This window comes from Staurois parvus, unplaced genomic scaffold (genome assembly GCF_062004578.1).
Source record: "Staurois parvus isolate SC_StPar_1 unplaced genomic scaffold, SC_StPar_1.0 ptg000225l, whole genome shotgun sequence".
Lineage (NCBI taxonomy): Eukaryota > Metazoa > Chordata > Amphibia > Anura > Ranidae > Staurois > Staurois parvus.
Genome location: NW_028318021.1, coordinates 2,759,093 through 2,897,730, shown reverse-complemented (window position 1 = coordinate 2,897,730; position 138,638 = coordinate 2,759,093). Strand labels below are relative to the sequence as shown.

Below are 138,638 nucleotides of genomic sequence, written 5' to 3'. Positions count from 1 at the left end.
CAGTCTTTACAATTACAGACAGTCCCGAGGCAGTCTTTACAATTACAGACAGTCCCGAGGCAGTCTTTACAATTACAGACAGTCCCGAGGCAGTCTTTACAATTACAGACAGTCCCGAGGCAGTCTTTACAATTACAGACAGTCCCGAGGCAGTCTTTACAATTACGGACAGTCCCGAGGCACCCGTTACAATTATAGACAGTCCCGAGGCACCCTTTAAAGTTATGGACAGTCCTGAGGCAAACACGCTTTTGCACACTGGTACTGACTAGTATTCCAATGTTTCTTTTCTCCCTCAGTTTTTCTCCATGATTGTGCTGATGTGACCCCAGCACTGATGGAGAGGGGCAGGGGAGGGTAAAACTAGGATGCCGTGCAGGCTACCGACAACCTCCCTATCAACTGTCAGGATGCTGGAGGCTAGAAAGCTGTAAATGGCGCACAATGAAAACGTATGGCTTTGTGTAACTAAAGGGCAGGCTTGTTCCACCTGCTGGCTTGTATACAAGTTTTGGGCAATTTTTAGAATTTTGCCAAGGCACCCCTGAAGAAACCTCAAGGCACCCTAAGGTGCCTGTGCACCCTGGTTGAAAAAGGCTTCCTTAGATTGTAGGCTCTTTGAGGGCTGAATGTACAATATACACTAACCGGCCTCTTTATTAGGTACACCTTGCTAGTACCAGGCTGGACCCCCTTTTGCTTTTAAAACTGCATAATTCTTTGTGGCATAGATTCAGCAAGGTGTTGGAAACATTCCTCAGAGAGTCCTCTCGAACCCATTGTCCTCTGACATCAACAAGGCATTTTCATCCACACAACTGCCGCTCACTGGATATTTTCTGCTTTTCGGACCATTCTCTCTAAACCCTAGCACAGTGGCTAAATGGTTAGCACTTCCACCTGGCAGTATTAGGGTCGTTGGTTCGAAACTCCTACCTGGAGTTTGCATGTTCTCCCTGTGCCTGCGTGGGTTTCCTCCGGATACTCCGGTTTCCTCCTACACTCCAAAGACATGCTGGTAGGTTAATTGGATCCTGTCTAAATTGGCCCTAGTATATGAATGTGAGTTAGGGACCTTAGATTGTACGCCCCTTGAGGGTTAGGGACTGATGTGAATGTACAATATATATGTAAAGCTCTGCGTAAATTGACGGCGCTATATAAGTACCTGAAATAAACCCTAGACCAGCCCATCTGGCACCAACAACCATGCCATGTTCATAGTCACTTAAATCCCCTCCATTCTGATGCTCAGTTTGAACTTCAAGTTGTCTTCACCATGTCTAGATGCCTAAATGCATTGAGTTGCTGCCATGTGATTGGCTGATTAGCAATTTATGTTACCAAGCAATTGAACAGGTGTACCTAATAAAGTAGCTGGTGAGTGTATGTGCGTAAATTGACAGTGCTATATGAGTACCTGAGTAATATGAGTACCTGTAATAAATAAATAGTGGACGTTAAGAGAGTCTTTACTGACATTTATATTGGCAGTATCCAGGAACCTGTCAAAGTCAATATATACCTAAAGCTGGCCATAGATGACTAGAAAACCGAACGTTCAGTCAACCAAAAAACAAAAATAGTTCATACGATTGTGCTATCATTTGTTTCTTTTTTTTTTTAAACCCAGCATGTTGTTCAGTTTTTGACTAATCTATGGATGGCTTGAAAGCATAACTAAACGCTTTTCATTTTGGATAGAGCAAGGGAGGGTTATAACGCCTGTAAGGCTTATTTTTGCCATCTGTGTCCCATTGGGGAGAGTTCCCTTCACTTTCTGGCCCATAGCCAAAACAGGAAGTGGGAGGAAATTTCTCTAAACTGAAGGAATCCCTGGCTGTCACCAGAACTAGTGTCCCCACTAATCCTGTTCTGGGGACAATTCAGAGTTTTGGATTTTCTATTATTTTCACTTATGGTGAACAAGTAGGGTAAATCTCCCTGAATATACTATATATAAAATAATAAAGTGAGAGGGTAATAATTAGGGCTGCACAGATGCTGGGTATCGGTGCCAATACTAAGCCTTTGCATGAAGCAAATTCTTCAATACCGGAAACCAATACCTTTGTGGTGCGATTTAAGCTCATACAAAATGAATGAGCTCAGACTGCACCAGGGGCGGACTGACAACTCATGGGGCCCCCGGGCAATAGGGGATCATGGGGCCCCTGTGTCCTTGCCCAAACTCAAAAAAGCCTATGAAAAAGGTACCAGGGGCATTTCATGGGGCCCCCTACTGACCTCAGGCAGTGTCCGAGTTTCCAAATGGTTAGTCCGCCCCTGGACTGCACTGAAAAAAAATCGCATTCATTTTGAACAGAAATGCAGTGTGATTCCTGTCCAATCGTGTGTGGCTTCCCTACAAAAGCAATGGCTCAAATCGCACCGCACCCGCAGGGAGACCATGTGATTCAGACAAGAATTGCACCTCATTCCTGTTCAAATCACTTGTGAATCTTTGCAGTGCATTTTTTTTTTTTACTGCAACAGATTGTTCGCATATGTGCCTTGTGGTGCATTACAGTATTATGTCAGTGCTTTGGGCGTGCTGTTTAAAATGAACAGAACTGCACTGTGGTACTTGCATTGATGTGCATTTGTGCTACTGCACACCAAAATGTGTGTTTTACTTAAGTGCACACTCCAATGTGAACCAGCCCTTGTTTTAAAAAATAGCCATTTTAGGCCAAGTTTTTTCCGCCAATGTGATTTGAAAATTACAGTCACTGCCTAAAATAAAGATCCTTATTCTACTGAATTTTATTTATTACAGGTATTTATATATCACCAACAATTTATCCAATTGCTGACCAGCCACAATACATAGACTTAGGCTGGGCGGCACCTGCAGGCTAAATCTTGTACATGTACATCATTTTGGCTGCTCCATCAGACACAGCAGATTGTGGATCCCGGTACTCTGGGCCCGGTGATTCTGTGATCACAGTGTCAACAAAGCTGTTATGAATGAATTAACCACTTACCCTCCTAAGGATTTACCCCTCCCCCGTCCTGACCAGGCCATTTTTTTTCGTTGCAGCGCTGCGTTACTTTAACTGACAATTGCGCAGTCATGTAATGCTGCACCCAAATGAAATTTACATTCTTTTTTTCCCCACAAATTGAGCTTTCTTTTGGTGGTATTTGATTGCCTATGCGTTTTTTTAATTTTTTTGTGCTAGAAAAAAAAAAGACTGATACTTTTGAGAAAAAAACAATATTTTGGACTTTTTGCTATTAAACATGTCCAGTAAAAAAATGGAAAAAATCAAATTTTGTCATAAATTTATGCCAAAATGTATTCTACGACATGTCTTTGCTAAAAACAAAAACCAAATACGTGTAAATTAATTGGTTTACGTGAAGGTTATAGCATTTACAAATGGCGGTATAGATACTGGGATTTATTTTTTTTTCTACTAGTAATGGCGGTGATCAGCGACCTTTAGTGGGACTGAAGCAGACATTCTAGCACTGGGGGGGAACTAACTTGGTGTCACTGACATCTCCAGTGACACCAATAAAGTGATCAGTGCTAAAAAAAAAAAAAGCACTGACACTGTACTAATGGCACTGGGCAAAAAGGGGTTAATATGAGGGGCGATCAAAGGGTTAACTATGTGTAGGGAGTGTTTTGCTAGGGGGTGGGGGGTGTGTGCACTTCACTGTAAGCACATTGCTCTGGATGGCTGTGCACAGTCATCTAGAGCAGTGTGCCCGAGGCAACAGGGAGGAAGACTGTCTGGAGATGTTCGGTAACACCGGGCACTGGCGGGTAATTGCCGGCCAGGACCCGGTGATTGACAGCCGTGGCACGGGTAGGGTGCGCGCACAGCTCACGTGTGCCCCTACCCGGAACTGCGAAATCACGTATATATACACGTGATTGTGCACACCCGTGTTGCCCTGTAGCAGTATATCTGCTATGGGGCAGTGGGGAAGCGGTTAATTATAACAGTTGTGTTTCCTAGGCTGTGATTGGCCAACAGCCATCACATGGTATTTGTGCCAATCACAGCACCCTGTACCATGTGATTAGCTGTAGCCAATCACAGATCACTAGCAATCACAGCTGGCATGAATGCAATTTATGACAGTAGAAAACGCTGTTACAATGATCTTTATTGTAACCACAAACAAACTGGTAAAAAAAAATCCCTGATCACTCCTTCAGAGTAGTACAGTGTTGCTATGGAGACACTGAACTACTCTGATGAAAGTATGTAAAAAAAAAACCTAGCAATAAATGTACAAAAAAGTAAAAAAATAATGAAAAGAACGTTGTAAAAAATTGACTAAAAATGTTTTTATTTTTTGTTTTTAAACATACCCGTCAGTGTCCCTGATCACCACCACACCAATCATATGATGACATTGTATTGCACTGGTGACAGTATGTTTAAAAAAAACTAATTTTCAAAATAAAATTGTGACAAAAAATTGTAACTTCAAAAAACTCACCATGCCTCTTACTAAATACCTCCGACACTGTCCACTTTCCAAAAATGGATCATTTGGGGGTATATATAGTGTCCTGGCATTTTGGAGCCTCAAGAGATGAGGCTGTCAGTACATCAGAATTGATCAATTTTAAAATATATATACCATAGTTTGTAGATGCTATAACTTTCACGCAAACCAATTAATATACATTTACTGAGATTTACTTTACCAAAGACATGTAGCAGAATACATTTTGGCCTAAAGTTATGGCATTCGATTTTATTGGTTATGTTTTATAACAGAAAGTAGAAAATATCTTTTTTTTTTTTTTAAATTAAATGAAAAAAATTATGTCGCAGAAAATAAAAAACACAATGGTGATCAAGTACCATCAAAAGAAAGCTCTATTTGTGTGAAAAAAAATATAAAAATGTCATTTGTATACAGTATTGCATGACCACACAATTGCCAGTTAAAGTAGAACAGTGCTAAATAGCAAAAAATGCCCTGGTATTGAAGGTGGTAAAATCTTCCGGAGCTCAAGTGGATATTGTACATTCTCATCAGTCTCTGCTCTCAGGGAGCATGGTGATGACAGGTCCATGTCTGCTTCGCTTGGAGAGTGGGCACAAACACAGCCTGCTTTGCTGTATGGGCGGTTGGATGTAAACGGACGGTCTGTTTACACCTTACTGCCATCCAATCCGATCTGCTGGCTGGAAGGGAAATGGATCCCCACCTGTCTGCTTTTAGCAGATCGGATTGGATGTCAGCGGGTGTAAACGAACACATGTCCATTTACACCCACCACTCCGTAGTGGAGAATGGAGTTTCCGATTAGGTCCCCCTGAAAAACAGACAGGCAGACCCAATCAGAATGTTCATGTGACAGGGGCCTTAGACAATAGACTGCTAACCAACAGCATGTCTTTTTGAAGTGTGGGAGTAAACCAGAGGAAATCCATCTAAACACGGAGAAAACATGCAAACTCCATGCAGATAGTGTCCTGGTTGCGAGGCAGCAGTAACTACTAAGCCACTGTAATCAAGCCTAATGTTTGAAATATGGAGCATTACTTGGTTTTATGGAAACGTCAGAGTGTCCAGGCTATTGGATATCTACCAGCCAACCCAAACTGATTCAGTAATGACCCAATGTCGGTGAGCACACACAAAACCAACCATGGCTCACTGGAGAGTAGTGATTGGAAAGGTTAGAAAAATCATGTACAATCACTATTTCTCCGCAGCACAAGACTCTGCAGTGTCCTTTTTCTATAAGCCAAACCATTAACAATCCCAACAATGGCTAATTTTGAAGGAAACAATTGCATTTTATCCCTCAAAAAGGGTTGTGTTGACTGTCTCGGTCCTATATAAATGAGATTGTCACTGTCTGACTCTCATGGAATATGCATGGATAGCTTTAGCCCTGGAGTCAGATTGGAATGAGGTGGGAACCATCTAAGGAAGAGTTAATGGAGGCTTATCATGGGGCACAACAATCAGGCACAATAGTAGACTCTTTAGATGCTCCCGGATAGGCTGTGGCTGGTAAGAACAAAATCCAGTTTATTGTTACATTGTGCAAACTACACAAACTATGTAAACACCTTTTATCTCCCAACTCCTCCCATCCTTTGTTTTTCTGCTAAGTGTATTGAGGATTGCTGAAAACTAACTTGGTATTGGCCTTTCATATTCTAAAAGCAACTGTCTGAGAAGTGTGTGATGGTGGGGGGTCACTTCTGGCCTGGGGGCAATTAGAGTTGAGTAGATCATGGCAAAGCAGCAGCTACACCTTTATCTTAGCTGAGGGTTATGGGGGAAAAAAATCTGATAAAGTGACTCTGTCAACACAGGATCACTTTGTATATGGAGAGGGAATATACAGTACTTACCTTCCCAGTGGCCTGTTTGTTGAAATGCTGCATCTTTGCTGCTCCCTGGCAGCTACAAGTATTTGATAAGTCAAATATCTTTTTTTCCCTCTGCACACAGTGGTTCCTTCTGCCAGATTGGACTCCCTTTAGTAATATATTATCAAGCGGGAAAAACCACATTGTGTGATGGGAGGACAAGTATTCCACACACTCCAAAGTGTAGAATATTTACGGCAGTTGGGGAGCAGTGAAGATGCATTTCAACAAACGGGCCTCTAAAAAGGTAAGTATATTCCCTCTTCTTTCATAGGTATGCTCTTACTTGTGCTGTGAGGATCACTTCAAGATGAGGGGTTGTTTGGAATGGTGCTGTGGAGCACCGTGGTAGTTCATTGAAAACTACAAGCCAACAGCTGCAAAGGCTGGGGGCCGGTCCATTCGTAACATGTTACATGTTGCACCCTGAATATGGGTGTTATATGTTATGGAAGGTGAAGTTATCCCTTAATTGAAGAAGCTGAAGGTAGAAGCTTAATGGCTACCTTGCACAGCTGCAGCAAATTCTGAGTGCACCAGGTTTACTAAATCTCCCCCAGTGTGCCCTAATGCACACTAACCTCTTGCGCACAGTGTGAACAGGTCCTTATATGAGATTTTGGACATTAGGTTTACATTCTACTTTCAAGTTAAAAATCCTTCAACACGTCTCGCTGGTTTGCTCTATCCATTATCCATTAGACAGTTTGAAGGCTGTTCATTTCTTCCGCCTTCTGTCACTATTGATTAAAATCTCCCTGCTTGATTAAAAGTTAGAAGGGAACAGAGACTGAAGGGTTCAACCTTCTTCCAGGGGAAACAAGTCTGAAAACAACTACAAACAGGGCGAAGAGATTTTGACACTGGGAGGCCCACACAGTACTGTGCCCAGAATAATCTATCCATCCAGACTGCCTGGAGACAGCCAACAAAGACCAGGGGTGTGGCAGGTGTTAGGGAGCTAAGAGGGGACACCATTAATCAAGGATGGAAACTGTGTGCATGCTGACCTCAAGGTACACAGCACATGCTTTCAGTGATTATTGAAATATTTACCCAAAAGTCATTTTTACAGAATATTTTGCTTGCTTGTTCTCAATATATGTAAAGCACTGTGTAAAAATGAGTGTGCTATATAAGTACCTGTAATAAATGATAAATAAATATTTTGTTTAGTGTATTCCATGTCTAGACTTGTAGGTCCCTTTAAGTGGTCATCTGTATATAAGGCTCATTTCACAGGGGTGGCCAGGGGGCTATAAAAAGAAGCCATTAAACCATATGTAGCCAGGTGCTGGGCTACAGCAATATGGAGATGGGGGCATTGCCGTTCTCCCTCTCTACTGAGATACTGATATTATGCTACACCAAGAAAACATAAAAGTGCGGAGCTACATGTAACCAAACCATTTATGGAAAATACGTGGAATAAATTGGAAGTCCAATAGGAATAGCCAGAGCGCGTGACGTCAGCACGTACCGGAACGTGGCGGCCATCTTATTGGTTTGAAACTTATCATTCATCTTCATGGTGACATGCTGTTTTATTAGTTACTTTGATGTACGTTTTATATTATGCTTCGGGGCAATAAATTACTTACTACACTATGAGGATTTTTTTGTTTTTTGAATGGCTTTGTCCTCTATAAAGGATAAAGGTAAATCTTTTCTGTTCAATTTTTGTAGTAATAGTTTGGAGCTCTACAATTGTCCGGATTACAGCTTGCTTTAGGAATTATCCAGTGGGTGTTTATCCATCTACCATCGGGGGCCAATTTGATCCTTCTGGTGTCATAAAGTGTCCAGGTCCATGGCATGCGTCTGGAATTTGCATTGCACATTTTGACCTGTCATTAACTGGAGGACAATTTGGTCTGGTAAGAGGCAGAATTTTTTAGGTGTTGGTGATGGTGGATTTCCTTCATCTTCTTGACCAGATTTGAAGCATTCATGACAACACTGATGTCCCAGTAAAGAGGAGCTTATTTTACGTCATATTTCCTTCACATATGAATTGGACTTCCAATTTATTCCACGTATTTTCCATAAACTTTTTGGTTACATGTAGCGCCGCACTTTTATGTTTTATTGTTTTATGTATTGATGCCTGCAATATTGAGGTGGCTGCTCATGTTTTATTGATATTTTTATATTAGGGAGTCACATACACACCATAGCGCAGAATTGTTATGTATTTTTTTGTTTATTATTGCTACACACCACCCTCCTCCAGCCAGCAGGGGATGACCTAAAGCCAAGCAAGCCCATAGACTTCTATGCAGAGCACTGAGAATCCTGGGAGTTGTTTTGAGATGGCGGTCATATAATGATTACACTGTAATGAGTACACTACAGATCCCATTATGCATTCTGCAGTAGCAGTTGAGAGATGATTTTTATTAAACTGCCCGGGAAAGTTCTTCCTGTTGGCACTGAGCAAATTAGCCTCTTGCCCTCTGCCATATAGCAGATATACTGCTACAGGGCGGCACGGCTGCGCAAAATCATGTGTATATATACACGTGATTTACATTTCCGGCTTGGCTGCTGGGGATGTCAATCACCAGGTCCCTGGCGGCGATTGCCAGCCGGCACTCGGTGATTGTCAGCAGGGCTGAGAGGGGAGAGATCTGTGTGTAAACAATACAGATCACTCTCCTGTCAGCATGGACATGCCAATCCCTCCACTGCCTTCCTATTGCCCAACGAATATAATTCAAAACATTAACAATAACATATAAAGCCATTTATAACTCTGCCCCACATTACATCATCAATCTTGTCTCCAAATTTCACCCAAACTGTACTCTCCGCTCCTCACATGACCTCCTGCTCTCTAGCTCCCTTGTCTCCTCCTCCCATGCTTGTCTCCAGGACTTCTCCAGAGCCTCCCCCATCCTCTGGTACTCTCTACCCCAATCTATCCGGCTATAGCCTACTCTGCCCACTGTTAGGCGATCTCTGAAAACCTATCTCTTCAGGGAAGCCTATCTTGCCTTCAGCTAAAAATGGAATCTTCTATTCCTCCTATCAGTTCATCCCCCACAGTTATTACCTTTTGTACCACCAGCCCCTCCCTCTTAGATTGTAAGCTCCCAGGAGCAGGGCCCTCCTATCCCTCTTGTATTGAACTGTGTTGTTGCTGTATTGTCTCCCTTTATATTGTAAAGCGCTGAGCAAACTGTTGGCGCTATATACAGTTGTGTTCAAAATAATAGCAGTCAGACATCACTAACCTGATCAATCACTGTTTTTGGTAGAAATTATATTTCTACATGGCAAATAATTTACTAGCAGGTGTAGTAGAGTAATAGAAATCCAACAGACCCAACAGTCATGACATGCATGCTGCTGATTCTGTGTAATTGAATCACTAATTGAAAGGGGCATGTTCAAAATAATAGCAGTGTGGAGTTCTATTAGTGAGGTCATTCATTCTTTGAAAAACAGGTGGCAATTATTGCCCTTATTTAAGGAAGGAAGGCAGCAAATGTTGTACATGCTGGTTACAGTGCATTTCTCTCTGAAATTCTGAGGAAAATGGGTCGTTCCAGACATTGTTCAGAAGAACAGCGTACCTTGATTAAAAAGTTGATTGGAGAGGGGAAAACATATAAAGAAGTGCAGAAAATGATAGGCTGCTCAGCTAAAATGATCGCAAATGCTTTAAAATGACAATCAAAACCTGAAAGATGTGGAAGAAAGCGAAAAACTACCATTCAAATGGATAGAAGAATAGCCAAAATGGCAAGGACTCAGCCAACAATCAGCTCCAGGAAGATCAAAGAAGGTGTAAAGTTACCTGTGAGGACTGTTACAATTAGAAGACGCCTATGTGAAGCCAAGCTATCTGCAAGAAGCCCCCGCAAAGTCCCACTGTTGAAAAGAAGACGTGCTGAAGAGGTTACAATGTGCCAAAGAGCACATTGACTGGTCTAAAGAGAAATGGCGCAACATTTTGTGGACTGAGGAAAGTAAGATTGTTCTTTTTGGATCTAGTGGCAGGAGACAGTTTGTCAGACGACCCCCAAACACTGAATTCAAGCCACAGTACACTGTGAAGACAGTGAAGCATGGTGGTGCAAGCATCATGATATGGGGATGTTTCTCATACTACGGTGTTGGGCTTATATATCGCATACCAGGGATCATGGATCAGTTTGAATACATCAGAATACTTGAAGAGGTCATGCTGCCTTATGCTGAAGAGGAAATGCCCTTGAAATGGGTGTTCCAACAAGACAACGACCCCAAACACACCAGTAAACGTACAACATCTTGGTTCCAGACCAACAAAATTGACGTTATGGAGTGGCCAGCCCAATCCCCGGATCTTAATCAAATAGAAAACTTGTGGGGTGACATCAAAAATGCAATTTCTGAGGCAAAACCAAGAAATAGAGAAGAACTGTGGAATGTAGTCCAATCCTCCTGGGCTGGAATACCTGTTCACAGGTGCCAGAAGTTGGTTGACTCCATGCAACACAGATGTACAGCAGTTCTCAGAAACAGTGCTTATACAACTAAATATTCATTAAGTGATTCAAAGGAAAGCAAAATCTTCAAACATTTTTCAGTTTATATAGTGAATGTTTGAGTTTGTAAAGAGGAATACAAACACTGCTATTTTTTTGAACAGTCTAATATTCATTTTTCTTCAATTTTTTTAGAGAAACAACACAAATTTGATATATTTTTCTTCATGTTTTAATTTGGAATAGAATGTGTAGTGTTCCCAATGCAATGAATAAAGCTCAAAATCCTTCTAATAGCATTTCTTTCCATACACACAAAATAACTTCCACCTGTTTTTCAAAGAATGAATGACCTCACTAATAGAGCTCCACACTGCTATTATTTTGAACATGTCCCTTTCAATTAGTGATTCAATTACACAGAATCAGCAGCATGCATGTCATGACTGTCGGGTCTGTTGGATTTCTATTACTCTACTACACCTGCCAGTAAATTATTTGCCATGTAGAAATATCATTTCTACCAAAAACAATGATTGATCAGGTTAGTGATGTCTGACTGCTATTATTTTGAACACAACTGTACACCTCTTCATGCTGATATCAAATCACCTTACATTCATAAGTAAACTCAGTGAAAAAATAAATAAATTTAAAAATAGCCTGTGCATGCTTGAGTCATAATGTAAAACTAATATAAAGTGCTGCGCTGCTCAAAAATCATAAAATATGAAAAACATAACATAAAGTCCAAAAAACACATATGCAGAACTCCAATGTGAAAGTCCACAAAGGAGAAGAAGAAAGAAGAAACTCTTCAGCAAATCCAGATGGAAAGAGGCATCCTCCTACTGGTGACTGAACCCACAATCCTGGTGCTGTAAGTCTGTAAATGGTGTGCATCACCACAGTGAGCATATAATATAGGTGGACCCTCACCTTCTCTTATGGACCCGTATGAGAGACAGGTCAACCAAACATCTCCCCTTCTAGTGGGGGTAACACATAGGTATTTCTTCTATGGATAATCCTCCCCTCATGTGTGACCACTGTATCCTCCAAATGAACCTGTCAGCTATATGGCTAGCTCTGTGGGTGAAATTCAACAACCACAGAAACCACCATAGTGGAGCACGTTTCTTAAAACTTCATATGATTTATCAAAATATGCACTGCACTCACATGGTAACAATAATAAAACCGCAGTACAGTAGAGATCATGCAATACACCAAGCAATGTGTCCTACTGTGCTGAACGGCGTTCCGGCTCTGACATCACCTGGCTCCTCCCCACACATATCGTCACCACCAAGTGAATTCATCAGGGGAATAACGTGGTGCTCCCTGCTATATTTTCACACTGGGGTACCATCTGGCATAAATGGCACTGCACTGCAGTTAAGGCAACACATAGGTGGATAGGCCAACACATGGTCCTAGCAACAGGCACAGGTGGTTGGGGATGGGATTTAAAGCAGAATTTCACCCTAAAGGGGAAATTTAGCTTTTTGTCCTCCTCTTCTATGGCACTTGTGGGAGGGGGGGAGCTGGTACCTGCTTTTGAAAGGTACCCGCTGCCACTACTATGGTCAGATCACCACGGCGGATCCACTGGAAGTTCTCCGCCCCAGCCCGTAACATTTTGGGACACATCACAGGTCCCAGAAGGCTGCTGGACCATTCACAAGGCACAGCTCAGCTCAAGCATGTGCAGTGGGAAGCCGGCTGCGAAGCTACAAGGAATCAAAGCCAGCTGCCCACAGTAAACATTCCAGCGCTGGGAACCAAAACACCAATGAAGAATCGGTTCGGGTAAGAACAGGTGAGTGCCCTATTATTAAAAGTCAGCAGCTACAGTATTTGTAGGTGCCTTTCCATTAATGTAAAGGGATGGAGTGGAAACCATCAAGTCTACAGTTGTGCCTTGTAAACAATTGGTTAAGGATGTATTATCAGTGAATGCTGCTGATCCAGATGCAGACGGGGGCAGTACAGAAGGGCCAAGGTGGAAAGTTGAACAAAAGTGTATTTTTAGCCCAAATCGCAGGAAGCTATGATAAATATAGCTGCGGAGGCTGCGCGCTCCCATTTTCAGTAGTATGTGCAATACAGCATGCACCAGGGGCTGGGATAAAAGCCTTCCCCTAATTTATGTGCTGTCTGAGAGGAAGAAGCTTTCCACGGGAGGGGAATTGCCCAGAGCGGATGGAAGCACTTTCCAAGATAAAAACTCGCGGTCAGACAGTGGCCTGACCACAACTGCTGCCTGGTCAGGCTCCACATCCTTTTGTTGTGATGGTCAGGCTTTAGGGGAAAACATGTGTTCTGGTTCTACTGCAATTTGCACTCTTCGTCACTCGGACCCGTGCGCAGGAAGCACAGCGACAAATGTACGTTAGCCGGCCTGAGGACAGAATGTCACACAATCTTAGACTATAAAAAAGCAGGTTGTCACCAGTTGCCATCATTGACTATGTGTATTTTATAATGACAATACTGCTTTTAGCATCGCTGTATTATTGGAAAACTAGAAAGCTAGCCATACACGATTAGATTTTTCACAATTTCTCCATCAACACTAAGGCTAGGTTCACACTGCTGCAATACAATTTTGATCAAGCTTTCTGTGCAATTATGTAGTGCAACTTGGATGCTATTATATAAATGGACTTGTGAGCCACTGGAGTCAAAAATCAGTGTATTAGATCGCTGGAATCTTTGCTCACCCTCATAAGATGTATACTACATAAAAACAATTGATAATTACCGCGCTCTAATACTACCGTGCCAATACTATCTACTTAAAAATACCACTAATCAATATATACTGTGACAATATCAACTTATCAGCTGCATTAGCAAAATTAATCAAATTATATTACCACAGTGTTTGGTAAAAAAATATAAATATAAATAAAAAATGTGTGAATAAATCACTTTATGAATGTATTTATTTATTTTTAATGAGATATTTATATTGTAAAATTATCACAATTGGATTTATTCACACATTTTTTATTTATATTTATATTTTTTTACCAAACACTGTGGTAATATAATTTGATTAATTTTGGTAATGCAGCTGATAAGTTGATATTGTCACAGTATATATTAATTAGTGGTATTTTCAAGTATATAGTATTGGCAACTTGGATGCTACTTTGAAGTGGTTTGCATATTCTTTGGGCCCAAAATCGTACTGGAGACACACCAAAGTAATAAAGGAACCTTTTCCAGAATTGTGCCATGCTGAGTTGCATTGATGTGAACGGGCAGCATTGACGACAATATGGTTTCCATTATCATTCGATTCTGTGCAACACAAGTCGCATCTGAAAACGCACTAGTGTTGACAGAGCCTAAACAGCACAGATGGAGGAATTTCCTCTGCAGGCTATTGTATTCCACCACATTCACAGCTGCCTGAATACCTGATACCTGAACAGTGACTGCATCTAAAGCCTCATTCACACAGGTGTACTATAACGTACATCCATGCGAGGGTCATGCTTGCCTGCACACGTGGTCCTTTCTGTAGTCCCATTCATTTTGCTTAGCATGCAGTGGCTTCTCCCATTGTAACAGCCCCGTGGGTGTGCATGCATTGCCCCGATCACATACTGTCTGCATTCGGAACCATGCACGCGCACTCACACGACTGTCAAACCGGGAGCATCAGCTCTCTACATGCAGTTGCTGTGTCCCAATTGAAACAAATGGGACTGCCTGCAAGGGAATGCAAGGAACACCTGTGTATCCCCGTGCAATCAAACATGGCCCTCCTATGGGCATATACTTAAGTACGCTCATGTGAACAGGGCTTAAGAAAATGCAATCACTGATCAGCCAATAATTTTCCATCCAGCTTAGTCGATTTTTAGTCTGGACCTCCTGATTATTTTTCACCAGAGCCACCCATGGCTCAGATTTTGGCCAAGTCAGCAAGCAAGTGTTTTTTACCCGTCACTCTACATGATGCACAGATCTGCCTTGATTCCTCTCACCCACCAGAGATCCAACTGGCCTTCTTACCAGGTGACCTATATTTTGTTAGGCCCCTTTCACACGAACGTTCTGATTGGGTCCATCTGTCATTTTTTCAGGCTGGCCCGATCAGAAGCTCCATTTCTCCTCTATGGAGTGGTGGATGTGTGAATTAACTAGGTAGGTGCTGTCCCAAAAAGACTGCCTATGCAGGTAAGGGACATCTGTAGATGAAAACAAACTGTGCAACTTTGATTAAAGTTTTATAATGCCCTTGCTATAGGTGTAGGCCATTTTGTTACTTCATGAAGCCTGACTGGAAAACTCCCAGGACATTATAAAATGCTATGATGTTGCTAAGTGAGGCCTAGTCATCAATGCTTATCTTCTTCATCAAAGAAGTGACCTCTCAAATGCTGAGCTTGGAGCTACTGCATCAAGGGAGAGAAAGAGCATGTGAAGGGGTTTGAATCACTGAAAGAGCTCACTCCTGTGATGGTGAAGGTGAGCAATAACAGCTGGGCCTCTCTGGGAAAGTTCTTGGCAATATCCTGGGAGTTTTAAACTATATGAAACTATAGTTAATTATATTTAGCTTCATGAGATACCAAAATGGCCTACATCTATAGCAAGGGTATTATTCAACTTTGGTCAAAGTTCCAGGGCTTGTTTTTATCCACAGATGTCCCTTATCTGCATAGGCAGTTTTTTGGTAAAGATGAACTAACCTTTTAAGGGCTAAGGACTTCAAATAATGGACTGTTCTGTTGAAGTCTATTGAACTTTCTATTGCTGTACTTTATTCAGTAAAACGTTGAAACTTTGCCTTTGGCCTGGTCTGAAGTTACTCAAAGGGGTGTAGTGCAAGTAACCAGCACAACTTTCCGCTTAGAAACACAGAGAGGGTGCAAAGTGCATTATCTTTAGCACTTTACTGCAAGCAAAGGAAGACATAAATTATACTCACAAGCCGAGCTCCCTGAAATGCGTCAATGGCAGAAATCATCCATTCACCAGTTGGAGTTGGATAGTGGATGTCTTATCTCGAACCTTGTCTGTTTTATATGCTATCAGCCTACTTAGCTTGTGAGTATAATTTATGTCTTCCTTTGCTTGCAATAAAGTGCTAAAGATAATGCACTAGGCGTTTGCGTCCTCTCTGTTTGTGTTTTTATAGCATTGGATCTCCCTGATTTGGGGAGGGCTGTACCTCCTACACTTCCTGTTTGAGTTGCTCAACTCTGGTAAAACTGTAGCAATGTGATGGGTGCCTCTACTATTTCTGAGCATTGAAGTGTCAAGTTTACTTTTTTTCTCTGGTACAACTTTACACTTAGTCTACAGCTTGAGTCGCTAGCACATGGGGCGTGAAGCGTTAACATACTAAAGAGTCACCTTAATGCAAGTTACACATGTGGTTGCTACGAAAAAGTAAAGTCAGCAAGCAACCAGTCCATAATTGTAAGATAGTGTGGGAAAATCTACAATTGCACAGGGTCCCGAGAGTAACTTGAGAACAGTTGTTGTGCAAGTGTGCATGATGTACTTTCATCTATGAGAGTAGAGGTCCACCTTAAGGCTGAGTATTCCCTGATGGTAACCTCAGCCTTGTCCCAGTGCATTGATGAAAACGACACTAGAGTAAAGGTATCCTATATGTGTGAAGAGAGAGAGAGAGATCCTGTACAAGGTGCTTAGCGTAGTCCAGAAAAACCCACCAAGAGATAGGTCTCTTATGTTTCCCAGACTTGGTGTCCAATGAGTTAATTAGAAAACATGGAGGATTTGACAAACAACCACCCCCCTGCCCTTTGCGAAAAATAGACCTGTCTGTGTACACCCGCTCAGGGGCGGACTGCCCATTTGGAAACTCGGGCACTGCCCGAGGGCCTCGGGATCAGTAGGGGGCCCCATGAGATGCCCCTGGTACCTTTTTCATAGGCTTTTTTGAGTTTGGGCAAGGACACGGGCCCCATGATCCCCTATTGCCTGGGGGCCCCATGAGTTGTCAGTCCGCCCCTGCACCTGCCTACATTCAATGAAATCTGCTAAAAAGAGATGAATAGGGATCTGTTCCCCTTCCATCTAGCAGATCGGATCAGATGGCAGTTGGGTGTAAATGGACAGGCAGTCCATTTACATTCGACCATTGATAGAGGACAGCAGGCTGTGTCCATATCCGCTCTGCATAAGCAGGCCAAGGAGCCCCTACTCTCCATCAGATGCCCATAGTGCCAGGGTTCCTGCCACTGTGAACCAGTTAGGCAGCGAGTAGGCTGCTACTATGGCCCAACAGCCTGATACCTCTCCAACCAGACTCTCGTTGTCATCACAGGCCAGGCGTGAGTAAAGGCTTTCAGGGCTGGGAATGTACACAGACTTCACTCTGTCCTGTGTGTACTGTCTATTTCCCTCTATATTAGTATCTTCCTTGTTGAGGCTAGGTTCACATTAGCCTGCATGCTGCAGGCTGGTTTTGGAAATCAATGCGATTCCTGCACCTGCAACCACCCACAGCTGCATTATGTTTCTCTTGCAAGGCATGGGAGGTGCACCCCCAGGCATCTCATTCCGCAGCGCGATTGCAGGTGCTGCAACTGCATGGTCAAAAAGACCATGTGGTTTCCGTGTAGATGCAATTTGGATAAGGTGCATGCACCTTTTCCCTGCGTGAAACGTGGGCACAGCAGCCCGTTGAAATAAATGGGCTGTGCCAGTACAAACACATTCCGCACGGCCCACACTAATGTGAGCCTGTACACGCTCATGTTTCTAGCAGGGGTGGACTGACAACTCATGGGGCCCCCGGGCAATAGGGGATCATGGGGCCCCTGTGTCCTTGCCCAAACTCAAAAAAGCCTATGAAAAAGGTACCAGGGGCATCTCATGGGGCCCCCTACTGACCCCGAGCCCTCGGGCATTGCCCGAGTTTCCAAATGGTCAGTCCGCCCCTGGTCGCTAGTATTTTCAATTATAGTTCTCAGCTACTTTCATTTATATATTGCTTGTTGTCAAGCAGCTTGAACATTCAGTGGTGAAGCACTGGAAGGCTTTTGACGTAGCTGCTTGATCCCCTCTGCAGCTCAGCCACACAGCCTGCATTCTCCATTGCTCATCCACTCAGTACAGAGCTCTACTTTTCTTTTAGGGTCCATGCACACAGGGCATAAAAAAAATGCTGCTTCTACATGAGTTTTGCGTACTTTTTTGCTTCAGCCTGTAGAAGCAGCTCTATGTTCGCTTATGTGTCCATACACATTAGGGCTTTTAAAGGCATACTTGCAGAGGAGTGTTTATAAGCAAAACAATAATCATCATAAGTGTGTTTCTGAGAGGAGCTTTAAGGCAAAAAAGCGCTAAATGCACAAAATGTGCATAACCACAGCATTTAGGAGGTTCAGCATTTTCAAGTGTACATTGAAAAATGAGCAGAGGGGAATGTTTTGGGAAAAAAAATGTTTATAAAAGAAAATGCCCATAAACTCTCCTAAACTCTTGTGCAATATGAGCCACTATCAGCAATTTTTCTGCCCCTTTTTCTGCCACAGGTTCTGGAATGTTTTTGCTCCTAGTGTATATGGACCCTTAGGCTACATGTACACTGGAACACCTCTAGATGTTAACTTTCCTGGCAGCAGAAAAAAGCTAAATGAGGCAAAAACGCATGTAAATGCAGTCCTGTGTTTAGCCATGTTTTTGCCTGCGTTTAGCTCTTGGATGTTTTTTCATTCCATTGGCCAGAGTACTTGCCATTGAAATGAATAAATGCCCAAGTTCTAAATGCAATTCTCCTGAAGGCAATTCTTCTGTGTTTAATTGCCTCTAAACTCTGCTGCTCCTAAACTCTAGTAAAAAGCCTATGTGTTCATGGACACATACTGTAATTCTTCCTTTTTGTTTATTTAGGTTATCACCTCTAGCTGTGATCCCTGAAGAATCCATGTAATTGAATCCATCATTTGTCAATTCCTAAGGGTTCTTGTTCTTTATTGATCTAATTGATGATAGCATATTCTCATTGATATACCTAAATATACTGTATATCGAGCTCATTTTGTGATTAGATCATTTGGTCCAGAGCAGGGGCGGACTGACAACTCATGGGGCCCCTGGGCAATAGGGGATCATGGGGCCCCTGTGCCCTTGCCCACACTCAAACCACACCCAAAAAAGCCTATGAAAGGTGCCAGGGGCATCTCATGGGACCCCCTACTGACCCCAGGCCCTCGGGCAGTGCCTGAGTTTCCAAATGGTCAGTCCGCCCCTGGTCCAGAGGCCCTGTTAGGTAGGGCAAGGCAGAATGAAACAGTGAAAACAAGGTGGCTAAGAAAGGCACATCCCAGTTGATCTTCTAGTTGTTTGATGGTTAATGCAACATTTCATGGCCCCTTGGCTGCTGGATCACAGTTCCTTACAGTGCCTTAAAAGTATTCATACCACTTGAAACTTTCCACATTTTGTCATGTTACAACCAAAAATGTAAATGTATTTTATTGGGATTTTATGTGATAGACCAACACAAAGTGGCACATTATTGTGAAGTGGAAGGACAATGATAAATGGTTTTCAAAAGTTCTTACAAAAAAAATTTGAAAAGGGTGGAGTGCATTTGTATTCAGCCTCCTCCCCCCTGAGTCAATACTTTGTAGAACCACCTTTCGCTGCAATTACAGCTGCAAGTCTTTTTGGGGATGTCTCTACCAACTTTGTACATCTAGAGAGTGACATTTTTGCCCATTCTTCTTTGCAAAATAGCTCAAGCTCTGTCAGATTAGATGGAGAGCGTCTGTGATTGGCAATTTTCAAGTCTTACCACAGATTCCCAATTGGATTTAGGTCTGGACTTCTGCCCCAGTCTCACGTCTTTTGCAGACTCTAACAGGTTTTCGTCTAAGATTATCCTGTATTTGGCTCCATCCATTTTCCTTTTAACTCTGACCAGCTTCCCTGCTGAAGAAAAACATCCCTACAACATAATGCTGCCACCACCATGTTTCACGGTGGGGATGGTGTGTTCAGGGTGATGTGCAGTGTTAGTTTTCCACCACACATAGCGTTTTGCTTTTAGGCCAAAAAGTTCAAATTTGGTCTCATCTAACCAGAGCACCTTCTTCCACATGTTTGCTGTGACCTTCACATGGCCTATTGCAAATTGCAAACAGGATTTCTTAAGGCTTTCTTTCATCAATGGCTTTCTTTTTGCCACTCTTCCAAAAAGGCCAGCTTTGTGGAGCGCACGACTAATAGTTGTCCTGTGGACAGATTTTCCCACCTGAGCTATGGATCTCTGCAGCTCCTCCAGAGCTACCATGGGCCTCTTGGCTGCTTCTCTGATTAATGCTCTCCTTGCCCGGCCTGTCAGTTTAGGTCGACGGCCATGTCTTGGTAGGTTTGCAGTTGTGCATTTTCGGATGATGATTGAACAGTGCTCCGTGAGATGGTCAAAGCTTGGGACATTTTTTTATAACCTAATCCTGCTTTAAACTTCTCCACAACTTTATCTATGACCTGTCTGGTGTGTTCCTTGGCCTTCATGATGCTGTTTGTTCACTAATGTTCTCTAACAAACCTCTGAGGGCTTCACAGAACAGCTGTATTTATACTGAGATTAAATTACACACAGGTGGACCTTACAAATTAGGTGATTTCTGAAGGCAATTGGTTCCACTAGATTTTAGTTATCAAAGTAAAGGGGGCTGAATACAAATGCAAGTCACACTTTTCAGATATTTATTTGTAAAAAATGTTGCAAACCATTTATCATTTTCCTTCCACTTCACAATTATGTGCCATTCTGTGTTGGTCTATCACATGAAATCCCAATAAAATAAGCTTCTTCCATTGGCAGAGGGAAGCAATCAAACTCCCAGCCTGTGAATCCCTGAACAGACCAGGACAAACGATCACTGCTCCCTTGATTACAGAAGGAGCAAAAAACAAAATTTACCTAGCATCCTATGCTAGGTAGGTACTACATCCACTCCCCTCCCCCCCCCAAAAAAAATAATAGGCTCTGTTCTCATGGGCCAAGTAACATGACAAAAATGCACTTGTGCCCAAGAGCAAAGTATCCCATGTTAAAAATGGAGGGTGGGGAGAAGGAGAATAGCAGTATAATAACAGGTATGTGGCATTCCACATAGTGAACTGGTTAATCTTCCAATGGGTACACTAGTTCTGGTGACAACCAAGGATTCCTTAATTTTAAACAGATTTCCTCTTATTTCCTGTATTGGCTAGGGGACAGAAAGTGAAGGGAAATCTCCCCAATGGGACACAGATGGCACAAATAAAACAGACGGGGGTTATACCCTCCCATACTGTATCCAAAATGAAAAAAATGTTTTGCCTTTGGTTCTGCTTTACCAATGCAAGCTGGGGGGGGTATGATCCTGATCCGTTCTTCACTACTTAGTTCATCAAGCAAGGAGTTTGAGCCTTCTCGATCTGTGCTTCTGGCCTTTTGTACACTGCAGTCTAAAAACTCAGTGTTTTAAACCATACAGGCATTTTTTTAACTGATATAAATGCATCCCATTGTTTTCAATGTGCCTGTACACACAGGCCCATAAACATGCCTTACTTATAGCTGAGTTAAAAAAAAAAAACTGAAATCTAAGTGTTTTACACCAGTATGTTTGCAAATATGCACATTCACACATAAAATCTAAAATTGAAGAGGTTAAAATTCCATTCTGAGACCTAGAATTTATTTTACTTGTGTACACATGTACGCACATATACACGCAAAATAAACACAAAATATTTTGGCCAGGAATACTCATGTTCAAACATCAATACCATGTGCAAGTACCCTCTTTTAGGTAGAAAGGCCAGGATGAGGGTGCCAATTCCAGTGCCTGCCTCTTTAAGAGATAGGGGTTGGAGGGGAGGTGAGGGGGGGGGGATATGTGTAAGAATGGATGCTATATGATCTGTACACACACCCCCTGAATGACCAATCTAGGGGGACGAATCTGTCAGCCAGGTTAGATTTAGCAGCTAAAAAGTGACCATGTGACAGTGACTGAATACAGAGGAATGTGCTGCTGGGAAAACTGGCAGAGACTGCAGAGGTGGACAGGAACACTGAAGAGGCACAGCTGACTAAATCCTGTATACAATGTGGGTTACTTCTTCCTTTGTTTCTAAAGGAAACATTATTAAAGGGATCATGTCACGAGATGCTGTCATTACTGACCTCTACTGCTGTAAATACTAAATGCCTGGGTGTAATATACTGATGCAGAAGGGATCACTGATTTCTGCACTACTTTTAATAATGGAATAATTGTACGGATAGGAATTTCTGACATTGACTTATCCTGGTCTGAATACTTGTTCCAAGGCTGTGATACAGAAAGTCCTGAAGTCAGTCATTGAGCATAACAGCCAGGCAACAAGCATTTCCAAAAGGTGTGCAGCAATGGTAGGTCTTTTGACAGGTTTATTTAAAGTGGAACTAATGTTAAAAAGTAAAAACATTCTTCAGCATAGTGGGGCATCATTCAAAATACATGGCACCGAAACGATGCATGTAACATGTTTTTCACATGATTGGATAATTGAAGTAAATATTTACATAATGAATTGTGTAAATATTCTCAACTCCTTTAGTAAATCAGCTTCATATATAGTATCTCTAATTGTATCATTCCTAAGGTCACATGAAGGGTTACATTATACATAATGTCACCATTTATATAATTCATCATTTCTTATGATATTGTTTTTTTTCTCAATTTTGAATTCAGTTAAGTCAGCTGAGTGGCCATTACATCAAAAAAATTATCCAGCCTATATAAGTAGTGAAAACAAAGCATGTAGTATGTCAACTGAAATTGCCAATGATTAGAATTATGCATCAAGGAGATGTGAAGCACTTCATCCTTGCTGTCTGTGTGCGCTGATCTGCTGCCAATGTCCTGCTTTTAATTGTAAATAAAGAAGACAGATTTTTAGCCATGATTTTAGGTGTGTGGTCAAACATTTTTATCATCTGTAGTATCTCTGTCCCGAACCGGATCTGCACCTTGTCTTGTGGCTGGGCAGTAAATGGTGGATCAACCTGGAGCGGTACATTTTTCCTTTTGAAATAGGCCAATGTTGGGCTTTTCAAGTAGGGTACAGTGAAGGAAATAAGTAGTTGATCCCCTGCTGATTTTGAATGTTTGCCCACTCACAAAGAAATGATCAGTCTAAAAATTGAATGGTAGGTGTATTGTAACACTGAGAGACAGAATAGCAACACAAAATTCAATAGAAATGCATGTCTAACAAATGATGCACTGATTTGCATGTTCATGAGGGAAATAAGTATTTGATCCCCTATCATTCAGCAGGATTTCTGGCTACCAGGTGTCTTTCATACAGGTAACAAGCTGAGATTAGAAGCAGTCTCTTAAAGGGAGTGTTGCTAATCTCATTTTTTTTACCTGTATAAAAGACACCTGTCCACAGGAGCAATCAATCAGATTCCAAACTCTCCACCATGGCAAAGACCAAAAGACCAAAGAGCTGTCCAAGAATGTCAGGGACAGGATTGTAGACCTACACAAGGCTGGACTGGGCTACCAAACTATCGCCAAGCAGCTTGGTGAGAAGGTGACCATTGGTGCAATCATTCGCAAATGGAAGAAACACAAAACAACTGTCAGTCTCCCTAGGTCTGGTGCACCATGCAAGATCTCACCTCATGGAGTGTCAATGATCATGAGAACAGTGAGGAATCATCCCAGAACTACACGTGAGGATGTCAATATCAATGATCTCCAGGCAGCTGGTACCACAGTCACCAAGAAAACAATTGGTAACACACTACGCCGACAAGGATTGAAATCCTGCAGTGCCCGCAAGGTCCCTCTGCTCAAGAAAGCACATGTCCAGGCCCGTCTAAAGTTTGCCACTGAATATCTGAATGATGCAGAGAAGGACTGGTTGAAAGTGTTGTGGTCAGATGAGATCAAAATGGAGCTCTTTGGCATCAACTCAAATCACCGTGTTTGGAGGAGGAGGAATGCTGCCTATTACCCCAAGAACACTATCCCAACTGTCAAACATGGTGGTGGAAACATTCTGCTTTGGGGGTGTTTTTCTGCTAAGGGGACAGGACAACTGCACCGCATCAAAGGGACGATGGACGGGGCAATGTACCATCAAATCTTCGGTGAGAACCTTCTTCCCTCAGCCAGGGCATTGAAAATGGGTCGTTGATGGGTGTTCCAGCATGGCAATGACCCAAAACACAAGGCCAAGGCAACAAAGGAGTGGCTCAAGAAGAAGCACATTAAGGTCCTGGAATGGCCTAGTCAGTCTCCAGACCTTAATCTGGTTGAAAATCTGTGGAGGGAGCTGAAAGTTCGAGTTGCCAGACGTCAGCCATCAAATCTTAATGACTTGGAGAGGATCTGCCAAAAGGAGTGGGCCAAAATCCCTCCTGAGATGTGTGCAAACCTGGTGGCCAACTACAGGAAACGTCTGACCTCTGTGATTGCCAACAAGGGATTTGGCACCAAGTACTAAGTCATGTTTTGTGAAGGGGATCAAATATTTATTTCCCTCATGAACATGCAAATCAGTGCATAATTTGTTAGACATGCATTTCTTTTGAATTTTTTGTTGCTATTCTGTCTCTCAGCATTACAATATACCTACCATTCGATTTTTTGAGTGGGCAAACATTCAAAATCAGCAGGGGATTTAATATTTATTTCCTTCACTGTATATATGGACACAGTAAGTCCATAGAGTTGTACCCACCTATAGTTTAATGGCTCTGTAACACCGTAAGGCTTGATGCACACTAGTGTCAAAAATGAACCACAAAGCGAACATTCTGAATGCATCTTGTGTCCTTCTGTGTTCATCTGTACACTCAACATTCAGAAGATTTTACAAGTTCAGCGTTTAGATGTGCCAAATCAAGAAAAATTTGTACACATGGTCTGTTTAGTGTTGGTTTTGTAGAGTTGAACAAAACTGAACAGATGTAAACGCATCTAGATGCTTCTAAACCTGCTGAAATATGAATGAGCCTTTAAAATGGGGGGGGGGGGAGTATTATTACAAGTTTACCAGCGTAAAGAGGATGAAGGCTGGGTGTTGTTGGTGAAGGGTTGAAGTAGCCTTTCTCAACTAGGGTTCCTCCTGAGGTTGCTTGGGGTTCTTTTGGCAATGAGCTATGCCGGACTCTCAGATAAGTAACCACTGACACCAATGATCTTTTTAGCCATCTGTAAGGGGGAGATATTTCTTAGCAGGGCCTCCCTGAGGTGGGTAAGTTATTTCAATGGTTCCTCAGTGTTAAAAAGGTTGAAAATGGGTGGGTTAGATAGTATGGTTGGGTAGGGGCTCATCTTTCCGAGGTGATAGATATAACATGAGGTCCACAATGTTGTTGAGAATGAAATTATGTTGAAATGGTCAGAAGTTTGAAACCACCAAGGGATTAGCGTTGTGGGTGATATCATATGCTTGCTGACTTCACATGGAATGAATGCAAAATGATGACATGACTTAAATCACACAACATCCTGTATAGTGAAGGTATGTTTGGATAGGTCACGTCTCTGAAAACTGAACTTCCCAGAAATAGGAGTTTTCCTGACTCTATCTTTATGACAATCTGTGTGGATGCATAGCAGCAGGTGGCAACGTTTATGTTGGCAGGACTAAAGGCATCTATACGGAGGGCACGCACCCCTGCCGGAACAGCTGGAAGGAATCTTGACATCTTCCCTGACGTGGTTGATGTAATGGGCCCTCTGCTAGAGTCACAGTTTGTCTAACCCCATTCCTTTCCTGCCAGCAATTCCCACTTGCATTTTAACACTTTAACATGTGCAAGAAAAACATGAATACGTAGAAGCAAGCCAAGCATTCATGGCATGCTGCAAAAACACATTTCCTTACATCCTGTATATGGTGAGTAGTATCGTTAGATATAGGGCGCATAAGACCTCCTTCACTGTTTAAGAAAACCTGTCACCCACTCATAATATAGCAATAAAACAATTTTCATTGCATTTAAAAGCTAAAAAAATACTACTACAATTTCTTTGTACTTTAGTTAAAGTATAAACTCAAAAATAAAATGTGTTTTTATTACAGGTATATATACAGTAGTGTTCAAAATAATAGCCGTCAGACATCATTAACCTGATCAATCACTGTTTTTGGTAGAAATGATATTTCTACATGGCAAATAATTTACTAGCAGCTGTAGTAGAGTAATAGAAATCCAACAGACCCAACAGTCATGACATGCATGCTGCTGATTCTGTGTAATTGAATCACTAATTGAAAGAGCAATGTTCAAAATAATAGCAGTGTGGAGTTCTATTAGTGAGGTCATTCATTCTTTGAGTGCAGAAAATGATAGGCTGCTCAGCTAAAATGATCGCAAATGCTTTAAAATGGCAACAAAAACCTGAAAGACGTGGAAGAAAGCGAAAAACTACCATTTGAATGGATAGAAGAATAGCCAAAATGGCAAGGACTCAGCCAACAATCAGCTCCAGGAAGATCAAAGAAGGTGTAAAGTTACCTGTGAGTACTGTTATAATTAGAAGACGCCTATGTGAAGCCAAGCTATCTGCAAGAAGCCCCCGCAAAGTCCCACTGTTGGAAAAAAAGACATGTGCTGAAGAGGTTACAATTTGCCAAAGAGCACATTGACTGGCCTAAAGAGAAATGGCGCAACATTTTGTGGACTGATGAAAGTAAGATTGTTCTTTTTGGGTCTAGTGGCCGGAGACAGTTTGTCAGACGACCCCCAAACACTGAATTCAAGCCACAGTACACTGTGAAGACAGTGAAGCATGGTTGCGCAAGCATCATGATATGGGAATGTTTCTCATACTACGGTGTTGGGCCTATTTATCACATACCAGGGATCATGGATCAGGTTGAATACATCAGAATACTTGAAGACGTCATGCTGCCTTATGCTGAAGAGGAAATGCCCTTGAAATGGATGTTCCAACAATACAACGACCCCAAACACACCAGTAAATGTGCAACATCTTGGTTCCAGACCAACAAGATTGACGTTATGGAGTGGCCAGCCCAATTCCTGGATCTTAATCCAATAGAAAACTTGTGGGGTGACATCAAAAATGCAGTTTCTGAGGCAACACAAAGAAATGGAGAAGAACTGTGGAATGTAGTCCAATCATCCTGGGCTGGAATACCTGTTCACAGGTGCCAGAAGTTGGTTGACTCCATGCAACACAGATGTACAGCAGTTCTCAGAAACAGTGCTTATACAACTAAATATTCATTAAGTGATTCAAAGGAAAGCAAAATCTTCAAACATTTTTCAGTTTATATAGTGAATGTTTGAGTTTGTAAAGAAGAATACAAACACTGCTATTTTTTTGAACAGTCTGATATTCACTTTTCTTAATTTTGTTTAGAGGAACAACACATTTGATATATTTTTCATGTTTTGATTTGGAATAGAATGTGTAGTGTTCCCAATGCATTTGTGTGTATGGAAATAAAAGCTATTAGAAGGATTTTGAGCTTTATTCACTTTTTTCAACACACTGCTATTATTTTGAACACAACTGTATAATGCCAACATTTTACACAATACTTTAGTAAATATTGTACAATCACATCAGTCCCTGCTCTTGAAGAGTTTATAATCGAAGGTCCTTATGTCACTCATAGAAGAGGAGTTAGGGGTGGGGGAGAGGATTTGTGCCCAGAGGGGAAGTTTGAGGGGTAGAGGATTTGTGCTGGAGGGGGTATTTGGGAAGGAGAGGATTTTAGCTGGGAGAGGGCTGAGGGGCAAAGATTTGTGCTAGGTTTGGAAAGTCAGTGAGTGGGGGGATTTGTACTGGGAAGAGGGAGAATTTTTGTTTGGGGAGAATTTCAGCTTGCAAAGGAAATTTGTACTGAGGTGAGAAGTTTACAGATTAGTACTTGAATTTTTTTTTTTTGGGAGGGTGGAGGAGGATTTTTCTGACCTATAATGCTCATACATCTTGGGGGGGTTGCCATTTGGCATTTTCATCCTGAGCACTAGGTGACCTTATCCTGGCCCTGGAGTGTGTGAGGAAACGAGTGCACAAAGGGAACCCATGCAAGTACAGTGAGAATATGCAAACTCCATGTAGATGGTGTCATATTTGGGATACGAATCTTGTACTGCTAACTATTAAGCCACCATACTGCTCCAAAATGCAATATTTTGCAGCTTGCCAGTCTTTAAGTTGGCTCAGCCGAAATTCATGCCTTGCACCCACCACCCATTTCAACAAAAAGGACCCACAGGTCACCAGAACTAGCGTCCCCATCGGAAGATTTCCCTCTATTAATTTTCTGGGGACAACCCACTTTTGATGATAACAGTAAACATGACAGGTTGAGAGGGTGAATCTCCCTAATGTGAGCACAGACAGCAATAAAAACTGACAGGTGTTCTAATCCCTCTCCACTCAATCCAAAACTAAAACAAAAATACTATAACTAATTCCAGCTATCTGCTGGTACTACAAAATGCATCTCTTTTTGTAATGGAGAAGAGGAGAGTGTCAGGAGTTCTGTAATCCTGACAAAGCTTCTCCTACTTAGATACATACAGCAAGTAAATGTTGTCACCCTAGGACAGGAAGAGTGTTACTGGTGTAGCACTACTCCTTTAAGAGCTGCTGAGTTTTTTGGGTTCCCTGTCTGTTCTGAGCCTATTTTGAAGTTCAGCCCCTGCTGACACCACCGTAAAACCTTGACTAGGAGGACTTCCTTTGAACCATAAAATAAACACACAGTTTAAGCTGAGCAAATATTCTAATTGTATTGAGGTCAGGGTATAATGAGTGCCAGCACAACAAGAATGACAGATGTGCATAAAAAATGTAAACACTCTAAAAGGTTAGGAAAGTAATCAAGAACAGTATCACTTTAAGTATATCACCCTCCTAGATAGCTAGGGGGAGCTAGAGTTAAATTTTTAGTTAGGGGGGGCTAAATAGTAGCCCAGGTGTAATAGTTAGCTGGGTTCAAATTTGGGTCAGGGCTGAGAGGATCTGCAGATCAGCTCACTGATACCTCCCCCTAATCTAGAGACTTGGAAGAGTCTCTAGAATGCAGTGGGAGTGAGTGAGGAGTGGATGATCTGCACTGTTAGGGGATCCCCACAGGAGGCCTGGCTTGGGGCAAGGACAGACCTTAAGAGTGACTGAGCATACTCAGTAGCAGGAGAGTTTGGGTGGAAGATGGAGAAATGAAATGCTGGAGAGCAGGAGCCTGGAAGGAGGCCCAGATGGGAAGGGGCTCACCTACAGGCAGTGGAGCTGGAAAAGAGGAAAGCTCGGGACCTCAGTGGCCCTCAGAGTGAGGACCATCTGTGCATCAGGGAAGGAGTGGCACAGTAGAAGGCCTGAGAGCAACCACCAACACATCAGCTCACAGACAGAAGAGTTAGTGAGTTGACCTACATCCCCTGGGCCAGTGAGGGGAAAGAGGCACTCTCGTGAGAAACTAGATTAGCTTTCTTACCCGGGACTGTTTCACACTGCAGTGGCAGGCACTGGATCCCTTGCCCAGGGGTTCATCCAGTACAACTGGATGAGGAGAGGATTCATCTGGGGTCTGGAGTGGTACACCAGGAGATGCTGGCTAGCTCTTCAAGAAGAGAATTTTTGCTGTTAAAGAGACTTGTACATAGTTCAAAGACGTTTGTCCTCAGTTGCCCTTCCCTTGGGCATCCCATACACCCCTTACCCCATCCAAGTTCAATTCTCCTTATAAAAACATAAAAAACAAGCTCAAGGACTGGTTACTGTCTCCTGGATGCAAGTCTGCGTTGAAAATGTGTGTTACATGGCTGTGCAGGACTATAGGGGGACACAAACCTGTATTGACTCCTAAGGGGGTAGTGCTACATAAGCAAACCCAAATGTCTTTCAGGATCAAAATGTAAACAGCAATTCCAGCTTATGAGATATCTCTCCCCAAGTGAACTGAAGTGGACTATCAAGATGCTAGGCTAACTCACTTTTAGGTTCTCAATAACCGAACTGGGTTTAACTCTTGATATTAATCTTTTTTTCTATAAGCAATAATGTTTCTTTTTGTATCTCATCAAAAAATCATGAAAATCTTCTGCACACTTGATGGGGCCCTAATTTGTGCACATTAAGGTTCAGATCCCTCCTGTGTAAGAGCAAGATTTCCTCAAGAAGGTATAATCACAGAAATATTGCTTCTTTGAGTGATGTTGAAACTGGGTAAGATCTCTTTAACACAAGAGATGAAGGCAAGAACTGGCTAAAATTGAAGAAAGGGGCGGAAGCAGACTTCAGCTGAGATTAAACCCCCAAGCATGGTGAACTAGTCTGGTGAAGCAGGTTCCTTTGGAGCTGGAAGTGGCTTGAAATGAGATACTAGTGTAATCCTGTCTGAAGGGGGGGGGGGCATGTGCTGTAGCTAGAGTCCTGCAGTTTCAGAATAATAGGGAGACACTAAAACAGTGGGCCACAGTACTACATGGGCTAGGTAGTCTGAGTCTCAATGTGATAATCTGTGGTGTAAAGTGTACTGAACTGAACAGCTGAAAATAACACAGTCACTTGCAATTTATGGTGATCTGGGTTATGGAACCCTCTCACCCGGTTGTAGTATTTGCAGCATGAGCAGTAGTCTCTGTCTATTTTATATTTTGGAGAATGTAAGAGGAGGAGCTGACATACAAAATCCTAGGTGGTCAGGAACAAAGTCAGGAATTACGGCAGAGGGATCCTAAGCTGTCCATACACGTTTACATTTTTATTCAAATGTTTTTAGAAAAATTCTTAATCAGAAAATTCTTTCTAGCCATTGAATCAACTACTGTCATTTTGTATGAAGGCCCTTTAAATTTCATGCAGACCCGCTAGTTGACTAGAATATTCCAATTTTTCCTGAACAAAATCCACATTTACAGTTAGAATTTCGTCTGTGCAAGAAAAATTTCCATCCTGCTCCTTTGAATTTTCTGGCCACTGCAGTTAAAAATGAACTACCATTTGACCTTAGTAACTGTTAGAAAATTGAATGAACATTCTGAAAATAAAAAGTTTCTAGTGTATGGCCAGCTTTCCTGTTGGGGTACTTTAGACATAGAAGAGGCCCGGGGCTCCACCTACTACTAAAATATCCTCTTTTGGTGACCTGACCTGACTTAAAAACATGTTTTAGTTCAGTCTGTAGTCACAATGATTTTCTAAAACCACCACAGCTACTTCAAGGCAAAACATAACCCCCCCACTATAGTTTAAAAAAAAAAAAAATTATAAATAGTACTGGTGCTGCTGTTCAAGTGTAAACCACTGATATACAGTGGGGATCGAAAGTTTGGGCACCCCAGCTAAAAATTTGTATTAATGTGCATAAAGAAGCCAAGGAAAGATGGAAAAATCTCCAAAAGGCATCAAATTACAGATTAGACATTCTTATAATTAGAGATGAGCGAATCGAACTTGGCGAAGTGGAATTAGTTTAGAAGATTAGGAAAAATTCGATTCGCGCCGAATCCGAAAATTAGCAGACTTCAGATGCGCGAATCGAAATTTTCCAAAAATGGCGGCGAAATGTGTGGCGACGGAGCGGGGATCTCTGGGAAGGCGCACAGACAAGGCGCGCTGACCCATAATGCATTCATTCATGACATGTGATCGCATTAGCCAATCAGCAGCCAGCCAGCCAGCACTGTGTAATGGTCGAGCTATAAATTGCAGCCATCTTAGAATTCTCCATTAGCCTCCGGTCATTCAAGAGAGACAGACCTCTCTGTATTAGGGACAGAATTAGGGCCAAAGAGACTTTAGGGCCACAGAATCGTTACTTAGGGACACAGAATTGTTACTCAGGGACACAGAATTCTTACTCAGGGACACAGAACTGTTACTCAGGGACACAGAACTGTTACTCAGGGACAGACACAGAATTGTTACTGAGGGACACAGAATTGTTACTGAGGGACACAGAATTGTTACTGAGGGACACAGAATTGTTACTCAGGGACAGACACAGAATTGTTACTGAGGGACACAGAATTGTTACTCAGGGACACAGAACTGTTACTCAGGGACACAGAATTGTTACTCAGGGACACAGAACTGTTACTCAGGGACACAGAATTGTTACTCAGGGAAAGACACAGAATTGTTACTGAGGGACACAGAATTGTTACTGAGGGACACAGAATTGTTACTCAGGGACAGACACAGAATTGTTACTGAGGGACACAGAATTGTTACTGAGGGACACAGAATTGTTACTCAGGGACACAGAATTGTTACTCAGGGACACAGAATTGTTACTCAGGGACAGACACAGAATTGTTACTGAGGGACACAGAATTGTTACTGAGGGACACAGAATTGTTACTCAGGGACAGACACAGAATTGTTACTGAGGGACACAGAATTGTTACTGAGGGACACAGAATTGTTACTCAGGGACACAGAATTGTTACTCAGGGACACAGAACTGTTACTCAGGGACACAGAATTGTTACTCAGGGACACAGAACTGTTACTCAGGGACACAGAATTGTTACTCAGGGACAGACACAGAATTGTTACTGAGGGACACAGAATTGTTACTGAGGGACACAGAATTGTTACTGAGGGACACAGAATTGTTACTCAGGGACAGACACAGAATTGTTACTGAGGGACACATAATTGTTACTGAGGGACACAGAATTGTTACTCAGGGACAGACACAGAATTGTTACTCAGGGACACAGAATCGTTACTCAGGGACACAGAATCGTTGAATTAAAGAGTATGTCAAACAACACGCAGAGGAGTGGCAGAGGAGGCAATGTTTCAGGAGCGAGCAGACGTGGCAGCAGAGGAAGGGGTCGAGGCAGCACTAGTCGCAGCCAGAGGCCCGTGCTCCCGGTGTTATCCAGCGGTCGTGTCTCCACCAACAACCCTGCCGTCATCGATTGGTTGGCTCGGTCGTCTTCCTCTTCCCAGGTCACCTCTGACACCTACAGCCAACGGTCGGTGGGTACGTCAGACACAACCGTTAGTTGGCATGGCCCGGGAGCAAGCCCACTGAAATCACGTGTTCTCTACCTGCCCCTGTCCTTTGGTGTTCCCTCACCAAGCGAAGTATCGCATGCTGTGGGCTCAGTCCCACTGTACAGTGAGGAAGAGCTAACAGAGGGCGGTCAGGAACGGGGGGAGACATCCGCCTCTTCAGCAGCCAGGCGAAGAAGTACTGGCGAGGAGAGTGGCTCGGTAGCCGGTCTAGAGACAGGTCTGTCTCCTGACCCACACGCAGCCGAGGGGGCTAGTAGTGAGGCGGAGACCCTAATTGATGATGATGAGGCTGATCGCACTTGGCAGCCTCGTCGTCATCAGGCTATTGCTTCCGCATCATCAGGAGAAGAGGGTGCCAGCTTGGCAGCGAGCAAAACAGTCGGTGGGTTGCCCAAGAGGCAGCAGGGTCGCAGCAGTGTCAGTGGAGGCAAACGGCCATGGAGTAGAGCACCAGCTCTACTGCAGCCTACCACCACGGCCAGTAGTGGTGCCGGTGTGCACGGAGGAAGTAGCAGTCAGCCAGTGAGGAGTAGCGGGGGCAAAGTTTCCTACTCGGCGGTGTGGCAATTTTTCGTCAAGCCGCCCGAGGAAGTAAACGTAGCCGTATGTCGACTATGTGGCCAGAAAGTCAAGCGTGGCCAGGGGGCCCATGTCTCCATCGCCACACTCTGCCATGTGCCACTTTCAGGTCTCCTCACACTGCTGGTGGGTTCCATTTTGTCATAGGGTGCTGGCAGATTACGGGCCTCCCATTGCTGCTGCCAGGCCCGTAATCTGTCATGGGCCCCTGTACCGCCTCCTCATGCTGCTGCCAGGCCCGTAATCTGTCATGGGTCCCTGTACGGCCTCCCATTGCTGCTGTCTCCATCGCCACACTCTGCCATGTGCCACTTTCAGGTCTCCTCACACTGCTGGTGGGTTCCATTTTGTCATAGGGTGCTGGCAGATTACGGGCCTCCCATTGCTGCTGCCAGGCCCGTAATCTGCCATGGGCCCCTGTACCGCCTCCTCATGCTGCTGCCAGGTCCAGAGTGTGTGTCATGGGTCCCTGTACGGCCTCCCATTGCTGCTGTCTCCATCGCCACACTCTGCCATGTGCCACTTTCAGGTCTCCTCACACTGCTGGTGGGTTCCATGTTGTCATAGGGTGCTGGCAGATTACGGGCCTCCCATTGCTGCTGCCAGGCCCGTAATCTGTCATGGGCCCCTGTACCGCCTCCTCATGCTGCTGCCAGGCCCGTAATCTGTCATGGGTCCCTGTACGGCCTCCCATTGCTGCTGTCTCCATCGCCACACTCTGCAATGTGCCACTTTCAGGTCTCCTCACACTGCTGGTGGGTTCCATTTTGTCATAGGGTGCTGGCAGATTACGGGCCTCCCATTGCTGCTGCCAGGCCCGTAATCTGTCATGGGCCCCTGTACCGCCTCCTCATGCTGCTGCCAGGCCCGTAATCTGTCATGGGCCCCTGTACCGCCTCCTCATGCTGCTGCCAGGCCCGTAATCTGTCATGGGTCCCTGTACGGCCTCCCATTGCTGCTGTCTCCATCGCCACACTCTGCCATGTGCCACTTTCAGGTCTCCTCACACTGCTGGTGGGTTCCATTTTGTCATAGGGTGCTGGCAGATTACGGGCCTCCCATTGCTGCTGCCAGGCCCGTAATCTGCCATGGGCCCCTGTACCGCCTCCTCATGCTGCTGCCAGGTCTAGAGTGTGTCATGGGTCCCTGTACGGCCTCCCATTGCTGCTGTCTCCATCGCCACACTCTGCCATGTGCCACTTTCAGGTCTCCTCACACTGCTGGTGCTGTCCATTTTGTCATAGGGTGCTGGCAGATTACGGGCCTCCCATTGCTGCTGCCAGGCCCGTAATCTGCCATGGTCCCCTGTACTGCCTCCTCATGCTGCTGCCAGGTCCAGAGCGTGTCATGGGTCCCTGTACGGCCTCCCATTGCTGCTGTCTCCATCGCCACACTCTGCCATGTGCCACTTTCAGGTCTCCTCACACTGCTGGTGGGTTCCATTTTGTCATAGGGTGCTGGCAGATTACGGGCCTCCCATTGCTGCTGCCAGGCCCGTAATCTGTCATGGGCCCCTGTACCGCCTCCTTATGCTGCTGCCAGGCCCGTAATCTGTCATGGGTCCCTGTACGGCCTCCCATTGCTGCTGTCTCCATCTCCACACTCTGCAATGTGCCACTTTCAGGTCTCCTCACACTGCTGGTGGGTTCCATTTTGTCATAGGGTGCTGGCAGATTACGGGCCTCCCATTGCTGCTGCCAGGCCCGTAATCTGCCATGGGCCCCCGTACCGACTCCTCATGCTGCTGCCAGGTCCAGAGTGTCTCATGGGTCCCTGTACGGCCTCCCATTGCTGCTGTCTCCATCGCCACACTCTGCCATGTGCCACTTTCAGGTCTCCTCACACTGCTGGTGGGTTCCATTTTGTCATAGGGTGCTGGCAGATTACGGGCCTCCCATTGCTGCTGCCAGGCCCGTAATCTGCCATGGGCCCCCGTACCGCCTCCTCATGCTGCTGCCAGGTCCAGAGTGTCTCATGGGTCCCTGTACGGCCTCCCATTGCTGCTGTCTCCATCGCCACACTCTGCCATGTGCCACTTTCAGGTCTCCTCACACTGCTGGTGGGTTCCATTTTGTCATAGGGTGCTGGCAGATTACGGGCCTCCCATTGCTGCTGCCAGGCCCGTAATCTGCCATGGGCCCCCGTACCGCCTCCTCATGCTGCTGCCAGGTCCAGAGTGTCTCATGGGTCCCTGTACGGCCTCCCATTGCTGCTGTCTCCATCGCCACACTCTGCCATGTGCCACTTTCAGGTCTCCTCACACTGCTGGTGGGTTCCATTTTGTCATAGGGTGCTGACAGATTACGGGCCTCCCATTGCTGCTGCCAGGCCCGTAATCTGCCATGGGCCCCCGTACCGACTCCTCATGCTGTGACGTTGCAACAAGGTGGAATTCAACCCTACATATGTTAACCGCCTTTACGAACAGCGAAAGGCCATCACCGATTTCCTGATGTTACAAGCGGATAAAGGTACTCCCCTGTGTAACTTAGATGTCAGCCATTGGCAGCTCATGCGTGACACCTGCCGCTTGCTCAGGCCCTTTGAGGAGGCCACGCTATTCGTGAGTCGGCAGGACTATGGGATGAACGACGTCATTCCTCTGTTGCACGTCCTGGAACAAATGCTGTTAACAATGGCTGGTCAGGGTGCGGTAGACGTGGCGCACAGATCTCAACGCCACATGACCCCTGTGGGGGCAGGACAGGAAGAAGAGGAGGAGGTAGAGGAGGACATTGGTGCTCAGGAATTATTGAGTGAAATGGGTGGTTTTTCCACTCAGCGGACAGGAGTGGAGGAGCAGGAGCATCTGGTAGAGGAGGAGGAGGAGACAGGACCCAGACGCACCGTGGCAGTATGCTGTGGAGATGGAGGCAGGGAGTCCCTCGCATTCCTTGGCACAAATGGCCCATAGCATGCTCGGTTGCTTGCGTAGCGACAGCCGAATAATAACCATCAGACAGAGGGATGACTTTTGGCTGTCCACCTTGTTGGACCCTCGCTACCGTTCAAAAATGGTGGCCTTTTTCACACCTGCTGAGAGGGAGGCCAAAATAACGTACTATAAAAACCACCTATGTAGTCAGTTGGTCTCTGCCTTTCTGCGCCAACGTCCATCCTCAGACACCGTGGGCCCTGTGCGCTCGCGTTCCGCTGCCATGGCAGCAGGGGAGGGGTGGGGTGGTAGGAGCAGTGGCAGCTCCACCAGCAGCGGCTGCCTCAGTCTGCAGTCGATGATGAGTAGCTTTCTTCACCAGCGCAGTGAGGAAACTACTAACCAGCCGCAGCAGCAGCAGCATCAGGTGGACCTGGAGCAGGACCTCAAACAACAGGCTTGGGCCTACTTGGACAGCACCCTGCCAACCGAGGTAGACAATCCCCTTGACTACTGGGCAACGAAACTTGACCTTTGGCCCCAACTAGCTGAATTTGCCCTTGAAAGGCTGTCATGCCCGGCCAGTAGCGTGGCATCGGAGCGCGTGTTTAGTGCGGCAGGAGGTATTGTAACTCCGCGGAGGACACGACTGTCCACCCAAAGTGTGGAGAGACTCACGTTTGTGAAAATGAATCAGGCGTGGATTAGTCTGGATTTCAAACCACCAGTTCCTGACACAACTGACTAAATCCGCCATGAATCATGCCCCAAACATGTTATTATTTTTAACATAGGCCTCTGTATGGCCTTCAATTTAAGCTGCTTACGCTTCGCCACTCTGCCATGGGCCCCTGTACCGCCTCCTCTTGCTGCTGCCAGGTCCAGAGTGTGTCATGGGTCCCTGTACGGCCTCCCATTGCTGCTGTCTCCATCGCCACACTCTGCCATGTGCCACTTTCAGGTCTCCTCACACTGCTGGTGGGTTCCATTTTGTCATAGGGTGCTGTATGGCCTCCCATTGCTGCTGCCAGGCCCGTAATCTGCCATGGGCCCCCGTACCGACTCCTCATGCTGCTGCCAGGCCCGTAATCTGTCATGGGCCCCTGTACCGCCTCCTCATGCTGCTGCCAGGTCCAGAGTGTGTCATGGGTCCCTGTACGGCCTCCCATTGCTGCTGTCTCCATCGCCACACTCTGCCATGTGCCACTTTCAGGTCTCCTCACACTGCTGGTGGGTTCCATTTTGTCATAGGGTGCTGGCAGATTACGGGCCTCCCATTGCTGCTGCCAGGCCCGTAATCTGCCATGGGCCCCCGTACCGACTCCTCATGCTGCTGCCAGGTCCAGAGTGTCTCATGGGTCCCTGTACGGCCTCCCATTGCTGCTGTCTCCATCGCCACGCTCTGCCATGTGCCACTTTCAGGTCTCCTCACACTGCTGGTGGGTTCCATTTTGTCATAGGGAGCTGGCAGATTACGGGCCTCCCATTGCTGCTGCCAGGCCCGTAATCTGCCATGGGCCCCCGTACCGCCTCCTCATGCTGCTGCCAGGTCCAGAGTGTCTCATGGGTCCCTGTACGGCCTCCCATTGCTGCTGTCTCCATCGCCACACTCTGCCATGTGCCACTTTCAGGTCTCCTCACACTGCTGGTGGGTTCCATTTTGTCATAGGGTGCTGTATGGCCTCCCATTGCTGCTGCCTCCACCGCCACACTGTGGCTCCACACTCTGGTTTTGGCCCCGTGACTGCCCAAATGAGTGAAGTGTGCGGTGATTCTAAGATCGACGGCACTCATCTGCATGTCATACTGACTGACAGTATTATTTCTCTTCCCCAGCACACTCCAAGGGCATTTAAATTAAAGGTACAGTGTTCTGCACTAATATAAAGGCTCTCTGAAGCCTAGAAACACCCTTTTTATAAGTTAAATTCGCAGCGAATATATTCGACTCGAATCGAATTTATTCCTCGAATTCGCCGAATCAGCCGAATCGAATTTTTGAATACTTCGCTCATCTCTACTTATAATATGTCAACAAAAGTTAGATTTTATTTCCATCATTTACACTTTCAAAATAACAGAAAACAAAAAAATGGCGTCTGCAAAAGTTTGGGCACCCTGTAGAGTTAATATCTTGTACTGCCCCCTTTGGCAAGTATCACAGCTTGTAAACGCTTTTTGTAGCCAGCCAAGAGTCTTTCAATTCTTGTTTGAGGTATCTTTGCCCATTCTTCCTTACAAAAGTCTTCCAGTTCTTTGAGATTTCTGGGCTGTCTGTCACGCACTGCTCTTTTAAGGTCTATCCATAGATTTTCAATTATGTTGAGGTCAGGAGATTGTGAAGGCCATGGCAAAACCTTCAGTTTACGCCTCTTGATGTAATCCCCCGTGGATTTCGAAGGTGTGTTTAGGATCATTATCCATTTGTAGAAGCCATCCTCTCTAACTTCAGCTTTTTCACAGATGGCATCAAGTTACCATCCAAAATTTGCTGAAATTTTATTGAATCCATTTTTCCTTCTACTTGTGAGATGTTCCCCGTGCCACTGGCTGCAACACAACCCCAAAGCATGATTGATCCAACCCCATGCTTAACAGTTGGACAGAGGTTCTTTTCATTAAATTCTGTGCCCCTTCTTCTTCAAACGTACCTTTGCTCATTCCAGCTAAAAAGTTCAATTTTAACCTCATCGGTCCACAGAACTTGTTTCCAAAATGCATCAGGCTTGTCTATATGTTCATTTGCAAAGTTCAAACGATGATTTTTGTGGTGAGGACGTAGAAGAGGTTTTCTTCTGATGACTCTTCCATGAAGACCATATTTGTACAAGTATCTCTTTATAGTGGAATAGTGTACCACAACTCCAGTGTCTGCCAGATCTTTCTGGAGGGATCGTGCAGTCAAACGTGGGTTTTGAATTGTTTTTCTCACAATCCTGCGAGCTGTTCTGTCTGATATTTTTCTTGGTCTTCCAGATCTTGCTTTAACTTCCACTGTTCCTGATGACTGCCATTTCTTAATTACATTCCGAACAGAGGATATTGACATCTGATAACGCTTTGCTATCTTCTTATAGCCTTCTCCAGCTTTGTGAGCGTCAACTATTTTCAGTTTCAGTTTTCTAGACAACTGCTTAGAAGAACCCATGGTGCTGATTGTTGGAGCAAGGTCAGATGAGTCTGGGCATTTAAAACCTTTGAGATTGACATAACCTGGTCTTCCCAAACGATGATTGAGAACAATCCATGACACTGGCAGGTCTCAGCTGGGCAAAGGGGGTAGTGCATGCTATAAATTCTGCAGGGTGCCCAAACTTTTGCAGACGCCATTTTTTTGTTTTCTGTTATTTTGAAAGTGTAAATGATGGAAATAAAATCTAACTTTTGTTGACATATTATAAGAATGTCTAATCTGTAATTTGATGCCTTTTGGAGATTTTTCCATCTTTCCTTGGCTTCTTTATGCACATTAATACAAATTTTTAGCTGGGGTGCCCAAACTTTCGATCCCCACTGTATATATATATATATATATATATACCAAAAAAAAGAGTGTCCATAAACATCGGAATATGTGATATAGTGCTTCCAATCCACAATTTATGATATCCTCTTCATGAAAGTGTTTCGTGCTCAGGTAAAACAAAGTGACTGGTGCTCATAGAGTGCTCATCAATCGGTGACCCCCTTTATGACTACACTCACCAGATATGATGGACCCCTTGCTCTACACAACAGAGTCAAATAGCATTTTAGTCTGGTGTGGAAATTCTACTTCTCTTTCACTCCTTGTTGCTCTCCATCCTCTCCTTCCAGCTAAGAGCATAGCAATGGATAGGCTAACACCTCAAGTAAAAATCAGAGGGGTAGAGGATGCCCTCATAGTGTAATATTGTCTTTATTAAAAGAAAGGTTGTAGAATTGCACTTACAATATACATAAAAACATCCAACCTTTCTGAAGACACCCAGTGGAAGGGTGAAATAAGTTGGACAGAGCTTCCAGGTTTTCCGGTGGCATCACATCCGGTCCGAGGAATGCACGCGGCTGCCGGTGTTCCAAGACCGCAACTTTACTACCCGCCAGGTTTTACAACGCTGAATGTTTTTATGGCTATTGTAAGTGCAATTCTACAATCTTTCTTGTAATAAAGACAATATTACACTATGAGCACTTCCTCTTCCCCTCTGATTTTTACTTGAGGTATTAGCCTATCCATTGCTATGCTCTTAGCTAGAAGGAGAAGATGGAGGGTTACAAGGAGTGAGATAGAAGGAGTTGAGCGCTGTGTAGGGATTTTTGTTCATCACAAACGTGACAGGGTTAGTACATTGTAAATAAGCTGCGGTTAAAAGCACATACAATCAAGAGGTGAAGTGTTTTATACTTTCAATAAACTATTTTTATTCACTTGCAGAATGCCTCTGAACTTGCAACTAATTTTTTGATTGAAAAATATACTTTATTACAGAAGTATAAAAAAACATGATACTCATAATCGGGGTACATCTCACCCTATACTGCGACGCAGCACACCACATTGCAATATAGTTCCAGGCATACAATAAATACATTCAATAAATACATTCACTCAGGGGTATGATGCCTGACGTGATGTGCGTGGCGAACGAATCCCCAGACCAACACGTCATGCATAACGCCGCTTACCCCGAGACCATAGCATGCTTAGAAAACATTTCCTACAATTACAAAATCATGCAAGATACGATTATTACAATTTAAAATAAGCATCGGGTGTGAGGGGGGGGGGGGGAGGGGAAAAGGGGTCACAGGCCCGAAGCTTTATTGAAGGGACAAAGACACACAAGGGGGAGTAGGGGGAAGGGGAGATCTTCAGACGTCCTCTTCCTCCTTAAAGTCCATCAAGGTATAGTCCCTGAGCAGACTGAGGATCAGTCTGCGGCAGTCCTCAATGGACATCCTCTATCGCTGGTGGATGAGGCGCTTCCTGGCGCACCATAAAGCATCCTTAAAACAACACAGCACCCGCCAGGCGCTGTCAATGTCCTCCAGTGTAAAAGTTCCACAGAAAAGTCCGTTCAACACCTAAAAGTGTGTGATGGCTGTCTGTGGCACAAAGTCCTTGAGTTCGGGTTCCAGGGCCCTCAACAGGTCCTGAGCAAAAGAGCACTCCCAGAAAACGTGCTGAGCCGTTTCCTTGTGGATGATGCAGAAGGGGCAGTGCCTGTATCTGCTCAGGTTCCTGGCATGCATAAATGTCCTGAGAGGCAACCCCCCTTGTATTCCCATCCATGCCAGGTCTTTGTGCCTGTTGGTGAGGATCTTTGAAGAAACATTCCTCCAGACCACCTTGCAGGTGTCTGAAGGCAGGCCTGGAACCGACTCTAAAATGTCGCTTGCTCTGATGAGCTTGTAAATGATCTTCGGTTTCCACAAGTCAGGTTTGACTCCCTGTAGCCCCTGCTCCTTGATAAACTTGAAGGTATCCAGGTAGTACCAAGGAGTATCCCAGTTGTAGGGGATGGAACTGTCCCAGTTGTCCCATCCGAGGGACCTCCAGAGAGGCAACAGGAAGAAGCGTGACATTGCGTTCCTGCCAGAGTCCATAATCCTTTTTGGCAAAGTCCTGTGGATGCAGTTGCAGGCAAAGAACACCCTCAGTTGGGTGGCGATGTCGGGCACGCCCTTACCGCCCTTGAGGGATTCCTTGAACATGACTGCCCGCTTCACTCTGTCCATCTTGGAGCCCCAGATGAAGTGAAACACCGCCCTGGTGATGGCCTTACAGGTGTTGACCCGTGGGGGCCAGGCCTGGGCGAGGTACTGCAACACAGAGAGAATCTCGCTGCGGAGTACCAGTATCTTCCCTTCGATGGTAAGGTCTCTGAGGCTCCAAAGTCCAAACTTTTGTCTCATCTTCGACAGTCTCTCCTCCCAAGACTTCAGGGCTGCACCCGCAGCACCAAACCAAACTCCCAGGATTTTCATGAAGTCTGTCTTGATGCCGAAGGGCATGGATGCAGAAGAAGGCAGGAACCACTTTCCGAAGAGCATGACCTCCGACTTTCCGCAGTTGACTTTTGACCCCGAAGCTTGGCCGAAGTCCTTGCAGGTCTGGACGAGCAGGTCGATGGAGCGCTGGTTGCCACAGAACACCGTCACGTCGTCCATGTAGAGCGAGCACTTCACTTCCCTTCTGTCTGGTCCCGGCGCGGTGATTCCCCCGATCTCTGGATTCTGTCTGATGCATTCCGCGAAGAGCTCTATACAGCAAACAAAAAGCAGAGGTGAGAGAGGGCAGCCTTGTCTGACCCCGGAGAGGACCGGGAAGGGGTCAGTTTTCCAGCCATTCACCTGCACCGTACTACAAATGTCTTTATACATCAGGTCAACATACAGACAAAACATTTCCCAAAGACCAAACCTGCGCAGGGCTCTGCACATAAACCCATGGGAGACACGGTCAAAGGCCTTTTCCTGATCAAGGCTGACCAGGGCCGCGTGTACACGGCGATCCTTGATGTATTGGACCGTGTCCCGGACGAGCACTAGGCTGTCAGCAATCCTGCGGCCAGGAATGCCGCAAGTCTGATTTGGGTGGATGATTTGTCCGATGACGGCCTTCAGCCTGTTGGCCAGAACTTTGGTGAGGATCTTGTAGTCCACGTTCAGGAGAGAGATGGGATGCCAGTTTTTCAAATCACATCTCTCCCCCTTACGCTTGTACAGGATCGTGATCATCCCCTCCCTCAACGAAGGAGGCATTCTGCCCTCCACCACCATCTCCTTGTACAGCTCGAGCAGGTCCGGGCCCACGAGGTCCCACAGTGCTACATAGAGCTCTGCTGGGAGACCGTCGTAGCCTGGGGTCCTGCCCCACCTAAAGGATTTAGCGGCAGAGTGCAGTTCCTCCAACGTCAAGGGGGCGTTGGTGGCCGACAAACCTGCAGGATCAACGATGTTAGTGATACCTGACAAGAATCTGTCGGCTGTTGTCGCGTTCGTTTCTTTGGGGGAATAGAGGTCGGTGTAGTAGTCGCTGACTACTTCCATCACGGCTTCTTTCCCCTTCTGGAGTGTTCCAGTCTTGTCGCGCAGCTCCGACAGGGGTGTGTGTCCTGAGTGGAGTTTCCTGAAAAAGAAAGAGTTACACTTCTCACCTTTCTCTAGATGCTCCACCTTGGCACGGAAGACAATGTGCCTGGATTCTTCCTCAAAGTGCTTTTTCAAGCTCTTTCTGGTGTCCTCCAGGTCCTGCTTAACGTCCCAGCCACAGTGATGAAGGTCCTGCAGGGACTGCAGCTGACGCTGCAGACTCCTGAGTTCCCCCCTCCTGGCACACACTTGCTGGCGTCCCATGGCCTGAAAGAAGCTGCGCAGCTTAACTTTCACAAACTCCCACCAGTCGCTTACCTTGGGAAAAATAATCTTCTCCTCCTGCCAGGCACCGTAGGTTTCCCTGAGCTCCTCCAGCAGTTCCTCATTTTCCAGCAGGGTGCAATTCAGCTTCCAGTGAATGGCCCTGTGGTCAGAGAAAAAGCAGGGGACCATGGAGAGCCCACAGTGCCTGACTGCCCTAGAGGTGAGCACAAAGTCGATCCTGGAACGCACAGATCCATTGGGGCGGCTCCATGAGTAGTTCACGGAGCCACGTCCCACGGATCCCACGGCGTCCTGCAGGGAGGCCTCCGCAATCACCTCTCGGAGCTGCTTCGAGGTGGCATCGAGTTTAGCGTACATGCTGGAGCTGCGCCCGTCCTCTATCAGACAGTTAAAATCACCGCCGATCACTACTGTTCTCGTTGTGACGAGTTGCGCCCGCAGGGTCTGGAAAAGCTCCAGCCGCGTGTTCTTCTCCGGGGAGGCGTACACGTTGATGAGCCTAACTGGCTCTCCCGCCCACGAGCCGTCTATTACCAAAAGGCGGCCATAGACGAGCTCATGGACGGAGTCAACAGTGAAACGACCTCCCCTGACAAGAACCGCTACCCCTACAGACTTGCAATCGCCACCCCCAGACCAGTAGGAGGGACCGTGGGTCCACTGGGAGGACAAATGAGTGTACCTTCTCAGGGGAGGCAGGGCGCACTCCTGAAGCATGTAGACATCGCTCTGCTGCGAGGAAAGAAAAGTCAGCACCGTCTGCCTCCTAGACGCATCCTTGATGCTCCTCACATTAATGGAAAACTTGCAACTAATCTGAACTTGCAACTAATGCCTGGTACGCAAGGGATGGATATCGTCTGAAATCAGCCGGTACAGTAAAAACCGTCCGACTTTTGGCCCGTGTGTACAGCTCTCTGTTGAAAAGGCATGGGGGGGGGGGGGGGGGTGTCAGAACACAATAACACAGTGGGGGAGATTGCTGTACTACCATCTCATGTGCTAGTACAGTGATCTGTTAGTTTTTCTTCTTTCAGCCTGTTGGGTTAAACAAAAAAAGTGTGTAGCAGGTTTAAGATTGACTAATCCTGGAAGAATCAAATGGCTAGCACAGCCTTCTATCTCCTTGCATATCATAGGCCTCTCCTTTTCTTGGAATGTCTTTGTCTCACCTCATTAAACCTTTTAGCATTGTATGTAGCAGCTGGGGGTGAAGTGATAAGTGATCTTGAGGTTGCTAAAGGGTTCTTTGAGCTGTGGCTGCTTGACCTCCCATATGATGGTGCCTGCATATTTCCAGGTTCAACTCCACATGGTGGAGCCAGCAGCATGACTCCAGAAACCTTTTTGTCTATAGAGATGGCATTCTGCTCATCACTGTAAGAGCTTTGTACTTCCTACTGACCATCAATGTTGGGGCACTTCCCACTGACCCCCAATGAATTGGTTTTAGCAGGGGTTCCTTGAGACCTGAAAATGATTTTAAGGGTTTCTGTGGGGTAATAAGGTTAAGCAAGGTTGCAACAAAGTGACACTAGTGTAATAGCTCTGAGTCTGCTGGGGCTCCTGACATTACATCCAACATGGTGGCACCCAGCCGCAGGGTTTTTGGAGGTGGCACATATAATCTTATGTAAGATTGTTGTTAAACTGAATGGTCTGATGACAGGGTTTGTTTTTTTTCAGAGCTCGCCAGATTTTTATTCAGCATAAGTCTTCTGAACATCCCTCTTTGTGTCCTAGTCTCCCCTCATGGAATATTGGATCTCCAGCACAAATTTCTTGTGCCCTGTTTTAAGTTCAGTCACCAGACTGTGTAGTTGCAGCCATGCACGTATACCCATTGGCTGACTGTCTGTTACCATAAATATCCCAGACATACAAATTTCTATGTGAAATTGAATGTGAGAGAACCTTTTTCTTTCTCTTCAAGGAAGCCCTTTATCTTGGCTACAATAAGGATTTCCTGTAATGCTGATTAACCTTAGTTGCAAAATCCAACAGGACTGCAGAAGATGACAGACAGTGACAACTAATGTACTGTGGCTTGGAATTGTCTGAACTCAGCCTTGTGAGACATGCTGTACGACACTCATCTTTTTCCGCCTCTAGCACATTTTCTGTACCTTCCCACTAATAAAAAACTTGACCCAACGGCTGGAATTGTTCCCAGGAGGTCAGCTGACAATGGACGGCCTTTGCTGGAGTCAGCCAGACTAATCTAGTTGTAGCAAAAATATTTAGAGAAATCCCGGAGCCTTTAACGCGCCATTTGGCTAGTCCCAGTTTGGCGCATATTGTGTCACGAGCACAGCCTCACTTGACAAGAGGAAGTCCTTGTTGTCTTGTACTTTGCCTGTTTCTACATGTCCCTAAAGAGGGAAATGTGGTCTATTTTTAAGCAGCATATATTTGTTTCTTAAATTTACTGTAAACATTCTGTAATCATTCAGGGTTTAGTTGTACAGAATGTATCCCCTTTACAAATGTAATTGTACAAAAGCAGAATGGACAGCCATGTTTGGTGGAGCTGCATATACAACAGAGGTTCCCAACTTTTTCTTTTCCTTAGACCTCTTGGAAATGTTTAATTAATGTTGGCTCCTCCTATAAAAATAATATTACATTTGAGGAAGAATAAGCCAAATTTCTGATTTTCAAACCACAAATGGACCCAAATACAATACTGTGGGTGAACAAATTGAACTCACTTTTCTTTCATCCTCTGTTGCATCTCAGTGCTGCTGATCTCTTGATCCCTGATGATTGGGAATTTTTGGCCCCTGAAATGTGTTGGATGACTACCTGTTGTTAACCATTTGCTGCCCGGCCAATGGCTGTTTGGCGGCGGCAAAAGTGCTTCTGCATTCCGGGTGCACGCCATTTGGCGTGCTCCCACACATGCTCAGTTTGCGCAACTGCAGAGCGGCGCAGCAGCGCGATCTGTCACCGGCCGTGTACCTCGGACACGGCCGATGACAGATCCGAGTACCGGCTCCAGTTGCTGGTACCATGTGACCTGCTGTGACCAATCACAGCAGGTCACATGACAGTTGTATACAATGGATGGCTTCATTCATGCCATCCATTGTATACTAGTGCCTAGCTGTGAATGGTCACAGCAGGTCACATGCACATGTCATGTGATTAGCTGTGACCAAATCACAGCTAAGCACAAAAAAAACAAAAACTGAATGAATCGATTTCATTCTGGTAAATGCTTGCTTATAGCAAAGTAATTCTTTGCTATAAGCAAATTGTGTAAAAAAAATAAAATAAAAAAAATACTGATCACTTCCCCAAAGTAGTACAATGTTACTATGGTAACATTGTACTACTTTGGTCATAGTAAAATATGAAAAAAAAATCTTTAGAAAAATTTAAAAAATGTACCGTATTTGCCGGCGTATAAGACTTTTCAACCCGTGAAAATCTTTTGAAAAGTCGGGGGTCGTCTTATACGCCGGTATACGGCGAGCCGGTGTCAGGGCGGCACTTTTTCGAGGGGCGGCGCCGCCCCCCCTCCTCCTCCAACGGACACCAAGTACAGGGGTGGGCAGAGGGGCTGCTGTACCTTACCTGGCTCCGGTCCCGGTCCCACGACGATCCGATCCAGGAAGCGCGGCTGCTCCTTCTTTCAGTTCGGCCGCTCGATGGTCCCGCCGCCCGCTCGGCTCCGCCTCCTCACTGGTGATTGGGCGCCAGCACTGGAAAGGCACACAGGCGACCAATCACCGGCGAGGAGGCGGAGCCGAACGGCCCCGCGAAAATCAAGCGGCCGAACTGAAAGAAGGAGCAGCCGCTCCTCTCCTCTCCCCCACTGACACTAACGATGGGGCACTATTCCTCCTCCACACTGACACCAACGATGAGGCACTGTTCCTCCCCCACTGACACCAACGATGGGGCACTATTCCTGCTCCCCACTGACACCAATGATGGGGCACTATTCTCCCCACTGACACCAATGATGGGGCACTATTCCTCCCACTGACACCAATGATGGGGCACTTTTCTCCCCACTGATACCAATGATGGGGCACTATTCCTCCCCCACTGACACCAATGATGGGGCACTATTCCTCCCCCACTGACACCAATGATGGGGCACTATTCCTCCTCCTCACTGAAACCAACGATGGGGCACTATTCCTCCTCCCCACTGACACCAATGATGGGGCGCGTTGGAAGAGGGGTAGTCTTATACGGCGAGTATAGCTCAAACCCTATATTTTAACAGGAAAAGTAGGGGGTCTTCTTATACACCCAGTCGTCTTATACGCCGGCAAATATGGTAATAAAAAATTAAAAATAATTAAAAAAAAAATATATATATATTTTTTTTTTCATACTGTCACCAGTCAGTGTCCCTGTTCACCGCCATGCCAGTTATATGATGATGCTGTACTGCACTGGTGACAGTATGTAAAAAAAAAAATTGTGAAAATAATTTTTTAAATTTTTTCATTTTCCGAAAAATTATGACAAAAAAAATACAACTTCAAAAAACTCGCCATTCCTCTTATGAAGTACGTCGGACTGTCTACTCTGCAAAAAGGGGTAATTTGGGGATATCTGTACTATTCTGACATTCTTGGACCTCAAGAAATTAGATTGGCCGTCAGTACTTCAGGATTGATCAATATTCAGATCTATACGATAGTTTGTGAACTCTATAACTTTCCTACAAACTAAAAAATACATCCTAATTTGGGTTATTTTCACCAAAGACATGTAGCAGAATACATCTCGGCCTAAATTTATGAAGAACAATTATTTATTTGTAAACTTTTATAACAGAAACAAAGAAAAACGTGTTTTTTTTCAAAATTTTTGGTCTTTTTTTGTTAATTTAGCAAAAAATAAAAACCCCAGCGGTGATTAAATACCACCAAAAGAAAGCTCTAGTTGTGTGAAGAAAATGATAAAATTTTAGTTTGGGTACAATGTTGTATGACCGCGCAATTGTCATTCAAAGTGTGAGAGCGCTGAAACCTGAAAACTGGCCTGGGCAGGAAGGGGGAAAATTGCCCGGTATTGAAACGGTTAAGTGGGATTTTGAAAATTTGAGTGCACTTTTGTCATTTTTACAGATTTAAAAATGACTTTTGAAATTACATTGACATGATACAGGTTATATAATTTGCAAGCAATTTTATTTAACTTTAAGGGCTCATTTACACTTGTTTCGACTTCAGTGAAAAATGGGTGTGGTTTAAATGATGCTAAATATTGGGTGTAGATTAAAGGGGGTGTGGTTAAATAGAGTGTGAGATGACTTACATAGTGCAGAATGTGGTGTGCAGGATGGAGATGACTGTGTCAGGTCAGAATCCTCTAGGTCTGCCCAGGCTGGACTCCACTGACTGCTACGGGTGACCGATGGCTGGCTCTGGCCTCCACAGTCTGCTCTGGGTGACCGCTGGCTGGCTCTGGTCTCCACAGTCTGCTCTGGGTGACCACTGGCTGGCTCTGGTCTCCACAGTCTGCTCTGGGTGACCACTGGCTGGCTCTGGCCTCCACAGTCTGCTCTGGGTGACCACTGGCTGGCTCTGGCCTCCACAGTCTGCTCCGGGTGACCGCTTAGACTCAGGCTGGCTCTGGTCTGCACCACACTCACCCTGCATGTCTTCCCTCTGCCTGGACTCTCTCCACTTGGCTCTATGCTTCAGTGACAGTCCATCCCTGCTCCTCCTTGCTCTGATCGGGTCTGCAGCAGCCGCTCTTCACACGCCAGGCTGTGTGGTCCTTGTGATAGGTCTGCAGTTCAGACAGCAAAGCTGTACCCTCCTCTACCTCTCCATGTGCTCTCACAACTGATCTGCTCAAGAAGGTCTGGCATCCCTCGGGTAGCCATGCGCACTCACTCAGCACTGACAAATCAGCAAACAGGCAGGGAGCACATTACTTCCTAGAGGCAGGGGAGGTATCTCTCTGACTGTGTGTATCTCTGTTTTGATTCACCCAAGCATCAAAACCATTTTTATTTTAACCGTCCGTGGCTGCGCCCTAGGTGGCAGTGTACCCTAGGTGGCTGCCTAGTTCACCTATCGGTATCGCCGGCCCTGGGTACACATTATAACACCTTAATAGAGTACACATAACAGCAGGAAACCCCAGTAAAACACAGGCCCCAAATCTGTACCTGGTTCCTCCAGTTCTCAGAGTCTGTGCATTTCAGGGAGACATGGACTTGAATCCAAAGTAAAATGACTCCAAAGGTCCTCCAGGCACACACCTCCCAAAAAATAGAGTCCCCTCAAATGCCAGGCCCATAGTCAGTAGGCAAGAGGTTAGCTTACAGTCCCCTACAAAAGCCCCTGCCCCAGCTGGGTCTGTCACACTGCTTTTGCAAAGAAAATGTAATTCAATTTGGGTTTACATCTAATTTAAGCTTAAATCGAAATAACATTAATTTGCCTTTTATTATTTTTACCATGGATCCTTTTTACCACGTTCAGTAAATCATAGTTTTCAAATAATGAAACCCGAAATGTTGCACGTATTCCAAGGCCTCGTGATGATACTTAGAAAAGGGATCACTCCATAGGGAAATAGTTTTGACATGAAAGTAGCTTATGTTCTTCTGTATATCTTCTGAAATGTGAGAACCAAAACATACTTTTTTGGGAAGCATGTCTGAATGCTGCAGAGTACGTTCCCAAGGAAAATGCACAAAAGCACCGTACACAAGAAGATGCACATACCTTCCTTGTCTCAGGGACTATTTTTATGGCCTACGGAAATCTACTGTCATCCATCCAGGACATTTTGTTATGCTGACATGTGCAAGAAATCTGAAAATCTGTCCATGCCCAGTGCCTAGTCGGACCTATATGATATGAGGAATCTTCCCATGACCCATATGGGGTCTCTTGCGTGACTTTGCTTCATAAATAACAAATCTTACATGAGTTACTTCGGACACTGTGTATAATGATGGTTTGTGAATTAGTGCTGTTATGTAACTTACACAGGATTGGAATTTTCCAGATTCCACATTAAAATTTTCTTCGTATGAGCACATTTAAAGTATCACGTAGCAAAATGATTTAAAGCACACCTGTGGATACAAAATAATTTTTAAAGAGTGACTAAAGCCACAACTTTTTGTTTAGAAAGAGAACAGAATGTTTAGAAATCCTTTTTTGCTGTCTGTACCCCATTGGGAAAAAATTCCCTCTACTTTCTGTCTTAAAGGCACAAAAGGAAGTGAGAGGAAATCTCTACAAATTGAAGGGAATTCTCCTCGTGACTGGAGGAGTTGTGACTGGAACAGATATCCCAAATTTTTTTTATCACGACAAACATAAAAAAAACTAAAGCTTAGGCTTTAGAAATATTTAGTCATCTCTGAAAAGCAGAGCTTAGACTAGGAGAGCTCCGCTGTTATATTTGACATGAAAAAGTATTGCGGTTGCAACAATATATCTATTTGTATCCATTTCGGATACAGATGGTTTTATTTGGATACAAATAGATACATTGTTGCAACCACAATACTTTTTCATGTCAAATATAATAGCGGACTGGAACTCTTCTTCTTTTTCTTCTTCTTTTTCTTCTTCTTCTTCTTGCAGGTCACGGCTCATGCGTCGGTAAAATGATTGGCCGATTTGCTCATCATTGCCGGGAAAATCGGCCGATCGGCAAAATCGGACAATTTTTTTCCAACTTTAAAAAAAATGTTGCAAAACCACGAAAAACGGCGGACCAATTAATCCATTAATGGTGCAAAAATCTGCCGATTTTTCAGCCGAAAAAAAAATCGGACGATTTTCGACCCGTCTATGGCCTGCATTAGAAAAAGTAGAAGCAGACTGCATGATGAGGTGCTTGATTTTATACACTTGTGACCACGATTGAAACACCTGAATCCAATGATTTGGAGGTGTGTCCCAATACTTTTGGCAATATAGTATATTTTGAAAAAGACAACCATAGTTTTTTTTCCCATAGGTTATACTTACTTTTTCACTTCATTGTATATGTGATGATAGTGTATGCTTTGGATCTTATGAACTTCAGCAAATAAATGACTAAAATATAGACCAAAGATACCCTATAAAGAAATCATCAGGTTGTACAACCAACACAAATGCTTTCCCTCCCTCCACCCCAGTGTCTTGGATGATGTCACATAATATTGCAAATTAGAGTTTTCTAAGGAAGGCTTGAAAAGAAAAGGCCAGATCTCAGGGATTGTGATGTAAAGTTGTGAGTCACAGCTCAAGGTTGTGGCACATTCATTTCCTCAGAGTTATGTACTCGATCTGTCACTTTTTGGTCAATCTACCGCACACTGCATTACATGAGCAAGCCAATCAGAAGTTTCCCTTACAGATCAGTGGACAATGAGGACTGTTGAAAAGAAGTGGGAAGAATAGGGCTTCTTAGAGAATAACCAGCAGGGGACCAAAGCTTGAAAAATTAACTTTTTCTTCTCGCTATAATCCTTTTCATGTTTCTTCCATGGAGGATGACGTGTTTGTCAGATTAGCCAGTGAGTGGCAGATGCAAGATCGCTGGTCACTTTATGGTAAATAGGACATTATCATCATAAGCTGAGCCAGACTTTTGAAGGGCAAGTCAAGCTGAATGTAAACTTTAAGAATGAACTCCAGTCAAACAGCTAAATACACACAAGTTATTTTCCCTTCCAAATGATTGTCTATCCAGTCCTGAGATTTACAAAGTTCTGCCACACAGCAAATCCTTTTCTGGCAGGGCAAGTAACCTGATTTTTCTCTGCTTCATTCCAGTAACACTTGCAGGTCTTGTCTTATCCCCAGCCTGTGGCAGAACATTGAAAGAAGAAAAGCAGGAGACGGATTAGCTCATCTGGTTGTCACTCTGCTCTCCCCAAATATCTGCATTTTCCTTGTTAGTGCCACACAACTGACTAGCTTCTTGCTCTGCTTCTTCCTTCCCCAGTTTGAGCTCTGTTGTACAGGTTAATTGTCATTGGCTTATATCAAGTCAAATTCAGGTATTTACATTGCTTGCCCTTAAAGTGTTACTAAACCCACAACAGTAAAATCAGTTTGTGTATTCAGTAAAGCATGCTTGTTATACTCACTGTGGAATTTAAGGGGTTAATCCTCTGCATTGTGTAAGAGAGATGTTTGATCCTGTCTTCTCTGAACCTCTCCTTCTTCCACGCTCCTCATTTCATCCCCTTATGGAACACAGCCTTAGAGACACTTTGCACATGCTCAGTTTGGTGTGTAATGATAGTTTTTTTCTTTCTCTTCGGAGAGTGCATGTGATCAGCACAAGGACAATCAGCACTGTCCAGACAGAGGGTAAGGGGTTACACAATCTTATAGGGCAGTGAGAGGAGAATGAAAACTCCTCCTACAAGCTTTAACCAGTGCTCGGCTGGACACTAATAGAAGTCACAGACTGCTTGCTATACAGGTGAAAAATTAGAATATCATGCAAAAGTTCATGTATTTCAGTAATGCAACTTAAAAGGTGAAACTAATATATGAGATAGACTCATTACATGCAAAGCAAGATAGTTAAAGCTGTGATTTGTCATAATTGTGATGATTATGGCTTACAACTCATGAAAACCCCAAATCCACAATCTCAGAAAATTAGAATATTGTGAAAAGGTGCAATATTCTAGGCTCAAAGTGTCCCACTCTAATCAGCTAATTAAGCCATAACACCTGCAAAGGGTTCCTGAGTCTCTCAGTCTGGTTCAGTAGGAATCACAATCATGGGAAAGACTTGTGACCTGACAGTTGTGCAGAAAACCATCTTTGACACCCTCAATAAGGAGGGAAAGCCTCAAAAGGTAATTGTAAAAGAAGTTGGATGTTCCCAAAGTGCTGTATCAAAGCACATTAATAGAAAGTTATGTGGAAGGGAAAAGTGTGGAATAAAAAGGTGCACAAGAAGCAGGGATGACCGCAGCCTGGAGAGAATTGTCAGGAAAAGGCCATTCAAAAGTGTTGGGGACTTTCACAAGGAGTGGACTGAGGCTGGAGTCAGTGCATCAAGAGCCTCCACACACAGATGGATCCTGGACATGGGCTTCAAATGTCGTATTCCTCTTGTCAAGCCACTCCTGAACAACAAACAACGTCAGAAGCGTCTTACCTGGGCTAAAGAAAAACAGACCTGGTCTGTTGCTCAGTGGTCAGAAGTCCTCTTTTCTGATGAGAGCAACTTTTGCATCTCATTTGGAAACCAAGGATCCAGAGTATGGAGGAAGAATGGAGAGGCAGACACTGCAAGATGCTTGAAGTCCAGTGTGAAGTTTCCACAGTCTGTATTGATTTGGGGAGCCATGTCATCTGCTGGTGTTGGTCCACTGTGCTTCATTAAGTCCAGGTTCAACGCAGCCATCTACCAAGAGATTTTGGAGCACTTCATGCTTCCTTCCGCAGACCAGCTTTATGGGGATGCTGACTTAATTTTCCAGCAGGACTTGGCACCTCCCCACACTGCCAAAAGCACCAAAACCTGGTTCAATGACTGTGGGATTACTGTGCTTGATTGGCCAGCAAACTCACCTGACCGGAACCACATAGAGAATCTATGGGGCATTGCCAAGAGAAAGATGCGAGACATGAGACCGAACAATGCAGAAGAGCTGAAAGCCGCTATTGAAGCATCCTGGTCTTCCATAACACCTCAGCAGTGACACAGGCTGATAGCTTCCATGCCACGCCGCATTGAGGCAGTAATTGCTGCAAAAGGGGCCAAAACCAAGTACTGAGTACATATGCATGCTTATACTTTTCAGAGGTCCGATATTGTTCTGTGTACAATCCTTGTTTTATTGATTGCATGTAATATTCTAATTTTCTGAGATTGTGGATTTGGGGTTTTCATGAGCTGTAAGCCATAATCATCACAATTATGACAAATCACAGCTTGAACTATCTTGCTTTGCATGTAATGAGTCTATCTCATATATTAGTTTCACCTTTTAAGTTGCATTACTGAAATAAATGAACTTTTGCACGATATTCTAATTTTTCGAGTTTCACCTGTATACTGCTGATGAGAAAAGGTATTTAGCAATTTATATTTATTAAAATAATTGCATATCCATGTTATTTGTACTGTGGGAGATAAGATATAGTGAATGCAGGGTCCTGGGTTTAGGAACACTTTAAATGAATAAGGTATTACTGAATACAGAGCTGCGTTAATTTGTTTTTTTATATGGATTTGAAGTTACGTTTTATGCAAATAAACACGGAAAGTGGAATTCCAGTCAGACAGCTAGATGCACAGTTCAAATATATAAAAACTGCTTACCTAGCAAATATTTGTCATTTTTTTTCAGTATGAATTTATTGAAAAAGAGGGTACAGAATGTAAAGATAGAGAAAGAGAGGCACAGACAATAAAAGTTGGCATATATTATCAACAGAAGAATACAAATAAAAAGGTCCTAAATTTCTGGTCCAGAAAATAGTGTGTTCCTATTTGTCATTTTTTTCAGTTGCTATTGCTATATAGCTAGACAGTAACAACACTATTCAAAGTCTGCAGCTTCCTGCTGTTTGCACATTTTGCACATTTCATAATGGATGGAGTGACGGATGAATGAAGGGACATCATCACATGCTCCACCGTTCTGTAAATCCAGCTGTCTCTCAGGGGCTGCTGCAGGTTCGCATGACAGAATTCTAGATTGCAATACAACATGCTTGACATGCCTAAGATTATGAGATTTCCCTGGAGTTCTGATTTTTGAAACTCAAAAAGTTGCCCTCCCTCCATTCCTCCCTTCTGCCATATTCAGATTATGGTAGCTCCCAGATGTGGCAGAGTTCCCCTTTAAACTGTAACATTTCTAAAAGTATCTGCTTGCAAGGTTTTTGGCTCATCTTCCCTTATTTCCTGTGAATAATGTGTACCAGTTCGTAGCTGGGATTCTTATCTGCAGCTGCTGTCCAAGTTTATTCTGCAGAGTTTAGGAAGCCTGTTGAAAATATAGAAAGTAAGAGAGGAATGTGTGTATTGTGACATAATTGTTGATATATACGTTTGTAAGAAGTTTTCTATAACTTACTCAGCTTTGTAGGCTTGTGCACGGCTGGGTCAAAACAGCACTGTTTTTAATAAATCATTTGTATTCCTCAAGTCCATGTCCAGAGTTCTCTGGTTTGCCAAAATTGCTACTACAAGATATCTTACCCTTGTGCAGATGTGCTGCAACTGTCTGCCAGGTTCCAAAGACCTGCCGCACATCTGTACATGTGCAAAGGAAATCCCACGCATGCGCATACATACTACTAATTTCTGGATTATGGGACCTTGTAGAGACCTGTGAGTTGTATGTGTGTGCAGATATAGTGCAGGTCTCTGCAGGTTCCCAAAAACCTGGCAGAGAGCAGTGTCACATCTGTGCACATACAGATTCTCGCAGCACACATACAAGGAAGGAAATAAGTATTTAATCCCCTGCTGATTTTGAATGTTTGCCCACTCACAAATAAATGATCAGTCTAAAAAGCAAATGGTAGGTGTATTGTAACACTGAGAAACAGAATAGCAACAAAAAATTCAAAAGAAATGAATGTCTAACAAAAGATGCACTGATTTGCATGTTCATGAGGGAAACAAGTACAGTTGTGTTCAAAATAATAGCAGTGTGTTGAAAAAAGTGAATAAAGCTCCAAATCCTTCTAATAGCTTTTATTTCCATACACACAAATGCATTGGGAACACTACACATTCTATTTCAAATCAAAACATGAAGATCATATTTGTGTTTTTCCTCTAAAAAAATTGAAGAAAAGTGAATATTAGACGGTTCAAAAAAATAGCAGTGTTTGTATTCTTCTTTACAAACTCAAACATTCACTATATAAACTGAAAAATGTTTGAAGATTTTGCTTTCCTTTGAATCACTTAATGAATATTTAGTTGTATAAGCACTGTTTCTGAGAACTGCTGTACATCTGTGTTGCATGGAGTCAACCAACTTCTGGCACCTGTGAACAGGTATTCCAGCCCAGGATGACTGGACTACATTCCACAGTTCTTCTCTATTTCTTGGTTTTGCCTCAGAAACTGTATTTTTGATGTCGCCCCACAAGTTTTCTATTGGATTAAGATCCGGGGATTGGGCAGGCCACTCCATAACGTCAATCTTGTTGGTCTGGAACCAAGATGTTGCACGTTTACTGGTGTGTTTGGGGTCGTTGTCTTGTTGAAACACCCATTTCAAGGGCATTTCCTCTTCAGCATACGCCTTTTGGCTAAGATCAAGTGTAGTATCTGTTCTTATCAGTGTCCAGTAGGGGTGCTCCACAGTCATTCTAGCTTTGCGGGGATGACTGGTTGTATAGTACCCCTGCTGGTATGATGGGGGTCCGGATGGCTATTACGGGGGGAACAGAACCCGGGATGCCCACACATAGCTGGGGCCTGGTAGTAATTCCCCTTTGGAACGTCAGAAGGACCCAGTACCTCCTGATTTGGATGGATCTACCTTGTCTGGCCAGGGGTCGGAAAGGCAGAGAGTCCGCAAACCAGTGCCCCCTGAGTAGTCGCCTCAGGGGTGCCACTAGTAGCACCTGGGTGTGGGACCCCACTGTGTGAAAATGGCACATGGTCACTTGTTTTCAAACTTTTTCTGCACAGCGCCCTTAGGACCAGGCCTTCTGGCTAGGACCAGGGCAATTTTTGCTACAGGCCTCAGGGCCTGGTCTGTGCACTATTTGGCATGACCACTTTTTTATTTTCTATTTATTTAATTTAGACCTCCCACGTTTTGTCAGTTTTTCTTTACTTATGTGTGTGTTTTCCTCACAGGATGGAGGGTGTGGGCCCTCGGGCCTGCCCTGAAGTCTAGGGGGAGGATGTGTGGCCTTTTGGTTCCTTCCTCCCCTGTCCCTAGGGGGTTTTCTCTTCGGGAGAGCCCCCTGATCAAGTACTGGGTGTCTGGCTTTGGCTGGACACAAGGAACGGTGGTCCACCAGGCCTTTTGGCCAGGAGGACCAAATGGGAACCTTGTCCCTCTCAGGAGCTTCATGCCCCGGGGGATCAGGGTAGTGGTCCATCCCCTTCGGGGGAAGGACAAAGCACACCCCTAAGTGCACTTTTTCGTGTGGTGTTTTGCACTTGCACTTTTTTTGTGAACACTTACGGGTTTTTCATTATAGTTGCACGTTTGAGGAAAAATTTCCTCCTCAGCATAAGGCAGCATGACCTCTTCAAGTATTCTGATGTATTCAAACTGATCCATGATCCCTGGTATACGATAAATAGGCCCAACACCGTAGTATGAGAAACATCCCCATATCACGATGCTTGCGCAACCATGCTTCACTGTCTTCAGTGTACTGTGGCTTGAATTCAGTGTTTGGGGTCGTCTGACAAACTGTCTCCGGCCACTAGACCCAAAAAGAACAATCTTACTTTCATCAGTCCACAAAATGTTGCGCCATTTCATCATTTTCTGCTTTTCTTTATATGTTTTCCCCTCTCCAATCAACTTTCTAATGAAGGTACGCTGTTCTTCTGAACAATGTCTGGAACGACCCATTTTCCTCAGAATTTCAGAGAGAAATGCACTGTAACCAGCAAGTACAACATTTGCTGCCTTCCTTCCTTAAATAAGGGCAATAATTGCCACCTGTTTTCAAAGAATGAATGAGCTCACTAATAGAACTCCACACTGCTATTATTTTGAACATGCCCCTTTCAATTAGCGATTCAATTACACAGCATCAGCAGCATGCATGTCATGACTGTTGGGTCTGTTGGATTTCTATTACTCTACTACACCTGCTAGTAAATTATTTGCCATGTTGAAATATAATTTCTACCAAAAACAGTGATTGATCAGGTTAGTGATGTCTGACTGCTATTATTTTGAACACAACTGTATTTGATCCCCATCACAAAACATGACTTAGTACATGGTGGCAAATCCCTTGTTGGCAATCACAGAGGTCAGATGTTTCCTGTAGTTGGCCACCAGGTTCGCACACATCTCAGGAGGGATTTTGGCCCACCCCTCTTGGCAGATCCTCTCCAAGTCATTAAGGTTTGGTGGCTGACATTTGGCAACTCGAACTTTCAGCTCCCTCCACAGATTTTCAATTGGATTAAGGTCTGGAGACTGGCTAGGCCACTCCAGGACCTTAATGTGCTTCTTCTTCAGCCATTCCTTTGTTGCCTTGGCCATGTGTTTTGGTTGGGTCATTGTCATGCTGGAACACCCATCCACGACCCATTTTCAATGCCCTGGCTGAGGGAAGAAGGTTCTCACCCAAGATTTGATGGTACCATGCGGTTTCCCTGCAGATGTGTTTTTGAAAAGGTGCATGCACTTTTTTTTTGTGTGAAAAGTGGGCACAGCAGTCCATTCAAATGAATGGGCTGCCGTTCCTGCAGGCCACACTGTCCGCACTTGTGGGAATCCTGGTCAAAATGTGGGCCCAAGGGACTTCTGAGGACCACTGATTTAAGGCTATGCCTCATTGAGCTGCGCTAAAAAAAGATGTGCAAACATGTTTTTACAGGGAGGAGAGACATCAGGGATGGGAGCAAAAAGCAAACACATTTGGTCAGGTAGGATTATGGGGAGCCCTGCTATCAAGGCTGTTTTGGAGGTCACTTGCTGCCAAAAAGGGCATAATTTTTTACAGCTACAAAAAATGTGGAGCAGGGAACCCACTTTTGAGCAAGTATGTCGAAGGGGCTGAGGGGTTGAATGCGTGAATTCTAGTCAGGGTCACATACCACCGAACATGCAGTTTCAAAGCTGTTTCGCAGACTGATGCAGATTTGGTGCATTTTTGTAGTATCTCAGGCCAGTCCTCTGAGGACAGATATATTTCCAAATCTGATTCTCAGAGGATCATTGAAAAAGATTTTTCAGGGAGGGAAAGGTCATAAAGATACTTGTATAGGTTCTAGCAGATTGCGGGTGCAATGTCAGGCTTCTGCAGACTCTAAGGATATGTGTCTGCCCATACCTCGTACAGCCAGGCAGTTACATAAGAGCACGAAGATCAATGAACTAGGAGAGCTCTCACCAGCTCCCTCATACTTCATTGACAACTACAAGCTGTTAGCCACAATGACGTACTTGTAATCTATTAATTCACTTGAAGGTGCAGATGCTGGAATATGTTCCATGTTCAACTCTATAAACAGGTGGAACATGTAACATGTTCCAAAGATGAACTTATCCTTTAAACCTTTCAATGACGTGATATGTGATAAACACATCGTTGGCAGCGAAAGGGTTAAAAATATATAGAAAAATATCTTTGCCACTGACCTACTAACTTTCTTTTTGAGTTAACAATACAGTGTTGAAAGATTTTGGAGGAGATCAGCCCAGTGACACACAGGGGAGGATTTACTAAAACTGAGGCACTCAGAAACTGGTGCAGCTGTGCATATTAGCTAATCAGCTCCTAAAGCAGGCCATACATGGGTCGAATTCCAAACAATGTTTCGATCAAAAACATAGTTTGTTCTGTAATCCACCAATGATTTCGCAAATCGGACGTTTTTCACGAATTTTCCAGCATGCCCAATAAATGAAATGGGGAGGAACCACGAAAATCAGCCGATGCCATTGCCCCACTGACAGAGTGAAAATCGGCCGATTATTCTTAGATCCGATTTTTGAATGAAAAATCGTTCGAAAATCGACCCAAGCCTAAGTTCAGCTTGTTTAATTATGCTTTGACAATAAAACATGAAAGCTGATTGGTTTTTATGCAGAGCTGCACCAGATTTTGCACTCTCCAGTTTTAGTAAATCAACCCCACTGTCTCAGCTGCACTGAAATCCCAAGTATTGTTATGCACCCTACCCACTTCAGCTATGTGGGCTGCAGAACAACTTTCTACTATTTTAAAAATAACAGGAGAGGGTGAGGTGTCCTGTAGTCCTAACACTTTCTGTCCTAGGGTGGCAACACTGCTCTTCCATAGATTCAGTACAGTAAGTGAGTGTTATCACTCTAGGACAGTAAGGGGGTTACAGGCTGATCACTAGGTGAAAAAAAATAAATAAAACGAAACTAATGCAGGCACCACATCTAGCAACTGATAAGCTGCAATGTATATTTTTGTTCTTAAATTTAGACACACTTTAATTGACAAACAAAGTAGATTTAAATCCGAACTGGATAATTTGCAGTTTTCAAAAGCATTGTGGGTGTTATTTACTAAAATTGTGTAGCATCCTCCTAGTCAGCTAGGCTTTGTTACCTAGGAGGGCTTAGTAGCACCCTGAGTGTATTAGCCAGGTGGGTCAATTTTAGGTGAAAGCAGTGGGTGGATGTGAGGAGTGGCTGGTCTGTACTCTTAGAGGATCCTGGCCAATCACCAACAGGAAGCTTGGCAAGGGTCAGGACAGTCTTTAAGAGTAACAGTAGTAGCAGCAGGAGGAGAGTTGGAGTAGAGTTCTGGTGGAAGATGGAGAGGAAGTGAGGCTGGAGAGCAGGAGCCTGGGAGGGGGCCCAAATGGCACAGGGGCTCACCTCCAGGCAGGAATCTTGGAAAGAGGAAAGTTTGGGACTTCACCAGCCCCGAGAGAGGAAGGCAGGGAAGGAGCAGCCCAGCTAGAAGGCCTAGTAGCAGCCATTGACCCAACAGCAACACAGGAGAAGGACTGAGTGAGTAGACCTGCACCCCTAGGCCAGATAGGAGAAGAAGCACTCTGGTGGGAAACCAGATTAGCAACTACCCAGGACTGTCTTACTCTAACATGGCAGGCACTGGATCCCCTGCTCAGGGATTTCACTCAGATAGCTGGATGAGAAGAGGATTCATCTAGGGCAGCAATGGGCAAACTACGGCCCGGCGGACCTTTTAATCCGGCCCGCGGAGCGTGATACATTGGCTGTCAGGATGTGTGTAGGCGGGGCAGCGTGACGAACGTGAGGGGAGCTAGGCTCCTCTCACAGTCCGCCCTGAAGACTGGAACAGCGTGGGAACACAGCGAGAGGAACGCGTGGAGCAAAGGTAAGTAAATTGACACAGGGGAATATGGGGAATGAATTACTATAGGGGGGATGAATTACTATAGGGGGGATGAATTACTATGGGGGATGAATTACTATATGGGGGATGAATTACTATGCTTACTATAGGGGAATATAACTATACTTACTATGGATGACACATACACATCATTCATCTACTCTTGGTCCGGCCCCCGGGTCCAATATATGAACCCATTGCGGCCCTCAAGTCAAAAAGTTTGCCCACCCCTGATCTAGGGTCTGGGGTGGTACAGTAAGAGGTGTTCTCCACAAGAGACTGTTTGCTGTAAAGACTTGTACATAGTTGCTAAGGAGTTTGTCCTCTGTTGCCATTACCCTTGGGCATCCCATACACCCCTTTACCCCATTCAGGCTTAAATCCCCTAATAAAACAAGCTCAAGGACTGGTTACTGTCTCCTAATGCAAATCTGAGTGAAGGAAATGCGTGTTCCCTAGCTCTGCAGAACTACGGTATATGTGTACCCAAAACTTCAGCAACTCCTAAGGGGGTAGTGCTACAACTGCATGGTGCAAAATTTGATGCAGCTCTGCATAGAAACCAGTCAGCTTCCAGGTTCTATTGTCACAGCTTAATTGAACAAGCTGACATTAGAAGCTGATTGGCTACCGTGCGCAGCTGCTCCAGATTCTGAGTGTTCCAGTTTTAGTAAATCTCCCCCAGTGTGTCACTGGGCTGATCTTCTCAAAAATATTTCTGTATGTGCTTCCTCCAGCATCATTGCACTAGGCTGGCTTCCTGATAGTGAAAACATTGCTCCTTTGAATCTAGGAGCCAGCTAAAAAAGTTAGGAGCCAGGTGGGGGGCAGTGTGACAGGTGAGGGGGCAGCATCACAGGAGGGGGGGTAGCGGGACAGGTGAGGGGCAGTAGGATGTGGGGATCAGCATGACAGGAGGAAGGCAGTGGGACAGGAGGGGGAATTGTCATGGGAGGGGGCAATGGGACAGGTGGGGGGCAGCATCATATGAGGGGGGCATCACAGGAAGGGGGCATCACAGGGGGGCAGCGGGATAGGTGGGGGGGCAGCATCACAGGAGGGGAGCAATGGGACAAGTGGGGAGCAGCATCACAGATGGGAAGCAGTGTCACAGGAGGGGGCAGCAAGACGGGTGGGGGGCAGCAGGATAGGTGGGGGACATCACACAAGGGGGGCAGCGGGATAAGTGGGGGACAGATGGGGGGCAGCATCACAGGAGGGGGACAGGTAAAGGTGGGGGGCATGTCACAGGAGGGAAGCAGTGGGATAGGTTGGGGGCAGCAGGACAGGTGGGGTGCAGCGAGACAAGTGGGGAGTAGCAGGACAGGTGGAGTGCAGTGAGACAGGTGAGTAGCAGGTCAGGTCGGGTGCAGAGAGACAGGTGGAGGGTAGCAAGACAGGTGGGGAGTAGTAGGATAGGTGGGTGGCAGCGGAACAGCTCTCACATGTCCAGCAGAGGCTCCTCCAGATGTCTGCCTGGTTGTTGTGGTTGGTTGGGGAGAAGGTCAGAGCCGTGCTGGAGGTGGGGCTGTCGGCTTTCGCACAGGTCACGGGACTTCGTGGCCCTGGTGACTCCAGTCCTCTGGTAGGGAGCACTGCTGCAGTTGAAGGAGGGATTGATGTGGGTTCCGTGGTGTGGATGGGGCGGTCGATTTGGGAGGCCACGTCCCCTGCTCCATGGGCTCGGGGGTGGAGCTGCGGTATTTTCCAGGGGGCTGGCTTTCGTGGAGCTGTGCAGCTCTGTGTTCCGCCTGGACTCGACTGTGCACAGGGAGGGATGGGGGAGCCTCCTGGGGCCCTGGAATGCTGGGTTGCCAGGACACGGTTTCTGGTCCCCATGGCGACCTGGTGCCTGGGAATTGTTGATCCCTGATTTAACCAGAGGAAAAGCTAACAGTTGTAAGCACCCTTGGCAGAGTTATAGTATAGTATGCATAGCACTACCCTCGTAAGGGTCACCGAGTTTGATTTGGGTCCTCCTATGCTCTGCACGGCCAGGCAACACGCATTTTCCACACTTGTACTTTTAGAATCAGTAAAACAGTCCTTGAGCTGGTTTTTAGTTGTTTTTATTAAGGGTTTAACAACTTGGATGGGGCCTAAGGGTATATGAGATGCCCAAGGAACTGTGGAACTCGAGGACAAACTTCTTAGTAACTATGTACAAAAAGGGTGGAGTGGCAAAAATAAAGTACTGTCCTCTTATCCAGCCCAGAAGTGTAGGAGTACTCACACTGTCCTGTGAGCGTGGTGGGGTGGTAGCTGCTTTTCCCTGGTCCGGCTCCTTCCCTGCTGTTCAGGATGTCCTCCTCAGGAGACTTTAAGCAGTGGAGATATTCCTGTCCAGCAACCAGCCTGTGGGTAGGCTCCCCTCCCTGGGCCCCCTCCCAAGCTTCACACTTCAGGCTTCTTTCAATCCATCTTTCACCTGACTCCCCTCTCTCTCCAGGCTCTGGCATATTTGAAGGTTGCCCTGGTCACCATGCCCAGCCTGCTGCCGGGGATTGGCCAAAGTCCCTTAAACATGCAGACCTGGGCCTCCTCCACACCTGTTCCAGAAAGTTCTCAAGTTTCTGGAAAGGTGGGAGGGCTCCAGAAGCCCTGACCTGTAGAACCTACCAGCCTGTCCTGAGGTGAACTCACTCCCTCACTCCCAGCCTGACTCATCTCAAGCTGCTACTCAGCCTCCATCCAAAAAAAAAAAAAGAAAACAACAAATCTATCTAGCTAACCTAGATGGTGTTACATATGGTTTATCCTAAACCCAGTAACTTATTTTTTGGGGGGAGAACTCAGTGTGCAAGTAAATATAGGAAGAATTTTAAATAAAGGCATTAACAAAAAAATTAATATAATGTATACTATCATTATTACACACGGTCACTAGAATACAATATTTTTCACATTGGCAGTCCTAATATCATTATTATAAAGGATTTAGATAGCACCAACAGCTTGCGCAGCACTTTACACTCTAAACGGAGACAGTACAGTTACAGTACAATAAAAAACAAGAGGACCCTGCTCTTAAGAGCTTACAATCTAATAGATGAAAGCATTACCTTCCTCTAGCAGTCTGGCCCTGATAGGTCATCCTTCACTGGGGCCTCATGGTTTGACACTGGGTTGATATTTCTGCTCTGACAGGGTGAGTATGGACATAAATAACAGCACACACAGCTACTGTATCTATGAAAGGTAACAGTGCTCTATAACAACAAATCAAGTGTGAAGATTCAGATTCTTACATATGTCCGTTCATGGCTGGTTCTCTTTAAATTGACTTGTCCTTTCACGTTTTCTTAAAAATAACATATTCCCTTGTTTGGTCTTTGAAGGAAGAAAAGAAAATCCAGTAGCTTAAATTTTTGTAATTATTATGTAGAAAATCAGTTTGCGGTGGAGGAGTCCTCCTCCACATGTCATCTTTCACACTCATGAAATACTTCTCTGTGGATGAGCTTCATCCTATAGCATCAGCGCTAGAAATATCTTGCAGGGGAGTGCGTCCAGCCACCGGTCACTAAAGCTATATATCACAGGCGGATATAAACGCCTCTGGTTTAAGGGACCATTTTAGCATCCCATAATTCCTATTTACTCACATGTTACACAACCGAAAGGTCCAGTCAATTCATGAAAATATCAATTTCCCTTCCCTAATTACATCTTCTACAAAGGGCAAAAATAGGATTGTGGAGATAGAGAGTAGAAGGGAAAAACCATTGCTATTTATTTTATGTCATAAATCTTTCTATTGTTCTCTGATCATCTCATAAAACTTTGGCTGCTGTGTTGTAATTTATATATATTTACATAGAAGATTCGAAATACACAACCACTGTTGGAGAAAAGGCCTTCGTCAGCAATCACACTGATGTGATTTAAAACTGCGCGATTTGTGTGCAATTTCAGTGCGATTTCTGATGACTTTATTGCTACTTGTGAAGATGTTCAACAACTTCTTGCAAGTGCGATTTCCATTATAATATGTGAAATCGCAACAAAACTGCAGAAAAAGTAATGCAAGAACTACTTTAGAAATCGCGCTGCAGCAAATCGCACGTATAAAGACACTGGTATTCACATTCATTAGATGCAATTTCATTTCGCAAATCGCACCTGAAATTGCATCGGTATGACCGGGCACCTAATCACTTTTTTGAAAGAATAACAATGTGCATTTATACACTGTTCAACAAATTTTTATTTTTTGCCAGTTTTGGAAACAAAAGGATCCATTTCTTAATGAATTTCACATTCTGAGTTCAAATATAACAATGAAATTTGTCAATTGGCTCTAGTTTTTCTGTAAACGGAAAGTTTTCTACTATAGGCGTAATGACTACATAATGCACAATAATTATATAGATAGATGTCTTTCCACAAATATAAAGCAAGTGATATTGACTACATAACAAAGCCTAAATGGCATAATATATTGCATAGGATTACCAAGAAAAATTATAGCCATAAGCTAAGTTGAATCATTTTAATACTTAGGATTCTCACTAGTTTTGTCTTCAGTTTGTGTCGGTTTTGCTTCTCTTGGCTTTTCTCTTGTATTCGAGGAAAGGGCTATCTCTTACAACTGCACGTGACTACACGCTTCAGGTTCTTCCTCACTTGACTCAACCACGAAGGATTCTGGTGCTTTCGGAATTGGTAGCCCCTCTCCATGAGGAACTGGACGTATTGCCGATGGAATATTTGGATAGTGCACAGATAACTTTTTCTTCTTATTTAGCCCTTTTACAATTGGAGGCACCATACAAAAGTAACAATTACTAACATGATCTGTTGGCTCTCTCCAAATCATTGGCACAGCGAAAGGCATAGATGCCTTTTTTCCATTCAACCAGTGCCGTCCCACAAGAATTGCAGCATATATGTGGTGCCCAGCTCTTGTCCTGGTCTCCTATCTTGCAGCCAAAATACAAGCTGTAGGCTTTCTTAATCATTCCTGTTATCCTCCTTTTTTGTGAGATAAAAGTTATTTCACCGCAGATATAGCAGAAATTATCTGCTTTATTCACACAAGTTCGAGGCATTACTGAGTAGCCTATATAAGCATAAAACGAAATGTAAAGACGCTGTTGAACTACAATCAGCTACAGATACTGCAGCTTTTATGCAGTGAAGTGATGTAATTAAAGGCTAATATTGCATCATCTCAGTATACATGCAATTTTCTATTGGTCACCAGTATCAATTGCGCAATATGCAGCTGAAGTTGCATCATAATTTTGAATGGCTTACGTCATTATGGGTGAATATATCATGGAAACTAGAGCCAATCAACATTTTTTAGGGTCATTTTCATTTTCAGCACCCCAAAATTATTTAAGATTAGCTAATTTTATGCCCAAAACTTTTTACCTGTTGAACAGTGAGAATCGATATTGATGTGCATGTATCGCAAGCAATTAACATTAAAAAAAAATTATTTTCACCTTTTTTTATATCTGTTGTTACAGCTGAGTGGCGCTGATCTACTGCAGTCTCTTTGCAGCCATCTCCTGTCTACATGCACTCCGATGGCTGCATGACATTTGTCAGACTGAGTTTCCTGATGTGTGTGACAACAGTGGACCAACCCTGAGTAATATCTGTTGAAGTGGCCACTGTTGTCTCCTTCAGAAGCTTGTGTACCAAGGTGACAATGCAGTGTTATCACTTTTATGTGTCCATGCCTACGAGAGGGGGCTTAAAGGGGGGTGTTCGTATCATTTTTTGTCCGGTCACAGGCTGTGGAGTCCAGTCCGGTCAACTCGCCATGTTTGGAGGAGGAGGAATGCTACCTATGACCCCAAGAACACCATCTCAACTGTCAAACATGGTGGTGGAAACATTCTGCTTTGGGGATGTTTTTCTGCTAAGGGGACAGGACAACTGCAAAGGGACAATGGACGGGGCAATGTACCATCAAATCTTGTGTGAGAACCTTCTTCCCTCAGCCAGGGCATTGAAGATGGGTGTTCCAGCATGACAATGACCCAAAACACAAGGCCAAGGCAACAAAGGAGTGGCTCAAGAAGCACATTAAGGTCCTGGAGTGGCCTAGCCAGTCTCCAGGCCTTAATCCGATTGAAAATCTGTGGAGGGAGCTGAAAGTTCGAGTTGACAAACCTCAGCCACCAAACCTTAATGACTTGGAGAGGATCTTCCAAGAGGAGTGGGCCAAAATCCCTCCTGAGATGTGTGCAAGCCTGGTGGTCAACTACAAGAAACGTCTGATCTCTGTGATTGCCAACAAGGGATTTGTCACCAAGTACTAAGTCATGTTTTGTGAAAGGGATCAAATACTTATTTCCCTCATGAACATGCAAATCAGTGCATCATTTGTTAGACATGCATTTCTTTTGAATTGTTTATTGCTATTCTGTCTCTCAGTGTTACAATACACCTACCATTCGATTTTTAGACTGAGCATTTCTTTGTGAGTGGGCAAACATTCAAAATCAGCAGGGGATCAAATACTTATTTCCTTCACTGTATGTTCTGACAGTCTGACAGGGGGACTGTTCCCCTGACAGAACACACCAGTCAGTGCTCCTAGTCATTTGCTACCGGCACTGATTGGATGCTGATTTTCCAGCATGCCCCTTCAGTCAGCTTCTGTCGGACAGGCTAGCGTACACACGGGCCAAATGTTTTCTGATTTTTAGTGAACCGGCCGAAACTCGGGGATTAAAGATAAAATCACTCATTCGGCCACTCAAGCCCGTACACTCTCTCTCTCCTAATCATTTAGGATAAAGATAAAGCAAAAGAATTAGGAAAACAGTCTACAAGTTAAGTATTTTTAATATTGCATATCAATGAATAGTGTACATTGTTCTTTACTGCAACAGAAAATATTAAAGTTATGTCCCGCACAATTTCCTTGCAGTGATATACAATACTGGTATTCCATTTCAGTCTTTATACATGTATTTTATACAGTCTTTTTCATAACACAAAATGCAGACAATGATCAAAAGAAATCTCAATATTTGCAGATATTTATGTTCACATTTTGCAAGTTCAGAGTTTTATATTTCCTGTATTTATGTGGCTGCGCTATACCAGACAGTGCTTTAGACAGTACAACAGAGGAGCTTGAAATGAAATGTCCATAACTCACTCATGTAAGTAAACAGACATACAAAGGGGGAGAATTACAAAAACTGGCGCATTCAGAATCTGGTGCACTGTGCCCATTCGGCTTCTAACTTCAGCTTGTTCTATTAAGCTTTGACAATAAATCCTGGAAGCTGATTTCTATGCACAGCTGCACCAGATTTTGCATGCTCCAGTTTTAGTAAATCTCTCCCATAGTCTAATGCCTATTTGGTCAGAACCTGATTAACCAACTAGTTTGGATGGTGGGAAGAAAACAGAGCTCTCAGAGGAGTCAAGCATAAGTGCTGGGTTCAGTTTTAAAGTGTTACTAATCCCAGGACCCTGCATTCACTATATCTGATTTCCCACAGTACACAGAAATGCAATTATTTTAGTAAATGTGAACCACGAAATACCTTTTCTAATCAGCAGTTATAGCAGTCTTGTGACTTCTGTCAGTGTTCAGCAGAGCACTGGTTAAAGCTTGTTTAAAGCTTGTAGAAAGGTTTTTATTCTCCTCTGACTGTACTATAAGGCTGCATGGCCCCTGACCCTCTGTCTGGACAGTACTGATCACATGCATCCCCCCCATCCCAAAAAACTCTCTGTACATGCTCAGTTTGCTGTGTATTGCTACAGTGCCTCCTAGGGCTCCATACTATCAGCAAATGGATTGGGAAAAGTAGAGGAAAGAGAGGATCAGAGAACACAGGATCAAACAGCCTTTTTACAAAGTGCTGAGGATTAACCCCTTAGGTTCCACAGTGAGTATAACAAGCATGCTTTATTGTATATACAGACCGATTTTACTGTTGAGGGTTTAGTAACACGTTAAAGAGGAACTGGAAGCTCTGCCCAAAATAGGGTAAGCAAAAGGCAACGGTCTACTCACCAGTACTGCCTGTGGTTTCCCTGCAACGGATCTTTCCCCATTACTGACTTCCCTTGGTTTGTTCTGCGCTGTCTCTCTATGTGGAGGCAGCCTTCTTGACAGATGAAGAGCTTTGCTTCCTCATGTCAGAGCCTCCAGCAAAGAGAACAGTGAGCAGGACAAAAATTACATCACCAAATCTCACGCCAAACCTACTAATACTCCTGGAGCTTTGTAAAACTGTCAGATGTGAATTAAAAAGATATGTCCACAGGTGGCATGCACCTCATTAGACTTAAAGTACTACTAAACCCAGGACCCCACATACACTATATCTGGTCTCCCACAGTACACAGAGCATGGAAATGCAATTATTTTAGAAAATATAAACTGCTAAATACCTTTTTCATTAGCAGTTAGAGCAGTCTTGTGACTTCTATCAGTGTTCAGGAGAGCACGGATTAAAGCTTGTAGGAGGAGTTGTCATTCTTCCCTAATTGTCGTATGAGGCCGCAGGACCCGACCCTCTGTCTGGACAGTGCTGAAAAAAACACTCTAGCAATACACACCAAACTGAGCATGTGCAGCTTGCCCACAAGGCTCTGTTCTATCAGGAGATGGATTGGGGACAGTAGAAGGGGCGGATCAGAGAAGACAGGATCAAACAGTCTTTATAGACAATGTGGATTAACCCCTTAGGTTCCACAATGAGTATAACAAGCATGCTTTAATGCACATACAGACTGATTTTACGGTTGTGGGTTTAGTAACACTTTAAAGGATAAGTTCACCTTTCTAACATGTTATACCCGTATTCAGGGTGTAACATTTAACATGTTACTACTGCAGCTGCTTCCACGCACTCAAGTCCCCACTGTGACAGCAGACCGGGGATCTTCTCCCCGTGTCTGCTGCCACAATTAAAAAAGACATGTCCGCCTGGCCGCATCACTCATTCACAGTATTTGGTGAATGGGAGATTACAACTACCGACAGTCCTTGCAGCAGTCGGGTTGTAGTTCTCACCACGGGGCTGTTGAGCGCTCTGATAGTTTATTGATTTTTCGTGTCAGTGTGTAACTGACTGCTCATACAAGGAGGTCCAAGCAGACAACTTACACACACAGTCTGTGGATCAGCAGATCGTGGATGCAATGCTTTACATGCTCCCAATAATAAATAAATAATAAAAGCGCTTTTTTTTTTACCTGCAAAAAGATGTGCATTTATTTATTTTTGAAAAGGTGAACTCATCCATTAAGTCCTAGTATGTCAGCACATATTACAAAGTGGTTGAATTCCTGAATTTCAGCTTTATTGATTAGTTTAGGAGGTTGGTTAAGGGTTTCAGAGTTTAGGTGAGGGTAGGCTTCAGTGCTAGGATAAACCTAAGATTTGAATTAGGGTTGGGGAGCTTTTGGAAGGCATTTTCATTTTTTTTTGTGCCAAATACTAGCAGATACCAGTTTCTTGGGGACAGTAATTCTACAACCTCTGATGTCCATAAGGTGGCCAGTGTGCTGGAACTTGTAAACAGAGAATCAGGACAGCATTCCAGAATAAGGGTCACGTTGGAAAGAACACCGCCAATCCAAAATGCAGTCTTGTTTGTTTCAGCGTTTTGAGGTTAAGGTGAGTGTTGAGGAGACACGAAAGATCTGTGGGAGCATATTGCTCAGCTGATAAAACATTTCCTCCGAGATATTCTGTGAAGATAAAGTGACATCATTCATGTGTTTAGCAGGATGCTTCAAGATCTAAGAATCTTTTTCTAGTTTTGTTTCAATTGGGGGAGCTTTAGAATCTGCCTGGTTTTTATTTCTGTCTGTGTCCCTGTCTGAAAGATCAATTCTTACTTTTTATGCTGATGATTGTCACCAGGACCAAGGGATTTCACAATCTCCCAATGGGTACACCTGTCCTGGGGAAAAGTAGGCTTTTTACTTCCTGTTATGTCCTGAGGACAGGGAGTGCAGGTGAACCTCCCTAACAGGAAGAGAGACAGCAGAAAAAAAATATTAAAAGATGCACATAGGATGTTCTGGATCCAAAAGCAATAGACTCTGGCAAGGCAACTCTGAAAGCATACAAGAGCTACCAAAAGGTGCCTTCACGGAAGTGTAGAAAAAGCATGAGTTCTACGCCAATGGTTTAAGAGACCAAAAAGATCATTTATCTTAAAATGTCCACAAATGCAATCCAACATGTTTCAGGGGTTATCCTTTATCACCCTTAATGCCTACTTTCCAGGGAGCCCACATAGCAGGATTCCAATGTAAGCGGCTACTCATAGTTCATGTTTTGCGACATGTGCATGCACTTTCATTGTGAATAGTAGTGCCAAGTGGGATATTTAAAGCTGAGATCTGCAAATCACCAGTGTGGAGATCTTCAGCTGTACTTCTGTGACATTCTGCACTCCAACCTAGCTTGTTCTGACTCTTCTGTGGTTCTCCTCTATCTGCTTACCTGCTCCTGTATTGGCCATGGATTATTTATTTATTTCAGGTACTTGTATAGCGCCGTCAATTTAGGCAGCGCTTTACATATCTATTGTACATTTACATCAGTCCCTAACCCTCAAGTTATTACCCAACTGTCACTCTGGTACTTAAATGCTTGCAAATTGTTGACCCATCCTGTCCTTAAAGTATACCTAAAGACAAAACATTTTTTTTTACCTTTGGAGAGAGTGGAGATGGATTAGAACACCTGTCAGTTTTTATTGCTGTCTGTGCCCCCAGAAAAGTAATAGAAAGGAAATCTTCCAATGGGGATACTAGTTCTAGTGATCTGGGAGTCCCCAAGGGATTCCCTTAATGTGCAGGATTATCCCTGTTTTGGCTATGGACAGAAAGTGAAGGTAAATCTCCCCAATGGGACAAAGATTGCAAAAAATAAACTGACGGGTTATGACCCTTCCTTACTCTATCCAAAAATGCTGACCAACATGGTCCTATCCTCTTCTCATGGTTGACCCCCAATTTCTGTGATTTCCAGATACTTGACGATGGCACACACAAGTTCCAGTGACATTAAGAGATCATCGTCTATTGGCACTTGTGCCATGTCATTGTCTCTTTACGCTCGCTTCCATTATCGAGGGGAACCTGGACTGAACACTAGGGGATTCAGTCCTTATCTCAGGCTCCTCATAAAAGTATGTTACACCTATAATGCTATAACCTACAAAACACATTGGGGTTATCTTAAGTGTTTTAAGGTGAAATAAAATGAACTTTTAGATTCCAAACTATTGGTGTTGCACTTTTGCTTCTTCTTCACCTGCAACAGACCTGCCAGGGGTTCTAATACTTCCCTATTATCCAAAACTAGAAAAAAATGTTCTGTCTTGAGTTCCAAGTTCAAATATTCTGTCTAAGCCATAAAACAAGCAGTTGTAATGTTGACTACTTTAATATCCGGATGACTTGTTATTAAAGAGAAGGGTTAACAATAATTATTGCAGGCTCCTAATATTTTCCTCCTTTGGCCTGTGAATGCAGACGGTCAGCCATGTAAATACTTGTCATTGTTTCAGGCTGCTCGGAATGACACTTCCTGTTAATATAGATGATCTCACCAGACAAAGAAATAAAGCCACATTCTGAGAGAGAAGTTTCCTTTTCATCTTCGTCACAGTGTCGCCTGCTCGTGATTTAATGAGCGCTTTGGGAACATAAATGTCAGGCAGCTACCCCCAGCCAGCTGCCCGGAGCTCATACAGTTGAATTGTTTTTCAGAGATCGAACAAATACTTATTGTATTTAAGGTTCTGCTCGCCTTTGAGAAAGCAGCTGAGACGTGACACATTATGGTGCTTAACCTGGAATGCTAACAGGAACCCAAAAATCCAAAACCTTTTAGATATACATTACAAAGTGAACAGCTTAAAGTGTATACAAACCGGACTTCTCTTATTTACTCCATTTTTGTCTGTTAAATAGAACAGCGAACACATTTGGTTATATCTTAAAAAAAAAAATACCCGTTGATCCTGCCAGAAATCCAGTGAGCCTATAGCTTCCTGTGCTCTATGCTACACTCTTATACGTTAGCATTGTTTCTAGGTCTCTGTCGACTACAGAACACCTACCTCCTATGTTAAAACACTTTGGGGTTTATTTACTAAAGCTGGAGAGTCCAAAATCAGACTCCCTTCTGCATAGAAACCAATCAGCTTCTAACCTCAGCTTGTTCAATGAAGCTTTGGCAATGAAACCTGGAAGCTGATTGGTTTCTATGCAGAAGGGAGTCTGATTTTGGACTCTCCAGCTTTAGTAAATAAACCCCTTTGTGTCCTGGGCTGACAATGATGCTTCTCCATAGATACAGTGGACCGAGTGTGAATTGTCACTCTAGTACTGGAAGTGAACATTTTAGTTTTTGGCTTAGGATACATATTATGAGGATGGCTATGCCCTTACAGAGGCCTTGCATAGCAATAATCATTAAAATGTCCCTTACTCAGACCATGTCATCCATGCATGTTCTCAGGAAGGGAGACCCAGGTTCTTCTGCACTCTCCGTCTTGTGACACAACAGTCACGTTATGCAAAGTGTAAAAGATGCCAGAACCTGCTTCTTACCATGGCCTGACTTGCTGAAAAGGAGGTCCATGTGTGGAAGCTCAGATTTGACACCTTTTTTAACTTCATGATTAGAAGCAGCCATGCACAAGGGTTTTTTTTCTTCTAAACCAAATGAATCCAGCATAGAGCTACAAGTATGGTCCAACCTAAGCCAGGATCAAAAACTGATTAGAAAAAAAAAAAGATGTCTTCAGCTACTGAAAACAAAAGTGTTCTCTCTTGCTATGCCCAGTCAGCTCAATAAGCCCAACATGCGGTTAAATCTGTCACACAGATGTGTGGTTACTGGAAGATCCAGCTCAACAATGAGGGCTGTGTGTATGGCCAGGTAACAGGAGATACAAAGGCTGAATACAGGTGAATTTCACCCATTCACTAGAGACAGACAACGTGAGCATTGTTGGGGTAAGTGTGGGAATCTAGTTTCAGCTTTGTTGTGGGTTATTCTTGCCACTGAACAAAAAGAGAATTCTAAAATTCCAGAGATAAAGTGCCATGTAAGAGGAAGACTGAAGGAGGGGCAAGAAATGGTCTATCTCAAAGCAATGCAAAAGGATTAGGATATCTAATGGAATCTTATGATATCATATATTGGCATATAAAGAAAGAAACCACATGGTATTCATCAGTTTCTAATGGTAAAAAGGACACGATGACTGATGGAATGGAGAGACGTATAGATGTATGTAGGTGAGTCAAAAGTCTCACCTTTGCTATGCCACATTCACACTGGCAAAACCTGGTCAAACCTGCATTTAAATGCAATTAGTGGACTTTTCTAAGCACATATAATTACATGCAATCATTTTTAATGATGCCAGTCACACTGTGCACCTACCTGCATTTAGGCGTGGTCAGTTTAGCTGCAATTAGATAAAATAGAAAGCTGTGCATCCAGGATTCAATTAGACACTAAACAAGTGTAAATGCATCTAGACCTACTTTAAAGCAGGACCATCTAAACGCAGGAAAAAGTGATCTGGCAGGCATAAAAGTTGTTTATATTTCTCAGATGACTTCTGCATTTATCTTTTGTAACTAACTGCCAGTATGAATGAAGCCAAACTCCCCACCCAGGTGCCTACTTGCTTCTTGCCCATAGCAGCAGTCTCCTGCTGCATCTATGGCCTTAGTATAGATGTCTTGTACAATGCTGCCTCAGTGCAGGTACTTTCTATAGACTTGGAAAGGGTCTTATTTCCATAGCACAGGTAAGGTTTTTTAAAGCGGAACGAAACTGTATCTAAGCTCCACGTGGAGGGTCTAATCATGATTATCAGGTAGAAAGCTGGGTTACTGTAATGAGAGGGAGTGGTAGGGGCTCCAAAAGGAAAGCAGGCCCTGGGTTTGTGCACCCAAACAGGTTTGCCAAGTTGGGTGAAGATATGGGGGTGGCAAGCTCAGGGGTGGCAGCCCTGGATGTCCCTGCTATCCCTAACAGCCGGGAGGGCAAACCATCTAGGAAGGGTGTGAGGGTAGTGCAGGAAGGCCTAGACAGCTGGTGGTAGTAGGGGATTCTATAATCAGAAGGACTGATAGAATAATTTGTCGCCAGGATCACCTCAACCGAATGGTTTGCTGTCTCCCTGGTGCCAGGGTTTGGCATGTGGAGGACTGGATTGAAAAATTACTGGGAAGGGCTGGGCATGACCCAGCTGTCTTGGTCCATGTTGGAACCAATGACAGAATACATGAAAGGTAGAGGCTCCTTAAGAATCAATTTAAAGAACTAGGCTGCAAGTTGAAGGGAAGGACCCCCAAGGTAATATTCTCTGAAATAATACCTGTGCCATGCGCAACTCAGGAAAGACGGGGAGATTAGAGAACTCAATGCATGGCTAAAGACCTAGTGTAAAAGGGAAGGATTAGGGCTGACTTTTCATTGGGGTGCAACCTATATGCTAGAGATGGTTTGCACCTAAATGGAAGGGGGTCTGCTGTGCTGGGGGAAAGGTTTATGGGAAGGCTGGAGTAGTATATAAACTAGGATCGAGGGGGGAGGGAGAATTAGATTATAATGGGGTAGACAGATCAGATAGGGATCAGTACTTATTGGTGGGTGGAATGGGGAAAGATGGGGGGAGAGATATAGCAGATAAGAAGGTTCCCATGTTACAAACAACCAGTGGAATTGGTACCATTGGTATGAAAATAACAAATATGCAAAATACGTGTGAACAAGGTGTCAATGGTTTAAAGTGTTTGTACACCAATGCCAGAAGTCTGCCAAGCAAAATAGGTGAGTTGGAAGCTTTGGTACATGAAAAGAACTATGATTTAATTGGTATTGCTGAATCTTGGCTTCATTCGTCATATGACTGGACCATTAATATTCCTGGCTACGTTCTCTTTCGGAAAGACAGTGTAAATAGGAAAGGTGGTGGTGTCTGTCTCTACGTGAGAAGTGATCTCAGAGTGTGAAAGAGCACCTAGTTAATGGGAGTGTGATGAGGCTGAAGCATTATGGGTGGAACTGCACATGGGAGTGCGTACTACAAAGGTAATCACTGCAGTTTGTTATAAGCCTCTCAGTGGTAATGAGGAGGTGGAGACTCAGCTCCTTGCACAGATCCAAAGGGCTGCAAGGGCTGGGACAGTGATAATAATGGGGGATTTTAACTACCTGGAAATTGACTGGAGAAATGGTACTGCAGGAACAGTTAAAGGGCAACATTTTTTAAACCTACTACAGGACAATTTTATGGTAAGGTTCATAGAGGCTCCAACCAGGAATGATGCTCTGCTGGACCTGGTAATCTCAAACCATGCATAGCTTATTACGAATGTCCATATAAAAGAACATCCGGGTAGCAGTAACCATAACATGATTTCATTTATTGTTAGCTGTAAACCGCAAGTACATACGGGAAAAATAAAAATGCTCACTTTTAAGACAGCTAATTTTCCAAGGCTGAGAGCTGCTCTCCGAGACTTAGACTGGGAGGGAATATTGGCATCAATGAACACAACAGAAATATGAACACAATGCAAAATATATTCCCATGGGCAACAAGTTTAAAAGGCTAAAAACCAAACCTATGTGGATTACGGCCAAAGTTAAAAAATCATTGTAGGAGAAAAGTTTGACAGCTGTGTCTTCTGATGTCACTTGGATAGTCTGGAGTAAGGAACCAGTCTTTGCAGAGGTGCCTTCATGCAGCAGTGTAACTTCCAATGTATTTGCAAATATATGTAACAAAACCCCCTAATAAGTGGCTGCCATTTTACTTAGTTTAAGAGCTAGGGGAGCACGAGTTTTCTGCAACACTATAAGTCTACAGGGGACATAGAATACCTCTACCACGGCTTCCTCAAAGAAGGCAAGGGTCCTTCTTTGCAGCATGCAGGCATGGGCCAGGCTTTTATATTCAGGTTGTGGCTGCTTTTAAAAGAAAACTCACTGTAAGATATTGCACACTATTTGTTTTCATGAAACTTAAAGTGATTGCAAAGCTGTTTTTTTAAATTAAAATAACAACCATATCATACTTACCTGCTCTGTGCAATGGTATTGCAAAGAGAGGGCCCGAACTTCCTCTTCTGGGGTGCCCCACCGGCAATCCTCGCTCCTTGTCTTCTTAGTCTGCCCCCATAGCAAGCTGCTTGCTATGGGGGAGATGTGTGGGTTCAATCCCAAGCCAGGCTGTGTGCATCTATAGACACACACAGTGTGGCTTGACCCATTTCCTGCTCCCTTCTCCCTGGATTTGACTGACAACAGTCTCCTGTGAGAAGAGAGAGAAGGGAGAAGAGTTGCTAAATACATTTACAGTGCTTGATTGAGCTCTAGCTCAGGTAAGTGCTTAGGGGTGGGACGAAGACACAGACACATGAAGGTTTTTTTTTTACCTTGATGCAACAAATGCATTAAGGTAAAAACAAAACAAAATTCTTTTTGCCTTCAGAACCATTTTAAATGCATTTAGATAATTTAAACTGAATGTTCAGATAGACTTTAATTGCACAGGATGCGGGACCTAACCTCTATGGAAAATGGGGCTTAAAGGATCCCTTTCAAAGTACAAAAACACTGCTGAAAATTCCTTGCCAAAGAAGAGTTCTAATATTTGCCTCTCTGGCAGCCCGTGTCTCCAATCTTTCTCTGTTCCAGTGCATTAGAATCTTTGGCACTTAGCACTTCAACACTGACTCCTACTTTACTAGAGGACAAAGCAGTGATGCAGAGGTCAGAGAACAGAACCACAGCATGCAAGTGGAAGTGTTGAATGCCAGAGTCTGAAGGAAGCTTCACTGCATAAACAGAGGGAAGATAGGAGACATGGCCTCCTGGAGACATAAGTCCCACTTATATTGCAGAGACTTTTCACCAGGATTTTTTCTAACCTGGAAGGTTTGGCAAGCTTTGTTTTTAGTTTTGGATGGAGTGGGAAGGATTAGAAACCATCAGTTTTTTTGTGCCGTCAGTGTCCCTACTGGGAAGATTTAGCCTCTCTTTCTCTTTTAGTGACCACTGTAGTCAGGACAAATGATGAGAGAAAATCCAAAATTCTGAGTTGTTCTCAGAACATGAAGAAAGGAAATCTTCCAATAGGGCACTTGCTGAGTTGACAATTGACTAAAGCTGGCCATACATGGTTATTTTTTTTTTCATTTAAACAGGGTTCCTCAGCGTCAATGCACAGTACAAGACCAATTTTAAATTACCTGTGGTACAAGAAATTGCACTGTCCTGGATACCCCTCCATCCCAGGAAACCATTTCCATCATGAAACCTACAAAACAGAAATATGAAATTCTGACTTAGACTCAAGCAGTTTTGACTACTTGGCAAATATTTTGTATTGGCCGTATTTGAAACCAAGTAGGTCCCATCTACAACAACAACAAAAAAAAATAAAATGCTGCCTTATCATTGGTGTCAATGGGAAGAATAGTGCCCCATTGTTGGTATCAGTGGGAGGAATAGCACCCATTCGTTGACGTCAGTGGGATAAATGCCCCATGCTTGGTTTCAGTGGAAGGATTAGTGCCTCACTATTGAACAGTGGGAGGAATTATGCCCCAATGTTGGTGTCAGCCGAAGGCATGGTGCCTCATAGTGTCAGTTGGAGGAATAGTGCCTCGTATCAGTGGCAGGAATGGTGCCCAAGGGCTGGATAAAGGCAAGCATAGGGCCGCATCCGGCCTGTGGGCCACAGTTTAGAGACCACTGGTATAGAGAACAGGCTTATTTCTCACCACCCACTGTTCTCAGTCAGATGTCTATCTGTCTGTCTAGATTTTACGTGCATGTTTGTATGTGATTGTGCAATGTGATTGTAGCTTTAACAATAATATCATGTGAAGACTTATGTAAGCCCTACAAAGTTTCTAAATCTACAAGGACATTACCACTGTAAAGCCAATGCAAAGTGTCCAAGTCACCCAGGCAGCAACATGGACACCCAATGGCCTCTCTTTTGCTACTATGAGGAACAGAGAAGACTTGGGGTTTGGCTCATCACATGACCATGAATTTAGGTAAGTAAAACAGTTTCTAGATTCTTTTTTTCCCCAACCAAAATATCAATTAGTTGGGGGAGTCATGGCCAGGGTTCAGCTTTAACAAACAAAGCACAGACATTACGGCAGCCTCATTTGACCCAGCACATTTATCAAAGACGTGCGCAGGAAAGCTCGAGGAGCCGCGAATACTGGCAGAATGTCGCCGTCGACAAGAGACGTGAGTTTTATCAAACAGGTTATGAAAACTATCCAATGTTTTTTTTCCCATCTAAGTTAGAACGTGAATATTCAATCGGCTTGGAGCCCATGGAGCACATGCACTGATTGTACATTGGAACAATGGGATCCAGAGACGTGCGAAGAGGGGGTTGCCATAAAAAGTCAGGACCTGCCTTACCTTTGACACACTTAAACACCAGTTCGGCCCTCTTCAGACACCACGGTATAGTCATTTCCTAGATAGACAGAAGAAATGCAGTCAGGAAGTGTTTATATTATGACCATTAGGTGCTGAGGGCGTGCTGGGAATTTATACAACACGACTGTCACATATGTCAGTGCAAAGGATTTCTAACTTAACAACTCCACCTCGTGTCGGCAATGAACATTATAAGACCCTTACTTGCTATATAACAGAATGAGAATAAGAAAAATGTGACTGGCTGCTATGGGTAACAAGAAAGGTCCTTACTATGGGCTCATTCAATCACAAAGTGTTTCATCTACACCATCATTACACATCTCTCTCTCCCATTCTATCTATCTATCTATCTATCTATCTATCTATCTATCTATCTATCTATCTATCTATCTATCTACAGTTGTGTCCAAAATTATTCAACCCCCACTGAAATTGAGTGTTTTGGCCAGTTTGACATTGCTTTTGATCATTCAGTCATCTTGCTTACATTTACATTAAAGAGGCACTTGTAGGTCAGACAAATATAACATAACAGTTATAATGAAATAACCACAAATGTCTTTTCTGTGCTCACAGCATTATCAGTTTTATTCAACCCCCAAGTGACATTCAATCTTAGTACTTAGTACAGCATCCTTTTACAGTTATAACAGCTTTTAAACGTGAAGCATAGCTTGACACAAGTGTCTTGCAGCGATCTACGGGTATCTTCGCCCATTCTTCATGGGCAAAGGCCTCCAGTTCAGTCACATTCTTAGGCTTGCGCACTGCAACTGCTTTCTTTAAGTCCCACCAGAGGTTCTCAATCGGATTTAAGTCTGGTGACTGCGATGGCCACTCCAAAATGTTCCAGCCTTTCCTCTGCAACCATGCTCTAGTGGACTTGGAGGTATGCTTGGGATCATTGTCCTGTTGAAAGGTCCAACGTCTCCCAAGCCTCAGGTGTGTGACGGACTGCATCACGTTTCCATCCAATATCTCCTGGTACTGAAGAGAATTCATGGTACCTTGCACACGCTGAAGCTTCCCTGTACCTGCAGAAGCAAAACAGCCCCAAAGCATGATTGACCCTCCACCATGCTTCACAGTAGGCAAGGTGTTCTTTTCATCATAGGCCTTGTTCTTCCTCCTCCAAACATAGCGTTGATCCATGGGCCCAAACAGTTCTAATTTTGTTTCATCAGTCCACAGAACACTATCCCACAACTTTTGTGGTTTGTCCACATGGCTTTTGGCATACTGCAGTCGACTCTTCTTATTCTTTGGAGACAGCAAGGGGGTACGCCTGGGAGTTCTGGCACGGAGGCCTTCATTACGCAGTGTGCGTCTTATTGTCTGGGCTGAAACTTCTGTACCCACATCTGACAAATCTTTTCTCAGTTCCTCAGCAGTCACACGGGGACTTCTCTCCACTCTACGCTTCAGGTAGCGCACAGCAGTCGAAGTCAGCATCTTCTTTCTGCCACGACCAGGTAGCGTTTCAACAGTGCCCTTTGCCTTGAATTTGCGAATGATGCTTCCTAAGGTGTCTCTTGGTATGTTTAACATCTTTGCAATCTTCTTATAGCCATTGCCCTTCCTGTGAAGAGAAATCACCTCTTCTCTTGTCTTCCTGGACCATTCTCTTGCCTTCACCATGTTTGTAACCACACCAGTAAATGTCTAGAAGGAGCTGAGTATCACAGTCATTTTAAAGCTGCCTAATTGGTGCTTATTATGCTTGATTGCTGCTCGGTGACATCCACAGGTGTTTTCAATACCTGATGGAAAGCACCTGTATGAACCTCTGTTCTTCAGAGTGGTAGTCTTTAAGGGGTTGAATAATTGTGGCAATGAAGAAACCACATAAGAACCATTTACTACTGTATTACATAAACAATTGATGTCATTTTAGTTGCATTTGGGTAGTTACAACGTCCTTGTAGGATTTGATTCTGAATACAATTCCAAATGTACACTATAGTCCCTAAACCCCTTTACAGCATTGGGGGTTGAATAATTTTGGACACAACTGTATCTATCTCTTTGTTGCTCTATGTGCCTCACTCCCAATATCTACCCATCCATATCTCTATCTATAAAGGTCTCCCTCCTATCTCACAGGAGTGCCTAGGCACCCTCATATCAGGAAGTGCACTGCTATTTTTCAGAAGGAATTCAAGACAAAAAGGTACATTTAAGGGTACTGCTTATGCATAATTTTGTGATAATGTTCCTTATAGAAAACAAAACAATCTTTAGGTTTGCTGCACCAACTAAGCATCTGCAATATGGGGTTCATTCTCTGGAAATGGTAGCCTGCATTCCATGTGTGACAGCTAGCAGTGTGCACAGGTGAGTGCTGCTAGCAGTCAGGCCAGGCTGTGACTGACAGCCCTGGAACCCACTAATATTCAGGAACTAATAAGCTTGGTTCCTGATCATGCTGTCACCACCACAGATATGTCAGGACATAAAAGCCAGCTATGCAGGCTATTTTTTTAATTTGCGGTTTTAAAGAAAACAACTACATTGTTTAAACACACTCAATAATATGAGTTTTTTCTAACATTTTAAAGCCAGTAACAACCTGAATAGGGAAATTATTAGAATATTGCCCCCCCCCCCCCCATAAAAGCATTGTATGTCCTTAAAAAAGTTTTTAAAAAAATGTTTGTTGTCGGCAAATTAGTCATAGCGTTATTGTGTTAACCAAAGGAAATCATCCCTACTAAATTCATTCTGGCCATCAAGGTATCAATGTCCCCTGGTGATGAAGGGGTTAAACTGGTTCAAGGAAATCGTCTGACAATCAGTGCCCAGCAGCCATGATATTTGTAAAGCGATATGATACAAGACTTCCGTGCCACAAGAGCCAGAAATGAAAAAGCAGTACTTTTTTCATAAAAGCGTGCCTATCGTCATAATTTATCTGCCTACACGGGACACATGCTTCCACTTCACGCTGTCAACACCGGAGTAGGCGTCTCTGACAGTGGTTTCAGCCCTGTGTTTTGGATATAACGATAACAACCGCCATCCTAAAAAGGAGACTTTTATAGCTTTTGCCCCACTCTGGTCTCACACTTTTCATGGGTGGAGGTGACCAAGTTCATGCAAAACTCTGCGAGCCATTATTAATAAGGATGGTTTCTCCTTCACATTGAGGATTTTACATAGGTAAAGTAGAACAATGCCGGGGGTGGAAGCCATAATGATTGGTCAGCTACTGGCAGGGATTTATTTTTTATTTCTTTAAATAATAATATATTAATTATTTAAGAAAGATAAAGGTGCTGGGGAACAGAGATTTTAGCAGACATCCACATAGATCAGGAGAGTTCGGATTCAGTAGGGTGATGAGGGGAGGACAGGGACTGGGGATCAGTGTGAAAAGTTTAGTCGGTGTGCCCACGCCTTTCAGGGGAATAATTGGATTCCAGTCCTTTTCAGTGGCTTCCAAATGAGAGGTAACCACACGTTTATGCTAATAACGAATTCAATCTATTCCTGCAGTCATGTACAAGAACTCTACGAAGGCTGGTACACCTATGGTAAAGACAAAGTATGATACTCCACTGTTATCATGTACGTCGTAGTAAATCCAGAGGCACCAAAGATCACTAAAAACAATTTAGGGTATCATAAAGGTAGGCGACCACTACAGAGCCTGTTACCCTTCCCTGCTCTCTGCAAAACAAAATGTTTTGGATAAAGATGGGCTTTAATTTGTGGCTATGGGAAACATTTTTACCTCTTCCTCTAAAATAGAGGAACAAGGTTAAGGACAAGGTAAACGTTTAGCAATTTGGTGGAGAAGTTAAAGGAGAACTCCAGCAGTCAGGTTTTTATTGCGGTCTGTTTCCTCTTTTGGGAGATTTCTGTTATTCTCTTTATTCTGGAGACATGACAGGAAGTAAGGGAAAATCTCTTAAACATTAACCTCAGAGTGTCCCAATGCTCTGATCATTGAGGATAAATTGCTCCATGGTGTCTGCAGCTACAGAGGTCAGTGAGGATGCTTGTTTACTACTTGTCAGAAATATGTAAATGTTTGAATATCCTTACTGCAACTTAAGAACTTCTGTCACTGGGCATTGTTTTCAAGAGCTGGGTCTGCTAATTAAAACACAAACACAGCAATTGACAACAAAAGGCTGCATTCGACCTCCTTGGTCTACAGTTAAAATGATGCATCTAAACAAGCAGGGTGCAACACAAAGAAGGTCAAACAAAGCCTATCAATTACCATGTTTACTGCTTAAAGCGGAGCTCCAACCAAAAGGGGAAGTTCCTCTTTTAAGACTGGTCTCCCACTCCCCATTAAGGATTGGCACCTTTGGGGAGTGTGGGGGGAGCGAGTACCTGAAACGGAATCCCAATTCCGCTGCGATTGCCTAGGCGATTGGAAGCGGAAGTTTTCCTACCCCCTTTCCTCCTCGTAGTCTTCTGGGACACGTGAGAAGTCATGGGGACCATTCAGAAAGCGCAGCGCTATTCGCGCATGCGCAGTGAGCATCCAGCTGTAAAGGCGCAAGCTGCCACAGCTGGGTGCCCACACTGAAGATGCCGGCGCCAGGAACACAGGATGGCCGGTGAAACGGGCTGTGGGGCAGACACCCCAGGATTAAGGGACAGGTGAGTGGCTGTTTTTTAAAAGCCAGCAGCTACAGTTTTTGTAGCTGCGGACTTATTTTTTTACAGTTTCACTGGAACTCCGCTTTAAATAAAGCCAATGAACCTTTGCTGACTTGCTTTGACATGGATTGCAAACGCATGTCAAACTCAGCAAAACATCGCCTGTTGACATGAGCCCTAAAGATGACCTTGTAGTAAAAGACAAGGTGTGCTTATTACATAGAACCTCCTTCCCTTATCAATATTGCTGCATAAAAACAAAACACCCGTGAAAAAAAAAAAAAAAAAGCTATACTTACCTTACCCCAGATTGTACTGATCACAGGAAGATGCTACAGCACTGTGCATGAGAGTCTTCCCATGAGATTTGGGATCCTCAGGGTTCCCAGGATCTTGGCAGAAGGATCAGTTAGGTGCAGAGGTTGAATGCTGGTGTAGGGATGTTTCTACATACTCACTGGAGCAATGGGCTGTGGAGGGGGCAGGTGCCGCTGGCTCAGGCTCTCAGCAAATCCCTGAGACACTGAGCCAGGCGCCGGTCAAGACATCTTGGTGGATCCTGACTTAAAGTCGGGATCTTTCCCCAGCATGGACTGGGTGACATCAGCAGATAGTGGACATTAGCCCGCTGTTGGATGAAAACAGGTCACAGGAGTGCAGAACGAACAGCAATCCTGTGATCCACAGAAGTACAGCCAAAAGAGCTTTGGCCGTACTTCTCCTTTAAGGCCTTCCCATTACCTAATGAAAAATTCACTTTTCATATAGACTACACACAAAATACTAACATTTCTGCACTCAATAAAGAAAAATCCACTATTTTATGAGATGAACGCTAAGCAAGTGACTGAACACTAAACAGATCTGCAGAAAGGTAGACTGTCTGTGTCACCCCCTGCAACCATTCATGTGTTACCATTTATCCTCCTGAAACTGGAAAAGAAACCACTGAACTGTGATTGGCTGCTCCAGACAACGCCTCCACTTTCCTTTTCTCAGGTCCTTTATTGTAATTGCCTCCTCACAACAACGTGTGATTTGGTCAACCTCAAAAATATCATCTATGCGCGTCACAAAGTTCACACGACAGCTCCTGCAACTGTGTTCCTGAGAGTGTGCGGTCAGAGTGGATGTTCCGAATCAGGGCAGCCAACCGTAAACAGTACTTCAAGGGAGTAAAAAAAAGCCTTCCATTAAACAGAGAGAACATCAGGGCATCCTAGTCTGGGTCATGGAGTTCCTCCTTTGCTACGTGCATTGAACACCTCCTACACATTTTCCATACTGAACACTTTGGCTTCACACTTGCCTTTTTCATTCCTCTTTTTGGCTCGTCAGGGAAACCGGTTCCAGTTGTGGTGTCAGTGGTCAAACAAGGGGCAATAAATTAAATAGCACAACACCATATGTTGTTTAGAACACTAGCATTTGCTTTATTACAGCCTGCGGCTTAACTTTATTTTCCTGCTCAAATGGTGTGCAGACTTAGCTTAGTCACAAAGATGGAGCTAGTGCAAGGAACAATTAGGAGCAAAATTATCACTCTATTAAAATCAGACTGGAAGGATCATAAAACCACAATAAACCAAAGTTTATTAAATTCCAGTCGCATGGGAATATCCCTTGTCCTTCATTTAATAACAGAATGATTAAGAAAATTTATGGCTTCATTATATGTTCTCAATTCTCGTAAATTATGTGGGAACGATGGACAGAATTTGCTCCTTTTGTTTAAGGGAAACTAAAGTCTGTTTTATTGGGTTTTTTTTTTACATAAACATGTTAATGTGATCAAGGATAAATTCATCTTTTGTAACATTACTATATGCTGTATATTGTTACTATACAGCACCTGCCTGCACCCCCTGTGACAGAGGTCAGGGTAACCTTTCCCCACACTTGCTGTCACAATTTAAAAACAGCACAGCTGAGCAGAGCTCTGCCACACAGCCACATCATGCATTCACAGAGGCCTGTGAATGAATGAACTGCAAATCCTGTCTACCACTGCAGCAGCAGTTATGTAGTTCCCAATGACCTTTGAGGGTGCTGGTGACTGATCTCTGAGTTCATTGACACTTACAGCACTTCAGTAACTGTCAGCACGTATGGGAGACATGGGCAGACAGATGTACTAAGTGTTTGCAGGAGCCTGACATTGCACCCACAATCCACTAATTGCGGGTCCCATGTTTTGCAGGCCGCAGTGTAAAAAAAATAAGTGCACAATTTTACCTGCAAAATCAAACACATTTATTATTTTTTTTAACAAAAGGTAATTTTGCCGTGAGTGGACAAGGTGACAGGGTCTCTTAAAGGCTAAGTGACAGGTTCTTTTGCAATAAACACCCCCATTCTCACCTGCTGACACTCACCTTCTGCATGCTCTTCCCTGCTTCATCAGTATGTGTGTTCCCTCTCCCAGGATGCAGTGCTCAGGCTTGATCATCCAATCACTAGGCCCAAAACACTTACCAGGAGGAGAAATACGGTAAAGCTGTACTCCAATCAGCCATATTGATATCAAGGAGTAAATGCTTGTTTAATCTAGGGGATGTTTAAAGTACAGAAATACTGACCTTATTCAATCCTCTATCAACAGCCGGTGCTATCCTCTGCTCAAGCAACATAGATGGGCCCTTAACAGCCTCAGATTTAAATGCAGGACTGCTGGTCGCACACTGTACATGGTGACATCAAAGAGGGGGCAGCTGTATGACTGGTACATAGGAGCAGCTTTGCAAGACCAGTCATACAGTGAGCAGCAGCGAGACATAAGTGTACGTATTCCTCTGCTTTAAAGAACAATTAACCTTTGCTATCCTGGACTGGGAGCACATACTACTAGTTTTTATGACTGAATGGAGTTTGGCTTTAACCCTGTATGGGCTTCAAAACCATTAGATACAAAGCACTCTGATAGAGCGCAGAGTGGCAGGGCAGCTAAAAAAAAAAAGGTAACAGCAGGTGTATATCGTGTATATCAGCATTTTTTTTTAAAAAAAAAGGAACCTGTCATTTCTTTGTCCGGAGTGGGCGAAGTGACAGTCTCTTTTAACGTAATGCATATATACACACACATAAGGCCAGATTTTCTCATTGCATAGGCAGGCTTTACTTCCTGCTTAGTAGTGCTGCAGAATAACTGTGCATTGTTCCTTTCTCTTAGTGCAATCATTTGGACATACTCTCTATAAGGCAGTCATTAAAACCCAAAAGTAGCCCAAACTTTTTATGTTTAGTTCTAGATTGGGTGTAGAAGGGTTAGAACCTCTATCAAGTCTTTTATTGCTCCCACTAGGAAGATGTACCCTCATTTCCTGTCCAGGTGAAAGGGTGTCACAGGAACATTTCCCTATAGACTGCAGTGCTGAAATTGTGTACTTGGAAGCTAGTAGGGAGCTGGCTTCTTCATTGGGGCCTATACAAAAATGTGATTTCTGCCTATAGACTGACCCATCCTGCCCACTGGATCTTCCTTCTCCAACTGCCCTTTCTCCCCCAAGCTGTATTTTTTTGTTAATACTTACCTTCGTCAGATGTCTTCAGGCTGGCCATGTAACAGACAGGGTGGGCAGTACTCTGCTATGTACAAAGCGGTGCTGATGTGATGACGTCAGAGGAGCTATCCGCATCATTGTTTGTGGATTCAGGGCACCATGGTGATGCTCTGCATTTACAGATTGTCCTAAGTCTTCCAGATCTTAATAACACTGGGCATCCATCAACCTGGAGGACTGAGGACATTTAATAGTGGGAATGAATTACTTCGGGAACAACCCCTAACTTAAAAAAAAAATAAAATGCATATTTGTCTACCTGCAAAACATTTGTATTTATCATTTATTTGTAAAAGTGAACTTATCCTTTAATCCATTTTGATTTTTAGCACACTGAACAGGCCAAATCATAGATAATAGAATATAATAAAGTCTCATTTGTGTTGATGGACAACCATGCTTTACTCTGGCCTCTTACCTCAGACATTTCATGGACCAGCAGCAAGGGGATGTTGATGGTGGTAATATCATGGGTGCAGCACACCTTTAAGATGTTTCTCAGGCCCATAATGGCTGGATCCCGGGCAGTTATATTCCCATTCCTCACATTGTCGTCCACACAAAGATGAAAAACCACATGACATTCAGAGAGGTTGGAGTGCCGCGTGACGTAAAATTCCCCTAGTAAATGCAAAATTTCATTGGTAAGAATACATGTAAGTGAACAGTCTTATTTGCCTGCGGATTTGTCCAGCCAGATTCCCGATGTGTCACCATAGTCACTAAAACCAGTGTTCCCACTGGAAGATTTCCCTTCTATTCTTATTCCAATGCGAACCCAAAATTTTCTTTTACTTTCAATTTGGATGGTAACAGTAAACAGGACAAATAGAGAGGATGAATGTCCCTAATGGGGCACAGATAGCAATAAAAACCTGACAGGTTTTCTAATACCTCTGCACTCCATCCAAAACAAAAAAAAAAAATGACTTTAACCACTTGACGTCCGCCTGCTGTTTATAAACGGCGGCATTCCAGGGGTGGGTTGGAACACAGTGGAACACCGATCATCGGACGGGACCTCTGTACGAGGTCCTGATCATGTGATCACTGATTGGCCAATCAGTGATCACATGCAAAGTAGTAAGCAAGATATCACTTGTGACATCATTGCTTACTACGTGGGAAATCTGTGAATGATCACAGAGATCACATGGTACAAGGCTATTCACAACAGCCTTGTACCATATGACAAGCTGTGACCAATCACAGCTCACTCAGTAGTTCTCAATGGCTGCAAGAATGCAGGCAGAGAGAAAGAGAAATGATTGCTTTTACATCCTATATGGGTATAAAAGCAATCAGTGTAAAAAAAAAAAAAAAATCTTCATTACCCTCCACAAGTAGTACAGTGTCACCATGGTGACACTGTACTGCTAGGGTGACAGTATGTAAAAAAAAAAAAAACACATAAATAATATAAAAAAAAATAAAAATGTAAAAAAAAATGTTTAAAAATTAAAATTATAATTTTTGGTTATAAACTAATTTGGCTTTTTTTTTTACTAAAAAGATAACGGAATACATTTTGGCCAAAATTTATGATGAAAGATTATTTATTTGCAAAATTTTATAAGAAAACACTTTTTTTAAAAAATTTTTGACTTTTTCATTTACATAGCAAAAAAAATAAAAATCCCAGTGGTGAATAAATACCACCAAAAAAAAGCTTTATCGGTCTCAAAAAAATGGTAAAAAATTCATATGGGTACAGTGTTGCATGACCGCGCAATTGTCATTCAAAGCGTGATAGCGCTGAAAGCTGAAAATTGCCCTGGACAGGAAGGAGGTAAAAGTGTCTGGACAGGAAGTGGTTAATGACACTTGAACCGCTTCTCACCCGACCACTGCACATAAACGGCCAGGTGGGAGCTCTCCCGTTCAGAGCTCAACGACCTCTTAGGGCCATGCACGATCCTGCGCTGTGATTGTCCCTCTCGATAATGTGATGGCTGTGTTTAACCACAGCTATCACTCAGTGTAAACAGAGACAAGTGTCTCTGTGTCAGAGCTTCCCTCTGAGCTTAGTGTGTGTGTGGGGGGGGGGATGCTGCAGCCTGTGAGAGAACACACAGATAGCAGCCATCCCCACACAGTACACCAAGCACCATCTGTCCCTGTCCAAGTGTCACACCAGCATCCATACCAGTGCACAAAACATCAGTCACAGTGTACTATCAACATCTGTCACAGTATACCAGTGTCACATCAACATCTGTTGGCGTCCACCAGTGGGCGATCAATATCTGTCACAGTGTACAAGTGCACAAAAACATCTGTCAGTGTACTAGTGTCTCGCCAATAAATAAATAAAAATTTAAAGCGCTCCCATCCCCTTGTGCTCATGTGCAAAGGCGAATGCAACCGTTGTTTGCGTATGTATTGTTGCGAACGTTAGAGCGAGAGCAGTAATTCTAGCACCAGACCTCCTCGGTAACTCTAAACTGGTAATTCTTAAATACCATTTCACAAGCGTGACATGTTTGGTATCTGTTTACACAGCCCAACACCATATTATATATTTTACCAAAAAATTGGGTATTATATTGTGTTTGTGTGCATTAAAATATATTAAAGTGTATTTTTGCGTTAGTGTTTAAAATTGCATTTGAAAAACAGCTACGCAAATAACGTGTGAGATAAATTTTAGCAAAACCCACCATTTTATTTTCTAGGACCTCTGCTAAAAATATATAATGTTTGGGGGTTCTAAGTACTAGCAAAATACTGATTTACTTTAAGTGTCAGAAGGCGGCCTGGTCTTAAAGTGGATAAAGTCTGAAGGTTCTCCTTGGATGTTGGGCCTCTCTATGTGGCTAGGCTGTGAAAAAGTCTCACACGTGCGGTATCTCCATACTCAGGAAAAGTAGCAGATTGTGTTTTGGGGTGTAGTTGCAAGTATGCTTATGCCATGTGTGAGAAATAACTTGTTAATATGACATTTTTGTGGAAAACACACATTTCATTTAATTTCTTCATTTTTCAAAGGATTGTGGAAAAAAGTTACAACTTCAAAAAACTTGCCATGCCTCTTACTAAATACCTCAGACTGTCTATTTTCCAAAAAGGGGTCATTTGGGATATATTAAATATATACAGTCAGGTCCATAAATATTGAGACATCGACACAATTCTAACATTTTTGGCTCTATACACCACCACAATGGATTTGAAATGAAACAAACAAGATATGCTTTAACTGCAGACTGTCAGCTTTAATTTGAGGGTATTTACATCCAAATCAGGTGAACGGTGTAGGAATTACAACAGTTTGCATATGTGCCTCCCACTTGTTAAGTGACCAAAAGTAATGGGACAGAATAATAATCATAAATCAAACTTTCACTTTTTAATACTTGGTTGCAAATCCTTTGCAGTCATTACAGCCTGAAGTCTGGAATGCATTAACATCACCAGACGCTAAGTTTCATCCCTGGTGATGCTCTGCCAGGCCTCTACTGCAACTGTCTTCAGTTCCTGCTTGTTCTTGGGGCATTTTCCCTTCAGTTTTATCTTCAGCAAGTGAAATGCATGCCCAATTGGATTCAGGTCAGGTGATTGACTTGGCCATTGCATAACACTCCACTTCTTTTCCTTAAAAAACTCTTTGGTTGCTTTTGCAGTATGCTTTGGGTCATTGTCCATCTGCACTGTGAAGCGGCGTCCAATGAGTTCTGAAGCATTTGGCTGAATATGAGCAGATAATATTGCCCGAAACACATCAGAATTCATCCTGCTGCTTTTGTTAGCAGTCACATCATCAATAAATACAAGAGAACCAGTTCCATTGGCAACCATACATGCCCACGCCATGACACTACCACCACCATGCTTCACTGATGAGGTTGTATGCTTAGGATCATGAACAGTTCTATCCTTCTCCATACTCTTCTCTTCCCATCACTCTGGTACAAGTTGATCTTGGTCTCATCTGTCCATAGGATGTTGTTCCAGAGCTGTGAAGGCTTTTTTAGATGTCGTTTGGCAAACTCCAATCTTGCCTTCCTGTTTTTGAGGCTCACCAATGGTTTCCATCTTGTGGTGAACCCTCTGTATTCACTCTGGTGAAGTCTTTTCTTGATTGTTGACTTTGACACACATACACCTACCTCCTGGAGAGTGTTCTTAATCTGGACAACTGTTGTGAAGGGTGTTTTCTTCACCAGGGAAAGAATTCTTCGGTCATCCACCACAGTTGTTTTCCGTGGTCTTCCGGGTCTTTTGGTGTTGCTGAGCTCACCGGTGCGTTCCTTCTTTTTAAGAATGTTCCAAACAGTTGTTTTGGCCATGCCTAATGTTTTTGCTATCTCTCTAATGGGTTTGTTTTGTTTTTTCAGCCTAATGATGGCTTGCTTCACTGATAGTGACAGCTCTTTGGATCTCATCTTGAGAGTTGACAGCAACAGATTCCAAAAGCAAATAGCACGCTTGAAATGAACTCTGGACCTTTTATCTGCTAATTGTAATTGGGATAATGAGGGAATAACACACACCTGGCCATGGAACAGCTGAGAAGCCAATTGTCCCATTACTTTTGGTCCCTTAACAAGTGGGAGGCACATATGCAAACTGTTGTAATTCCTATACCTTTCACCTGATTTGGATGTAAATACCCTCAAATTAATGCTGACAGTCTGCAGTTAAAGCACATCTTGTTTGTTTCATTTCAAATCCATTGTGGTGGTGTATAGAGCCACAAATGTTAGAATTGTGTCGATGTCCCAATATTTATGGACCTGACTGTATATTATATATATCCTGGTAAGTTAGCGCCTCAAGAAATGAGACAGGCCGTCAGTACATCACGTGTGATCAATTTTCAATGATTGGTACCATGGCTTGCAGACTCTATAATGTTCACACAGGCCAAATAATATACACGGATTTGGGCTATTTTTACCAAATAAATATAGAAGTATAAAATTTTGATTAAAATTTATGAAGAACAATTTCTCATTTGCAAAATTTTATAACAGAAACTAAGAAAAACACGCTTTTCCCCAAAAAATTTGCATTCTTTTTTTGTTTATAGTGCAAAAAAATAAAAAACCCAATCAGTGGTGATTAAATACCACCAAAAGAAATCTCTATCTGTCGAAAAAATTTAACAGTTTCATATGGGTACAGTGTGGCATGGCTGAGTAATTATCATTCAAAGTGCGACAGCACTGAAGCTGAAAATCGGCCTGGGCAGGAAGGGGGTTAAATGCCAAGAGTTCAGCTTGCGATTTAATTTAAACCTGTCCCATGACCCAATACAAAAAGCAACTGAGCAAGGCATACACTTACCTGGTAATAAATTAGACTGGTTCCTCTCATTGCTTTTTAATTTATCACGTGTTTCATTCTCACTGGTGGTGTCTGTAACAAAGTTTAACATTACTTTTTCTTTCTTTAGACAAAAATGATTGCTTCAATCACAGAGGTAAATATGAGAAAAAAGTAAAAATGAAAATAAAATAAGTTTTTAATCATAGACAAAATATGACCAACAGGAAGAAACTAGAAAACACAAATGTAGTAAGTCAAAATAAGATACACAAAGCAAAATCAACATATAATAAAACATGGAAAATGATGTGTGGCAAGCTCAGAGCCCAACCCATATTTCAGTTTACCACCCTGATCACACCGATCAGACTTTGAAATCATGCGACTTCCAGTGAAGTCTCATGATTTCAAAGTTGGATGTCAATCTGACTTGATGTGCGACTTGCAAGACATCTATGGCTGACAAGACACAGATGTCTATGCAAGTTGCACATGAAGTAGTGCATGCACTACTTTACATATTGTTGCGGCTCTGACAAAGTCGGAATTGCACCGATATGACCGCTTTAATTACAGATAATAGGGTGCAACTTGCCATGCGATTTGCAACTCGCATAACATGACAAATTGCATGGCAAGTCGCACTCAGTGTGACTGGGGTGTACAGCAGCTACATTCCAGGTGAATCAAAACAAAGTCTTGCAAGATCATATGTTGTAAAGCGCTGTGTAAATTGTCGGCACTATATAAAACTTGTATAATAATAATAATAACCCCTGCTGATTGGAGAGCTGTAGGTTTGACTCAGTAAGGGTAGTGCCAGACCTCTGCAGAGGTTATTCTACTCAGGATAAATAAAGGGTTAATTAATTAAAATTATTCAAGTGGTAAAATAGAAGGGATCTAATGGTTAATGATTGGTCGTGGTGGCAGCTTCCCTAATTTACCAACCCTCCCATCTACATGGGGCAAACACTGGAGGATTCTGGGAAGCAGTCCATGCCACAATACCTGCAATTCTTAGCTGACACCAGGAAAAAAAAGGAGAAGCTTGCTATTTTTCACTGTCAGTTGAGTACCTGCACTTACCTTTTCCATTTCTCAAGCCTTTGAACATACTGGTACCTTTACAATTTGCTGCATATACAAATAATCCAGTCTAGGATAGACTAACCCATATGGAAGAGAAATATATTTTAAAAATATTCTTCCCAAATATATTGCCATATATTTGAAATGCTACAATTGTGGCCATATTCAATATATTTCAATAAATATATAGATATACACACACACACATACACATATATACATACACTGCATGTTGAAATGTGTTTCTATCACAAAATATGTTTTTTAAAATATATTCTTAAGATTTTTTTAACATATAAAAAAGTAGTTTTGAAATATATTTTTACATATATTTGTAAATGCATTCCAAAAATGTAGATTTGTATTTTTATTTTTAAAGACATACAGTACATATATATATTTATTGAACTATATTTTGAAATATATTGAATATGGCCAAAATTGTAACATTTCAAATATATGGCAATGTATTTGGGAAGAATATTTTTAAAATATGTCTTTTTTCCATGTGGGAAACAGTGCTGTTATGTATATGTGCATTTTTACTTTCTGCCTAAACCCAGAAGTTAAACCCTCAACAACAAGGAAAAGTGGGATCTAGGGGGACAGACTGGAGCAGAGTTTTTGTCTACTAATTATGCCCCACCGAGTTGTCCATAAACTGAATATTTCAAAGTTAGCATCAGTTTCTGTAACCGTCATCAAAAGGAAAAGGCTGCATGAAGGGTTGACCAGTCCTCAAAAAGTAGCAGTACTTTGAAAAATCTTTTTGTCTTGGATTCCTCCTGAAAAATAACAGTACACAGGGGGGATATTCACTATAACTGGTTCACTCAGAATCTGGTGCAGCTGTGCAGTGTAGCCAATCAGCTTCTAACCTCAGCTTGTTCAAGTAAGCTTTGGCAATAAAACCTGGAAGCTGGTTGGTTTCTATGCAGAAGTGCACCAGATTTTTCACTCTCCAGCTTTAGTAAATAAACTCCGCGGTGCCTAGACCTTCCTATGTCTTGAACTTCATAGCTGTATATCTGCAGTGTGAGATCATCTAAAGCACTGTTGTCCTACCAGATTTGGAGAGAGATTGGTTTTATCACAACTGTACTGCCCACTCTTCTCCTTGCCGGAGAGAAAACTGTACTTGAGAACCTGCAATACACTTCATTCTGTGGATCTGTCCAACTAATATTTAATCGGTCATCAGACCACCAGTTAGGAAGGGGGCAGCTCTGACATGAGGAAAGCCCTGCCCGTGCAAAAGGCACTGTGCAGAACTAGAAAAGGTAAGCCAGTAATGGGGAAGTGATCATCTGCAGGAAGACCATGGGCAATACTGGTGACTAGTTCTTTGTCCATGCAAGGTAAAGTTTCAGTGTTTCTGCAAAGAGCATCCCCTGACCCCCTAATACTTACCTTCATCTGTGCTCCCTCACTGCTCCTTTCTCCTCCACAGTCCAGACTGAATATGTGCACTCTTTTATTAAACTACCATTTGGGGAATTACCAAAGTACACAGAGATAAAATAATATTATTATATATCATATGCATTGGCCTCTGCCTGCAGATCTCATCCAACACACTGCATCCATTTTAGATGCCTGTAGTGTTCAGAACACATGATCTTGGCCATTATTAAGTACCTGTCATCAGCCTGCATTGAATCTCTGGAAGAAGTAAATGTATGCAATAGCCAGTCCAGAAACACAATCCCCTAGAGAATGACCTAATTCCCATCACAGGCCCTGTGATGTCTCCTAGCCACAGACAAGTGAGTTTTAAGCCTAGATCTGTCTTCATATCAGAAAACAACATGCCACAGCATCCCTGATATACTTGAAAAGCTATCAGCGGATGAGTAAAAGGGTCACTCTATATGAGGAGAAGGCTGATAGAGTTACTTGCTGGGAGGATTGTTGGCACCCGCAACATACTCTTTATAATCCTTAACGGTGCACAAAACACCCCAGGGTGCATTTGGAAGAACTGTATTTTTGAGAAGTGGGGTAAGGTTACGGATAGAAGCCCGGATTATCCCTGAGGTATGGGGCTGCTGAGGAGGTTGTCGCAGGTCATGGACTAAAGGAGGACACTGAGAAAACAGCAAGCATCTCAACTATTTATGGGGAAGGGGGGGAATCCTGCCCAGTAAGCAAGACTACAAAAGTCTCAGGAATAACATTTGAAGGTGAGTGATTACCTTAGGCTATTCATAACCCAAACCTAGACTGACAATGGGGACTTGTTTGTGAAGGTGCAGGAAAGAGGCACAAGAAAACATATCAAGCGTCACATGCTCTACAGGGGTCCGAGCCTTAAATCTACCACCTCCACAATAGCACTTCCAAGTCTATCTACACCCAAAAACAAAATGTAATATATTGCAGCTTACCAGTTCTTAGATGTGGCGGCTGCATTTGTTTTGTTTTTTTTTTTCCTTTATTTTCTCCTTGCGATACTACAAATAACACTTCCTGCCCCTTCATGTCTACACTTACAGTGGATATAAAAAGTCTACACACCCCTGCTAAAATGTCAGGTTTCTGTGATGTAAAAAAATTAGACAATGATAAATCATTTCAGAACTTTTTCCACCTTCTTTAATGCGACCTATAAACTGTACAACTCAACTGAAAAACAAACTGAAATCTTTTTTTTTGGGGGGGGGGGAATAAACATAAAAAACTAAAATAATGTGGTTGCATAAGTGTGCCCACCCTCTTATAACTGGGGATGTAGCTGTGTTCAGAATTAAACAATCACATTCAAAATCATGTTAAATAGCAGTCAGTACACACCTGCCATCGTTTAAAGTGCCTCTGATTAACCCCAAATAAAGTTCAGCTGTTCTAGTAGATCTTTCCTGACATTTTCTTAGTCGCATCCTACAGAAAAAGCCATGGTCCGCAGAGAGCTTCCAAAGCATCAAAGGGATCTCATTGTTAAAAGGTATCAGTCAGGAGAAGGGTACAAAAGAATTTCCAAGGCATTAGATATACCATGGAGCACAGTCATCATCAAGTGGAGAAAATATGGCGCAAAAGTGAAATTACCAAGAACTGGACGTCCCTCCAAAATGTATGAAGAGACGAGAAGAAAACTGGTCTGGGAGGCTGCCAAGAGGCCTACAGCAACATTAAAGGAGCTGCACGAAAATCTGGCAAGCACTGGCTGTGTGGTACATGTGGAAACAATCTCCCGTATTCTTCATATGTCTGGGCTATGGGGTAGAGTGGCAAGACGGAAGCCTTTTTTTACGAAGAAAAACATCCAAGCCCGGCTAAAATTTGCAAAAACACATCTGAAGTCTCCCAAAAGCATGTGTGAAAATGTGTTATGGTCTGATGAAACCAAGGTTGATTGAACTTTTTGGCCGAAATTCCAAAAGATATGTTTGGAGCAAAAACAACACTGCACATCACTAAAAGAACACCATACACACAGTGAAGCATGGTGGTGGCAGCATCATGCTCTGGGGCTGTTTTTCTTCAGCTGGAACTGGGGCCTTAATCAAGGTAGATGGAATTATGAACAGTTCCAAATACCAGTCAATATTGGCACAAAACCTTCAGGATTCTGCTAGAAAGCTGAACATGAAGAGGAACTTCATCTTTCAGCATGACAACGACCCAAAGCATACATCCAAATCAACAAAGGAATGGCTTCACCAGACGAAGATTAAAGTTTTGGAATAGCCCGGCCAGAGCCCAGACCTGAATACGATGGAAAATCTGTGGGGTGATCTGCAGAGGGCTGTGCACAGGAGATGCCCTCACAATCTGACAGATTTGGAGTGTTTTTACAAGGAAGAGTGGGCAAATATTGCCAAGTCATGATGTGCCATGCTGATACCCAAAAAGACTGAGTGCTGGAATAAAATCAAAAGGTGCTTCAACCATGTATTAGTTTAAAGGTGTGCACACTTATGCTTTTACTTCCCTCCACCTAAAAGATTTCAGTTTGCTGTTCAGCGGAGTTGTACAGTTTATAGGTTACATTAAAGATGGAAAAAGTTCTGAAATATCTTGGTCTAATTTTTTTACATCACAGAAAGCTGATATTTTAACAGGGGTGTGAAGACTTCACATACAGACTATCCACTGTATTTCTCTGTTGTTTCTATGGAAGGAACCATAAAATGTTAAACAGGCTGGACTTAATGTAGATGGATAGGCAACTCATACCGAACTGCTCCAGTGGTACCTATTTCACATTCACGTGTTTGATTTGTAAAAACTGCTTATACAATACCTTATTTCTATGTGTTCAGCGGACATGTGACTAAACCCTGTCTTGGTGCTTTGCCTTGCGAGTAGCCAGTGGAGATTTTACTGAGAAAGGACATGAATGCTGGAAGTGTTGTGGCCAGGTTTGAACATTGTCACAGTCAGACACAATACAGGCACATGAGCCATAGGATGAAGTGTCTGATGTCCTAGGGTTCTACATACATAAATAAAGCGGAACTTCACCCAAAAGGGAATGTTCCGCTTGTTTGCTTCCTCCTGGAGGAAAGGCCAAACGTCCGCTCAGATCACCAAGGTGATACAATTGAAAGTGGGAGCGGGTATCTGTCAAAACGAGCTACCCACTCCCCCCCTCCCCAAAAGAAGAGTGGGTACCTTGTTTTGACAAATACCCGCTCCCACTTTCAATTGTATCACCTTGGTGATCTGAGCGGAAGTTCAGCACTTCGTCCTTCCTCCGCAGCTCTCTAGGACACATCAAAGGTCCCAGAAGACTGCAGAACCATTCACAAAGCGCAGCGGGAACCCGGCTGTAAAGCCACAAGGCTTCACTGCCAGTTTCTCCTTTTTAAGATTCCGGCACCAGGAACCCAAATCCAATTGAAGAATTGGCTCCAGTGAGAACAGTGCTGGATCCCTGGACAGGTAAGTGTTCGTACTGTATTTGTAACTGCTTTTACTTTTTTGGAGGGGGAGACTGGAGCTCTCCTTTAAGCATCACAGCTTCCAGGTGCCAACATCGCTAGGGAGCTCAGCCATTTCAATAGCGGCTAATCCCCATTGACATCCCTGGACAGGAAACGAAACCTAAAAGGCAGGGAGGTAGCAAGACCACTAGGTAATTTATTAACGATTTAGTGATAAATCAGACAGAGAGATGTTCACAGTAGGACTGCGCACATATATTAAAGAAATCTTGCTTTAACCATTTATTTTCATTTTTGCCTAGCAAGACACTTTAAAACATGTCTGCTTTTGTTTATTTCTATTACATAGTTGATGGGACTAGTAATTTAATCAATAAAAAAGGATGTTTGTTCTTTCCGTTGAACTCACAGGTGCATCCAACAGGCACATAAAGAAAGGCTTCTTCACAGTACAAGCTTTGAATATTTTCAATAGACTTGCCCTGGAGCTAATTCTAGCCAACTTAGTAAACTGCTTCAAAAACAGACGGGAAGTGTTTCTAAATGAAAACAACATAACGGGCTAATAATATGTAAGAAATAACACTATATTCTGTTGATCCAATGAAGTATCCGATTGCCTTGAGGATCAGAGAGTAATCTTTTCAATGTTGGATTAAATTGAACCACCCTTTTGGAGGGTTTTCTTGCCTCCCTCTGAATCAGCAGCGGTTTTAGGGTTCTGAACATACAGGTTTTAAAAATGCCTCTATCACAACAGGGTGACCTTTAAAATAAGGTGATCTATACTTGAAATGTCTTGAAATCCTGCTGCTTCACTGTTCTCCGGGTGCTCCAGGTAGTCAATCCTTTGAAGTGCTCAAATGCCTGTTCTGCTGAACACAATGGTGCATCTTGCTGGATTTTACATCACGATGTACGAGCTGGAGTGAGGAAGCACTGTGTGTGGTGAGAGAAGCAGATATTCACACAATTTTCTTGTATGAATGCTCCAACATTAACCTGATAGGTATTGAAGCAAAAATCATGCACCTTTTTTTTTTCAAAATAGTTTTTATTGGTTTTAGAAAACTACTTTACAAAACAGAGCCTTTCCTGTGGGCAAAGAAGAATGCCCAGATCACCAGGTGAAAATGGTGAGAAAAATAACTAAAAAAAGAAAACTAATGCTGCCACCAGATAATGGATTGGCAAGCTGCCATATATTACAGTTTTGGGTTTAGGTTTAATACTGTTTTAATCATTACAGCTGAATTATTTTATATCTTTTATAGCTGCCTAGCGCTCAGCTTTAAAGTGGTTGTAAACCCTCACATATAACCACTTAAGTGACTGGCCTGAGGTGATACACAGAGATGAAACAAGTCCTACATAAGTTGTACCTGTTTATCTGCTGTCATCTGTTCTCTGCATCCATTCAATGTGCACAACTTATCAAGCATCTCTCACCTCTGAAAAGCAAGGGGTGGAGAGCTGAAGTTACACTCTGAGAACAGCTCTGAGAGCTGATTGGAGGGAAGGGACATGCCCCCCTTCACACAGGAAGAAAGCTGAGGCTGTCAGTCACAGGCTGTGTGCTTGAGTTCCCTCCCTGGTCACCTTTTTTACCTCTTGCTGTCAGGAAAACTTGTCAGAAGAGATTCATTCAGATAGCAGAGGAACAAGACAATAGACAGAAACGACACTTAGAGCACCGCATTGAGACAAGTGCACACTATAGGGGGATATGCTTTATTCATCTTTCATGTCTTGAGGTTTACAACCACTTTTAAGCATTCCGAATTTATGTGCAAGTGGTGGGCTTGTGCTTTAAAAAATCATTTACAGTTATATTTATGCACTACTAATATGATGACAGAAGAATAATTAGAAATACAGCACTGGCTTTAAAGATTTGGATGACCGACATTCTATTAAATGTTATTTTTGAGAGACACACGACACCAGAGGTTCCTCACATGCCACAGCAAGCGTCTAAATATACGTCGCAAACATCAAACAGAGACAAATGTGGAACCCCCTGAAAGCATTAACCTTGTAGTCATGTGACTAGTCATATGACTTCCCTGCAACAAAAGGCCTCAATATTTGAAGAGAGAATAATGTTATAAATGTCTTTCGTGACTGCATGGTAGTTCGGACCAATATGATTGGATGCTATAAGCAGCATGAATTGTGCTTCCTTCGGACTCTCAGGGCCACACATAAGGTACTTCCAGTGTACAGCTGAATTCCAAACAGATATAAAAAAAAATACAATGAATGCAGTTATGTAGTCACTAAAAGAAGTTAAATGCATTTTAAATGCAAGTTTTAGAAGTACCTACTTTTGACAGGAAAATGATAAACGGTTTTCAACATTTTTTACAAATAAATATTTGAAAAGTGTGGCGTGCAATTGTATTCAGCCCCCTTTACTCTGATACCCCTAACTAAAATCTAGTGGAACCCATTGCCTTCAGAAGTCACCTAATTAGTAAATAGAGTCCGTGTGTAATTTAATCTCAGTATAAACTCTGTGACTTCCTCAGAGGTTTGTTAGAGAACATTAGTGAACAAACAGCATCGTGAAGGCCAAGGAACACACCAGACTGGTCAGGTATAAAGTTGAGGAGAAGTTTAAAGCAGAGTTAAGTTATAAAAAAATATCCCAAGCTTTGAACATCTCACGGAGCACTGTTCGTGTGTGGATTGCATTGTATTCAGCCCCCGAGTCAATACTTTGTAGAACACACTTTCGCTGAAATTACAGATGCAAGTCTTTTTTTTCTTCTAAAAAACATAGCACTTATTAAAGGCTTACCTGTAGGTAAAACATAAAATAAAAGCCTTTTCTACCACTTTGAACTAACACCTGACCCTAAAACTGAACCAAACACTTAAAGTGATTTTGCATCCTCAGTTTTTAAAGCTCTTTCAGCTGCTGATTTCGGCACTTATGGAGATGCAGCTTACTGCATACCTACTGCCCCAGGTTTCAGGGTGACTTCTTTCCCTTGCAGCATCCTATGGAACCACCCTTGCATGCAGGAACCAGAGTGGTGCCTCCTTACACTGTGTGCATCAATAGAAACGCACAGCCCTGTAGCTTGGATTGGCAAGGAACCCCCCTGCTCCTCCATTCTCCAAACTAACAGACTGCCTTGAGACTGCATTGTCCACTGTTAACTCTTTTCTGGAAGTTCAGGGAAGAAGCACTGAGAGAAGAGGAACTATCAGCATTTAAAGTTGTAAACTGCAAGTGCTGTGGTAAAAATTTTAACAAATAGTTTACTTGGGAAGATTTATTTTATTGTGATTGATGTGTTAAGCTAAAATATCCTGAGGGTTTAATACTACTTTAACTCACTAAATCCTAACCATGGCCTCTATGCTCAACACACAACCAAAATCTTAATATTGATGGTAACCCATGCAGAGCTACATTTATCTTCTACTGCACCTACAGTACCAGACTGTATCCTGTACTGTTAAAAGTTCCAAAAACCTAGGTGTGCCAAGATCAAATTGCTAAAAACAACTGAGTCAGTAGCTCTTTAAATAAATTGAAAAAATGGGAGGCAGGTATATGAACAACCTGAATCATGCCCAGTTTCCTGCCCCTTACCAACATAAAATGAGGAGGCTTGCCATTTGGGTTGACTGTTAAAACATAACATATGTTTATGACATATGTTTAGACATACAACCATGGACTACAGGAATTGGAACTTTTATCTTTTAATGAGGACCTGTACTGTGAAAGCTATGGACAAAAAAACACAAGCAGAGGACAAAGGACTTGTCACTAGTATTACCTGTATGGTTCCTGAAGTTGCTCTATTCCCCAACACTGACTTACCATGCCTTGATTGGCATGGTGTTTTTCTTGGTGAAGGAGCAGAGCTTTACTTTCTAATATTAGTGCTGCTCTCTGATAACTGGTGATCAGAGGATTGGTGAGGTAATGATCAAAAAGCAGTAGGAGAGGTTAAAAAAAGCAAAAGATTCATAGGATGGATGAAGCAGAAGCAGGATGATCCTTGCTCTGCAGATCCTCTAGTACAGCGTTCCCTCCAGCATGGGGAAAAGTTAGCAGCACAGTAGTGACATCACTAAGGCAAGTTATAGATGATTCGATTTTCTTTCCTGTAACCCATGGTTGCAGGAAAGAAAATCTCTCGATTCCCCCATCAACTCAGTCAGTGTTCATGGGGGAATCCCTCATGCAGTGCTATTGTGTTCTGCTGGCCTTATAGCCCCAGCAGTAACTGAATGTAAAAAATCCGACAGGCTGGTTGTATCCAAATTGATCAATGGATTTACTTGGGTACAACCAGCCAGCCCATAAATGGATCGAATTTCAAACGGTCACTGCTGACCCAGCTGGGATTCAATCCATCTATGGCTGGCTTAAAGTGGAGTTCCACTTAAGCTTTCAAAAAATAAAAGTCAGCAGCTACAAAAACTGTAGCTACTGACTTTTAAAAAACAGCCACTTACTTGTCCCTCGTTTCCACGGTGTGTCCTTTGCAGCCCGTTTTACCAGCTGTCTTCTCTCCCTGGGCGCCGGCATCTTCAGTGTGTGCACCCGGCTGTGACAGCTTGCGGCTTCACATCCAGGTACGCGCTGTGCATGCACGAGTAGCACTACGCTTTCTGAATGGTCCTGTAGTCTTCTGGGACCTGTCATGTGTCCCAAAAGACTACAGGAAGGGAGGACACCTTTCACTTCCGATCGCCTAGGCGATCAGAGTGGGTACCTGTCAAATTCGGGTACCCGCTCCCCCCCGCCCCCCAAAGGTGCCAATCCTTAATGGGGAGCGGGGGACCAGTCTTTAAAGCAGAACATCCCTTTTTGGGTGGAGCTGCGCTTTAACTCTCTGATGAAACTGGCAGTCAAAGACAGCAGTGTCTTAGGGCTCACACTGCAGATAAACAGCCATGAATCTACAGAACGCTAAGAAGTGCTTTGGTGGTTTTCAGGAAGAAATCTAGACAAAATATACTTTTTCCAGGGTACTCTTTAAACAAAATTAACATTTCTAGATGTTCCCTATAAGTTAACAAATCATCAGGTCAGTTTAGGTCCACTTTAATGTCAGAAAGTTCCAGGAAGGGTTTAGATAAATCTACAGGTAAAGAGGAAAATCCCTTTAAAAAATAAATTAAATCAGTCTTGAAATATTATAAAGTGGCTGGAAATGCATACATCATCAACTGTTCTCCCAAGCAGGGTGGGCCAGGGAGCGTTGGCCCGCTTACTGAAGATGCCTACAAACATATCAACGACCCCAGATCAGACTGTAAGAGGCTGGATTGGGTGCATGCCGTCTAACTCCTGGAGAAACATTTGCAAACTGTGAAGAGTGTAATAAAAGGTGGCTTGCTTTGAAAAACAGATTTAATGTGACAAATCCATTTGCATTTGAGGATGGACTGGAACACACTGCAAAGCAAAAAGGATTATCCAAGTCCAGCGAGTTCCTTTTAGTTTGGATCTGAGAAATGCTGCCAAATGACTGGAATTGTCATGCCGACCATTTTTTTTTCATCGTACTTAGTAAAAGCTGCTGGCTGTATTTAGGAGTGCCCCAGCAGCACTTCAATTTATAGAGCAGCAGAGAGCAGATGACACGCCAAATAGAGACACAGATAAATATAGATGTGTGTTCATTTTGTTATGTGCTGATATATATTCACGTCACAGGGTTAGGCTGTTTACAACACTTGTGCCTTAAAGAAACATATAGTACATGGGTTTGGGAACTAATGCTGCTTAAAGTGAATGCCATGTGGAAACGCATTGTAGTACAAAAAAGCAGCGCAAGCAAGCCTGCAAACAGTTTTGTTTGTGGTTCATACATGGAGCACCATCAATCTGGTTATTGGCCGACACGTCAGCTTAGATTTAGGGCTCTGCCACACGCTCTGTCCCACAATCCAATCACAGGGGTACAGCAGTCAACAGCATGTTCATTACATTTTTGGACCTCTAGAGGACTGTGCAGCAAAGATTAAAGTCCCATTGAGAGCACAAAAAACCATGTGCAGGCATTTGCTGGCACGTTTTAGGAATATCTCTATGTAAATGGTGTAAGTATCTACACATATTTCACATAACAAGGTCATTTAAAAGCTCACCCCATACATCAAATAAACATGGCATTTAGGAGACATTGATATTATGCATCATCAAAGTCCAATCAATTTAAAGTGGAACTTTAGTCAAAAAATTAGGTCCCTCAGACCCTCAGGCTGGCCCCTTTTGAAGTTAGAGCTATGTAAAACATTCAAATTAAGTGCCTATACTGTTTAAAATCCAGTAATACACGGTCTTACCCTGCTCTGCACATGCTCAGTTGATCTATTTTTAGGCACTGTGTCGAATTTGTAGAGGCCGATCTGCTGACACCCTAAAGATTTACTGCTGTTCAGGGGCTCAGGGCTTCAGCAAAATGGCAACCTCCAGTAAGAAACAGCAGGAAAAATGCTGGAGGCAATTTACAGCACTCACTAATTTTGGTAACAATTATTAATGAGGAATGTATGTTTCTCGCTAAAGAACATTATTGTTATCAATTTGCCAGAAGTAAAGTTCCACTTTAACTTAATTTTTAGTTGTATATAATTATCAAAATGAGAATGTAGTCTCTTGTGAGTCATTTTAGGTGGTGTTTAAACCTCTCAGTACATAATACTTCATGCAGAATGCAGTGAAGAGGATGAAACAGTGGAGGTAATATTTTTTTTTAAATGATCAGTGGTCTGCATAAATACACAGCAAAACTACCTATGAGCGGAGTAAGAAATCCAGTGTTTCTCCACCTATTTTCCGTCAAGGTGCCCTTTAAAATTCTGCACAATCTGCTAGGCATCCCATTCTAAAATATAAAAAAACGAAACTAATAGTTTTACAGAATGCAGCACCAGCCACACCTGTAGGACACACAGTTTTATTCTCCCTTTGCATACTGACTAATGTACTAGTGTTTCTTTTCTCCCTCACTCAGGTAATGGGACCCCAGGGATGACGGAGAGGCGCAAACAAAGATACTATGCAGGGGCCCAGTGTCCACCGGCAGCTGGAAGGTTGTAATAATGCACAATTAAAGCCTGTGCCTTTGTGTAACTAAAAAACTTCATCCACCCACTGGTTCGTATACAATTTTTGGGCAATTTGTATTGCCAAGGCCCCTGTGGAAACCTGAAGGTACCCTGGTTGAAAATGGTTGCTCTAGTCTAATCCAATGTCCACCACTACAGCCATACAAACACATGGGCAGAGTGGGATCACTGTTGGGTGGAAGCAGATTAACCTATTAATATGTAATTGAGTTCTGGGAAAAAACTGACGGAACAAACAAATAGTAAAAACTCTATGCAGACACTGTTCTTGGCAAGAATCAGACCAAGAATCCCAGTTCTTTATGGAAATGGTGCTAACTTCTTAGCATTCATCAACTTTATATAGACACACAATTAAAAGGGAATCAACCATAATTGCCTGTGTGGGAAGGCTTGGGTAAAAGCAGTCCATCCCTGACTCGCTGCTGTATGCTAGATCCAGGGCAGTGAAGCTGAACTTATCATGGAATCACTGCAGTTAGCAGGCAGTTTTGAGTTAGGGGATGGCTGCTTCCATCAAAATCTTCTTACAAGGGTATGCCGCTTGATGTCAAATTTATGTCCTCTTGGAATTTAATTTGCACCCACAAGTACATGACAAATGAACAACACCAAATATAAATGACCAGTTCTGGAAATTTTTTCCTGACTGAAGTTCTCATAAGGTGTGGTTCAGAGCCTTCTGGGAGTGTCCAGATTAAAGCGAACGCTTACTCAAGAGTGAAAAGTAGAGCGCATCCTCCTCCTTATTTTGGTGGCCCTGAAGGAGATTTGCCTATCCTTCAGTCCATGGCAGAGCCATGTGATCTGCTGAGGTCCTAACACAACAGAGCAAGGCCATACATGTGACCATACATCCCTGTTTAATACAAATCGACTCTGCCATTGTTGTCATCTACTAGGAGAACTGAATCCCAAAGCAATACTTGAAATTTGGAGCATGGTTTAGTTGTTTACGGTCAACCTTAGAATCGTGCCCATACCATTGGTAATGTATGTGGTTTTGAAAAAAATGATAGCATACAGGTTTAGAATTAATGAACCAGTAAATAAATTACTACACATCTGGATTTCTCAATTAGAAAACTGCAGCAGGTATGCAAGATATACAGAGGGGAAAATTCTGGCACTCAAGAAAAGATCTAAGGCCAGGTAACAGTTACACAATGAGACCGAAATTCAAAATTTCTATCAGTCAAGGTTGACTATGACCCACCAAACTATCCATCCCACAATAAATGACTGCACAGCTACACTTGTCCATATTCCATGGAAAGCCATTTTTTTGTATCAGTGCTAAGTATGCACTAATATAATCTATAAGTACTATGTATAGGATAGTGTACCTTTTACCATAAAAAGTTTGATCCCTCAAGGAGTTCTGTGACCATAGTTATCATGAAGACTACACAGCTCTGTCCTCTGCCACTTACATGATACCCTCCACTCTAAGGCTTGGCTCACACCAGCTACATTGGGCAGCGTCAGTCACTGTCGACTAATGCAGTCCCAAAATAAGGACACAGCAATGTTCCTTATGTAATAGGGCTTCAGTTAACAGCAACTTATTCCCTTGGTGCATAGTGAAAAAATAAAACAGGACATGTTGCATTTTTGCACAGAGCAGTGTATAAAATGATATAGAAAGAAAAAAAGCAAGGACTGCAATAGACATTAACAATGCATTGCAGCACTTGTCAGTTGACACTGCACACCAGTGCATGCGTTTTGTGCAAAATAAAGCATGGTGTGTGACATACACACACACACGGTTGTGCCTGCAAAAAACCCACTGGAATGTTATAAATGCCATGACACACAATGTGTAGCCCATGCTGCCCCCACAAACCTTGCTGGTGTTTCGCCTTTTGGTTCCTCTGCGCTCTAGCATACAGGACAACTTGTTGAACCACGTCCAACTGCTCCTGCAGCTGTGGGAAATGGAAATCGGTGCATTCCTGGCAGACCGTGGCAAAATCTGGACACAACAAAAAGGGAAAAAAATCCACATAAATCACTTTGGGTATGTAAGGATTTTTAACAAACACAAAATATAGGCAACCATTTTTAAGACAGAAGAAGACTGCCAATAATGAGACAATTGGGCTTCAACCATTGGTTTAAAGGGTAGCAAGAAAATATGTAGGCCACCATTGCTGACCTTTCCTTTTGAAAATGCTAGCTGTCTGGTTGGTATTTAGTGCCAATGGCTTCAATACTTGCCAGGAGTTCTGCCTGAAATAAGTATGCCTGTTGTGGGTTAGTATGAAGAAAGTTCATCATTGGCTGTATTTTGCTAACTACAGCTTTCCTAGAAATGTAAAAGATACATTATGGCTCCATATCTGTACGACAGACAGCTACACATCTATCAGTCTAAAGCCTGGTACACATGGGCCGAATATCTGCCAGTATCAATTGGTTCAACAGAAACCAGCCGATATTCTGCCAGTATGTACAGCAGCCTGTCCAGCTTCTGTCGAATGGTCATGCTGGAAAAGTGTGTTCTGGTGGGGAGCAGTCCCCCTGTCAGAACACAATAGTTCAGCAGGTAGATCACTGTACTAACATTACTTAGTACAGCCCATTGGGTTGAGTGAACTACCCCTGCGTACCAGGATTAACAAGGGATTTCTTTCACGTAGGAGAGATTTCCTCTGTTAACACTGTTGCGTCTACAGGGCTGGAAGTGAATGGATATCTCCCAAAAAGAACAAAGAAAGCAAATAAAGTAACTACACAGAGCTTTGTAACAATTCCTTTCTATCTCCAAAACCAGATAAAAAGCTTTGGCTTTAGATGTACTTTTACACTGACAGTCTGAGATTAATGGTTTCATCACTTCTCATTCTCACTCAATAAACTGATGTCAGCTTTTTGAAATTCTAATTTTGTTTAAAAAAAATGTACTGAAGATTGTTACCTGCTTTTGTTCTGGAGATACTGAGAATCAACCAAATGCGATTGTTGATTTAAAAAAAAAAAAAATGATTGGCAAGGCGGGGGAGTCTTTCACAAGATCAGTCCCAGGGTTGTTATAAAGAGCACAGCACTCCTGACATCCCTTAAAGCACAGGTGTCAAACTGGCGGCCCTCCAGCTGTTGCCAAACTACAAGTCCCATGAGGCATTGCAAGATTGACAGTTAAGAGCATGACTCCCAAAGGTAGAGGCATGATGGGACTTGTAGTTTCACAACAGCTGGAGGGCTGGCAGTTTGACACCTCTGCCTTAAAGGATAAGTTCACCTTTAGACAAAAAATAATAAATGCACATTTTTTTTGCAGGTAAAAAAAATGTGCATGTATTATTTTTTGTTGTTAGGAGCCTCTAAAGCATTGTACCAGTGATCAGCAGATCACTGATGCCATGCAGGTCTCCTGCAGACTGCCAATGTATCTGCTTGCTCGTACATCCCGTATGAGCAAGCCGATACTTCTGACAGGAAGAATCAATGAACTACCACAGAGATCACAGCGCCGTAGTAATTCAAAGAGGACTACAAGCCGAGAGCCACTAAGGCTGTTGGGATCTGTAGTCCATTCATTCGTAGAGGACTGTGAATGAATGATGCAGCCTTGTGGGCGGAGTCCCGCACAGCCGCGCTCTTTTTGAAAAGTGATAGCTAGTACAGGAACTTCTCCCCATACTTCTCTCATAAGAAGAGGGGGTGACAGCTGCAGGTTCGGGGACATGTTACACCCTATAAATGGATGGAACATGTAACATGTTCCCAAAGGTGAACTTATCCTTTAAAAAGTGTAATTACCAGTGCAATATACCCCAAGGACACTGCCGGGACTGCATACCTTCAATAGTTCAATTTTTGTGCAGCTATGAATGTGGTCACATACATATTTTTCAAAGACACTATTGGCTCCTTTCCATAGGACAGGACCTGATTTTAGATCTGATGAACTTTCAATTACCTTCAGTGAAATGCTAGATAAAGGTTGTGTTTTTACTCAAAAATGGGAATTAGGATTCAGTGAAAGCATATCCAAACCTAAACACAGCTTACCAATACTTACATTTGGTGGCTGCATTAGTTTTCTTTTTTCCTTTATTTTCGCCTGATGATCCGCACAGTAACATACAACCTATCCTAGGGTGGCGATGCTCACTTACTGCACTATATCTCTAATGGGGCAGTGTCGTCACCCTAGGCTGTCCTCCTGGCTTGGACTACAAACACCTCCCCAGCCTTTCATCACCTTTGTGAGGGTGCTTTGTAGAATAAAGTTGGGAAGGCCGATAAGATTGTTTGATATTTCAGTTCAGCTAATGTCTGGCAGAAGCAACAGTTTTTTATGTACTTGCAGAAAAATGCTCTCAAGCTGAAAAAAAATGAAAACTTCTGCAGCCACATCCATCTAAGGACTAGTAGGCTGCAATATGATAAATTTTTGATCTTGTGTTTAGGTTAACTTTATAATCACTGCTAGGATTACCTCTTTTGATGCCACTGTAAGAATTAATGCGGTTATCCACCAACAAGACTAGACCACACAATGATGCCGAATACAAGGAGAGTGCAGTCTGCAGTCTGTGCAGTTTAACTCCACTACGATGATTGCGTTTATGTCTGCAGAAATCTAGCATGTCCGCTCTCAGCAGCCTCAAATTGTGCATGGTCTTCAGCTGAGCCCCTGCGGAAACAGGAAAATGTCACACACTAAAGAGGGCTGTCACCCCATCTCAGCAAATCACATTCCAGGTCTCATTGATTTTATTTAAATGGGAAACTGAAAGCTGGAACCTCTCTAGTTGTTACAAACAGCAGTGCATGTTCTCCTTTGCTGCAGTTCTATAAAGCAACCGACAATGCCTGTGATCTGTTAATTTGCAACTAGAGAAGAACCCCGGGATTCCATTTCCACCTTCACAGTCAAATTTTAAGAAACATCCACTACATGTTTGTTATGTGTTGACATTCACAGAGCATACCTAAAATAATATAGATTTTTAAAATAGGTTTGACCTTTTTAGTTGATAATTTGGAGCTGATTTGTACAAAGGACTATATAGGCTGCTTGTTTTCTTCAGAATAGTTTGCAACGTGCAATTAGGGCAATTATGTAGGAACAGATTTTTTTTTTTTTTTTTTTAAGTGTATTACCATACAATCTATCCCCCCAAGCCTTGAGACCTTCAACCCATTGTTAGGACAGACGGTTGATTTACTAAGCCCTCATGCATACTGGACATTTTTACAGCGGCTGTTTTTGGCTTTTGACGGTTTTTTCTACAGCTAGCAAAACCCCCCAGCATGTTATCCTATGCGTTCATGCACACAGACTGCAATCATTTTTTGGCTGCAAAAAAAACCCAGGACTAAAAATCCAGTTTTTTAGCTGGAAAAATGCTCTAACGCTGAAAAAATGGCAAAAACACAGTAAAACGCCGCAAAATGGTGTTTTTGAATTGTTTTTTTACATAAAAAAATTTCTTTTTGATAAAAAAAGCTACAAAACGCAAACACGGAAAAATGCGGGAAAACACAGCTAAATGCTAATGCAAAAACTCTTAAAAAAAGGCTGAAAAACTCACGTTTTTGACGTGACTTTACACAGCCAACGTTACCAGCGTTATCAAAACGTCCCGTGTGTATGAGGACTAAAAGTGGGGAATCAAACTCTGGTTCAGCTGTGCATGGTAGCCAATCAGCTTCTAACTTCAGCTTGTTCTATTAAAGTAGAAGTACAGCCAAAGCTCTTTTTGGCTGTACTTCTCCTGTGGGTGCAATTTGTTCTGCACTCCTGTGACCCGATTTCAAATGACAGCTGAATCGGGTCACAGGGGCTGAGCAGACAATGGCGGTCATGTTCTCACACTTGGAGCCAGTGGGGGACAGATACAGCATCAAACTGATACTGCATCCACCTAGGTAAGTATAATTGGGGGTGGAGACACCCATACTTTAAGCTTTGGAAAATAAAAAGACCTGGAAGCTGATTGGTTTCTATATAGAGATGCACCAGATTTTGCACTCTCCAGTTTCAGTAAATCAACCCCTCAGGATCTCAATTTGTCTGTGAATTTATATGAGCTCTAACAGACATTCCAGCTTAGAGAATAACCAGTTGCTGGCAAATGGCTTCTCTCTGGAGAGGGAAAGGAAAGATGTTGAAGTCTATGCTTGCATCCCTATATCCCTAGTACATGGTTTTGTTTTGTGCACAAACCGAAAACACTGCTTAATTCATTTTTAATATATCAAGAAACCCCACCAATCCATCCATGTCTCGATGCTTTATTTTGTCGAGAAATCACTTTGAAAAACTGCGGCCATTTTGAGTAAGGGAAGATGATTCATGTAGCATTTACTTCCTGGATTCCATCTGCCCTTAGCTCAGGCATGCAGAAAGGAGGGTGTGCTTAGTTAAAAAAAAAAACCCTCCTCTCCTCCTGAAGACTTCTGGGATGTATGGCCTAGGACTGGAAACCAGGAAGTAACTGAAGAAATGTAAAAAAAAAAAATGTAAAACAAGTAAATATGATATACATTCCTGTCTATTTACTAATGCTAGCAGCATAACGATTAAAAATAGTCAACATTACTTGAGATAGTGATGTTCCACTTTAAAGTCGGGATCTCAGCAGAGTGTGGACCAGCTGAGTGATGTGAGATGACAGCGGGCTATAGCCTGCTGTCAGCTGAATACGAGTCACAGGCGAGCACAACAAACTGCACTCCTGTGATCCACAGAAGTAGCACCAAAATAGCTTTGGCCCTACTTCTCTTTAATGCCCATGCTTTTGGAACTGGATGTTCTGCAAATTCATATAGGTGTGATGGCCAGGTATTCACAAATTTTGCCATACACTGAAGCTCCAAAAAAATGAGGTGATGTGGGGAAAGGGGAGCCAAGCATACACATGCTGCATGTATGAACTTTTTTAAACCTCAGCCACAGGCAGATCGCCGATGATAAACACATTGCAGTGCCCCTTCTGCATCCAACACTGAATGTGAATTAAAATGCCTTACCCAAGTGAATAGTAAAGCTCTCCTCAAGCTGCCCATGTTCCTCATACAACGAGCGGCTGGACTCTGTGGATTCCTGAAGGTGGCTCTGCTGGACTTTAATCTCCTCACTGTGGAAAATAAATAAAACTTTATTTTTTTAAATGTCCTGCTACAATTTACCAAGACCCACGAGCTGAATGGGAAAACAAATCTATTGCTAAACATAGAAAATCGACTGGAATTCGAGACAAATATACAGTGCTGTGAAAAAGTTTTTCCCCCTTTCCTGATATTTTTTTTTTATTTGTCAAACTTAAATGATTCAGATCATCAAACAAATTTTAAAATTACACAAAGATAACCCTAGTAAATACAAAATGCAGTTTTTAAATGATGATTTCATTTACTAAGGGAGAAAGGGTGTTCAAACCTGCCTGGCCCTATGTGAAAAAGTAATTGCCCCCCAAACCTAATAACTGGTTGTGCCACCCTTGGCGGGAACCACAGCAATCAAGCGTCTGTGATAACTGACAATGAGTCTTTCACATCGCTGTGGAGGAAGTTTGGCTCAACTCTTCTTTACAGAATTGTTTTAATTCAGCCACATTAGAGGGTTTGAGTACAAATGGCCTGTTTAAGGTCATGCCACAGCATCTCAATCAGATTTAAGTCCAGACTTTGGCCAAGCCTCACCAAAACCTTGCTGGTGCGTTTCCAATCATTGTCCTGCTACATAACCCAAGTGCTCATGAGCTTGATGTCATGAAATGATGACTGGACTCTCTACTTCAGGATTTTTTGGTAGAGTGCAGAATTCATGGGTTCATCATTTATGGCAAGTCATCCAGGTCCTGAAGATGCAAAGCAGTCCCTAACACCATGTATGACTGTTGGTATGATGATCTTTTTTATGAAATGCTATGTTAATTTTACCCAGATATAACAGGATGAACACCTTCCAAAAAGTTCAAATTTTGTCTCATCAGTCCACATATTTGCCCAAAAGTCTAGGGGATAATCAAAATGTTGTTGGCAAATGTGAGACGAGTCATTGTGTTCTTTTTTAGCCAGCAGTGGCTTTGGCCTTGGAACTCTCCCTTTGGATGCCATCTTTGCCCAGCCTGTTTCTTATTGTTGAATGTTGAACACTGACCTTTACTGAGGCATGTGAGGCCTGTAGTTCTTTAGATGTTGTTCTGGGTTCTTTTATGACTTCCTGGGTGAGCTGTTGTGCTCTTGGAGTAATTTCAGTAGAACAGCCTCTCCTGGAAAGGTTCACCACTGTTCCAAGTTTTCTTCATTTGTGGATAAAGGCTCTCAACGTTGTTTGCTGGAGTCCCAAAGCCTTAAAAATGTCTTTGTAACCCTTTCCAGACTGGTCTTGAATTTCTTTAGATTGTGGCATGGTGTGTTGCTTTTTGAGATCTTTTAGTGTGCTTCACATTGTCAGACAACTTCTGTTGTAATCAGGCCTGGGTTTGGCAAGTGAAATGTAACTCAGTTTTCCCAAAAATGTGGTTAATCCTAGTTCATTCAAGGTTTACCAAGGAGGGGAGGGACGCAATTACTTTTTCACATAGGTCAGGCATGTTTGGACAGCTTGTTTTCCATAATAAATTAAATCAACATTTAAAAACTGCATTTTGTATTTGCTCGGGTTAGCTTTGTGTAATATTAAAATTTGTTTGATGATCTAAATCATTTAAGTGTGACAACAAAGCATAAAAAAAAAAAAACTAAACACACAGGAAAGAGGCAAATACTTTTTCACTATAAGTAGCTACTTCAGATGAAGAAAATGTTGCTAATGCTGAAATTATTAAAGACATGATGTTTCCTGGAATTTGGGTGCAAAGAAAAAAATCTTACAATAAATACTATGGGGGGGTTTACTAAAACTGGAGCACTCAGAATCTGGTGCATGGTATCCAATCAGCTTCTAACTTTAGCTTGTTCAGTAAAGCTGTGACAATAAAACCAGGAAGCTGATTGGTTTCTATGCAGAGCTGCACCGAATTTTGAACCCTACAGTTTTAGTAAATAACCCCTATTGGTAATTAAGGCACATATGGATTTGTAATGAATATATTCTGGATGCCATTCTGCACCTGTCTTTGTAAATTTCCCCAAAAGTGCACAGAACAAGTGAATTTACTTCAATGTGTTCAGTTATTTCAGAATTTGAATAGATAGCTTTTGATTGGCTGCTATGCATCACTGTATTTCAAAATACTTCCACATACTGTACATCCACTGTGTCCAACCTGATGAAGCTGTTGTTGGGATTCTTGAGGTCCTGGTGTAACTTTATTACCCACTCCTGATACTCTTGCTTCTGGATGGTGGACAACTGCTTCAGCTCTGTAATCCACTTGTTTTCCAGAATCTGGAAAACACAAAGCAAAAAAAAAAAAACACAAAAGAAAAATCAGCTAGTTTAAAAAATGTAATCAGATTTAAAGAAACCTTTTCACTTTGCCCTCAATGGGCAAGGTTACAGGGACACTTATGTGAATGGCATGCATTAGAAAAGTACAGTTCAACAACATATACATTTTGACTTGATAAGTTTTTATAAAAAGGAAAAAAAAAAAAAATCAGCAGAAATTGCCTGTGTCAAGCTCATGGTGTAAAGATGCTACTGAGGCTTAGGGTCAATTCACATCAGAACGCGGTGTGGAAAACCTGAGTTTTGCATTTACCGCATTAAAAAAGTACAGTGTGTTCCTTTGCAATTGAACCGGCCCTTACTGATCCTAGTGGCTATATGGGGCCCCTGAGGTCTTGTGTACATCATTTCCATTGTACCATGAGCTGGACACAGGCAATTTCAATGTAGATGGTGCTAGGTTTTGATAATAAATGTCATGCAACTTTTACTAATTCCTGCCCCCCCCTGCTGCTTTGTTTTTTTTCACATGCTCTGACTGGACCAGTCCCAGATCTCTCACTGAAGTGTGGAAAAAATTGTCTTTCTTGTATTGCATCTGAATTACAGACATTTATATAGACTTTCATTGTTCGTTTATAACATTTAATTTCTGGGATAGGAATACATTTATGAGCACTGAGTGATCAAATGTGCACAATTTTGTTCATATATATATACAGTCATGGCCGAAATTGTTGGCACCCTTGATATTTCTCCAGGAAATCATGTATTTCTCACGAAACGTATTGCATTAACACATGTTTTGCTATACACATGTTTATTCCCTTTGTGTGTATTGGGACAAAACAAAAAAAGGGAGGAAAGAAAGCAAATTCGACATAATGTCACACAAACCTCCAAAAATGGGCTGGACAAAAGTATTGGCACCCTTTCACAACTGCGGATAAATAAGAATGTTACAAGCATGTGATGCTCCTGTAAACTCACCTGGGGCAAGTAACAGGTGTGGGCAATATAGAAATCACACCTGAAAGCAGATAAAAAGGAGAGACGTTCACTTAACCTTTGCATTGTGTGTCTGTCTGTGCCACACTAAGCATGGACAACAGAAAGAGGAGACGAGAACTGTCTGAGGACCTGAGAACCAAAATTGTGGCAAAATATCAACAATCTCAAGGTTACAAGTCCATCTCCAGAGAACTAGATTTGCCTTTGTCCACAGTGCGCAACATTATCAAGAAGTTTGCAACCCATGGCACTGTAGCTAATCTCCCTGGTCGTGGACGGATGAGGAAAATTGATGAAAGATTGCAACGCAGAATAGTCCGGATGGTGGATAAGCAGCCCCAAACATGTTCCAAAGACATTCAAGCTGTCCTGCAGGCTCAGGGAGCATCAGTGTCAGCGCGAACTATCCGTCGACATTTAAATGAAATGAAACGCTATGGCAGGAGACCCAGGAGGACCCCACTGCTGACACAGAGACATAAAAAAGCAAGACTACAGTTTGCCAAAATGTACTTGAGTAAGCCAAAAGCCTTCTGGGAAAACGTCTTGTGGACAGATGAGACCAAGATAGAGCTTTTCGGTAAAGCACATCATTCTACTGTTTACCGAAAACGGAATGAGGCCTACAAAGAACAAAACACAGTACCTACGGTAAAATATGGTGGAGGTTCAATGATGTTTTGGGGTTGTTTTGCTGCCTCTGGCACTGGGTGCCTTGACTGTGTGCAAGGCATCATGAAATCTGAGGATTACCAAAGGATTTTGGGTCGCACTGTAGGGCCCAGTGTCAGAAAGCTGGGTTTGCGTCCAAGATCCTGGGTCTTCCAGCAGGACAATGACCCCAAACATACGTCAAAAAGCACTCAGAAATGGATGGCAAAGAAGCGCTGGAGAGTTCTGAAGTGGCCAGCAATGAGCCCAGATCTAAATCCCATTGAACACCTGTGGAGAGATCTTAAAATTGCTGTTGGGAAAAGGTGTCCTTCCAATAAGAGAGACCTGGAGCTGTTTGCAAAGGAAGAGTGGTCCAAAATTCCGGGTGAGAGGTGTCAGAAGCTTATTGATGGTTATAGGAAGCGACTGATTTCAGTTATGTTTTCCAAAGGGTGTGCAACCAAATATTAAGTTAAGGGTGCCAATACTTTTGTCCAGCCCATTTTTGGGGTTTTGTGTGACATTATGTCATATTTGCTTTTCTGCCTCTGTTTTATATTTGTTCCAATACATACAAAGGGAATAAACATGTGTATAGCAAAACATGTGTTAATGCAATACCTTTTTTGTGTGAAATACTTGATTTTCAGGAAAAATATCAAGGGTGCCAACAATTTCGGTCATGACTGTATGTCTGGTTGTTTTTCTCTTTATTGTTTGATACTGAGATTTTTCTGTAATAGTTACCTGCTGCGATTCAAAATGTTGTGCTGCAACTGAGTTTACATCTTGGTCACTGAGGGACTTGCCCAGTTCTTGCATCACTTTGTTCATCTCTAATCCTTGGCTGTGATAACAATAAACAATCATTATATTAGTGCCATTGTACTTGAAGAATGGGATACTGTGGGTATAATTAAGTTTACAGACTTACAAAATTTAAAGGAGAAGTACAACCAAATCTTTTTTGGCTGTACTTTTCCTATGGATCACAAGAGTGCAGTTCGTTCTGCAATCCTGTGACCCATGGAAGCTTTGGTGCATGAACAGAACTATGATTAAAACTGGTATTGCTGAATCTTGGCTTCATTCTTCACATGACTGGGCCATTAATATTCCTGGTTATGTTATCTTTCGGAAAGTCTGGCTAAAAAGGAAAGGTGGTGGTGTCTGTCTCTATGTGAGAAGTGATCTCAGAGCGAGTGTGAAAAAGGACCTAGTTGATGGAGAATGTGATGAGGCTGAAGTATTATGGGTGGAACTGCACATGGGGGTGCGTACTACAAAGGTAATCATTGCAGTTTGTTATAAGCCTCCCAGTGTTAATGAGGAAGTGGAGACTCAACTCCTTGCACAGATCGAAAGAGCTGGGACAGTGATAATAATGGGGGATTTTAACTACCCAGAATTTGACTGGAGTAATGGTACTGCAGGAACAGTTAAAGGGCAACATTTTTTAAACCTACTACAGGACAATTTTATGGTATAGTTCATAGAGGCCCCAACTAGGAATGATGCTCTGCTGGACCTGGTAATCTCAAACCATGCAGACCTTATTACGAATGTCCATATAAAAGAACATCTGGGTAGCAGTGAGATTTCATTTATTGTTAGCTGTAAACAGCAAGCACAAACGGGAAAAATAAAAACGCTCAATTTTAACAGAGCTGTTTTTCCAAGACTGAGTGCTGCTCTCCAAGACTTAGACTGGGAGGGAATATTGGCATCAATGAACACAACACAGAAATGGGAGTTTTTCAGAAAGACTGTACGTGAACACACTGCAAAATATATTCCCATAGGCAACAAGTTTAAAAGGCTAAAACCAAACCTATGTGGCTTATGGCCAAAGTTAAAGACAATAAGAAAAGAGCTTTTATTAACTAGAAAAATGAAAAGGAACACTATCATTGTTTAAACATTACAAAGATTATAACAGAGTATGCAAAAAGGAAATAAAGGCCACAAAAATTGAAAACAAAGGACAGACTGCAAAGGATAGCAGGGCCAACCCCAAAAAATTCTTCAAATATATTAATAATATAGGTTCGGTCCGAGCATGTAGGCCCTTTACAAAATAATCGAGTGGGTGACTGGGGACAAAGAGAAGGCAAATTTATTAAATACCTTCTTCAGCTCTGTGTATACAAAGGAGCATGGGGGAGTTCTGGTCCATAATGGGCATGGTATTGACACAGCTCCAGATGATCCACATTGGCTCACAATTGATATGATCCAAAAATATTTAGACAGAATAAAGGTGAATAAAGCACCTGGACCGGATGGCATACACCCACGGGTTCTTAAAGAATTGCTTCTAATTTTTAGGGACTCTTTAATGACTGGCATAGTACCACTGGATTGGAGTAAGGCCAATGTGGTGCCTATATTTAAAAAGGGGTCAAAATCTTTACCAAGTAATTCTAGACCTGTTAGTTTAACTTCTATAGTTGGGAAGATACTGGAGAGTTTAATAAAATACCACATAGATGAGTTCTTGCTGGAAAAAAATATTTTAAGCAACAGACAGCATAGATTCATGAAAGGCAGAAGTTGTCAAACAAATCTGATTTCTTTTTATGAGGAGGTGAGCAAAACCTTGGACAGAGGGGTGCCGGTGGACGTGGTATACTTGGACTTTTTGCAAATCGTTTGACACAGTTCCCCACACACGGCTAATGTGTAGGGTAAAGTCTATGGGCCATATGTAAATGGATAGAAAACTGGCTAAAAGATCGTATTCAGAGAGTAGTGGTTAATGATTCATACTCTGAATGGTCTAGGGTTGTCAGTGGTGTACCCCAAGGTTCAGTGTTTAATATATTTACAAACAATATAGGGTCAGGGATTAAAAATCCCATTTCAGTCTTTGCAGATGACACCAAGCTGTGCAGTGGAATAACGTCCTTACAGGATGTCTCCAACTTACAAGCCGAACCTCAATGCACTGTTTAATTGGACAACTATGTGGCAAATGAGGTTTAATGTTGATAAATGTAAGGTTATGCACTTGGGGGTAAGAATATGCATACATCATACATACTAGGGGGGTACAACTGGGGGAATCAATGGTGGAGAAGGAGCTGGGAGTTCTGGTAGATCACAAGCTTAATAATGGCATGCAATGCCAAGCTGCAGTTTCTAAAGCGAGCAAAATCCTCTCTTGTAAAAAAAAAGTTATAGACCTCAGAGAGAGAGACATCATATTACCCCTGTACAAATCATTAGTAATACCTCATCTGGAATATGCAGTTCAGTTTTGGGCACCAATTTACAAAAAGAACATTGGGGAACTGGAGAAAGTGCAGAGAAGGGCAACCAAACTGATAAGAGGCATGGAGTAGCTCAGCTATGAGGAAAGATTAGAGGAACTGAATTTATTCTCTCTTGAGAAGAGGAGATTAAGGGGGGAGATGATCAACATGTATAAATACATCAGTGGTTCATATAGTGAACTCGGTGTAGAGTTATTCACCCTGAGGTCATCACAAAGTCTAAAGTCTAAAGAACAGAAAACTGGCCCTTTATTTAAAAGTTTGGAGACCCCTGTTATAAAATATACACAGTGAGAAAGTCTACAGTAGCAACTCGCAAGCTCTGTATAGTTTTATGATTTAGCAAAACATAACCTGATAGGAGTTTTAGGGTGCATTCACACCTGCAAAAGCACCCAAACTCCCATTAGATGCAACAACCCCACCGGGGATTCCTGCATTTTGCTGCAGGAGGCAACCGGCTCTTGCAGCTAATCTGCACCACTAGGATGTAATCGTTCATGCAGTCATCAGCCCTAGACCCAGACTGCCTGCGTCCGGGGCTGATCACTCGCACGTGATCACTGCATAAGCAATTACATGTGAGTGTCAGTGATTAGCTGCTGGAGACAGCAACCTCCCACTGCTTTCAATGGGGCTGCTTCCTGCAGATAACTATGGGAATCCCAGCTGGGGTTCTTGCATCTCATTGGAGTGTGACTGCATGCACCCTGAACCATTCATCTCTTTATCCAAATGTAGAAAAAAGTTTTTGCTTTTCATACACTTTAAATTCCAGGCAAATATAAAATAATTAAATAAACACAGCTCTGTAATCGTTGATACATCATTACATGTATTCTTTAAATGCAAACAGTGCAAGTACCTGAATTTGACATTGTTTTAGTTTCTTTCAGTCTCTGTACAGCAGAGCTAAAACTTGGAGAGGGAGAAGCAGCACAAGGAGGCAGTCAGTTGTGCTGTATGGTTAATGTGCTAAGATAGCAGAGTTATGATTACACAGGCAAGACTTACAGGTCTCCATGCCTGCCAGACAGGCTATCCTGTGTTGCAGAGATGTGTAAAACAACTCAACAATATGTATTTCATCTCTGTATTCTGCTTGTTGCAATTCAACTTAAAAGCCTATTTATTGCTTTTAAAAAGTACATATGAAGCAATGGTCAGTGCTCTAATTGCAGGACTTTTTCTCATGACATAATCAGGGGGAATCAGTTATATTTTATAATCATAATCAATAAAAAAAACCAACATATTACTGATTTTGGAATTTGATAATCAAATACGGCAACATTGGCTGAGGCCATAAACATAACATACCGTTCTCGTAGTTTCTTCAGCTCCACATCTCTTTCCCCCAGCAGTTCAGAAATGCTGACAAAGTAATTGTGCTCCAGGTTGAGCAGAGTCTCTGAAGCCGGGGAATGGATGAGATCATGATAAATATCTGCAAAGTCTTCATCCCAGTTAGGCTCCTCCGGACGGGAATGTTCCAGTGTTGTCTAAAGCAGGGGAGCGGAGAGAAATTTTTCAACTCATAAAAAAAAACTGAATAGACAAAGGTTTGTAAACACTGTACTATCAGACCTACCTATGACCAAAGAAATGTGGGCTCCCCTGCAAATGACTGACTTCAGCTGTATCTAGTGAAGGGAATTGATAATACTTCAGCATACAAAGAGATTTTAGAGAACTGGGAAATTTTGACCTTGTGGTAGCAGTGCAGGGAAGGTCCTTTTATGTTCTAGCATGACTATGCCCCTGGGCCCCATCATCTTCATGAAGGCTTGGTTTCATGAGTTTGGTGTGAAGAAACTGGAGTTATCTGCAGACGGCTTGACCTCAACCCTACTGAACACATTTGGGATGAATTGGAACACCAACTGAAAACCAGGTCTTTTCATTCAACATCAGTAACAGAGCTCATAAATGTTCTTTTGGCTGACTGGGAGCAAATTCCCACAGACACAGTCCAAAATCCCATAGAAAGCTCTCATGTATGAGTGGAGGCTGTTTTAGCTGCAAGGGTAGTAACTCTGTATTCATGGATTTGGAATGGGATGTTCACCAGTTTCATATACACTATATTGCCAAAAGTACTGGGATACCCCTCCAAATCATTGGATTCAGGTGTTCCAATCACCTCCATGGCCACAGGTGTATAAAATCAAGCACCTAGGCATGCAGTATGGGTCACTCTCAGGAGCTCAGTGAATTCAAGTGTGGTACTGTGATAGGTTGCCACCTGTGCAATAAGTCCATCCATGAAATTCCCTTGCTACTAAATATTCCACGGTCAACTGTTAGTGGGATTATAACAAAGTGGAAGCAACTGGGAACAACAGCAACTCAGCCACAAAGTGGTAGGCCATGTAAAATGACAGAGCGGGGTCAGCGCATGCTGAAGCGCACAGAAGTCACCAACTGTCTGCAGAGTCAATCGCTAAATACCTCAAAACGTCATGTGGCCTTCAGATTAGCACAACAACAGTGCGTAGAGAGTTTCATGGAATGGGTTTCCATGCTGCATCCAAGCCTTACATCACCAAGTGCAATACAAAGCGTTGGATGCAGTGGTGTAAAGCACGCTGCCACTGGACTCTAGAGCAGTGGAGACATGTTCCCTGGAGTGACGAATCACGATTCTCTGTCTGGCAATCCAATGGACGTGTCTGGTGTAAGAGCCGAAAGGATCGGTCTTGTGTGAGGAGGATCATCGGGTCAGGCGTGTATATCTTCGGTGGCCTCTCCCCTAGAATTAAACAAGCATTTGACCTGTACAGTGCTGGCACAGCCCCACTGCATGGACCAAAAAAACTATCCTGGATAACTGCTTTAAATTATACACAATCAATTTCACGCACCGCCTTCCCATTATCCTCAAAAACAAAACAAACAAAAATAAACTAAGACACCTATACCAAAATACAAAACACTAATTTCCATATTTTTAACAAAACAAGATAAAGAAGTTATCTAACAATCCAAAATGCAGGTGCCAGTCTAGAAGCATCCACCCATGGTTTCCATACCTTTTCAAATCTACCTGTACACCCCCTCCTTACGTAGGCAAGTTTTTCTCATATTAGCGTACTATTATCCACTCTAAACCAATCTGAGTAAGAGGGTGGCGGGGGGGCCATCCATTTCTGGGGAATCAACTTTATAGCCTGATAGAGACACTGAAGCACTGCTACCTGTGTTCAAGGGGGGCTACTTGGTGTTCCATATAACCCAACACACATAGTTTAGGTTCTGCCAGAAGTGTTTCTCCAAATATCGAGCTTATTGTACCTACCACATTCTCCCAATATCTATATAATTCAGCAAATATCCAAAACATATGGATGAAGCCTTCGGATGACTTTTAATTTGTTCTAGTAAGAACGTTAATTAAAGTGTTACTAAACCCAGGACGCTGCATTCACTATATCTGGGCTCCCTCAGTACAGAGAACATGGAAATGCAATTATTATAGTAAATACAAACTGCTAAATACCTTTTCTCATTAGCAGTTAGAGCATTCATTCTCCTGTAGAAGGATGCAGAACCCCTGACCTCTGTCTGGAGAGTGCTTATTGGCCCTGTGCTGATCAAATGGACTCCCAAGAAAAAAAACAAACAAACCGCTCTTGCAATACACACCAAACTGTGCATGCACAGCTTTCCCCAGAACCTCTGTTCTATCAGGAGATATTCAGTAGACACTGGAAAAAGGGGACGATCAGAGAAGACAAGATCAAACATCCTTTTTACACAATGCAGAGGATTAACCGCTTAGGTTCCACAGTGAGTGTAACAAGCATGCTTTACTGCATATACAGACTGATTTTACTGTTGTGGGTTTAGTAACACTTTAAAGGGTTGGAAATCGGCAACAACTACCCTTCAACTTCCTGCAATGTTTATTAATCACTTATGCTGATGTAGAGCTTTAAAGCCCAACTCTGGGAATTACAAAAAGAAAACTACCCTTGTAGTGGGGCCCCTCGTACTGTAAGAGTTAATTGCTTGTTAAAGTGTAACTTTATGTTCCCTAGCAACTTTATATCATTTTCCTCCTGCCCCCTCCCCTATCATTTTTTTCTTTTGGGGGGTGGGGGGGTGCTTTTTGGGGGACCTCTCTTCCCGCATTTCCTTAATTGCAGCCCAGGCCAGAATGATGTATACTGTGCCAGCAGCCTCCTGAGATACCCATGACACAAGTTCCAGAAGGCTGCAGGGTACTCTAAAGTGCATGTGCCGCATCAATGAGCCCACGGTCTACTTAGGGTTTTTGCACTCATACCGCCGCCCCCCTGATGATGTAGTACAGTGCATGTGGCTGCTGTCATCATGAGGCTGCATTGCAACAAAAAGGCACATCCGTAGGGAACACCCCTAGATTGCCAGCTTTGTGAGTAGGTTTTTGGGGAACAACTCGGCTACACAAGAAGGGAGAGGAAACAAAGGAAGGGGAGAGAGGCAGTTAAGTTCCTCTAAGTCTAGGGGATAAGGAATAAGATGCAATACTTGCCATATTCCTAACTCTGGTGCCCTTCTCTGTGCTGGGTTGTGGACGGTCCCTTGCTGCTTCCGTAGCTATTGGCCCTGCTTGTGCTCGACCACATTATTGTGCGACCTCCGGCAGGAGCACCTTACAGAAGAGGCTTTAGGGGACTGGTAGCACAAATGAATGACGCCAGTCACAGCGAGGAGCGAGTATTAGGTCTGATTTACACGCATTACCATTGAACTCTACATAACATGCATTTTGATGGAAGCACATCAAAGATGCAGCTAACATGTTTTTTTGCACCCAACATGCACTAAAACCGCACAGGTGTGAAGGGGCCTTACAACTTACTCCTTATGCCCTAAAGCAGGGGTGTCACACTGGCAGCCCTCCAGCTGTTGCGAAACTACAAGTCCCATCATGCCTCTGCCTTTGGGAGTCATGCTTGTAACTGTCACTCTTACAATGCCTCATGGGACTTGTAGTTTGGCAACAGCTGGAGGGCCTCCAGATTGACACACGTGCCCTAAAGTTAACAAACATTTATCCCTTGCAGTGCTAAGTCACTACAAGGGTCATTTTTTGAAATTTACGGAGTTGGGCTTAAATTACACCAGACCTTAATTGTTGTGAAATGAAATGTTAATAGTGGTCTTGTGTGGAACATTGGAGACTGATGTTCCAGCAGAGTTAGCCAGTCAACAGATCAGCCTGAACAATGATTCCCCCCTTTGTTGAGACACCCCGGTCACATGACCAGGCATTGGGTGCTAAGCACAGGTTCTGACATGAGGTATACCTTTCATATACACAATCAAGTTCAATCATTTAGGTTTTCTATTCACAATATACAGGTATAACTGTATTCTAAATCTATTTCGCCACCTAGTGGTCATAACTGGCACTTTGGTCTGACCTTTTTTTTTTTCCTGACTATACTGTGTAGGATATACTGGTCCGGGTCCTAAACACCTTTAACTCTGAAAACATTCTCTGATCAAAAATAGAATGCTTTAGTATAATGTGAAATCAGATACACTAGATTGAAAACAGTATGTAGACACCCCTCTAGATGAATGAGTTCAGGTGTTCCCAGTAAAGAGTACTGTAAATGCTACAGCTTACAAATACAGTATAGACAATTGTGCATTTCCAAACTGTATGGGGAAGGCCCTTTACTGTTCCAGCATAACTGTGTCCCTGTGCACAAAGAGAGCACCATAATGACATAATTTGATGAGTTTGGGGTGGAGAAACATAAGTGATCCTGACCTCAACCCTACTGAACACCTTGGAAACAAACAAGAGAACACCGCTCCAGGTAGGCCCACTCATAGAAAACACCCCACACACCTTCCAATTGGGTGCCAACCCAGCTCGCAGGCTACACTGGAAACAACAGAAAACACCCAGATGGCCACACATCTAAGAACAAACAGCCCGAATCGCGGCAAACTTATTATCCCCCTTTATGTCAATGACAGCCCATTGTATATGTCCATGTACATACAATAAAGTGGATCGTATTGGAGTGCGGCTGTCTGGATGTCGTCTTGTTTCCTGAACACCTTTGGGAATTGGAACCATGATTGTGAGCCAGGTTTGCTTGTCCAAAATGAGTACCTGACCTCACAAATGTTCTTTTGGCTAAATAAAGAAAAAATCCCATAGACACATTCCAAAATCTTGTAGAAAGCCTTCCCAGAAGACTGGAAGCTGTTATAGCCACAAAAGGAAGCCAATATAATGCTCATGGTTTGGGACAGGATGTCCAACAAGCTCAGATCATCTGGTGTCCACAAATGTTTGGCCATATAGTGTAGACCAGTGTTTCTCAACCTTTTTTCAGTCAATGCACCCTTTAAAATGATGGACAGTCCCAAGGCACCCTTTAAAATGATGGACAGTCCCGAGGCACCCTTTAAAATGATGGACAGTCCCGAGGCACCCTTTAAAATGATGGACAGTCCCGAGGCACCCTTTAAAATGATGGACAGTCCCGAGGCACCCTTTACAATTATAGACAGTCCCGAGGCAACCTTTACAATTATGGACAGTCCCGAGGCACCCTTTAAAATTATGGACAGTCCCGAGGCACCCTTTACAATTATGGACAGTCCAGAGGCACCCTTTACAATTATGGACAGTCCCGAGGCACCCTTTACAATTATGGACAAACTCGAGGCAACCTTTAAAATTATGGACAGTCTCGAAGCACCCTTTACAATTATAGACAGTCCCGAGGCACCCTTTACAATTATGGACAGTCCCGAGGCACCCTTTAAAATTATGGACAGTCTCGAGGCACCCTTTACAATTATGGACAGTCCCGAGGCATTCTTTAAAATATGGACAGTCCCGAGGCACCCTTCAAAATTATGGACAGTCCCGAGGCACCTTTCAAAATTATGGACAGTCCCGAGGCACCCTTTAAAATTATGGACAGTCTCGAGGCAACCTTTAAAATTATGGACAGTCTCGAGGCACCCTTCAAAATTATGGACAGTCTCGAGGCAACCTTTAAAATTATGGACAGTCTCGAGGCACCCTTCAAAATTATGGACAGTCCTGAGGCACCCTTTCAAATTATGGACAGTCCCGAGTCACCCTTTAAAATTATGGACAGTCCCGAGGCACCCCATTTTAAAATGTCAAAAACTTTTCTAATAGTTTTGTATAACGCAGCAACATCCACACAGGTAGGACACCCAACAGAGGTGATTTATTCTTTCACAGCAAATACACTTTTGCACACTGGTACTGACTAGTATTCCAATGTTTCTCTTCCCCCTCAGTTTTTCTCCATCACTGAGCCAATCTGACCCCAGCACTGACAGAGAGAGGCAGGGGATGATCAAACTAGGATGCTGGGCAGGCGGCTGTCAACCTTCTTATCAACTGATGATGTTATTGGCTGTCAGGATGCCTGCGGCTAGAAGGTCGTAATAGTGCCTGTATGCCCGTAATGAAAACCTGTGGCTTTGCATAACTAAAAGGCAGGCCTTTTCCACCCACTGACTTTTGTACAAGTTTCGGGCAATTTTTTGACATTTTGACAAGGCACCCCTGAAGAAATCTCAAGGCACCCTGGTTGAGAAATGCTGGTGTAGACTAAACCAAAGTGCATTTATCCATCTCATTTTCCATATAAGAATTTTCTTTCAAGCTACAACATAGCACCAGTACTCTTTGATTATGTCAATGGCACCTTTATCTTCTCAGGAGTGTCCTGAAATGGTTTACTGTGTTGTGTCTAGGAAACCGACACACAGTACAAAAAAAACAAAAAAAGGCCCCAGCTGTGAAAGCTAAGAAAGACCGGCAACTATTCTCGCCTTTGCGCTATATACAGCCCCTGTTCTCGCTCACCTCTGTATAAGATTTCATCCAGGCGTTGGCCAATGTCCCAGCATCCACCTCACCTGACCTCACTGCCTCCAGGGCCTGCTCTGATTCTCGGTCAAAGTCTTTAATGGTTTCCTCTTCCACAAAGTGACAGAGAGATTTTTTTAGATCTGTCATTAGAGAAAGAAAAGCACTTCAGTTTCTCCGAGGTGTTAATTTGAGAAAGATTCTTTATCCAGGAGTGGAAGGCCGCAGATGCGCGGGTTATGAAAACCTTATGAAGTAAACATGAGCACATTTTTAGTTCAGTCAATTGGGCATTCTTCCTGCTCAGCTACAAAAAAAAAAAACTAAAAATAACTTACCTAAAGCTGTAGGCCTCATTCACACAGCAGTAAAGAAAAAGAAAACGCATTTACAGGCATTTGTTATCTATGGATCTGAATGCAGCTGCATTGTTTTCAATAGAGACATTCACACAGCAGTAAAGAAAAAGAAAACGCATTTACAGGCATTTGTTATCTATGGATCTGAATGCAGCTGCATTGTTTTCAATAGAGACATTCACACAGGTGTGTAAACATGCACTGCATTGCACTGTAACACACAATCCAATAATCTGCATCTAATGCCCGTACACACTATAAGAAAATCGTACGAAACGTTTTGTACGAGGAACGATCGTCCGATAATCGGATCGTCAGTACACAGCTTTCGAGAGCTGATCACGACAATTCGTATGACAATATCCGAAGGGACAAGCGCAAAAATTTTTCTTGTTCAGATTGCACGATTTTCGTTTAATCAGTACAGTAGTCATCTGAAAATACAATACAAATACAACGCAATACATGACATCACTTTCGAATATCTTTTCTTTCATAGGAGAATTTTTGTATCTTTAGTAACCTTTTCCCTTTCGATGTGAGACTAGCAGGAGAAAAAAAAACGGCCGATCGTTTGTCTGATATTCTCATCGTGTGTACGGGGCATTAGGCGTGCGTATACATGTACACAGTTAGGAAAAAGAACAAGACAATTTTTACACATTAAAAAAACAGATGAATTTAGGCAGGAGCTTTTCTTCAATGCCTAATGATCTGTAACATTTTTACGGCTCTGTTACGCCCATGGGAAGGTAGCCTTAGGCTGGCCACAGACACATCAGAATTTGAGTGGTTCAGCAGCAACCAGACGACTTTCTATCCATCAATGGGCAGGATGGTTGTACACAAGTTGATCAATTGACTTCAGTACAACCAGCCTGTTGGGTTTTTTTTCGTACCATCACTGCCAACAGCTATAGCCGCCAGCAGTGATCACTGTATTCTGACAGCAAGGAAACCTCCTGATGTCATAATACAATATCGCAGAGGGTGAGATTCCCCCCATCAATACTGACTGTGTTGGGGGAATCAAGCAATTTTCATTCCTTTAGGCCGTGGCTAAAGGAAAAAAAAATGCATAATCTATGACCAGCCTTAACTTCCCTGGCGGTCTAACTAATCAATATTTTTGAATGTCAAAGCGGTACATTGTTTTGCATGGAAAATTTGTTGTTTTATATTGTAGGCCTGTAATTCTTAGGAATAACTCACTGAAATCTGTCCAAACAAGAGTCTAGTAAACATCCCAGGTATGATAAAGTTTGAAACACGAAATCATAAATTATAATATAATAAATAATCATAAAAAACAATAATAATAATACATTTAATTCAATAATGTAATCAAACCAAAAACACTGAAATTTGAAATAGAGTGCCAAGTTCGCACATCACTGAGCAAAGTCGCAAAATCGTTTTCAGCGTCTGATGATAAATTTCCCCATGAATCATTATCACTCAATTCTGCAAGTGATTCTAATTTACTATCGCTGTTCTCTAGCTGGTCTAAAACCGATTTTGACCTAAAGTGACACTTTTTGGATGCCATGGATGTTCTCAAGTTTCCAGGCAGAAAGAACAGTAAAAATGCAGGCAGGGCACAGGACAAAGCACTCGGGACAAAATGTAGGTAAAATGGTTTGATACAGTAATGTAAACCTAACAGATTACAATGTATTGTGTGTATGTCATATTTTTACTTTTTTGAATCTCCAGCCGGTTCCGCCCCCCCTGCATCCCGACGCTCGCAGGGAATGGAACCCGGAGTACACAGAGGAAGGACATCGTGGGATCGCAGGACAAGGTAAGGATTGAAGGATCGCAGGACAAGCACTGCAGTGTAATCTCAAGTGCGGCTCGGAGTTACCCCTTTTGGTAATGTAAATTAACCCCAGGCCACAATCGGGATTACCGCTAGGAAGCTTAAAGTGATATTAATGTCTTGGTTTTTACAGACAAAAAAAACAAAAACAAACATGTTATACTCCCCTGCACGGTCAGTGGTTTTGCACAGAGCAGCCTCGATCCTCTTCTTTTCTGGTCTCCCGCTGGCATTCCTGGCCTCTCCCTCCTGCTGAGTGCCCCCAGAGCAGGCAGCTTGCTCTGGGGGCACCCAAGCAAGTACGCTCCCGAGCCATGGCTGTGTGTGTCCATACACTCACAGAGCCGTGGCTCGGCACTGCCCCCTATCTCTCCTGAATGGCTCACTGGCTGTAATTGACAGCAGCGGGAGCCAATGGCTTGCGCTGCTGCAATTCCCAATCAGGAGTGACAGTCGCTGGAAAACTGAGGCTCTTGTGGACATTTCTGGATCGAGAAGAGGCTCAGGTAAGTATTAGGTGGGCTGGGGGGGCTGCTACACACAGACGGTTTTATACAGTCATGCATGCAGGATGCATGAAAGCAAGAAACCTTGAGCCTTTAGAACCACATTAAAGTACATCAAAAACCATTTATTTTAGTTTTAGAGAAAGGAAGGATAGAAACCCTTGTTACATTGTTTTTTTTTTGCTATCTGTGTCTTAGTGGAGAGATTTCCATTCATTTCCTGTTCCAGAAATACAATGGGAAGTGAGAGAGCATTTCTCCAAAATGAAGGGAAACCTTGAATATCACTAAATGTGGGGTGATTCTTGCACAAGGATATGTCCATTTCCTCCCACATTTCTCGACTGGTAAGCTGCAATATATTACATTTGTGTTTTAGATATACAGTATGTTAAGGCTGCTTTCACACCGACCTGTTTTTCTTCAGTTTTTGCACTAAAAAAGTGGAAGAAAAATGCATGACCATAAAATCCTATGAAACTCTTCACTCCGCTGTTTTTAAAAGTCCTACTAGCTGCATTTTTGGTGCAGTAAAAAGAAAAAGAAGAAAAAAACAAAAAAAAAACCAAAGACAAAAAAACAAAAACACACCTCCCCATTGAAATGAATGGAAAACGCATTAAAAACGCACCTGTGGTTGCATTTTCTGAGTCACATGTTCTTTTTTTCAAGGTGCAAAATGCACTGGAAACGCAGCAAAAGTGTAAAAATGCGGCAAAAATACATATGCGTTTTTACTGTGTTTTTGCACTGCAGCAGTGTGAAAGTAGCGTAAAGCTGAACTGCAGCTCTCTCTTCAGTCTTGCACAGTGGCACAGGCTTACTCTGATTTCACTGCAGTCAGATAGAGCCTGCCCTATATCCTGCTTGGAGAATCTCCAGCATCATTTAGTTCTTTCCTCCCCAGCCTTTCATTCACTGGATTTCTGTTCTTTCAATCATAGAGGCTCAGCATCCCATGTGTGTGTTAACTAGGGCTGTGTGCATGCAAATGTATCCTGCCTAGAAATGCACCCATTCAAACTAACATCAAGGCATTTTGATATCTGCAATACTCCTCCCAAGTGCCAGGGGGTAAGGACTCAAAAAGAGTACTGGGGCAGAGTGCTGTGATGTTTTCAGGAGCCTGCATGCCCCTCCCACCAGCCCTGATCTGCCTGCATTGAATAGAGAAGAACAGGCATCCAGTGATGACATCACTCAGTTTAAAATAAGGTATGTCAAAAAAACTGGAAGGTGTTATTTCAAATTTTAACTAGCATGTTGATGAGAGGGGGGGGGCAGGCAAAATTAAAAAAAATATGCAGTACGGCACCCATGGGATAATTTCACCTCCTCCCACCCTTCTCCAAATGTACAGTTCTGATGGCCTCCCCACTGTTGCTATGTGACATTATGTTTGTAACCATGTAGATTTCACCATCGATGTGCTCCCTCTTTCTCCTGTGTTCCTTTTTCAATTTACTGTTTGTATGTATATATATATATATATATATATATATATATATATGAAAACCAATAAACATTGTTAATATAAAAAAAAAAATTAAAAAATATGAGCACATTCCACTTTGTATCTTTGAGCTATGGCTAACAAAGAAAAAAAATACACACATACACAAAGATGGGGAAGTGTTCACACCTGTCTCTCCAGTAGCACCCCCCTGCACCAGAGACAGCTCAACTCCTGATCTCTGCACGACAGATTGCAAAATCCGCCCCCTGTCTGTACCTGACCAATGAAAGTGAAGAACAATCTTGCACAGACTGGCATTAGTAGGAGCGCTCACCACCCTGACAGTGACTCCATACCTTGCTCAATAAAACAGGGCAAATCGTGCAGCAGCATTAATCGTCCATGTAAGTGATCCAGATTCTCCTGGACCGGGAACTGCAGGGGCACGGTAAGGATGAAGCTCTGAGACCCAGCTTGAAATTTATAGATAAAGTCCCTCTCTGTGTAACTGGCTTTTCCTTTTCCAGGCTTCATCCTGCCTTCATAATCTAGAAAACAAAATAACAAACAAAGCTCTAAAACGGATATACAAGACACACAAGCACAATAAAGGAGCTAACTAGTACTCAGATTTAATTGTGTCAACTTTTTCTTTTCAGTTTTGGAAAGACTAGTGATGGATCAGAGCCCGTCAGGTTTTATCGCTGTCTGTGTCCCAGCTTTGGAGAATCATCCTCTCTTTCTGTTCTACTGACCATTGTGATAAGTGACAAAGTGATGTGCAATCCAAAATGTTACAGGTGTCACTGGACCCCCAACCACCCACTTCCCCAGCCCACCATTTACTTATCACTTATGCAGGCCATAGACGGTTTGTTTATCGGCCGATTTTTCGTCCGAAAGAATAATCGGCCAATTTTCGCACCGTTAGTGGGGCAATGTCATCGGACGATTTTCACAGTTCCTCCTCATTTCTTTTATCGGTCATGCTGGAAAATTTGCGAAAAACGGTCGATTTTTGCAATCATTGGTGGCAACAGAATGACCGATGTTTCGTTTTTCGGCCGATGAACGAACAGTATATGGCCTGCATTAGAGTGCACGTTGGTGCTCCTTCTTCTGTGGCTGCGACTGCAAGAAACTTGGTACTTCTAAGGGGTGGAAGCATGTAACCACCACCCAGGTCTAGCAGAGGACCAAATGTCATTGTTCCTTCTGACACCAGCAGACATCAGGAGGAAGAAAAAAAACAAGGGTGCACTTAGAAGCACAAGCTGGTGGAGAGAGCTTTAAAGGACAGGCTCACTTTATGATTAAAACTCCCCATCCCCCTAACCCACTGTAAGCTGAAACCCACCTAGCCGGCCTCTTTCTTAGGGTGGTGGCATCCAACAAACAGAGCTCACAGCCTCAGGACAGAAATGTGCTCTGATTGTCTGGTCAGCAGTCCACCATAGACTTGACCGGTGCATTGCTCCAACAGTATGGGTGCAGCACATTCATGTTTACAGGATGTTACTGTGCAGGCAACATCAGAAAAGATTTCTATACTGAGGCTGTAAACAACATGGGAGTCCAATGGCATCAAGGGGAGTTAAGTAAACACCTAGTGAAGGATTGGGGGGGGGGACAATGATCTAATAGATTTTTACTTGAACCACTTCAAAGCCAGGGAATTTTACCCCCTTCCTTCCCAAGCCAATTTTCAGCTTGATTGATCTGCTGTGATTGGTCACAGCGATCACATGGTACCAGCAGTAGTTGGCCCGTACAGCGATCTGTCATCAGCTGTGTCCGGTGGACACAGACGGTGACAGATTGCTCTCACAGTGTGTCATATGACATCCTCCCACAATGGTGAAAGTCCCGCCCGGCTGTCATTTTGCTATAGGCCAGACGGGAAGATATGGTTAAAGTGGAGCTCCAGTCTCATGTGAGAGAAAAAAAAGTCAGCAGCTACAAAAACTGTAGTTGATGACTTATAAAAAAAACAGGCATTCACCTGTCCCTCGATCCAGCGTTGTCCTCACCCCAGCCGGGTTCACCGACCCTCTGCTGTCCCTAGCATCGTAACTGTAAGCCCCCGGCTGTGACAGCTTGCGTCCTCACAGCCGGTTGTCCACTGTGCATGCACGAGCAGTGCTGCGCATTGTGAATGGTCCTGCAATCTTCTGGAACCTGCAACGTGTTCCAGAAGGCTGCGGGGCGTTGGGGGGGAAGAACTTCCGCTTCTGATCGCCTAGGAGGTCAGAGAGGAAGTGGGAGTGGTTACCTGTCAAAATCGGGTACCCGCTCCCCAAAGGTGACAAGTCCTTAAAGTGGAATGTCCCCCATTGGGTGGAGCTTCGCTTTAAAGAGTAACTCCACTTTTGTTAGAAGAAAAGATCCCTTCTGGGTGATCTATGTAAATTGGAAGGATTGTAACAAATGTTGCTGCAGATTCCTACCTGTTTCTACTCTGAAGATTATGTTGATGTTCAGAGTGAATCTGAATGGGAATGACTTTTTAATTATTAATCACTTGCAGAGGTATAATGAAGAAAGTTGCACTGTCTGTGACTCTGCAGAATCTCACCAAAACTGAAATTTTTGTTGCAGAGGGGGTCTCAAACCTGACAGCTGTCCCAGGAGGAAGCATGCTGTGTGTGCTCAGGGATTTCTGTGCATATACTGGGAACTAGTGTCCTTTTTGTGCTTTCCAAAAAAACACACACATGCACAGATGTGCCTCCAGTTTCTGCCAGCTCCCAAATGGTTGGGACAAACCGGTGGCTCATCTGCGCACACGCTGCACCTTGGAAGATGGCGACGCAGAAGAAGGATGGGGAGAGAGGACTGATACTCCGATCCTGCTCCGCTATAACTGAGGGCTGGGGTCTGTGAGTGGGCAACTCCCACATAATTAGGGGATGCTCAGAAAATGGACATGATCTGGGCAAGACCATCCAGACAGTGAGTGGGTGGGTGTGCATGTATGTGCATCCGTATACTGTACATAAGCATTGCGCATCATGGGCCATGCAGCCTTGTCATTGGGCATGGGGGACGTATTGTGTGCTCACTCCCTGAATGAAAAGGCCTGTTCGCACTTAGAACGCATGGCAACATATGCACCACAGTGCGTTTCTTATACCACAGTAATCATTTTGCATAGCACACAACTCATCACTGTACACATATGTGGACGATCTGTGCATTGCGTTAGAATAGGTGTGGCTGCATGCACACCAGTGCGCCCTAATGTCTGCAACAGAACCACTCGTATCAGTGCGACTACGACTTTGCGGTGCTGCACTGATTTGAAAAAAAAGGTTCCTGCACTTTTTTTGTGATTTCAGGTGCAACTTGCATAGACATCTCAGTATGAAGTTGCAGATGTCAGCCAAGTTGCACTGACTTGCGGCTTAGAAATCGTACAACTTCAAGAAAAGTCTCATGATTTCAAAGTGGGATTGAGTGTAACCCGAACGAGGAAAATTCAACATTTACACAAGGCCTACTGGTGAAATATTTACAAAGTCAGCTATGTCATTATTAGTAGTATAACACCCCGGTCACACCGATCCTGACTTTGAAATTGTTCGACTTACACCCCGGGGGGGTTACAGTGAAGTCGCACGATTTCAAAGTCGGGCTTGATGTGACCGGGGGGTTACAGTGAAGTCGCACGATTTCAAAGTCGGGCTTGATGTGACCGGGTGGGTTACAGTGAAGTCGCACGATTTCAAAGTCGGGCTTGATGTGACCGGGTGGGTTACAGTGAAGTCGCACGATTTCAAAGTCGGGCTTGATGTGACCGGGTGGGTTACAGTGAAGTCGCACGATTTCAAAGTCGGGTTTGATGTGACCGGGTGGGTTACAGTGAAGTCGCACGATTTCAAAGTCAGGCTTGATGTGACCGGGGGGTTACAGTGAAGCCGCATGATTTCAAAGTTGGGCTTGATGTGACCGGGTGGGTTACAGTGAAGTCGCACGATTTCAAAGTCGGATGACATGCCAATTTGAGGTACGATTTGGAAGACATCTGACACAGATGTCTATGCAAATCACACCAAAAGTAATGCATGTACTCCTTTAGAAATCAGTGTGGCTCCGACCAAGTTGGATCCGCACCGATATAACCGCTGTAATTGCTGACAATAAGATGTGACTTGGCATGCAATTTGCAAGTCGCATGGTATGCAAATCGCATGCCAATTCGCATCCAGTGTGACTGGGGACTTATTGCTACTTGTAAAAGATTTTCAACGATTTTTTGCAATTTGCAGTGCAACTTCCATTATATTCTATGTATGTGAAATCACAACAAAACTACAGAAAAACTCCCTGGTCACACTGGGTGTGACTTGGCATGTGGATTACATGTCATACAACTTGCAAACTGCATGGCAAGTTGCACCCTATTTTCTGCAACTACAGCAGTCATATCAGTGTGGTTCCAACTTGATCGGAGGGCGCAGCGATTTCTAAAGAAGTGCATGTACTACTTTACACCAAGTCGGAACCGCACCGATATGACTGCTATAGTCGCGGACAATAGGGTGCGACTTGCCATGCGATTGTGTGACCGGGGACTTATTGTTTTTACAGGTGTTTAATACTACTATGGAGCCCCTAACCCATCCTAGGCTGGGGGGGAGTCAGAGCACTGATCACATGACCTGCCCCAGCTGATCAGCACTTCCAGCTGGTGACAGCGCGCCCTCTACTGTCCGCCCGGTCACTGCAGGCTTTACCTGCTGCAGACACGTCTCTGCTCCTCCAGGTTTCTGGAATATCTCTCGCACCGAGCGCTACTTTAACTTCCCACCATTCTCATCCCGACCACAAGCGACAGGAGCCATCTTCACCGACATCCCATAATCCTTTGCGCACTACGGAGAGTCTCTGCGACCAAGCCATCGCGCTGCATTGGTTTCTCATCAGCGGCAAGGTTAGCTCTCGCGCGCCATCTAGTGTCTGATTTGCATACTGTCACCTGCCTCTGTGGTGCCAGACTAGCATTTGGGACAATTCCAGAGTCTGACTTCTGTAGGAAGGAAAATGTTCTATAATTCAATTACGATTACGTTTATTTGTTTATTTCAGGTACTTCTATAACGCCATCAATTTATGCAGCGCTTTATATTCATATATTGTACATTCACATCAGTCTCTAACCCTCAAGGAGCGTACAATCTAAGGTCCCTAACTCACATTCATACATACACATACTAGGGACAATTTAGACAGGAGACAATTAACCTACCAGCATATATTTTGGACTGTGGGAGGAAACCAGAGCACCAGAAGAAACCCACACAGGCACAAGGAGAACATGCAAACTCCAGGCATGGAGTGCAGTGGTTGTGATTCAAACCAGCGACCCTAGTACTGCCAGGCAGAAGTGCGAACCATGTTTACCTATATAGTGCTACCCTCTTGAGGGCCGCTGGATTTTTTTGGGTCCGCCTAAGCTCTACACAGCCAGGCAACACGCATTTTCCTCACAGAGTCAGTAAAACAGTCCTTGAGCTTGGTTTTGTTGTTTTTATTAAAGTGTTAACAACTTGTATGGGGTCTAGGGGTATATGGAATGCCCAAGGAACAGTAAAACTTCTCAGCAAACACTGTACACTGTACAAAACTGTGGACTGAAAAGTAGTAACTGTCTCTTTAAGGAGCAC

The 138,638-nt window shown here is 43.1% G+C and overlaps 1 protein-coding gene and 1 pseudogene across 2 annotated transcripts; both read right to left on the bottom strand.

Annotated features, from left to right (window-relative positions):
* Window positions 1–41,179: 41,179 nt before the first annotated feature.
* Window positions 41,180–42,361, bottom strand: LOC149460568 (uncharacterized; annotated as a pseudogene).
* A 26,102-nt stretch (window positions 42,362–68,463) lies between these two features.
* On the bottom strand, window positions 68,464–137,849 carry FERRY3 (FERRY endosomal RAB5 effector complex subunit 3). Of its 2 annotated transcripts, XM_089679479.1 has the most exons (15): window positions 137,709–137,849; window positions 133,329–133,520; window positions 128,827–128,972; window positions 122,283–122,464; window positions 118,435–118,534; window positions 115,898–116,019; window positions 113,655–113,761; window positions 111,115–111,312; window positions 108,514–108,642; window positions 93,595–93,666; window positions 88,724–88,926; window positions 80,105–80,162; window positions 78,907–78,974; window positions 75,080–75,104; window positions 68,464–71,355 (listed from the first exon to the last, which is right to left on the bottom strand). In XM_089679479.1, exons 2-14 carry the CDS (start codon window positions 133,504–133,506, stop codon window positions 75,096–75,098), a joined length of 1,572 nt encoding a protein of 523 aa, XP_089535605.1. In that variant the 5' UTR covers window positions 133,507–133,520; window positions 137,709–137,849; the 3' UTR covers window positions 68,464–71,355; window positions 75,080–75,095. The 2 variants fall into 2 exon arrangements, with proteins under 2 accessions (XP_089535605.1, XP_089535604.1); XM_089679478.1 differs by lacking the exon at window positions 75,080–75,104.
* Between the last annotated feature and the right edge of the window lie 789 nt (window positions 137,850–138,638).

What these genes read in the sequence shown, in the direction of transcription:
- FERRY3 (XM_089679478.1), bottom strand. Translation starts at nt 133,506, where the DNA reads ATGAAGCCTGGAAAAGGAAAAGCCAGTTACACAGAGAGGGACTTTATC. An exon ending in CTGAAGAAACTACGAGAACG is followed by an intron (nt 118,535 to 122,282) that starts GTATGTTATGTT and finishes TTGTTATCACAG; the next exon opens with CCAAGGATTAGAGATGAACA. An exon ending in AAAGGCGAAACACCAGCAAG is followed by an intron (nt 93,667 to 108,513) that starts GTTTGTGGGGGC and finishes ACTTTGTTACAG; the next exon opens with ACACCACCAGTGAGAATGAA.